Source organism: Somniosus microcephalus, chromosome 2 (assembly GCF_052327205.1).
Source record: "Somniosus microcephalus isolate GS21.2 chromosome 2, FLI_Smic_1.0, whole genome shotgun sequence".
Taxonomy (NCBI): Eukaryota; Metazoa; Chordata; class Chondrichthyes; order Squaliformes; family Somniosidae; genus Somniosus; species Somniosus microcephalus.
Window position 1 is genome coordinate 331,273,726 of NC_140988.1, and position 144,179 is coordinate 331,417,904.

Below are 144,179 nucleotides of genomic sequence, written 5' to 3' on the forward strand. Positions count from 1 at the left end.
TGGAAGGTTGTTTTTGTGACTGGAAGCCTGTGTCCAGTGGGGTACCACAGGGATCGGTGCTGGGTCCCTTGCTATTTGTGGTCTACATTAATGATTTGGATGTGAATGTAAAAGGTATGATCAGTAAGTTCGCAGATGACACGAAAATTGGTGGGGTGGTAAATAGTGAGGAGGGAAGCCTCAGGCTACAGGACGATATAGATGGGTTGGTCAGATGGGTGGAACAGTGGCAAATGGAATTTAACCCTAAAAAGTGTGAGGTGATGCATTTTGGACGGGCTAACAAGGCAAGGGAATACACAATGAATGGTAAGACCCTAGGAAAGTCAGAGGATCAGAGGGACCTTGGTGTGCATGTACATAGATCCCTGAAGGCAGCAGAACAGGTGGATAAGGTGGTTAAAAAGGCATATGGGATACTTATATTCTATGCCTCGGCTAATGAAGGCAAGAGCAGGGAGGTTATGATGGAGCTGTACAAAACGCTGGCAAGGCCACAGCTGGAGTACTGTGTGCAGTTCTGGTCGCCACACTATAGGAAGGATGTGATTGCTTTGGAGAGGGTGCAGAGGAGATTTACCAGGATGTTACCTGGGCTGGAGCGCTTCAGCTCTGAAGAAAGACTGGACAGGCTGGGGCTGTTTTCCTTGGAGCAGATAAGGCTGAGGGGGGACCTGATTGAGGTGTACAAAATTATGAGGGGCATAGATAGGGTAGATAGAAAGGAACTTTTCCCCTTAGTAGAGGGGTCAATAATGAGGGGGCATAGATTCAAGGTAAGGGGCAGGAGGTTTAGAGGGGATTTGAGGAAAAACTTTTTCACCCAGAGGGTGGTTGGAATCTGGAACTCACTGCCTGAAAGGGTGGTAGAGGCAGGAACCCTCACAACATTCAAGAAGCATTTGGATGAGCACTTGAAATGCCATAGCATACAAGGCTATGGACCAAATGCTGGAAAATGGGATTAGATTAGACAGGGCTTGATGGCCGGTGCGGACGCGATGGGTCAAAGGGCCTCTTTCTGTGCTGTATAACTCTATGACTCTAAAGGCAATTACAAGGGTAAGACACTAGTTTCAGACCCAAGTTTCTCATCCGCAAACTGAATGTGAAATTCTATCATGTTATGATCACTCTTCCCTAGAGTATCCTTTACTATGAGATCATTAATTAATCCTGGATAAGGCGCTACACGATTCTTATTTTAACCTCATCTCCAAGTATTCTTAGTGATTTAATAGCATGCACATAGACATGTCTATTTTTTAATGTAAACATTTAAACAGAGGAAATGTCCAATGATCATGGTTGCTGCAATATGTATTCAATCCCGAGCAGATAAGGAAATGACACACTTGTTATTTGTAAAACTAATTTTATTGAGCTCCTTTGATGTCTCAGTTAGTAAATACACTGTCCAGTATGGAACTCAGACAGAGACCAGGTTCAACCTGCATCAAGATATCCATCATCCACACGAGCAGCTGGGGTGCTACAATTGTCCTTTGGATCCCTGTGCTAGAGGTGGGAAAAAATTAACAGTTCCTACTCTTGACGACCAGTATCACCTGCTGCAAAGTGCATGTGTGGATGTCTCGCTGTGATGGCCCTCCAACAGACAACTTTCACTGTCTAGATTCATACATTAAGAATTACCATCTCTACTGACAGCGCATGGAGAACATGAATCACCAGCTGCAGAAGAGGAAAAATTGTCGAGTGGCAATTGTCTTCCCCCTCCTCCACCCCAAAGGCATTGACTCAATCTGGGGTTCAGTTCCAAGTGCCAGTGATCCTTCCACATCTTGATGATCCCATTCTTCACATTTTTCTAGATGGTATCAGCAGGCAATTTGACCATGGGGGAAGGGCATCAAAACCAAACCAAATGCCTGCTCTCACCCAATATCCTCATAAATTACTAATATTTTAAACACATTTGAGATACATATTAACAATGGAATATGCAGGACTGGGGGTGGGGGGGGGGGATTGCAGTCCATTTAGTCCCCGTTGTGTAAAAAAAACAACCAAATATGGGCCCTCTCTTTGTTCCTTTATTATTTCCTACTGCAGAGAAGTTTGAAAATTTTACTGAAAAAGTGCTTTTTGAACGTACACTGCAGTTCTCCTTGATGCATATCTCCCAGTGTCCTCCCTAAATTAAATCACGAGATCCATCCTTCAGCCCAATATGCTTGTTTATATGGTCTCAGACTTTTTTTCCAGCACTAACTCCATCAGTAACGTTCACTTTGGAACTCAGATTGCGCAGTGGGCTAGTCATCATTGACCACTTTTCTTAAAGTTCAGACACCTACCTTGCTAAAATTAAAAATTATAACACTATGACAACTCCCATCACTTCTATTCTCCCCATCCATACTAAATTAAAACAAATACAAAGCCCCTCCCAAAATATATATATATATTTTAAAAACACCCAAATTAAAACTGGATTAATGAAAGAAATGAAACAACTTGGGGTGGGGGAAGGACACGGTATTCAGGAAGACTTGGCAACGTGACTGTATCTTAGTGACAAAGGAGCACCAGGTGTCATTCACACAACATGGTGCTCAGACCGTTTACATATTGTCCATTTTGCAAAGACTTGATTATTTCCTCCCCCGCCCCAAAAAAGAGTTATTGTAAAGTTTCTATCTAAAATAAGAAACGAATGAAAACCGATAGAGAGGACACTTGTTAAAGCCAGGGCCTGAAGAACAGACACACAGACTGGGTCCCATCGCCAAAAATTACTTGAATCATCTCAGGCTCCCCAAACACAAGGGCCCGATCATATAAGGAAAATATCTAGGTTCATCTGGGTACGGATTTTACACTCATTCATTCAATCAATCAATTACAGAGATAGGGGACTGACCCGCTTCAGTTTGAATCCGTCTCCTCATTGAGAAGCAGTGACTCAGCTCCTCTCAGATAAACGTCCTACTTTTAAAAAAAATTAAAAATTACAACCACCTCCTTGCTCAACCTGACCTGCTACTCGAGCCCTGCCTTCGCGCTGGATCCGCGTCGAGTGCGCATGCGCGGGGGGCGGGGTGAACAGCGACCTTTGGGAGGAGGGCGGCATCGATTGGCTCCGCTAACTGTCAATCAACGGCGCGGCGTCTTTCCAATGGCCACCTGCCCTGTCAATCATGATTAGCAGCTGCACGGGTTGATAATTTAGTTCGACACTTTCGTCAAAATGTTTCAGTTCCTGCCTGAAACCTACTTGGATCCTTCAGTTAAATTGCACAACGACAGTTTGTGCTGCAAAGCCGCTATTTCATTTTGCACTGCGGTGACTTATTTAATAAATGTAAGTGAGCAGCGAATTGAATGTTGTACCCCGAATGGAGAGCTGGAGGTGCGGTGAAGCCTGCCGCTGCCCTGAGCTGAGCTGACAAGTCACTGTGAAATCGGCAGAGGCGCCTCCACGATGTCTCTCCTCAGAGGTCAGTCACTCTAAATATGCACCGATAATGTTTACATATATGTTTGGAGTCAATGAAACAAACCAGGCAGTCCCTTTCTCCTTGTATTAAAAGCGGAAAATGCTGGCACTTTCTGCCAACATTTGAAAGCGATAAGTTAAGGCTGGGTGGAACCCTTTATTTACTTCTCCTTGGACTTTTGAGTTGTCTTGTCGCACTTTTATGATGGGGGGTGGAGAGAAAATTATAATCAGACGCCAGGTTTACTGGAACTGCCATAGAGACTGTTAACATTTAGGAGATATTGGGGAGTCACTTTTTCCCAAACTTTTTAAGATGGTCTGAGTGGACAGGGTGACTCGTGCTGAAGGAAGGATGAGCGGGGTGTTAAGGGGACAAGGGTGACGATAGGCACATGTGCAGGGCAGACAACGTTGAGAAATTGTTAGTGAGATTTGTGATCAGAAAGAAACATTGCAATCTTATTCAAACAAGGGGAGTTGTATTCATTTTTAAGAACGTCTTTCATCAAAGTAGGTTATCTCTTCAAGCCAATAAAATGAGCAAGTGAGTACAAGTCAAGTCTGGGCATGGCTGAAGATCAGAAGTCTTGGACGGTGATAGAATGTTTCCCTACTGGGCGCTGAAATGGTGGGACTGTTTACAAGAAGCGTGGTGATAGACAGTTTTGGGAGTTCAGAGTGGATAATAGAGCAGTCTTGTCTTGTGACATCTATGCCCAGTCTGGTTATGATGTTTGGCTGATCAGGGAATTAAGTTTGTGATTTTTATCAGAAAAAAGGCTTGCAATTACATAGCACCCAAGATATTTTCAAGAGCAGAAAAGGTGTCTTTCTCGGAGGGTTAGGAAAGGTGACTGATAGCTTAGTCAAAGGGATGTGTTTTAAGAAAGTTTTTAAAGGAAGGGAAGGAGGTAGTGAAGTGAGTAGTGGGGTTTTATCTGTGGAGGGGTTCCAAAATATATTTCTGAGGCAGCTGAAAGCTCTTCAACTGAGGGTAGAGGGAGTGTGGTAAACCACTGTTTGTATTCCTGTTTGTCCTGTTTGTATTCCACTGTGTACATGCCTGGACATGCCTCGGCTGACTCCTCCCACAGGTCCTAGTATAAAGGTGACTGCTCCCCAGCCCTTGTATCCTGGACCGGTCGACCACTCGAGGCAGACCTCCATTCTGTTGTTAATAAAAGCCTTTAGTTACTCTTCTAACTCTCAGTCTTTTATGAGTAATTGATAGCGCATCAGGGAGGCACAGCAGGCCAATTAGAAGGAGATTTACCAGTCTGTCGGGGAGTTTTTTTGTTGGAAATTTAGCATTTATACCTATTTCTTTGTGTCCCATTCTTCTAAAATAAATATAATTTTATATACTGTCTTCCAAACTTGCTACCAAGGCTTGTTTCAAAGGTAATTGTGACCTATTTGTACATATGTCAAAATAATATTCAGGTTATAACATATCTGTGGATTTTCAGTTGATCTTTTTTGTTCAAGCCCTGCTCCCATGCTAATGCATTGTAGCTAGTTTCTCCCACAGTACATCGCTTGACCTTGACAGCATAGGTCTTCCAAAGCAGATGATCAGGGAGGTTTTCTTTACAGTGATTCATGTGCTGGTGACATTTCCCTGATAGTTCAGGAGACTTGGAGGGTGTAGATTTACAATTACAAAGAGTGAGTAAGATTCTAATAAGTGGAGCTGCACTCTCTGGGTGAATTCCCTATTTGATTTCTTGGTGACTATCTTATATTGATGGCCTCTAGTTTTGTTCTTCCTCACAAATGGAAACAACAACAACAACTTGCATTTATATAGCACCTTTTAACAGTAAAATATCTCAAGGCGCTTCACAAGAGTATTTTACCAAACAAAATTTGACACCGAGTCACATGAGATATTAGGGCAGATGACCAAAAGCTTGGTCAAAGAGGTAGGTTTCAAGGAGTGCCCCAAACAGAGGCGGGGATGTTTAGGGAGGGGATTCCTGAGTTTAGGGGCTCGGCAGCATCGCTAATGGTGGAGCGATTTAAAATATGAGGTGCGCAAGAGGCCAGAAATGGAGGAGCACAGATATCTCAGAGGGCTGGAGGAGCCCACAGAGACAGGGAGGGGCAAGGCCACGGAGGGATTTACATAAGAATTAGGAGCAGGAGTCGGCCATACAGCCCTTCAAGCCTGCTCCGCCATTCAATAAGAACATGGCTGATCTTCGACCTCTACTCTGCTTTCCCACCAATCCCCGTATCCCTTGATTCCCCTAGAGTCCCAAAATCTATCTATCTCAGCCTTGAATATACTCAATGACCCATCATCCACAGCCCTCTGGGGCAGAGAATTCCAAAGATTCACAACCCTCTAAGTGAAGAAATTCCTCCTCATCTCAGTCTTAAATGGCTGACCCCTTATCCTGAAACTATGCCCCCTAGTTCTAGACTTTGAAAACAAGGATGAGAATTTTACAATCGAGGTGCTGCTTAACCGGCAGCCAGTGTAGGTCAGGGGTGATGGGCAAATGGGACTTGGTGCAAGTTAGGATACAGGCAGCAGAGTTTTGGATGACCTTTATGGAGGGTGGAAGATGGGAATATGTTAGAATAGTCAAGTCTATAGATAACAAAGGCATGGATGAGGGTTTCAGCAGCAGATGAGTTGAGGCAGGGGCGGAGTCAGATGATGTTACGGAGGTGAAAATAGGCGGTCTTGGTGGTGGCATGGATATGTGGGCAGAAGCTCATCTCGCAGTCAAATACGACACCAAGGTTGTGAACAGTCTGGTTCAGCCTCAGACAGTTGCCAGGGAGAGGGGAAAATGCTAGAGTCTATTATAAAAGATGTAATAGCAGAGCACTTGGAAAGCAGCGACAGGATCGGACAAAGTCAACATGGATTTGTTAAGTCTGTGTGTTCCAGTTGTATTAAGATTAATTACTGACACAGACTACAAGAATAAAGTTCAACAGGTCTTTACTAGTTGGAGGTCATGACTATACTAAATACAATATCACTACACAGTACTTATATACCGGTGGTCACCACCGGTATTACGTATACAGCAGCCAGAGAAAGTAGTACATCTCTTAAGGTGGAACAGGCTTAAGTTCTCTTAAGGTGGAACAGGTTACATACACCACAATCCTCCCTTTTTAGCTTAACAGTCATATCCCCATCTAACATAACATAATAACATATATACATATATAACTTCAGGTATAAACAGTTCAAAGGTTCAGTCTCTCAGGAGGCCTTCTGATTCGGTTTGGATAACTCCTTTCAGTGGTCTCGGATTCTTGTTGCTGAGGTGACTCTTCTTGTTGGTTTCCTATGTATTGGACGTCATCATCAGGTACAGTCCCTGCTGAGGTAGATGCTTCAGGTTCATTAACGGCTTCCACAGTTGTCTCTGTCGCAACCATGGGTTCGACCCTTGCTCTCGATTCTACCAGTTGATCCGCATGACGCCTTATCACATTGTTACCAATATCTACTGTGTACATCAGAGGTCCTTGTCTGGCCCGAATTGTTCCGGACTGCCATTTTTCGTTTCCATAGCCCCTTGCCAACACTGGTTGTCCTACGTCGAAACTTCGAGTGGACTTGTTATTAATATGCCGGAACTGTTTGTTTTCCACTTCCCTCCGCACATTTGGTTTTAACAAGTCCAACCTGGACCGCAACCTCCTGTTATAAAACATCATGGCAGGACTTTGGTTAGTCACTGCATGAGCGGCGTTTCGATATGCCATTAGGAAATTGTCCACCTTGTGTTGTAACGGAATCTGATCATCGTTCATGGCCTTTATTGCCTTTTTGAATGTTTGGACAAATCTCTCGGCCAACCCGTTTTGTCGCCGGATGATATGGGGCAGAGGTATAATGTTTCACCCCATTCTTCTTTAAGAATTTTTGGAATTCTTCCGACACGAACTGTGGTCCGTTGTCCGAACATATCTGTTCTGGCAATCCGTTCCTTGCGAATATTGTTCTTAACACCGCAATTGTCTTTTCTGAAGTAGTGGTATTCATCTTGATCACTTCTGGCCATTTGGAATGTGCGTCCACCGCAATTAGGAACATGGAGTCCATGAATGGACCAGCAAAGTCAATATGTACGCGTTGCCATGGGGCTGAAGGCCATTCCCATGGGTGTAGCGGTGCGATCGGAGGTGCATTTTGCACTTTTTGGCACCCAGCGCAGCTTTTTGTCAACTCCTCTATCTGTTGGTCAATGCCCGGCCACCATACATAAGCCCTAGCAAGACTTTTCATCTTAACTCCCCCCAGATGACCTTCATGCAGTTCCTTTAGAACTCTTTCCCGTAACTTGGGAGGAATAATCACTCTTGTCCCGTACATCAAAGTACCATGGCAGACGGACAGCTGGTCTCGCCTTGCCGAGAATGCCGGTAACAGAGGATCACCATGTGTTGGCCATCCCTTCACTGTCACCTCGTATACTCGGGACAGTGTCGGGTCGTTCCTGGTTTCTCTTTCAATACTTGCATTGGTGACTGGTAAACACTCGATGATGGTCGAATGAAATAACACAACAGGGTCAACTTTCGTCGTCTCTTCTGCTTCAGGTAGTGGCAGGCGCGACAGCCCATCAGCATTGCCATGCTGCTTTGTACCTTTTGAATTCTATTTGATATTGATGTGCCCCTAGGAAAAGGGACCATCTCTGGAGTCGCTGTGCTGTCATCACCGAAACACCCTTCTTAGGGTTAAAAATGGATACCAACGGCTGATGGTCTGTCAGAAGTGTGAATTTTTGGCCCTGCAGGTAATGATTAAACTTCTTCACTCCCCATACAAGGCTAAGAGCCTCCCTATCGATCTGCGCATAGTTGCGCTCAGCGGAGGTCAATGATCTGGATGCAAACGCGACTGGCCTTTCCGTGCCATTTGGCAACTTGTGTGAGAGTACTGCCCCAATACCATATGGAGAAGCATCACAAGCCAACCGAATAGGCAGTGTCGGGTTGAAGTGAGCCAACACTTCCTCTGAGGTGATCAATTCTTTGCTTTTACGAAATGCCTTCTTACAGTTTTCGCTCCATTCCCATGGTACCCCCTTCTGTAAAAGAGCGTTCAGCGGGTGCAGTACCGTGGATAGATTCGGTAGAAACTTATGGTAATAGTTAATCAATCCCAGAAACGACCTCAACTGAGAGACATTATCCGGAGCGGGAGCCTTTACAACTGCCTCTATCTTGTCAGGGGACTTATGAAGCTCCTCCCGGTCAATGACATGACCACAGTACGAGATCCGCTTCTGAAAGAACTCACGTTTCTGCCGATTAACTCTAAGTCCATACTCTTTCAGTCTGTTGAGCACCAGTTCCAAGTTTGCGAGGTGTTCTTCATCACCATCACCTGTAATCAGAATATCGTCCAGGTAACATTGTGTGCCTGGAATTCCCTGTAATACCTGCTCCATGGCCCTCTGCCAAATTGCCGGAGCCGATGCCACTCCAAAAACCAGCCTATTATACCGGTACAAACCTCTATGCATGTTGATCGTGAGGTACTGGCGTGACTCTTCTTCAACCTCCATCTGCAAGTACACCTGCGCCAGGTCTATCTTGGTGAAGTGTTTCCCGCCAGACAACGAAGCAAAAATATCCTCAATCCACGGAAGCGGATACTGCACCGTGTGAAGCACCGGATTAACGGTGATCTTGAAATCTCCACAGATGCGAACCTTCCCTGGTTCTCCTGGCTTGTTGCTCGAAGGACGTTTCATAACGGGAACAATGGGCGTAGCCCACTCACTCCAATCTACCTTGGACAGTACACCTGAACGTTCTAGCGCTTCCAGTTCCGCTTCTACAGTAGGTCGTATTGCATAGGGTACCGGTCTGGCTTTGAAAAATTTTGGTTGTGCATGTTCATCAATCTTGATGTTTGCCGTAATTCCTTTGTGTTCCCAGTCCTTGCTGGAACACCTCTTTAGCATCATCCAATATTTTGGACAATCGTTTAGGTTTGACATCTGTTTCCCCGGAATCTACCGTTAGTGCTTTAAAGGAGTGCCAGTCTATATTCATTTTCCTAATCCACTCCCGTCCCAGTAGTGGTGGACCTCCTTCAGGTAGCACATATAAGTCCATTACTTGGCTTTCTTCGCCCTTGTGGACCACTTTTACCTCTATCTTTCCGATAGGGTACACTCTTTGCCCCGTGTATGTTTTCAATATAATCTCCGTATCCCGTAGGGGAATATGTTGGAATAACCTTTTGTAATCTATCTTATTCATGACCGTCAATGCCGATCCAGTGTCCAATTCCATCTTTACTTGGACTCCTGCTATCTGAAGAGTGACCCAAATTGTCTGGAGATCTGCATCCTTACCAACGTGTGTACTCTTAAGCTACCCAGTTCATTACTGCTAGCGTCTGAATCTGACTTCTGTTCGTTCAAACTGGTCTTTGTCACCTTGTGCACCTTTATGTATTTTCCTTGCGGTGACTTTTTGTTGCTGGTCTTCTTTCCTGACCGGCATACTTTAGCTATGTGGCCAAGCCTGCCACACGTTCTGCATTCTTGGTTTTTAAACCAACACTGGTTCTGATCGTGTGTTGTCTTTCCACAACGATAACATTTTACAGTACTCAAACCCAATTTATTTGTACTGAGTTCCGGCGACCATAGCTGCATTACTGCCGTGCCTCTCGCTGCGGCTTCGTGTGCTGCTGCCATAGTGACCGCTTTCTCAAGCGTCAGCTCATTCTCCTCGAGTAGTCGCTTTTGTGTATCTTTTAATAATCCACACACAAATTTATCTCAGCGCGTCTGTTAGTCCCGTTCCAAACTGACAGTACTTTGCTAGCTTACGCAATTCCATTAAATATTCAGCATTGCTTTCATCCTTCAGCTGCCTTCTGCTGTAAAATTTAAATCGTTCCGCTAGCATCAGCGGCGTGGGGTTTAGATGATTTTTCAGGACAGTAACAATCTCCTCGAACGTCTTATCCGCCGGTTCATCTGGTGATAAAAGGTGTTTCAATTGCCCGTATGTCTTCGCACTCATTAAGTTTAATAAAGTTAGTGCTTTCTCTGCATCTGGGATTTTATTTGCTTTACAATTTTGTATGCGTTCTACATACATGGCCCAATCTTCGATGTCGCTATCAAAGGTATTAATGTTCCCATGTTTAGGCATCGTTGCAATTTTTAATTTTTTTATTTTATCCCAAGATGGCGGCTTCCCGCTCTTGTCTTCGTCCTCCGCCTACAAAATGGCGGTTTTCCCGCGCTTGGCGGTCTTCATCCACTGGCTGCAATGGCGTTTGGCGTGCCGCTGCTGCTCCCCTTTCCCAGCGGTTAGTAACTCCCCCGACGATGTCTCCACTTCACTGCGGCTCCCTCGGGCATTCGCGCTTCCCCGATGTCGCGCCTCGCAGCCCTTCTTGCAGCCCGGTTATTAGCACCGGCTGCGTTCGCCTTCACCGCGGCTCTCGCGCCTTCAGTCGCCCCAAACGCTGCGCCTTTTTGGCCCAAAAGCAGCCCGGCCCTTATCACCAGCCGCGATCGATGTCCCCGCGCTGCGCCTTTTGGCCCGAATGCGGCCCGGCCCTTATCTCCGTCTTCCTCCCCCCGTCTGTACAGCCAACGCGGCCGACTTTCTGCTCGCGTCGCTGACCGGCTTACCCACCACCGAGGTAGAAAGAAGATAGCTGACTGCCGCTGATGGAGGCTTCGAGTTCAGGATGTCTTCTGCACTCCGGGTTCTCGATGCCTGCCGCGCGACGTGTCTTCCAGCAGGGTGATGAGGGTGGATGCCTCTCTTCGACGCGCATTCTGTGGACGAAGCCGCCGTGGATATAAACTGCCGCAGGGTAAGAACCGGACTCGTCGCCACTGTTAAGTCTGTGTGTTCCAGTTGTATTAAGATTAATTACTGACACAGACTACAAGAATAAAGTTCAACAGGTCTTTACTAGTTGGAGGTCATGACTATACTAAATACAATATCACTACACAGTACTTATATACCGGTGGTCACCACTGGTATTACGTATACAGCAGCCAGAGAAAGTAGTACATCTCTTAAGGTGGAACAGGCTTAAGTTCTCTTAAGGTGGAACAGGTTACATACACCACAGGATTTACAAAAGGTAAGTCATGCTTGACTAATCTACTGGAATTTTTTGAGGATGTAACTGGTAAAATAGATAAGGGAGAACCAGTGGATGTGGTGTATTTGGACTTTCAGAAGGCTTTCGATAAGGTCCCACATAAGAGATTAGCGTGCAAAATTAAGGCACATGGGATTGGGGGCAAGGTATTGACTTGGATAGAGAACTGGTTGGCGGACAGAAAGCAAAGAGTTGGAATAAACGGGTCATTTTCCGAGTGGCAGGCAGTGACTAGTGGGGTACCGCAAGGATCGGTCCAAGGACCCCAGCTGTTCACAATATATATTAATGATCTGGACGAGGGAATTGGATGTAATATCTCCAAATTTGCAGACGACACAAAGCTGGGTGGGAGGGTAAGCTGTGAGGAGGATGTCGTGAAACTCCAGTACGATTTGGACAGGTTGGGTGATTGGGCAGAAACATGGCAAATGCACTATAATGTGGATAAATGTGAGGTTATCCACTTTGGTGGCAAAAACAGGAAGGCAGATTATTATTTGAATGGCAATAGATTGGGAGAAGGGGAAGTGCAAAGAGACCTGGGTGTTATTGTGCACCAGTCGCTGAAGGTAAGCATGCAGGTGCAGCAGGCGGTTAAGAAGACAAATGGTATGTTGGCCTTCGTAGCAAGAGGCTTTGAGTACAGGAACAAGGATGTCTTGCTACAGTTGTACAGGGCCTTGGTGAGACCGCACCTTGAGTATTGTGTGCAGTTTTGGTCGCCTTATCTGAGGAAGGACGTTCTTGCCATGGAGGGAGTGCAGCGAAGATTCACCAGGCTGATACCTGGGATGGCAGGAACGACATATGAGGAGAGATTGTGTCGATTGGGCTAAGTGTGAGTTAGGGTAAGTGGGGTGTTAGGTGCTCTTTTCAAACTTTAACTCTGTGGGTTGTAGTCAATAAGGCCTTTCTGGTGCAGAGTGACTGTTGGTAAACCATTTAACTGGTGTAACTAGAGGGATTGATTTAATTTAAATCCAATTAATTAAAGGGCATACTAGCATCTAAAATCGGGCAGAGGGTGTCCATAACTAACAATAAAAAATTTAATTAATTACATAGAATGGAGCAGGTGATGTGTTACTGTTGCGAGATGTGGGAGCCGGTGAACCCCATTGAGGCTCACGGTGATTACGTCTGTGACAAGTGTCTGCTGCTACAGGAACTCCAGCTCCGTGTTGATGAGCTGGAGTCTGAGCTTCAGACACTGCGACACATCAGGGAGGGGGAGAAGTACCTGGACTCTTGTGTATCAGGAGGTGGTCACACCTATGAAGTTAGTTAATTCAGATGTAGCCCATGGTCAGGGACAGGACGGTGTGACTACGAGTGAGGCAGGTACGGGGATCCAGGAGGTAGAGCTGGAGGAGCCGCAGCCCTTGCTCTTGTCCAACAGGTTTGAGGTTCTTACTCCCTGTGGGGACAGGAGCAGGGACTGCAGGGAGGATGAGCAACCTGGCCACAGCACCGTGGAACGGGGGGGCCATTCAAGAGGGGGGAGTAAATAGAAATGTTGTAGTGGTAGGGGATAGTATTATTAGGGGGATAGATAAGAGTTCTCTGCAGCCGAGAGCGAGAGTCCCGAAGGCTGTGCTGCCTACCCGGTGCCAGGGTTAAGGACATCTCCTCTGGGCTGGAAAGAAACTTGCAGTGGGAGGGGGTGGATCCAGTTGTCGTGGTCCATGTTGGTACAAACGACGTAGATAGGACTAGGAAGCCGGTTCTGTTAAAGGAGTATGAGCAGCTAGGGGTCAAATTAAAAAACAGAACCTCAAGGGTAATTACCTGAGCCACGAGCGAATTTGGCTAGGACAAATAAAATTAGAGAGTTAAATGCGTGGCTCAAAGACTGGTGTGGGAGAAATGGGTTTTGCTTCCTGGGACACTGGCACCAGTACTGGGGCAGGAGGGAGCTGTTCCGTTGGGACGGGCTTCACTTGGCCAGTGCTGGGACTAGAGTCCTGGCGGATCATATAACTAGGGCTGCAGAGAGGGCTTTAAACTAACTAGTGGGGGGGAGGTTCCTAGAGAGCAAATAATAAAAATGACAACAGAGAAGGTCATAGACTTAGGTAGCAGTGGGGAAATTAAAAACCAGAGTGTGTCAGGAAGGGGCAGAAGGTATGGAGTAAAAGGTAAAGTAATAAAAAGGGCAAAAGCAGGAACTAAGTGTCACAAAACATCTTTGAAAGTTCTCTATCTGAATGCACGTAGCATTTGTAACAAAATAGACGAGTTAATGGCACAAATAACTACATATGGGTATGATCTTGTGGCCATTACAGAAACATGGCTGCAGGGTGACAATGCCTGGGAATTGAACATACCAGGTTATTTAACAATCAGGAAGGACAGGCAGGAAGGAAGGGGAGGTGGGGTGGCTATGTTAATAAAGGAAGGAATCACTAATACAGAGAAATGATATTGGGTCAAAAGATCAGGATAATGAAACAGCTTGGGTGGAGGTAAGGAATAATAAGGGGGAAAAAACACTAGTGGGCATAGTCTATAGGCCTCCGAACAGTTGCAACTCTGTTGGACGGAGTATCAATCAGGAAATAGTTGAGGCTTGTAATAAGGGAACATCTATAATTATGGGGGATTTTAACTATCATATTAATTGGACAAATCAAATTGGGCAGGGCTGCCTTGAGGATGAGTTCATTGAGTGTATTAGGGATGGGTTTCTTGAGCAGTATGTAACTGAACCGACCAGGGGGCAAGCAACCTTACATCTGGTCCTGTGTAACGAGTCAGGATTAATTAAAAATGTCCTAGTAAAGGATCCCCTTGGAATGAGTGACCATAACATGGTTGAATTCCATATTCAATTAAAGGGTGAGAAGGTTGGATCTCAAACAAGCGTGCTAAGCTCGAATAAAGGAGACTATGAAGGTATGAGAGCGGAATTGAGTAGAGTGGATTGGGAAAATAGATTAAAGGGTAAGATGATACATGATCAGTGGTGTACATTTAAGGAGTTATTTGACAACTTCCAAAAAAAAATATTCCACTGAGAAGAAAAGGGTGTAAAAGAAAAGACAGCCATCTGTGGCTAAGTAAAGCAATTAAGGATAGTATTCGACTAAAAACAAGGGCATATAAGGTAGCCAAATCTAGTGGGGGGATAGAGGATTGGGAAAACTTTAAAAGACAGCAAAAAATAACAGAAAGATTGATTAAGAAAGGGAAGATAGATTATGAAAGTAAATGAGCAAAAAATATAAAAACAGATAGTAAGAGTTTTTATAGTTATATAAAAAGAAAAAGGGTGGCTAAAGTAAATGTTGGTCCCTTAGAGGATGAGACCGGGAAATTAATGGTGGGAAATATGGAGATGGCAAAAACACTGAATGACTATTTTGTATCAGTCTTTACAGTAGAAGACACTAAGGATATCCCAACACTGGACAAACAGGGGGCTATGGGGGGGGAGGAGCTAAACACGATCAAAATCACTAAGGAAGTGGTACTCGGTAAAATAATGGGACTCAAGGCGGATAAATCACCTGGACCTGATGGCTTACATCCTAGGGTCTTGAGGGAAGTGGCGGTAGGGATTGTGGATACATTGGTAATAATGTTCCAAAACTCCCTGGACTCAGCAAAGGTCCCGGCAGACTGGAAAACTGCTAATGTAACACCCTTATTTAAAAAGGGCAGTAGACAGAAGGCTGGAAACTATAGACCGGTTAGCCTAACATCTGTGGTAGGTAAAGTTTTGGAGTCCATTATTAAGGAGACAGTAACAGGACATTTGGATAATCATAATTTAATAGGACAAAGTCAGCATGGTTTTATGAAGGGGTAGTCATGTTTGACAAATTTGCTGGAGTTCTTTGAGGAAGTAACATATAGGGTGGATAAAGGGGAACTAGTGGACGTAGTGTATTTAAACTTCCAAAAGGCATTTGACAAGGTGCCACACAGAAGGTTATTGCTTAAGATAAAAAATCACGGGATTGGGGGTAATATTCTGGCATGGATAGAGGATTGGCTATCTAACAGAAGGCAGAGAGTTGGGATAAATGGTTCATTCTCAGACTGGCAATCAGTAACTAGTGGTGTTCCGCAGGGGTCAGTGCTGGGTCCCCAACTCTTTACAATCTATATTAACGATTTGGAGGAGGGGACCGAGTGTAACATATCAAAGTTTGCAGATGATACTAAGATGGGAGGGAAAGTCGTGAGTGAGGAGGACATAAAAAACCTGCAAGGGGACATAGACAGGCTAAGTAAGTGGGCAGAGATTTGGCAGATGGAATACAATACTGGAAAGTGTGAGGTTATCGTAGAGCAAGTTATTATCTTAATGGAAAGTACTGAAGTACAAAGGGATCTGGGGGTCCTGGTGCACGAAACTCAAAAGGTTAGTATGCAGGTGGAGCAAGTGATTAAGAAGGCCAATGGAATGTTGGCTTTCATTGCTAGGGGGATAGAATATAAAAATAGGGAGGTATTGCTTCAGTTGTACAAGGTATTGGTGAGACCGCACCTGGATTACTGCATACAGTTTTGGTGTCCATACTTAAGAAAAGACATACTTGCTCTCGAGTCAGTACAAAGAAGATTCACTCGGTTAATCCTGGGGATGAGGGGATGGACATATGAGGAGAGGTTGAGTAGATTGGGACTCTACTCATTGGAGTTCAGAAGAATGAGAGGCGATCTTATTGAAACATATAAGATTGTGAAGGGGTTGGATCGGGTGGATGCGGGGAGGATGTTCCCGATGATGGGTGAAACTAGAACTAGGGGGCATAGTCTTAGAATAAGGGGCTGCTCTTTCAAAACTGAGATGAGGAGGAACTACTTCACTCAGAGGGTGGTAGGTCCATGGAATATGCTGCCCCAAAAAGCTGTAGAAGCTACATCATTACATAAATTTAAAACAGAAATAGACAGTTTCCTAGAAGTAAAGGGAATTAAGGGTTATGGGGAGCGGGCAGGAATTTGGACATGAGTCTAGGTTCGGATCGGACATGGCCCTGTGGGTAGCGGAGCGGGCCCAGGGGCCGTGTAGCCTGATCCTGCTCCTATTTCGTGTGTCTAATTCTGTTAGATTCAGGAGATGGTTCTGTGATAGTAGATTGGCGGTTAGGATCAGATCAGCCATGATCTTATTGAATGGCGGAGCAGGCTCGAGGGGCCGATTGGCCTACTCCTGCTCCTATTTCTTATGTTCTTATACTCACTGGAGTTTAGAAGATTGAGAGGGGATCTCATCGAAACCTATAAAATTCTGTCAGGCCTGGACAGACTAGATGCAGGAAGGATGTTTCTGATGGCCGGGGAGTCCAGAACCAGGGGTCATAGTCTAAGGATAAGCGGTAAGCCATTTAGGACTGAAATGAGGAGGAATTTCTTCACCCAGAGAGTGGTGAACCTGTGGAATTCTCTGCCACAGAGGGCGGTGGAGGCCAGTTCATTAAATATATTCAAGAAAGAGTTGGATATATTTCTTAAGGCTAAAGGGATCAAGGGATATGGGGAGAAGGCAGGGACAGGGTACTGAATTTGGATGATCAGCCATGATCTCATTGAATGGCGGAGCAGGCTCGAAGGGCCGAATGGCCTATTCCTGCTCCTATCTTCTATGGGACGGAGTCGGTGGCACGGGAACAGAGTTTGTGGTGGGGACCGAAGACAATGGCTTCGGTCTTCCCAATATTTAGTTGGAGGTAATTTCTGCTCATCCAGTACTGGATATCGGACAAGCAGTCTTATAATTTAGAGACAGTGGAGGAGTCGTAAGAAGTGGTAGAGCTGGGTGTCGCCAGCATACTTGTGGACCTGACGCTGTGTTTTCAGATGATGTCACCGAGGGGCAGCATGTAGATGAAAAATAGGAGGGGGTCAAGGACAGATCCTAGGAAAGGCTCTCTCTGCGTCTACTCTCTCTCAAAACCTTTCACAATTTTAAAGACCTCTGTTAGGTAACAATTTAGCCTTCTCTTTTTAAGAGAAAAACGATCCAGCCTGTTCATCCTATCTTGATGGGTATAACCTCGCAGTTCAGATATCATCCTTGTAATTCATTTTTGCACCCTCTCAAGTGCCTCTATATCCTTTTTATAAATTGGCGACCAGAACTGTACACATTACTCCAAGTGTGGTCTAACCAAGGTTCGATACAAGTTTAGCATAACTTCTCTACTTTTCAATTCTATCCCTCTAGAAATAAACTTTAGTGCTTACTTTGCGTTTTTGTGGCCGTATTAACCTGCGTCGCTACTTTGATTTGTATATTTATACTCCCAGATCCCTTTGCTCCTCTGCCCCATTTAGTTTCTTATTTTCCAAGTAATATGTGACCTCCTTATTTTTCTTACCAAAATGTAATACCTCACACTTATCTATGTTGAAATTCATTTGCCAATTTATGCCCATTCTACAAGTTTATTAATGTCGTCTTGTAATTTGTTGCAGTCCTCCTCGGTATTGACTATCCCCCCGCAATTTGGTGTCATCCGCAAATTTAGAAATTGTGTTTTTGATTCCAAAGTCTAAATCATTAATGTAAGTTGTGAACAACAGTGGGTCTAGCACTGATCCTTGTGGGATCCCATTTCCCATCTTCTGCCACTCTGAACAGCTATGCTTTACCCTTACTCTCTGCTTTCTGTCTTGCAGCCAGCTAGCTATCCATTCTGCTACTTGTCCGCTGACTCCGCATGCTCTGATCTTATTCATTAGTCTATTATGTGATACCTTATTGAAGGCCTTTATGAAATCTAGATATATTACATTTACTGCATTACCCTTGTCTGCTCTCTTTTACCACTTCAAAGAATTCAATAAGGTTGGTCAAGCAAGACTTTCCCTTTTGAAATCCATGCTGACTATTCATTATTATATTTTTGGTTTCATAATGTTTTTTAAATTTTCTCCTTTTAATAGAGATTCCATTATCTTTCCTACCACTGATGTTAAGCTGAGTGGTCTATAATTCTATGAACATGTTCCATCTCCCATCTTAAATAACTAGATTGCGTATACCACTAGTGTGCGAACATTTCCAGAAGTCACTCCAAAATAAATATTAGGGTAGGACACACTATTGATAGGATGATGTCATTGCAAAGGATATGTTCATACACGTCCAGGTGTTGTTGCCTGGTAATGTAGAGCCTTTTATTGTGCATCTCTGAGACGTCCAAAGCATTTGGTATTTAGTGGAAGTGAATCCCATTATATGCCAGTGGTCAGAGACAGAAAATTTCACTTGTACAGAAAATAGTTGATTATTCATTTGGCAAATATGCCAGTAAGTGGGGAACTGATCCATACAGAGCAGGAAAGTTCCAGGTTCATTTCGATCTCTAGCTGATAATGGTACATGATGTGGTACATGATGTGGGGCAAACATATTCTCAAATGGGTAACAAGGTAATATTATAAAGTAATTCTCTCTTCTCTCTTAGGCAGTCCCTCGGACCTGAGGATTTCTTGCTTCCACATTAAAAATGAGTTCTCGGGTGACTGATGAGTCCAATGCGGGACCTACAGTCTCTGTCACAGGTGGGGCAGACGGTGGTTGAAGGGGCGGGTGGGTGGGGTGCTTGGGTTGACGTGCGCTGCCTGCGCTTGGCTTCCGCTTGCTCCCGGCGAAGAGACTTGAGGTGTTCGGCGCCTTCCCGGATGCTACTCCTCCACTTTGTGCGGTCTTGGGCCAGGGATTCCCAGGTTTCAAACTGAGTAACTGAGAGAACAATGGCTATTTTAATTATTGCATTTTGTTTCCTGGCTTCTGAGCACAAATATTGGCATGGTATGTAACTTCACTTTGCATTGGCATTTACCATTTTAAATTGTCCTTCTTATCTATAAGGATGACCTTATTGAAAATGCTGAATGTATGACTAATTTTGTTGCAATATCTTCTCTGAAGTATTGTGGTTAGTGTTTGGTCTTTTTTTTTACTGCGAAATTGATGAGGTCATTTTTAAATCCTTTTCTAAACCAAAGTTCAATGGTTTGTTTGTTTTCCCGCTCTCTCTCTCTCTCTCCCCGCCCCCAGCCAAAATAAACCTGACAACAACTTCAAATACATCACTGTTGCAGCTGTCAAATGGAGTACTGCAGTCCTGAGGTCAGATATTTGTCTACGTTTGCAACTTTTTTTTCAATAAAAATACTGTGGTGCAGTGCAGTGCATCACAGACTGGTAGGGCACTTCAGGAGTTGCCAATCTGTTCTTCATGAGAAGGTACGGAGCTGCTGTCTGCTGTTCCCATGGGAAAGGAACGTGGAATATCACAGAGGCATTTTTTAAGTAACCCTAGTTGCTATCTATTGCGCAGTATTGGGAGGAGCCTTCAGGAGTGCAGCAGGGGAGAATAAGAACGCAATTTGAGTTGGTTCTCCATTTTGAGGTGGGGTCAACTGTTGAATACAAATTCGAAAAAGAACATACATGGTGTTATAAGTAGGATTCCAAATAAACTGTTGCCCTTTAGCTTGGTCTTTGTGTTGACCTCATGATCACTTGCTTGAACCCCTAATTATACAAACATTGGCTGCAGCTTTCCTTCAACCTCTCCGCCTCTCTACCTCTCTTTCCTCCTTTTAAGACGCTCCTTAAAACCTACCTCTGACCAAGCTTTTGGTCATCTGCCCTAATTTCTCCTTATGTGGCTCGGTGTTAAATTTTTCGTCTTATAATACGCCTGTAAAGCGCCTCAGGACGTTTTACTATGTTAAGGCACTATATAAATACAAGTTGTTGTTGTAGCTTTCAGGGCACTAGAGGGAAACTTTACTGTAAATAACTGAGGGAGCATCAATAACGTCTGGTGCCAGAGGTGGAGGTTATTGCTGCACATTCCAATTCTCTGTTATACCCAGAAAACTTAAATCAATTGTTTTGTATGGTGTATTTTTAATCTATATGGTAAACACTCAATCTCAAATACACCATTAAGTGAAATATGGAGCAACAATTTTACAAGGTAGATACAGATGAGGTAGCCCACTTTAGCACATTCATCTAGAATTTAAAAAAAAAAATCTATTCCCCCATGACGTGTAACACTCTCTCTCTCTCAGTCTGGAAGAACAAGTTCTTCATGACACTGTCCTAAATTTTCTTTCACCAGTTTTAACCTCCCGCCCCCCCCCCCCCCCCAATTATTCTAGTATCCCAGCGTATCCTGGAATAGTGCTCCAGAATTGCTTCATCTATGCCATTTAATACCTTGTATACTTCTATCAGGTATCCTCTCGGTCGTCTAAGTTTTTCCAGTCTTTCCTCATAATTCAAATTTATATAGGCCCTTTAATGTAATAAAGTGTCTGAAAATGCTTCACAGAGGTGAAAATGGATGGCGAGTAGATTTAGGGGAGGTGCCGAAGGAATCTTCAGAGAAGTAGGATTTGAGGAGGCTTTTAAAGGAGGAGTAGTGTTCCATTTTTAATGTGGAAGCAAGTCATCCTCGGTTCTGAGGGACTGCCTAAGAAGGAGTGGTGTGAAAGAAATACATTTATAAATTTAATGTCTCTTGATACAAAGGGAGTCTATGCTGTCCATACATAAACACCAATATAACAAGATTGTGAAATGGTTTAAATTTATAATATCGGATCCTGAGAGTCCCACTTCTCGCTGTGATCATTGTTCAGACCCAGAAACAACCACATCAGACCACAGTGTCTTGTAAGGCAACACTTCTTTATTTATCAACAGATTTATTCATCACAGCTCAGTTACTTGGTTAGCATGACTATCACTGATATTTAATCAGCACTCCCAGTCATCAATTTCTTCCTGGGATAATGTCTTTGGTCGATAGCCCTTCTGCCAGCGGCGTTTGGGAACTCCCTGGATAAGGATGCAAGTTTCCAGCTGGTAGCGGTGTTGGGAGACACCTGTCTGGGTTGGACACGAGCCCCCTAAAGTTCACAAGTCACGTAACACGGCTGGAAAACATTTATTTTTCAGTGCGTGGCCTAACTGCTAACGACATTGGCGGACTGCCTGGCTGATCAGGCTGAGAGTCCCAACCCCGAGTCCAAAAGTCATCCTTTTTACGTCACTTTTCCTTTGATTCCAGTTAGCTTTGCAAGCACCTGCACGTTTTACTGCCTTCTCATGTCCCATTCATTGATAACAAACTGCTAATTTAGGAAAGAAAGACTTGCATTTACATAGTGCCTTTCACGGCCTCAGGACATCTCAGTGCTTTACCGCCAACGGGGTAATTTTTGAAACGTAGTCACTGTTGTAGTGTAGGAAACTCTGCAGCCAATTTGCGCACAGCAAAGTCCCACAAACAGCAATGTGACAATGACCGGATAATCTGATTAAATTAGATGGGCGCTAATTGCTCTTGGGAAAGATTCCTATGTTCCAATTTCCACACTTCTCAATACTGTAATGAGATATAGTTCCACTCAGACTTTCTGGAGACTCCTCCCCTGTTATCTGCTTCGAGGTATCTTTAATTGCATTTGAAGTGTTCCAGTGTTAATCGGTTCTTATCCTTCAAGGTTGTTTGAGAAGACCTATCTAGTTAGTCATAGAGTTATACAGCACGGATAGAGGCCCTTCGGCCCATCGTGTCTGCGCCGGCCATCACGCCCTGTCTAATCTAATCCCATATTCCAACATTTGGTCCGTAGCCTTGTATGCTATGGCATTTCAAGTGCTCATCCAAATGCTTCTTGAATGTTGTGAGGGTTCCAGCCTCCACAACCCTTTCAGGCAGTGAGTTCCAGACACCAACCACCCTCTGGGTGAAAAAGTTCTTTCTCAAATCCCCTCTAAACCTCCTGCCCTTTACCTTGAATCTATGCCCCCTAGTTATTGACCCTTCTAAGGGAAAAAGCTCCTTACAGAATCACAGAAACCCCACAGTGCAGATAGAGGCCATTCGGCCCATCGAGCCTGCACCGACACATATCCCACCCGATCCCCGTAACCCCTACACCAACACATATCCCACTCTATCCCCGTAACCCCATGTATTTAATCACCCTAACACTAAGAGAGTCAATTTATCATAGCCAATCAACCTAACCCGCACATCTTTGGACTGTGGGAGGAAACCGGAGCACCCGGAGGAAACCCACACAAACACGGGGAGAATGTGCAAACTCCACACAGACAGTCACCCGAGGCCAGATTCGAACCCGGGTTCCTGGCGCTGTGAGGCAACAGTGCTGCTCCTTAGTATCCATCCTATCTATGCCCCTTATAATTTTGTACACCTCAATCATGTCCCCCCTCGGCCTCCTCCGCTCCAAGGAAAACAAACCCAATCTGCCCAGTCTCGCTTCATAGCTGAAGCGCTCCAGCCCTGGTAGCATCCTGGTGAATCTCCTCTGCACCCTCTCCAAAGCTATCACATCCTTCCTGTAGTGTGGCGACCAGAACTGCACACAGTATTCCAGCTGTGGCCTAACCAGTGTTTTATACAGCTCCATCATAACCTCCTTGCTCTTGCCTTCATTAGCCGAGGCATAGAATATAAGTATCTCATATGCCTTTTTTACCACCTTATCCACCTGTTCCGCCGCCTTCAGGGATCTGTGTACTTGCACACCCAGATCCCTCTGCCCCTCCGTCTTGCCTAGGGTCTTACCATTCATTGTGTATTCCCTTGCCTTGTTAGTCCCCCCAAAGTGCATCACCTCGCACTTTTCCGGGTTAAATTCCATTTGCCACTGTTCCGCCCATCTGACCAACCCATCTATATCGTCCTGCAGACTGAGACTACCCTCCTCGCTATTTACCACCCTACCAATTTTTGTATCATCCGCGAACTTACTGATCATACCTTTTACATTCATATCCAAGTCATTAATGTAGACCACAAACAGCAAGGGACCCAGCACCGATCCCTGTGGTACCCCACTGGCCACAGGCTTCCAGTCACAAAAACAACCTTCGACCATCACCCTCTGCCTTCTGCCACTAAGCCAGTTTTGTATCCAATGTGCCAAGGCACCCTGGATTCCATGGGCTCTTACCTTCTTGACCAGTCTCCTGTGCGGGACTTTATCGAAGGCCTTACTGAAATCCATGTATACCACATCCACTGCGTTACCCTCATCCACACACCTAGTCACCCCCTCAAAAAATTCAATCAAATTAGTCAGACATGATCTTCCCTTGACAAAGCCATGTTGACTATCCCTGATTAATCCTTGCCTCTCCAAGTGGAGACTAATTTTGTCCCTCAGAATTTTTTCCAATAATTTTCCCACCACTGATGTTAGGCTCACTGGCCTGTAGTTCCCCGGTTTTTCCCTACTCCCCTTCTTGAATAATGGAACTACATTAGCGGTTCTCCAGTCCTCTGGCACATCCCCTGTGGCCAGTGAGGTTCTGAATATATGTGTTAGAGCCCCCGCAATCTCTTCCTTTGCCTCACACAGCAGCCTGGGATACATTTCGTCCGGGCCTGGGGATTTATCCATTTTTAGGCCTGCTAAAACCGCCAATACCTCCTCCCCCTCGATGTTAATATGTTCGAGCATATCACAGTCCCCCCCGCCCTATTTCTATGTCTACATCGTCCCTCTCCATAGTGAAAACAGATGCAAAAAATTCATTTAGAACCCCTCCTACATCTTCCGGCTCCACACACACATTGCCACTTTTGTCCCTAACGGGCCCTATTTTTTCCCTAGTTATCCTCTTACCCTTAATATACATATAAAACATCTTAGGATTTTCCTTTATTTTGCTCGCCAGTGTTATTTCATGGCCCCTCCTTGATCTCCTAATTTCTTTTTTAAGTATCCCCCTGCACTTTTTGTACTCCTCTAGGGCTTCCTCTGTCTTTAGCCTTTTGTATCTGCCAAAAGCCCACTTTTTTTTTTAATCCATTCTCGTATATCCCCTGACATCCAAGGTTCCCTGTGGTTTTTGGAACCACCCTTGACCTTTACGGGAACATGTTGCCATTGTAGGATCTCAATCTCCCTTCTGAAAGCCTCCCATTGCTCCGATGCGGATTTTCCTACAAGTAGCTGATCCCAGTCCATTTTGGCCAGATCCTGCCTTATCCTATTAAAATCGGCCTTCCCCCAATTTAGAACCTTTATTTCCGGCCCATCCCTGTCCTTTTCCATGACCACCTTAAATCTCACCATATTATGGTCACTGTCACCAAAGTGCTCACCTACTAGCGCTTCTTCCACTTGGCCGGCCACATTCCCTAGAATTAGGTCCAGTACCGCCCCCTCTCTTGTAGGACCTTCTACATGCTGGCTCAAAAAGCTCTCCTGGATGCACTTTAAGAATTCTACACCCTCTGTGCCTTTCACACTCTGACTATCCCAGTTAATATTGGGGAAGTTGAAATCCCCCATTACTATTACCCTATTATTTGCACATTCCTCTGAGATTTGCCTACATATCTGTTCCTCTATCTCCCCCTGACTGTTTGGAGGCCTATAGTACACTCCCAGCAAAGTGCTTGCCCCCTTCTTGTTTTTAAGCTCCACCCATATGGCCTCATTAGAGGAACCTGCTAATATGTCATCCCTCCTTACTGCAGTAATTGACTCCTTAATTAATATTGCGACACCCCCTCTTATACCTCCCCCTCTGTCTCGCCTGAAGATTCTGTACCCCGGAATATTGAGCTGCCAGTCTTGCCCCTCTCTCAACCATGTCTCCGTGATAGCAACAATATCATACTCCCTTCCCATGTGTTTATCAACACCTTCAGTTCATCCACCTTATTTGCAAGACTCCTTGCATTAAAATAGATGCCATCCAGCCTTGCCCTTGTATATTTGCCCTTGACTTGTTTTTTTCTCTATAATTGGCAGCACATCACCCCCTATTTCAGCTCCCCTCTGTATCCCATCCCCCTGCCAAGTTAGTTTAAACCCCCCCCCCCCCCCCAACAGTGCTAGCAAACCTCCCCGCAAGGATATTTGTCCCGCTCTGGTTCAGGTGCAACCCGTCCGACTTGTACAAGTCCCACCTTTCCCAGAAGCAGGCCCAGTGATCCAGGAAAATAGTGCTATCAATGGTCCTCGTCTGATAGCTCAAAAGGTATCAGACAAGGTCATTTGTTTTTAAGTAATCCTTTTATGAATGATAAGCACAGAGCGCAAGCATTTGTTCTCGCAGTTCATTTGCTTTCACATTTACATTTGTTGCCGTCGGTAACTGGCTTTAAATAATGTAGTAAGGAAATATCAAAAACAACTACTTTAGATGATATAAATTACAACATGAAATATGGGATGCAGTTGTACATCACTACAGTTCACTATGCACTACAACAGAAGGTCATAATGTAGAGAGGCTTGGGAACACCGTTCCAAACTGGGGCTATGACTGAAGCCTCTGTGACTGAAGACGGAGCAGATGGGGAGGGGGATGCAAAGGAAGTTAGATAGAAGAATGGAGTATAGGCATATGAGTCGAGTAGGCTGCAATGGTAGGGAGGGGCAAGGCAGGGAGTACTTGTAAACAAGGACAAGGTTGTTGAATGCCATACATTGGACAGGGAACCATTGAAATTTGGAAAAAGCAGGGATGATAAGAGTATAGGATAGGATGTGGGTGGCAGAGTTTTGTGCAAGTTGTAGCTCGTGTATGATAGATCTTCAGAACCAGTCATGAGAACGTTGGCAAAGTTGAGTCCGGAAGTGATGAAAAAATGGATGAGACTTTCCACAACAGTGAACGCGAGGTAAAGAGGGAGACTGGCATCGTTGCGGAGCTGGAAGTAATTGCCTTGGTGATGGGGGTTTCTGCTCATGGTCATACAGGACACTTGAGGTTGGACACCATTGGTTTGGCCTGAGTGAGCATTCAGGCAGGGGGAAGGAATCGGGAACAGAATGGTTTCCTTTACCAACAGAGCCATTGGAGCAGCTAATTGAATATATATTCATTTTTTTTTAAGTAATGTAGCTAAGTTAATTGAAACGGCAAATGTCAACAAAGCATCTTTTGAGACTAGACATCAACATGCTTAAAATCAAGTTGGCAGCATTGCTGCAGTAAAATCCAACCTCGTGTTCCAACTCCTCTACAGGCGGCTGTCTCTGTAACTGATGCACGTGTATCACCTGTTGCAGAACATTCACATACCTCTGTTATTTAAGCAGCTGTCATCAGTTTGGTAGCTATAAATTCACACAATGCAGTTGCACTAAAATGCAGACATGGGGCACTCCTCTAGGGGAGCTGGTCCATACTGGCCACATCTATTTTTAAACTAAAATATCTTTCTGTTACACTCATTGCATACTGAATTGGAGGCTGATATTTTTTTAATATGTATATTATATACAACAACTTGTATTTATATAGCGCCTTTAACGTAGTAAAATGTCCCAAGGTGCTTCAAAGGAGTGATTATCAAACAATATTTGACATCGAGCCACATAAGGAGCTATTGGGACAGGTGAAGTCATTTTTAAAGAGCGTCTTAAAGGAGGAGAGAGTGGCAGAGTGGTTTAGGAAGGGAATTCCAGATCTTGGGGCCTAGGCAGCTGAAGGCACGGCCGCCAGTGGTGGAGTGAAGAAACTCGGGAATGTGCAGGAGGCCAGAATTGGAGGAGAGCAGAGATCTGGGAGGGTTTCAGGGCCGGAAGAGCTTACGGAGATGGTAGGGGCGAAGCCACGGAGGGATTTAAAAACCAAGATGAGAATTGAAAATAGAGGGGTTGCCACACCGGGAGCCAATGTAGGTCAGCAAGCAGTTGCTAAGTGCTGAGAAATTAGCACGAATAGACTGACAATTGGTAGAACTCTTGTCTCTGGGTTGTAGATTTGTGTCTCAAACCATGAATTTGCACTCCATTCCAAACGGACTCTAAAGTGCAGTACTGAGGAACTGCTGTTTTATAGATGAGACATTGACCCATGCTGCCTACATAAGTCATTGCACTTCAAAAAAAACTCATTGTGAGACATTTATCAGAGATATGGCATTATGCTTTACTAGAATGCTAATAACAATACAATTATTTATGAATGCTCCTTTAAAGTTGGTGTATTATTATTCCTGCAAGTTTGTGGAGGAGCTTGTCCAGTACATAATAAAGTGATGTAAGTTTCTCTGCATTTTTTTTTTAAGGTGTATTCATTGTTGCTGCCAAACGTACCCCTTTCGGTACCTATGGAGGGTTGCTGAAGGACCACAGCGCTACAGATTTAGCCACACATGCCGCAAAGGCCGCACTGGCTGCTGGAAAGGTTAGCCACGAACTGGTGGACAGTGTCATTGTCGGCAATGTAATGCAGGTCAGTATAAGGTGGACCTCAATTCTAGAGTCTGAGAACATTGCAGCTGCTGCTGTGTTCTAAGCCAGTGTTTCTTCAAACCTTTCTGTATTGGGCAGGACCCCTGCAAATACCTGACACACCCCCAGAGACCCCGCCGTGTCCACATTTCTGATCGGCATGCCGGTCATCCAAAGGCAAACTGCTATAATTGCAAAAAGTATTTTCATTAGTATGCAATAAAAGAATTAACTTGGAAGTAAGTTCATTAGTACAGAAATGTTCGGAACTCTGATTTCCAGAGCCCCCTGAGATTCACAGACTCATTTGAAGATCTCTGTTCTAAAGGTCACTTTGACTTTCTGCTCTCTTGGGAAGGAGCTAGCGTAGCCAAGTTTTAGTTAATAAGCTTTAAAATAATGAAATGAAATGTACTAATAACTTTAAACTTTGGTTTCATTTTGTTGGCATTTTGTCATCAATTTCATTTCACTTTCTTCACTGCGGGAAACTACAGTTTCATCGGTGCCAATGACCTTCGATACCTTTGCTGGAGTCGAAATTCTTCATGCATGAGTCTGGATGTAAGCAGCAGCAGGCTGTTCACCCTTTGAGTGCTCACAACAATGAATTAAAAATAATTCATTGTGTTTGAAGCACTTTGGGACATTTCTGAGAGACATGATAAGGCACTATATAAATGTAATTTTTTTTCTATGTTTATAACTGGGTTCCATCATGTCCTCCCGTAATGTGTAGATACAGATACATCCTTCAGCAAGTATCATCTGCTAGCAATCGTGAGTTGAATTTTTTTTCATCCCTACCCCAGGGATACTGAAGAAATGGTAATGTTCCCACTGCTGCTATGGCTAAGATCAGCTAACTCGGCACAGATAATTAAAAAATAAATGATGAAGTAGGTGTTACAGTGGGTTAGAGAATTGTATTTTGCCTTTGGGATCTGGATTCAAATTCAACCCAGATTGACAGTATGATCGACTTCAGTCTGCTGACTATAAGGGTCTTGTGTAAAATAAGCTGGAGAAATCTCAGTCCAGTTCATGATGGCATGGGTCCTCACACAAAACTGCCCCAATTGGTAATCTCACACGAGGTCACGGGATAGCTGGTGTAGGAAAAGGAAAAAAGTCACACTTGTACAGTAGGTGATGCTCTTGTGAGGTTGTTACAAAGCAGAGAGAACTTTACTCTGCAACTGTCTGTTAAAAATTCAGGTCTACTTTGGATACCTTCTCGGGTTCGCTGCATCAGTTGCAGTTTGAATGTCTTTCATGAAAGTGTTCTCACGCTGCCCTCTATCTACTTACACAATTTTAAAGCTCGAGGGTATAACAAAAGTGCAGCCTTGTGACTTGATCTAGACGATTGTGTCTTTTGCACATGTACTTCTTCAAGGTGGACTGAGCATAAGGTTGAAAAGAATCATTAAGCTGCTTTATTTAAGTTATGATCAGATTTAGTTGGTTCAATCAGTATTTGTTTTAACGTAATAAACATATACTTCCCCACATCAGTGGGTAGTTTTTTTTTATTTAGACAAGTGTCAGGCTAGATATGGTCTCAAATCTCTGGAGTGGGGCTTGAACCTACGACCTGGCAATGATCCAAGGCTGACATCAGGGAGGTCTGTTCAGGTCAGCAAGAAGCAAATGTTGGGAGAGTGGATTCATAATGTGGAACAGGATATGTGCAGCAGAAGTGTGGATAAGTTGGAGTTTATGGAAGGTGAAGGACAGGAGACCCGAAAGGAAAGTATTGGAGGATTCGAGTCTGGAGATGACACCGGTGATATGAGTTTCAATGGCAAGGAGGCAGAAGATGCTAAGTATACGCACTAGTTTAGCCTGAATGTGTGACTGGGAAAGGAGATGGAGCCAATGTCAAAGGGGCAGAAGGCAGTGGCTTTCGGTATTCCCAATGTTGAGCCAGAGGAAGGTGTAACTGATCCAAAACTTGATTTTGGACAAGAAGTCTGATAGCGCAGAGACAATCAAGGGGTCAAGAAAAGAAATTGGTATTAAATACAGACATGTGAAAGCTGACATAGAAACATAGAAGATAGGAGCAGGAGTAGGCCATTCGGCCCTTCGAGCCTGCTCCGCCATTCAATGAGATCATGGCTGATCATCCAAATTCAGTACCCTGTCCCTGCCTTCTCCCCATATCCCTTGATCCCTTTAGCCTTAAGAAATATATCCAACTCTTTCTTGAATATATTTAATGAATTGGCCTCCACTGCCCTCTGTGGCAGAGAATTCCACAGGTTCACCACTCTCTGGGTGAAGAAGTTCCTCCTCATTTCAGTCCTAAATGGCTTACCCCTTATCCTTAGACTATGACCCCTGGTTCTGGACTCCCCGGCCATCCGAAACATCCTTCCTGCATCTAGTCTGTCCAGACCTGACAGAATTTTATAGGTTTCAATGAGATCCCCTCTCGATCTTCTAAACTCCAGTGAGTATAAGCCCAATCGCCACAATCTCTCCTCATGCGTCATTCCTGCCATCCCAGGTATCAGCCTGGTGAATCTTCGCTGCACTCCCTCCATGGCAAGAACGTCCTTCCTCAGGTAAGGTGACCAAAACTGCACACAATACTCAAGGTGCGGTCTCACCAAGGCCCTGTACAACTGTAGCAATACATCCTTGTTCCTGTACTCGAACCCTCTTGCTACGAAGGCCAACATACCATTTGCCTTAACCGCCTGCTGCACCTGCATGCTTACCTTCAGCGACTGGTGCACAATAACACCCAGGTCTCTGCACTTCCCCTTCTCCCAATCTATTGCCATTCAAATAATAATCTGCCTTCCTGTTTTTGCCACCAAAGTGGATAACCTCACATTTATCCACATTATAGTGCATTTGCCATGTTTCTGCCCAATCACCCAACCTGTCCAAATCGTACTGGAGTTTCACGACATCCTCCTCACAGCATACCCTCCCACCCAGCTTTGTGTCGTCTGCAAATTTGGAGATATTACATCCAATTCCCTCGTCCAGATCATTAATATATATTGTGAACAGCTGGGGTCCTAGGACCGATCCTTGCGGTACCCCACTAGTCACTGCCTGCCACTCGGAAAACGACTCGTTTATTCCAACTCTTTGCTTTCTGTCCGCCAACCAGTTCTCTATCGAAGTCAATACCTTGCCCCCAATCCCATGTGCCTTAATTTTGCACGCTAGTCTCTTATGTGGGACCTTATCGAAAGCCTTCTGAAAGTCCAAATACACCACATCCACTGGTTCTCCCTTATCTATTTTACCAGTTACATCCTCAAAAAATTCCAGTAGATTAGTCAAGCATGATTTACCTTTTGACCCCATGCTTGCTGCCCTTCAGTGACATCAGCTGCATGTAGATAATGGAGTGAAGAGGCCAAGGATAGATCCCCCAGGGGAACCCTGGAGCGAGTGCTTTATCCTGATTATACGTCAAGACTCACTTTTCCTTAGCATGCTACTGACTTTGCTAGACTCTCAATGCAATTGCTGAAAATGCAGTGGTCAGTCTGAAGAGATTTGCTTTTTATCCAGTGGTTCCAAACAAAATTTTGATTGATCAGACTGTCTGGTAGGGCTATCAGTGCTACTATCCCTGAGTGGTTCAAAACACCATTGGATTCTAGGCTGGGAAGTCCAGCTTTAGTGGACTAAAAGGGCTTTTTTCATTAACTTTTCTTATATCTGCTGATAAATTTTCCTCCTGTCCAAATCGGATGCTTTATAAATTATTTTAATCTCTACTTTGTGTTAGTGTTTTAAAAGAACATTTTTCTGTCGGGGAGGGGGGGGGATTATCTTCCTTCCATTAACTTGCTTCCATGGACCATACATAATATGCTCGATTACAGACTCTACCCTGTCCAGTGTTCTGCTAAAAGCAGTGGGATTTGGCACTGGGTAAAATTAATATATCTTTCTGTTTTTTTTAAAGAGTTCCCCAGATGCTGCTTATATTGCGAGACATGTTGGACTGCAAGCTGGAATTCCTATCCCAGTACCTGCCCTCACTGTAAACAGACTCTGTGGATCTGGCTTTCAGTCAATCATCTCTGGAGCACAGGTACTGAACAATTGCAGTGCATTCTGCATTAGTGAATTAAGCACGGTATTCCACAATTAACCAATATTACTTGAGTCTATATATTAATGGAAGCTATTGTATGACCATTACATTATTTGGCCATATTTTGTGTATGCGAGGGCAACATTTTTTTTCTTTGTGACCAGTGCTGCTCAGAGTTCGTTGCTAGGAGGACTGGGAACAATACTCCTCTGATTTTCCTCTGAAGGTTGGCTGTGATGAAGCACCTGGTCTCTGCACTACCACAGCTGAGACTGGGAACTCAATGAATGAAGGGAAATGGGTGTGCCCCTCCCCGTCCAATTACTTAATTGGACAGTGTGTTAGTGCTGAAAATCCTTGCAGAGTATTGGGATACTTTAATGCTCTATCCAAAACCTGCACTTATTAGTTGAATCATCATGTGATGATTCTCCTTTTGGAGAGGTGGTGGATGCAGTAAAAGTTTTTTTTGGAATCGAGGTGGCTCCAAAATGCCACACTTGGCAATGGAAGACTGGAACTAAATCAATTCTTTGTGGCAGACTCGGTAATCCAATCCCTGAGCCACGCAGATCTGCAATGCTTGAAGGCATTGTTGATGATTCACCAGTCAACCTAATTCATTAATGGGAGTTCGACCTGTCACAGAAACATGGCTTTCTTCCCTCTTAACCTAAACCTCTGGAAGTGTGTATCCAAGGAAGGTTCCAAACCAAGCCACTGAGAAATCCACACAGTTACAGTTTCTGTTTTTGTCTCATAAAATACACACACTATCCTTATAAGCATACACCCCACTACCAAAGTCCAGATACTTAGGCAAAGATTAGCAACCACCAACACTTAGGGACTCCAAGTATGCACAGGCATATTGCTAGAGCTTTATTAGCCTAAATCATGCAGATTACCAACACCACTTCCTGCTTCTAATATAAAAACAGAAAATGATGGAAATACTCGGCAGGTCAGGCAGCAACTGTATAGACAGAAACAGAGTTAATGTTTCAGGTCAATGACCTTTGTTAGAACTGGAAGAAGTTGAAGAAGAAGTTAGCTTTCTGCCTGTCCAGCTGGGATTAAGATTATCTGGAGCTGAGGGGAGGGTGGAAATCCTAGATCCCAATGACAGATCTACTCTTAGGGTTGCAAAGGGGTGGAAAGTTTCCGGAAATTTTCCACGGGAAGTTTAGCTTGGGAATTTTGCCCAAAAAAGCACATGCTAGCATAATATTGTTTTTTTTGTATTTTTTTTCCACAGGTCCTCTCTTAAAATTACTAACAGAGATGGAATCTTAATTATTAAGGAATTTCTTAATCAATATATGTTTATCTTCTTACTTGGCTTGTTTTAATAATTGCAAGTTTTGTGTGTGACTGTGAACAAATGTGTCCTGATTGGTTGGATGAGCGATTAGCTCCCTCTATTTGTAATATTTGCATATCGAATTGTGATTGGCCTGCAGGCATCTGTAAGACTGCTATAGTTTTTTTAAGATCCAGGTTAGGGGTCCTGAGGGAAGTCATTTTGTTTTCTGCTGATGTTGTGATGATGCAGTAAGTAAATCAGACTTTATACCAAATAAACCAGTTACTTGTTGAACTCTGTTGTCCTTCAATTTAAAATATACAAAATAATACACTATTGGTGATGTAGCGTCGTGTGTGTACAGGTCATGCTTCCATCACATGGAGCATCAGCAAAAATGTACTCACCCTGTTGCAATCGTGCTGATCGACCGCAGTTCGACACAGAGATGAATGCCCTTTATTTCTCTGCATAGAACAATGCCACGTTTACTGTTGGATGTGTGGAAGCATTTTACCCCAGGCATTAAAGATGGAAAGACTGTGTACATGTGCAAACACTGTAGAAAGCCATATGTAAAGAATGCCACAAAGATGCAGCAGCATTTATCCAACTATCTTGGATCACAAAAGGTCTTTGCAGTAGTTACTGACAATGCTGCGAATATGAAGGCTGCTTGGGCTCAAGTGGAGGAGGCCTACCCTCATATTACGTCTATTGGGTGCGCAGCTCATGGGCTTAACCTGCTCCTCAAGGACACCATGGGTTTGAGAACTATGGAAGCACTGTACAAGAGAGCCAAGCAAGTTGTTAAGTATGTCAGGGAAAAACAGGTAGTTGCAGCAACCTACAACTCCAAGCAAATGACAAAGAACAAGAACACCACACTGAAGCTGCCCAACAACACTAGATGGGGTGGTGTTGTCATAATGTACAACAGCCTTCTGGAGGGTAAGGAGTTGCTGCAAGAAATGGCAATATCCCAGTCTGGGGATATGGAAACCACCATCAAGAAAACACTGATGGATGATGTGTTTTGGGAGAGAGTGGTTAGCAGCCTTAAACTACTCTCACCAGTAGCATCTGCAATTGCTCAGATTGAAGGAGATGACGCTGTCTTGTCAGATGTTCTCAGGCTTTTTACTGATTTAAAAGAACAAATCAGCATTGCCCTACCCACATCCCTGCTGCTCAAAGCAGAGGAGAAGGCAATTGTTCAATTCATACAGACGCGTCAAGAATTTTGTGTCAAGCCGATTCATGCTGCAGCATACATGCTGGACCCAAAGCATGTTGGGAGGATCAACAGCGCTTAGTGTGATTTCTACCCTCTCACACCATCTCAACCTGGATGTGGGCAAAGTTCTGGGAAGTCTGGCAAAGTTCTCTACCAAGCAAGGTCTTTGGAATGGGGATGGGATATGGGAATCATGCAAGCATATCAGTGCACATACCTGGTGGAAGGGACTTTGTGCATCTGAGGCCCTGTCACCTATTGCATCGGTGATACTCCAAATCCCACCTTCATCAGCGGCCTCTGACCGAAACTGGTCACTTTTTGGGAATACGCATACAAAGGTGCGCAACAGGCTGACTAACAAGAGAGTGGAGAAACTGGTGGCTATCCGGGCGAACCTACAACTTATTGAGCCAGAGACAGAAGTGTCCACCACACAGCTAGACACTGACACAGAGGAGGAAATGGACACGTCAGAGCCAGAGTCAGAGAATCAGGAGGAGCAATGAGGAGTAGAAGACTCGTGAGTAGAAGACTCAAAGGGACAAAATAAGGACAAATTACAGGCTAAATAAGCTGACGCTCTTTTTATTTTATTTTAGATGGGTCTTTTTTGTGGGGGTTCAATAAAGTTCAAAATTATAACCTAAATAAAGTTTTGAAAGCCTGTTTTTATTTGTATGGAACAGTATGTCTATTTTGACGACAAAGATAATATACGGGTCAGAGACAAAAACCATCAGTATGCAAAAAAACTCTAAATTCCTGAAAATTCCCATGGAAAGTTTCCTCTTTTAAAAATTCCCAGAATTTTGCAACCCTATCTACTCTCCAGTTCCAATCAACGAGCTCGGCTGGCTGCCTAGTGTCCTTGAGTACTGTGATCTCACCTGACCCAGGTCTACTATGGAAGGTTGACTCGGTTCTAATCTTCCATCACCAGACATGTCATCTTGGAGTCAACTTGATCACAAAGATAAACCACTTACCTCGGCGCTCAGAAGCATAGTATTAGTCATCACTCAACCAGTGAGAATACATTTGAGCCCTAAATAGCAGATACCAAGAACAGTTCTCACAAGTGGCATGGTGAGCTGAACAACTCACCATATACTATGTAAGTGCATTGCCACCATGCTCCTGATCACAGCATCAATATACACCATACTCCAATGAATGATGGTCCTGCCAGTTGGAGGTGCAGAGGTTCAGCTTGCTTCTCTGCAACCAATCATGGTAAATATGGAACCCTGGATATATGAGTGAGTGGTATCCAACTTAGCTACCAGATGATTCCTTCTAGCAGCTGTTGTCAAGCCTCAGAATTTCCTCATCAGCTATATGACAGCTATGTGTCTTCAGTGTGATGGAAGGACCTAACCAGAAACTGCAATGTGCTAACCATTTTGGTGTTCTAGATGTTCAAATTCTGTGCTGTACGAGATGTACTCAACATCCAATGCTTAATCCAGATCCTCACAAGGAGCTTTGGAAAGAGATATACCTGCTGAGGTTCACTATCCCTCCACGGTGCTGAGCTGGAGATGTTCCTCTCTGCAACTATTGCCCCTTTTTGCCACATATTGCCTCCGAACTGGACCTCCTATATGAGCAGTAGGAAGCCCTGCATGGCTTGGAATGTCAGTGCAAGCAATGGAAGAACTGTTCAGGCCCATGTCTTTTCCCACAAGTTTAACTTGCATTGGTATTTTGCTGTCACTGAAGAAAGAATAAAGTGCCTTTTAATAAACAATTGCGACAGACATTTCTTGTGTTTTCCAATAAATATCTTCACGGTCCCCTCTTGAGTCTTACAAAGACATAATGTCGCACTTGGAGGCAATCCACAATATTCCACTGTTACGGTTTAGGCTTTCATCGGATACTTTTCTTCATGCCCAAGTCAAAAGCAAGCCTTGCTCCTTTGAACTAAAGTGTGACTATGCACGATGTAGTCTTCCCCGAGTGAACAATAAACCCTTTATGTTGCTGATCTCACTGGAAATAGTGCGAGACACCTCATCCTCTGCTGGTCTCTCCAACTGATGGACAAATACTCTGACAGACTCTGTTTCTTTTTTATTCATTCACGGGATGTGGGCGTCACTGGCAAGGCCAGCATTTATTGCTCATTCCCTAATTGCCCTTGAGAAGGTGGTGGTGAACCGCCGTCTTGAACCGCTGCAGTCCATGTGGTGATGGTACTCCCACAGTGCTGTTGGGGAGGGAGTTCCAGGTTTTTGACCCAGTGACAATGAAGGACTGGCGATATATTTCCAAGTCAGGATGGTGTATGGCTTGGAGAGGAACTTGGAGGTGATGATGTTCCCATGTGTCTGCTGTCCTTCTTCTCGATGGTAGAGGTCGCAGATTTGGGATGTGCTGTCGAAGAAGTCTTGGCGAGTTGCTGCAGTGCATCTTGTAGATGGTACACACTGCAGCCACGGTATGCCGGTGGTGGAAGGAGTGAATGTTTAAGGTGGTGGATGGGGTGCCAATCAAGCGGGCTGCTTTGTCCTGGATGGCGTTGAGCTTCTTGAGTGTTGCTGGTGCTGCACCCATCCAGGCAAGTGGAGAGTATTCCATCACACTCCTGACTTGTGCCTTGTAGATGATGGAAAGGCTTTGGGGAGTCAGGCGGTGAGACACTCACCTCAGAATACCCAGCCTCTGACCTCTTGTCGCCACAGTATTTATATGACTGGCCTAGTTAAGTTTCTGGTCAATGTTGACCCCCAGGATGTTTATTGTGTAAACAGTCCTGATGAGATTTATAAGACAAATACACTTATTGCAAACCAGTCAGACATGCTAATCTTCCCCTCCTCTCCCTTTTGAGCATTTCTAAGGGACACCCTTGTCCACCCTTCAATCACCCGCAATGTCCCCTCTCCTTCCCATGGCACCTTCCCGTGCAAGCACAGGACCTTCCCTTTTGTTCTTTGCTCCCCCACCCCCCCCCTTCCCTGCCTCTCTAATTGCTTAAAACCTGTTACATCTCTAACTTTTTCCAGTTCTGTTGAAAAGGTCATTGACCTGAAACGCAACTTTTTTCTCTCTCCACCGATGCTGCCTAACCTGCTGAGTATTTCTAGCATTTTCTGTTTTTATTTTATGTTAATCATTTGCCAGATTCAGAAGATTGGCAAGCATACATACAAATAGCAGGAAGTGTAAAATCACATAGTACAGGAAACTTTTTTTTATCCGGCACCAACGGGACCGGCGTGGTGCTGGTTGATCAAAAAGTCCGGATTACAGAGAGGTAAACTTACTAAGGTACGAGAGCCCCGTACACGGCCACAGGTGCAGGAGCCCCGGTTACACGGCACTTGTGCAGGAGTCCCGGTTACACGGCCACAGATCCAGGAGTCCCGGTTACACGGCAACAGGTGAAGGAACCCCGGTTACACGACCACAGATCCAGGAACCCCGGTTACACGGCCACTAATATAAAGTAAAACTTACCTGAACGTACTCCTGAATTTTGCCGGTTAAGAGAGATTTCCGGTTATTTAGGTGGCGGTTAAAAGAGAGTTTCCTGTATTACATTGTGTTCAGGCGATAAAGCCCAACAGGTCCATGACGATGTTTATGCTCAACATGAGTCTCCTCCCACCCTTCATCTAACCCCATCAACCTATCCTTCTATTTCTTTCTCCTTCATGAGTTAATGTAGCTTCCCCTTAAATGCATCTATGCTCTTGGCCTCAACTGCTCCTTGTGGTAGCGAGTTCCACATTCTAACCACTCTCTGGGTAAAGAAGTTTCTCCTGAGTTCCCTATTGGATTTATTAGTGACTGTCTTGTATTTATGGCCCCTAGTTCTGATCTCACCTGCGAGTGAAAATACCTTCTCTACGTCTTCCCTATCAAACCCTTTCATAATCTTGAAGACCTCTATCAGGTTACCCCTCAGGCTTCTCTTTTCTAGAGAAAAGAGCAGCAGCCTGTTCAATCGTTCCCGAAAGGTATAACACCTCAGTTCTGGTATCATTCTCACAAATCTTGTTTCCACTGAAGGGATATTTACTTATCCTAACCCTTTTTGGGCTACCCCAGATCAGGCGTATTCCCCAGACGTTCACCTTCAACTAAAGTTAGAGATAGCCGAATTCTATGACGCTTAATTGGGTCTCAAGGTCCAGGCTATCTCTCTCTAAAGGAAAGGAACGACTTGAAGATGTTACCGTCTTCCAGATAGCACTTTTAATAAGTTTAACTACACTGTAAATTTCCGGATATTATGAGGGTCCGGAACCCCCCCCCCCCCCCCCCCCCCCAGAATTATGCAACTCCTCACAAAAAGTGTGTACAGAAATTGAGTTCGCGAGTTTGATACAGAAATACTATTTGAGACAATTCTAAAAATATATAGATTTATTTAAGAACCGACATACAGTTAACAGCTGGTGAGGCAATCGCGACTTTAACAGTTCAAAATACAAATAACTTACATTTCTTATTCTCAGAGATCCTTATTCTCAAATCTTAACTTCGTACATTTTTACATTTCTTATTATTTATAATCCAGAATATCCACCAAAATCAAAAGAGTACCTCTTGATCCCCGAGACTCAGAGTTAAAAACTTAGAGCCTGCCTCAAGTTGAGAATCGCTTGCCCCTTCCAGCGACTTCTGACTTTCTATTTGAAAGCTCTATTTATACTTTTTTTTTTGTGGTTTATTTTTTGAAGTTTTCTGTTAATGTAAGCTAATTATCTCTAGCCATCTTCTGTTGAATTCTTTCTAATCTTACTGTCATTTCAGCTGTTAACTTTCAGAATCCTGTCTGCTGTGTAGGTGTTTCAAAAACTTATAAAAAATGGTTATTACAGATTTATCTCTGATTGGCTTAACTAGTTATAATCAGACGTTGTGTCTCCTAATTGTTTCATTTCCAATACAAAAACCATGTGATTGCTTGGTGTCATCTATTGAAGTCATATTTTCAAAGTCTTCTGTTTTTACCTTTTACAATATGTAAATCAAAAACACTTCAACTAGGGTGTTTGTTGCATTTCTTAGCTACTTCAATTGGTTGTATAGATAATTGTCTTTCCTGTTTCTCATTTGATGTTACTTTTATCAAAGGCACATGGTTTTTTAATGTTCTGTGTTTCTGTTCGAAGTGTAAGTTTTTTTTAACACTTTACTTGGGCATTGCTACTGTGTTGGTTCCAAACTGCAGAACCCTTGGAAGCAAGCCTTTGCTTCTTCAATAGGGCCTTTGTCTCAGTATTAACAGTCAATTCCCATTTCAGAAGCTTGTGTGGTGTTTTACAACTTTTGTGTTAACACTTCATCTTACCTCAGAAGCCTGTATTGACAGCTTGTGTCGTTGAGGCTTTTTAGATTTTTAAACCCAGTATGTCATATTTTAATAATATTAGAAATCTGTTCATAGGATGGTGTGTTTTTCTGAAATATGGCTTTTCCTTTACAGCACCTCTATTACTGTATTTTTATAATATGAAGACCAGAACTGTTCACAGTACTTGAAGTGTGGTCTAACCAAGGTTCTATATAAGTTTTTAACGTAACTTCTCTGCTTTCCCTCTAGAAATGAACCCCAGTGCTTTGTTTACTTTTTTAATGGCTTTATCACCGCTACTTTTAGTGATTTGTGTATCTGTACCCCCAGATCCCTCTGTTCCTCTACCCCATTTAGACACCACTTTCAATTAAAATATTAGCCCATTTAAAGATTAATTAAACTGAAATAATGACATTTGAGCTGCTGTACATATTTTAAGATGTTCTTTTCACTTTTAAACTTGCATTGTGGGTAGGTAGAGGTTTCTAATCACCATGCTTACTGATGGATGTGTTTGCCCGCATAATTCTGTAGTTGGCTTCACTCGAGTCAAATACATTGACTTTTTTAAATAAATGCACATTTTACATTTTGAGGGTGCAATTTTAAAAAGAACATATTTTAAACAATTTTTTTTTTACATGGTGGTTGTTCACTAAGCACAATGAGCTAGGTTCTGGGGGAGTGTTCAAATTTTAAATGGTGTGTGTGTGTTTTTAATATAAAACATTCTTTGTTGCAGGAAATCTGCCTTCGAGAATCTGAGATTGTATTGTGTGGAGGATCAGAAAGCATGAGCCAGGCTCCTTATGCTGTTCGAAATATCCGATTTGGCACAAAGCTCGGGGTTGACCTAAAGGTAAAACACACGTCACGTACTTTAATAGTGACTGGACTAATGATCAACATTTTCCTTGTGCAAAACTAAAATCTGGTTCTACAGTCATTGCTGTTATGAAAAACTTCTAACCAGTGATCATGGCACAGTGGGCTACAACATTGACGAGCAGTACCATAGAGGAATAGGATGAGCTGCTTAGACTGTAAGCATAAGGATTCAAGTTTAAAATTAATGAGCCTCAAGTGAAACTAGAAGAAACTGTCTTTCTCCTGCAAGGTATTGAAAAATGGAAGAACTCTCAATAAAAATAAGAGTTGTAATTGTAAGGAATTCTGTCAGTTGTTTTATCACATAATGGCTTCTTTATAATGACAACCACATGTAGATTTTATTTTACTTGTTCTCAAGGATGTTGCCTATGCTGGCAAAGCCGCATTTATTGCTCGTGAGAAGGTGGAAGTGGTGGGCCTTCTCTTTGAACTACTGGAGTACTTGTAATGCTGCTCCCACGCTGGTGTTAAATAGGGAATTCCAGGATTTTGACCCACCAACGATGAAGGAACACTTATGTGTGTCTAAGTCAGGATGGTATGCAACATGGAGGGGAACTCTGAGCTGATGGTGTCCCCAAGATCTTGCTGCTCTTGTTGGTGGTTGAGGTTTTGACTGGGAGGTGCTGTCAAAGTAAGCTCAGCGAATTGCTACAGTGCATCTGTGGATAGTACATGGAGGAGGGGATGAATTATTGAGCCTCAGTGGCAGGGGTGTATATCAAGCAGACTGTTCTGGATGATGTCCAGCTTCTTAAATGGTGTTGCAGCTGCACCCATCCAGGTGATTGGAGAGTATTCCATTATACTCCTGGCTTGAACCTTATAGATGGTTGAAAGGATTTGAAAATACTGCCATTAAACTGGATTCTGGCTCACCAGAGACGCTGCAGGACTAGCTAATGTTCTGAATGAAAATGAGGCAGCAGTACAGCAAGGGTTTGAGGCTTATTGTTGGGGCAGATTACAGTGTTTCACCCTGCATGTAACTTGCTGGATACTGACACTGGCTTCAGAAGACTGGGAGATGAAATTGTCAGCGTTTACCACCTTCACCTCAATAAGCATGCAGAAAACTTTTTGAATTAAAAATGAAACTCTTTTGTGTTTTTTAAACAAACTTCCCTACAGATGGAAGACACCTTATGGGCAGGACTGACTGACCTCCACATTAAAATTCCTATGGGTCTTACAGCGGAAAATCTTGCTGAGCAGTATGAAATAAGCAGGGAGGAATGCGACGCATATGCATTGAATACTCAGCAGAGATGGAAAACTGGTGAGTGCTCAGTACTGCTGTCATGTACAAAATCTGCATATGAGAAGTGAATGGAAGGAAGAATTATTAGATTCGGTAGAAATAAAAAGATAACCACAAATACTAACTAACTGAAACCAAAACAGAAAATACAAGAGTACACCACAAATACAATTTGGCTTTTAAATAAATTATTTTCGAATCTTAAGTCAGTAGTAAAAACTTCTTTCAGCAGCTTTTGTAGTTGGCACTCGGTGAGGTAGAATCTGTACAACGCACTTGTTTGCCTATTAGTCTCTTGAGTGTATATGTTGGTGGAGCAGGCTCAAGGGGCCGTGTGGCCTACCCCTGCTTATAATCCTTATGTTGCAGTCTATAACTGTGAATGGAATTGAAGATTGTAGGGAGACTTTTTGTACAACCATTGCTTCATAAATATTTGCATTTTTCTTTTATAGTAAAATATATTAAATGGGAGGGATGTTTAAAATGGGGCTGTTAATAAAATGAAAAGCCTGAATGAGAAAGCAATGTTAACTATTCAAGCGGTTCATCAGAACTCGTGAAGAGGTCCAAGCATTGACCTATCTTTAAAAAAGAAAATGATAATACTCTATTTTAAAATTATAGTTTTAGTGGGGTCTTCAGTGAGTTTCATTTTTCGGGAGAAGATAGTATGCCTATGGGAGGGAAAATAACAAACTCTTATCACTTTGTTTTAAAAAAGAATGGACGAATGCCTTTCTCATTTCAGAAAAAATTCCCAATAACCATCTTAAAATTATTCCCCAGGAATTTGTTACTTTATATATTTTTTATAGTATTTTAGTTTATTTTTTAAAATATTTCTCTGTAATAATTTCTTTCTTGTTCGTTAGAAAAGAAACGTAGGCAGCAGCTGATGCCTGATACTACAGATTGAGAAATGCATGTGTTCACTTACTATGATACAACATACATAATACCTTTCTTTGCTGTTGATATAATTCAGCCCATGAAGCCGGTTACTTCAATGAGGAGATGGCTCCCATTGAGCTGAAAACCAAGAAAGGAATACAGTCTGTAGCACAGGATGAGCACCCCAGACCTCAGACCACTGCGGAGCAGATGGCCAAGCTACCAACTGTGTTCAAGAAAAATGGCACCGTCACTGCAGCAAATGCTTCAGTATGTTCCAAACCTCTTCCCTCATGAAATGTAGTTGATTCTACTTAATGTCCGGTTTTGTGTTGGCAAATTTTGCTATCAAATAGTTTTGTTTCTCCAGTTAACATTTTCTCTCTCCCTCTCCTGGAAGCACTAACATATATTTGGATTATGATTCACAGCTCTGGTCAAATTCTGTTCCCAAGCCACCGACTCCATCCCTCTCCATGGCCACTGTCTGAGGCTGAACCAGACTGTACGCAACTTTGCCGTCCTATCTGACCCCAAGATGAGCTTCCGACCACACATCTGTCCATCACCAAGACCACCTACTTCCACCCCTATAACGTCACCTGCCTCTGCCCCTGCCTTGGCTCATCTGCTGCTGAAACCCTGATCCATGCCTTTGTTACCTCTAGACTTGACTATTCCAACGCACTCCTGGCTGGCCTCCCATCTTCCACCCTCCATAAACTTGAGCTGATCGAAAACACCGCTGACCATATCCTAACTCTCACCAAGTCCCGTTCACCCAGCACCCCTGTGCTCGCTCACCTACATTGGCTTCCGGTCTGACAATGCCTTGATTTTATTTATTTTTTTTAATTTAAAAAAAAATTCTCATCCTTGTTTTCAAATCCCTACATGGCCTCGCCCCTCCCTATCTCTGTAACCCCTTCCAGCCCTATAACCCACTGAGATCTCTGCGCTCCTCTCATTCTGGCCTCTTGCGCATCCCCAGTTTTAATCGCTCCACCATTGGCGGCTGTGCCTTCAGCTGCCGAGGCCCGAAGCTCTGGAATTCCCTCCCTAAACCTCTCCGCCTCTCTACCTCTCTCTTTCTTCCTTTACGATGCTCCTTAAAACCTATCTCTTTGATCAAGGTTTTGGTCACCTGTCCTAATATCTCCTTATGTGGCTCGATGTCAAATTTTATCTGATAAGGCTCCTGTGAAGCACCTTGGGACATTTTACTACATTAAAGGCCCGATATAAATGCAAGTTGTTGTTGTTTGGTGAAGTGGTTATTCTACACTTGTGATCCCAGATGGTCAGTGTTCACAGGCTATTTCACCATGGGCCCATTGCAGCCAAGCTTGATCATGTCTTGTCCTGATGCCCACACATGGTCACTTTGCAGCAGGAATTGCTGGATAGAAATCAGAAACAAGAACGTTGATTAAATTTTTTTTCTCTACCCTCTCCCTAATCAGGAATACTGAAGCTAATTGGAGTGCCCCAACTGCTGCTACTGTTAGCAGATCGGCAATCAAAATGGGACCTGTCTGGTCTACATGGCTCAGTTCTTTATTACAGGGCACTTACTGAGTCATTAGATGCTGTTAACGTGGGCACGTGAATCAGGTGACACAATGAAAGTACAGAGGTGTACACAGACAGTTACCACCCCAGAGTCTAGCTTACGAAAACTATTGAGCAAAGGTTTGATTTAAGAACAGCAGTACAATTTGCAGTTCTCAAAAGCTATTTTTGATGTATTTTCTTTAGGGAGTGTGTGATGGAGCTGCCGCAGTGATTATAGCCAGTGAAGAGGCTGTCCAGAAACACAAACTGACGCCACTGGCCAGAATAGTGGCCCATCATGTGAGTGGATGTGACCCAAGCATTATGGGAATTGGTGAGTACCACTATATCATCACTAAGGTGACCAGTTTTGAAGAAGACTTTCCCAGGCTGCTAAACAGATGAGGAGCACAATTGGTGATGCAATTATATAATTGAATATGAAGGTTAAAAATTGATTATTAGAATTGTTTGCTTAACTCTAAATGCATGCTCTCCCAATAAGTTAGTGATTAAAATCTCCCTTGGGGTGATACCGTACCATATAGACTATGCTGAGTAAATTGATCTCGGCCAGAGCAGCAGTTGGGGGCTCCAGTTGGCTTCAGTACCACTGTATTAGGAAAGCAAAAATAAGCCAGCATTCCTGTTGCTGATTGATCTGCATGTGCTCCTATTGGAGAGTGGTCATGTATGGATGAAGGATGAGAATGATTGGTTGTGATCCCCTGCACAGTTTAGTAGCCTGCCAACGTTCACTGCCTAGGTTTGTCAATGATGAGCAGTTGCCCAGTATGTCAATGCTTTGACGAGAGAAAACACTGGGAGGAAAACTAATCATAAAGCTTGCCAGGAACTGACTAGCCTATAAATTCTCTACTTCAGATGATGCCGAACCACCAAATTCAAAGTAGTCCAGTATCGGGCTATATGTCTGTGTTTAAATCATCTCTTTATTGGGTTGGCTAAGTTTACCCAGTTTAGCATTTGTAGTCAAAATACTTAATTCTTCCATCTGAAAATCCTCTCTCCAGTATTATTTTAATTGGGATAACACCAACATTAAAATCGAGTGGGGGAGAATTTTGGATGAATTTATTAAGCTGGTTTATAATAATGTAATTTAAATGTTATAACTTTGTTTCATTTCTTTGTAGGAAAAATATTTTAAGTCTGTTTTGTGAGCATTATTTAAATTGGAAGTGGGATCCAGTGCTGCAGTGTGCTATGGAATGTTAGGATGCAGGTTTATATTTCCAACAGGACGAGCAGCTCATAATCTTGTTTCCAATTCTCTCCTTTTACTCTGCTGAAGATGCTGAATCATGCTAGGATTAATTACCTGGACACTGGCTGTCCTCCAAAGCCAATTTTTATGCATGAGAGTGAGTGGACAGGCTATTTGCCAATGAAGAGCATCACAATGGGAACGGGGGCACAGTGGTTATGTTACTGGACACGAGTATTCCAGAGGCCTGGACTAATGATCTAGAGGCATGAGTTCAAATCCCATCACGGCAGCTGGGGAATTTAAATTCAGTTAATTAAATAAATCTGGAATAAAAAGCTAGTATCAGTAAAGGTGTCCATGAAACTACCAGATTGTCATAAAAACCCATCTGGTTCACTAATGTCCTTTAGGGAAGGAAATCTGCCGTCCTTACCCGGTCTGGCCTATATGTTACTCCAGACCCACAGCAATGTGGTTGACTCTTAACTGCCCCTCTGAAATGGCCTAGCAAGCCCCTCTGAAATGGCCTAGCAAGCCATTCAGTTGTCAGGAAGGTGGCTCACCACCACCTTCTCTAGGGTAATTAGGGATGAGCAATAAGTGCTAGCTTTGCCAGCGACACCCACATCCAATGCATGAATTAAAAAAAAAAAAAAGTTTCATCCTGCCCGTGCTCATCACCTACAAACTCATGTAACATCTGGCAGGAGTTGTGGGACAGCAATCGGGAACAAAAATCCTGGCCTTTGTTTCCCTCTTCATTGCTCAGCGATGCTGATGCCCAATTGTGGCATTGCCTCACCACCACCCCTGTTGAGACCAGATCCTTAGCAGTACACAGATTGAACCTGGGAATATCCTGGCTTGTCTCAGTAGTTTTACATTCCGCTTGCAGCAGGCTGTGCAACACCAGGCACTAGCTCAGGTCTTGCACAATGTGAAAACAGCTTGAACGGAGCTTCTCTATCTAACCGCACCAGTTTCAGTGAGCGCTCACATCCAAAACATTAACCTGTTTTTCTCTAAGAGACTGATCAATGCATTTCATCAAGTAAATTGGCAACGGCCTGAGAGCTGATCCTCCTTGATCAGATATGTAGTGGGGGGGGGGGGTGGTTTTAAAGAGAAAAATAAAGTTGGTTGGGAGGAGGAAAGGGTAGGAAAACAGCAATGAATTGTTCCATTAGTAGTTTAAAAAAAAAAAAAAAAAAATCTTCCCTACCCCTCTCCAACAAACATGATACTTAACTCCCAGGCCTCTGCCAGTGCCATTCTGCCAGCCATTAGCAGGCAAGCAAAAGCTGTTGATTTAGGTGGATGAATTTTACTCATGAAGTGATCACTAGAACTTCAAAGTGGATACTGTTGCATATCCCTCCCCATGAGAAATCATCTGGCCTCTGTTCATGGCCTTCTGTGGGCAGAATGGCTTACACTGAGAACTTGGTAGGGGACGGTGGGGGAACTGTGGGTGTGAGTCTGCATCCCAGCATATGGCATAGCGCATTGGTGCTCCAATATTCTATCCCACTGCATACTATTGGTGGTTTTAAAAGTCTGAAGAATGTAGTGGCAAAGTATAAGAACGTAAAACTTGTTTCCATATTACTGTAACTGGCTCTTTTTTTCTGTCTCTGGCAGGCCCAGTACCAGCAATCAATGGGGTCCTTAAGAAAGCAGGATTGCTCTTGAAGGACATGGATCTGGTAGAGGTCTGTGAAAACCAATGTATAGGACATTTTTATTATATTTAGTTTGAGATGGCCATAATTAAAAGTGTCATGCCATTTAAACTGCAAGAGACTCCTCACAATACAAATAAAAAAAACCCACACAGAATACAATAGAGAGCTGTTAAACACCGTTCTTTGCCTAACTGATAAGCCTCCAGCACCTACCAGTCAGAGACCTGATCTGAAATACAGACCAAACTGCTGCTTTTTTTGTTTTCAAAGTTTGACTTTTTAACAAATGTTTAGAAAGTTTACATAGGAAAGGTTACATAGAATGTACAGCACAGAAACAACCCATTCGGCCTAAATGGTCCATGTCAGTGTTTATGCTCCACATGAGCCTCCGCCCACCCCTCTTCATCTAACCCTATCTGTATAACCTTCTATTCCTTTCTCCTTCTTGTTTATCTAACTTCCCCTGTTGCAGGCTTGTGCTGTGTTTACATCAGTCGTGATCTAATTGAATCACAGAGCAGGCTCAAGGGGCTGAATGGCCTACTCGTGTTCTATGTTTGCTTTATTCTAATTCCTCTTCCTGCCACTTTGCTCCTCCTTTGCTGTCCTGAAGATGTGGCCTCCTTCCTGGGGTTGCCTTTCTGTACCTCACACTGTTCCATTCTTCACGTGTGAGCCAGAACAGTGAGTTTTGGCAGAGTATTTGGCCGTGGGGCATTACACCCAAGACTGGTCCTGTTCTCCTCCAGCATCCACACAGCACACTTTCCAGGAGAAATGATTGGATCGGGAGCAAGAATCTTGACTGAATTTCCCCTCCCTAAGCCAGGGGTGCTGAGGCAAATTACAGTTACTGTTGTCCTGGCTGAGATCAGCTAACTCCATACATATCAGGGATTGGAGCTAGGACCTTTCTAGGCTGTGGCCCAGCAATTCACTGCCTTAACCAGATGAGCAACCAGGGAGAGCATTTTATTTTGTCCAAAACCTTGTATTTCAAACTAAAGTTTACACTGTTATTGATTATGATGTATCTTTTCCTCAAAAGGTAAATGAAGCCTTTGCTCCTCAGTATTTGTCTGTGCAGAAGGCTCTAAAATTGGACCCTGAAAATACTAATGTAAACGGAGGGGCTATAGCATTAGGACACCCACTGGGGGCATCAGGAACCAGGATAACAGCACATCTAGTTCATGAGCTCAGGTACGATAAATACATTTATGTATATGTCTGTCTGTTTCCTGGCTAAATCAACTGAAGGTGTGGGTTTGTATATGTGTATATATAAAAAAAAGCAGCTGGCAAGGTAGTGCATCCATACTGGAGCTTCTGTGCATTGCACAATGGACTGTAGGATCTGTGCTTGTTCTCGCAGTTCCCCGCAAGCTGAATTCCTGATCTTGAGCCAAGCTGTTGGAGGAAGGGATGGTATCAAGTCCTGGTACTTGTAGTATATGGGGTGCATTTTCTGTAATCCAGAATAAAAGCATGTGTGCAGTATGAGGAGTGCATCTATCCATAGCCGAAAATAAGTGTGTGTGTGTGTCACACAAGGGGCCCGTGTCGTCCAGTATTATTTCCCATTCAACTTGGAATCATGGCACATTGCAACTGTTTAGCCAGGATAGCGTAGGGGCATATAGCGCCTTAGCAAACGGCATTGGATTAATAGAATCTTGGAAGAAGGCCATTCGGCCCGTCGAGCCCGTGCCGACTCAGCTAGCCCCACTCCCCCGCCCTTTCCCCATAGCCCTGTAAGTATTTTTCCTTCAGATACTTATCCAACTCCCTTTTCAAAGATAAGATTGAATCTGCCTCCACCACCCTTTCAGGAAGTGCATTCCAGATCTTAACCACTCGCTTCTTTAAGTTTTTTCTTACGTCGCCTTTGGTTCTTTTGCCAATCACCTTAAATCTGTGTCCTCTGGTTCTCGACCCTTCTACCAATGGGAACAGTTTCTCTCTATCTACTCTGTCCAGACCCCTCCTGATTTTGAACACCTCTATCAAATCTCCTCTCAATCTTCTCTGCTCCAAGGAGAACAACCCCAACTTCTCCAGTCTATCAACGTAACTGAAGTCCCTCATTCCTGGAATCATTCTCGTAAATCTTTTCTGCACCTTCTCTTAGGCCTTCACACCCTTCCTAAAGTGTGGTGCCCAGAATTGGACACAATATTCCAGCTGAGGCCGAACCAGTGTTTTATACAGGTTCAAAATTTCCACACTTTTGTACTCTATATCTCTATTTATGAAGTTCAGGATCTCTTAAGCCTTTTTAACTGCTATCTCAACCTGCTCTGCCACCTTCAACGATTTGTGCACACATACCCCCAGGTCTCTCTGTTCGTGCACCCCCTTTAGGATTGTACCATTTAGTTTATACTGCCTCTCCCCATTCTACCAAAATGTATCACTTCACACTTTTCTGTGTTAAATTTCAAATGCCACGGACAGGATTTTCATTGGGCCATGGAGTCGGGATTGGAGGCGTGTGGGGGGTTAAAATCCCGAAATCAGGGGTCCCGCACCCAACCAGCCTCCATGCCAGTTTCAAAGGAGGCAGGTACCCGCCCCGCACTGGGACCCGCCTACCCGAGGCAGGAAGGGATTAGTGCCAATTAACTGCCTGTTAACAGGCAGTTTTTAGCCTAATCCCTATTTTTAAGGTTGAAGTGTGGGATTCCCGACGGCTCCAAACCACGCCAAGTTAGAGGAGGCGGGCCGTCTGGTCGAAGGACTTGGAGGGTTCGAGATGTCGGTGTTCAGGTGAGTGATGTGTGCATGAGTGCAAAGGTAAGTGTGTTTGGTGTGTCTAAAGTATTTAAAGAAGTTTAATTGACCTTCCTTTAGGTCTCGGGAGTCCCTCATCTCACCGGCACAGAAAGCCGAATGGCTGCGAACTGTCAAAAGTGACAGCCTTCAGCTTTCTGTGCAGGAGAGATTTCTAACTGAGTCTGTGGAGAAGGACTCATGTTAGAAGTAAGACTGTCAGTGTTTGACCGCTTCAAACAGCTGTGAAACACTGACATTTCATTTGTCAAAATCTCTTGACAGATGAAATTTCAGTCTGTGACGTCACCTGTTGCCGGGTGGACCTTAATTGGCTGCTCAACAAGGTCAATCAAGTTAAAATTGCGTGGATTGGCCACATCTCCTACACGACTCCTGAATGAAAATCCAGCCCCATATGTCCGCCCAATCCACCAGCCTGTCTATGTCCTCTTGATGTCTATCACTCTCCTCCTCACTGTTCACTATACTTCCAAGTTTTGTCATCTGCATTGAAATTGTGCCCTGTACACCCACGTCCAAATCATTAATATATATCAAGAAAAGCAGTGGTCCTAGAACCGACCCTTGGGGAACATCACTGTACATCTTCCTCTAGTCCGAAAAACAACCGTTCACCCTACTCTGTTTCCTGTTACTTAGTCAATTTCGTATCCATGCTGCCACTGTCCCTTTTATTCCATGGGCTTCAACTTTGCTGGCGAGCCTATTATGTGACACTTTGTCGAACGCTTTTTGGAAATCCACGTACACTACGTCAACCGCATTACCCTCATCAACCCTCTCTGTTACCTCATTGAAAAACTCGATCGAATAGTGTGTAAAAATGCAAATACTATATTCAAATGAAGGCATATTTACTTGAATGTACCTAAATTTTGTTTACTTACCAGTCATATATGTAATACAAAAATAAATGTAATAAGGAATATAATGTACAGTGAAACCTGTATAACTGGACACTCCCAAAAAACAGACACTTATTGAGACCCCCAAATAACTTGCATGATAAAATATACAAGAGGCAATCTGAAACTACGGATTCCTCACAAATTACGAACTATGGACAACCTTCATTGCACGAAGCCCTTTTACAACTTAAAACACGGGACACAGCCTGTACTGTATCTGGAACTTTCACTGAGTCGGGATCACTGGCGCTTCCTTTTTGCCCCCAAATTCTCGTGAGGTCAGTGTATGCCAGTCTGTGCGAGGCAGTAGCGGGTTTTGTGAAAGAAACGGCTTTTGTGGAATGGGGAGCTCTTTACCCAGCATGCACAGCAGCAGAGAAACCGCTCTATTTCTGGGATTGAATGCTTGCACGGCTCTATCCCAGGGCTAGAGCGGTTTCTCTGCCGCTTTGGATTCTCTCTTAGGCAGTCCCTCGGAACCGAGGATGACTTGCTTCCACATTAAAAATGAGTTCTCAGGTGACTGATGAGTCCAATGCAGGACCTACAGTCTCTGTCACAGGTGGGGCAGACGGTGGGTGGGTGGGGTGCTTGGGTTGGCATGCGCTCCTTCCACTGTTTGTGCTTGGCTTCCGCTTGCTCCCGGCGAAGAGACTTGAGGTGTTTGGCGCCTTCCCGGATGCTTCTCCTCCACTTTGCGGTCTTGGGCTAGGGATTCCCAGGTGTCGGTGGGGATGTTGCACTTTTTCAAGGAGGCTTTAAGGGTGTCCTTGAGGCGTTTCCTCTGCCCGCATGGGGCTCTCTTGTCGTGTCGGAGCTCCGAGTAGAGCGCTTGTTTTGGGAGTCTCGTATCGGGCATGCGGACGATGTGACCCGTCCATCGGAGCTGATCGAGCGTGGTCAAAGCTTCGATACTGGGGATGTTGGCCTGAGCGAGAACACTGACGTTGGTGCACCTATCCTGCCAATGGATTTGCAGGATCTTGCGGAGGCAGCATTGGTGGTACCTCTCCAGTGCTTTGAGGTGTCTGTTGTACATGGTCCATGTCTCTGAGGCATACAGCAGGGCGGGTATCACTACTGCTCTGTAGACCATGAGCTTGGTGCCGGGTTTGAGGTCCTGGTCTTCAAAAACACTCTTCCTCAGGCGACCGAAGGCTGCACTGGCACACTGAAGGCGGTGTTGGACTTCGTCGTCGACGTCTGCCCTTGTTGACAGCAGGCTCCCAAGGTATGGAAAGTGGTCCACGTTGTCCAAGGCCTTGTCGTGGATTTTGATAATCGGGGGGCAGTACTGTGTAGCGGGGGCAGGTTGGTAGAGGACCTTTGTCTTACACCTCCGTTCAGTCCGTAAGGGTGACCCCGAGCTTCCGGTCGCCTGTCATTTTAATTCACCGCTCCATTCCCTCTCAGACCTCACCGTCCTTGGCCTCTTGTATTGTTCCACGGAAGCTCAACGTAAACTCGAGGAACAGCACCTCATCTTCCGATTAGGCAGTCTGCAGCCTTCCGGACTCAATATTGAGTTCAACAATTTCAGATCATAAGCTCGGCCCCCATTTCATTTTCTCTTGTAATTGTTCCACTCCTTTCTCCCCCCCCCCCCCCCCCCCCTTTCCTTTTGTTTCTCTCTCACACCTGGCAGCTATCTTTTGCCCTGCCAGTACACTTTACACCTAATCCCAGCCTATTACTATCTCGTCTAGCTTCTAATCTCTTTTACTTCTTTTGTTTCTTTTATTCTTTTGTCCGATCGCAGCCCTGCCTCCAATCTAGTTTCTTTTCTTTCCAGTTTTGAAGAAGGGTCCAACCCGAAACGTCAACTCAAATTTCTCTCCACGGATGTTGCCTGACCTGCTGAGTTTTTCCAGCATTTTCTGTTGTTTTTTGTCTTACGGATGTTTAGTGTAAGGCCAACGTTCTCGTACGCTTCGGTGAAGGTGTTGACGATGGTTTGGAGTTCGACCTCCGAGTGAGCGCAGACGCAAGTGTCGTCTGGACGCTGGGTCAAGAACTCCCCATTCCACTGAAAATATTTAAAGTACAGACAATGACCATTTTGAAAATAAGGACAGCTACAAAAACAGCTGATGCCAGTCCCTAAGTTAATTTACAGGTTTCACTGTATATAAATGCATCTGGAGACCTAAGGACTAATTTAAAAATGTATTTTTGTAGTTTTATTGAAACAGAAACAAAATAGTTATCTGGATCAATACACTGAACCAATTTTAAATAAAAGCAGAAAATGTTGAACTTCTGCAGCAGCTTAGTCAGCATCGAAAAGAGAAAAATAGTTCAATGAGTAGATTGGAGCTCTACACTCTGGCGTTTAGAAGAATGAGCGGTGATCTCATTGAAACATATAAGATTCAGAGGGGATTGACAGGATAGATGCTGAGAGGATGTTTCCCCTGGCTGGAGAGTTTAGAACTGGGGGGCATAGTCTCAGGATAAGGGGTCAGCCATTTAAGACTGAGATGAGGAGGAATTTCTTCTGAGGGTTCTGAATCTTTGGAATTCTCTACCCCATAGGGCTGTGGATGCTGAGTCTTTGAGTATATTCAAAGCTGAGATCGATAGATAGATTTTTGGACTCTAGGAGAATCAAGGGATATGGAGATCAGGCAGGAAAGTGGAGTTGAGGTTGAACATCAGCCATGATCGTAGTGAATGGCGGAGCAGGCTCGAAGGGACGTATGGCCTACTCCGGCTCCTAATTCTTATCTTTCTTATGATTCTGCCTGAAAGCTAATGTATCATTCTCAGATACTGATTGTGCTGTACATTTTCTGTATTTTTTAATTTGTTATTTGTAGATGAATGTAAAGGACAGTAGATGGTGCTCTTGCACCTTTTTGTACATAAACTAAAATAATTACTTTGCTGTTATTGATTCCTGTCCTGTGCCATAAAATTGTGCGCACTCATTTTGTACTGCATGATTATAACACAACAACATAGAGTCATAGAATGGTTACAGCACAGTAAGAGGCCATTCGGCCCATTAAACCCGTGCCGGCTCTCTGCAAGAGCACTTCAGCTAATCCCCCCCCCCCCCCCCCCACCCCACCCTTTCCCTGTAACCCTGCAATTTTTTTTCCTTCAGGGACTTATCCAATTCCCTTTTGAAAGCCACGATTGAGTCTGCCTCCACCACCCTCTCAGGCAGTACATTCCAGATCCTAACCACTCGCTGCGTAAAAATGTTTTTCTCCTTGTCGCCTTTGGTTCTTCTGCCAATCGCCTTAAATCTGTGTCCTCTGGTGCTCAACCCTTCCGCCAATGGGAATAGTTTCCCTCTGCCCTGTCCAGACCCTTCGTGATTTTGAACACCTCTATCAAATCTCCTCTCGACCTTCTCTAAGGAGAACAACCCCAGTTTCTCCAGTCTATCCACATAACTGAAGTCCCTCATCCCTGGAACCATGCTTGTAAATTTTTTCTGCACCCTCTCTAAGGCCTACACATCCTTCCTAAAGTGCAGTGCCCAGAATTGGACATAATTCTCCAATTGAGGTCGGACCAGTTTTTTATAAAGGTTAATCATCATTTCCTAGCTTTTATACTCTATGCCTCTATTTATGAAGCCCAGGATCCTGTATGCTTTTTTTTTTTAACCGCTTTCTCAACCTGCCCTGCCACTGTCAATGATTTGTGCACATATACTCCCACGTCTCTCTGTTCATGCACACAGCTTGGCCGGAATTTTACCGGCACTAAGAGGACAGGATCGGAGGCGGGTCAGCTGTGAAAATAGAAATGATTGACAGCGGGTCGGGACCCCGCTGTCAACCCACCTCCACATGAGTCTCCCAGGTCTTGGACCTGTCAGTGCTGAACAGACCCGATACCAAGCGGCGGGGGTGGCAATTGGCATCATTAAATGCATTGTTAACATCCAATTAAGTATTATTTCCTGCCTGCCTTTCAATTTTACGTGTTCACCCACGGGTTACACGCTGCTCGGGGAACACATCAGCTCAGCATGTCATGAGTGGATTCAGCATTGAATTATCTCGTGACCTGACAGCTGCCAAAGTTGTATGAAAGATCCCATGTTACAGCTGTTCACTTTCAAAGCTCAGAAACTGTTGGTTACTGCATTTGGAAGACATATTGAGCTTTCTGCAGCTTGCAAGTGTTTGGAGCCAACTCTCTATCCAGTGCCACCTCATTGGACCAACCTCTCTCACCATTGACCGATTGCTTCTGTCCTCTCAACCTCGCCTGTCATCTATTCCATCAGCATCGGTGCCCTTGAAAATATCTCACCTTGGCCCTCAGAATCCCACCAAGATCAGCCCCAACACCAGCAGCAACAACAACAACACCAACCTTCTCCGCAATCAACTGAAGCTGCACAGGGCATCAGCACCCGACCACATTGCTGTTCGGGACGCCTTGCCTCCCCATGTCCAGATTTACTTCATTTGTTGCTGTACACCCTGGCTGCCACATGATGTGCCAGATTGGCACCACCCCACACCAGCACCATAAAGCATCCCTACAATGCCCAAGCCATTCCTTTCACACTCATCGTCATTGAGGGGGGTAACGTTATGTCTCACCATTCACTGCAACTCACTAAGCCACTTCTAAATGTGCACAGAAATCTGTCCAAGAACGCAAAGTATTGAAAATAAAGATTTCAATGTTTGATAGCACATTTACCAGAAGCTTCCCATGAACATTGGCTAAAACACACAAGTGCCTACCCTTGTGTGTTGTTAGTTGGTATGATTGCACTAGGATGAGGGTGAATGTGAGGGGTGGCTAGTGAGATGGAGAAGTGATAATGTAGATAGAGAGGGATGGATGGAGGGGCAAGGTAAGTTGGTGTGAGTAAGGATGTGCAGGAGTAGGGTAGGAAAAGCAGAGTGATGGGGATGTGATGAGAGGCACAGCAGGATGAGGTTGAGTGTGGCTTTGCCGTAACGTTTCATGATCTACTGAGATCATTGAAAGGTTTGCGCCACTGCACCCAGGTCCTCCTGACAACATCCCTGCTTGTGCCCTCCTGTGCAATGTGCAACCAGGCTGCGTTGATCTCCTGGGGAGGTCTCTTCTGCCCATGGGAAGGGAAGAGAACCTCCCTGGGTGCTGTGACTCCCTCCTGGAGGGAGCCATACGAGAGCCTGGGTGCAGCCGTGCACCTTTGTGCAGCACCTCAGTGCTGTAGAACACTGACAGCACAACTGTCAAAGTAAATTTGGACATGGCCCCTTTCAGGAAACCGGCTGATGACGCAACATTAAATGACATTAAATGGATTACTCCCGGTGCCACGTGCTAGTAAGTATAGGAATAGGAAGATAGAACAGATGAATGCGTGGCTAAAGGGATGGTGCAGGGGGGAGGGCTTTAGTTTCCTGGATCACTGGGTCTGCTTCTGGGAAAGGTGGGACTTGTACAAGTCGGACGGTTTACACCTGAACCAGGGGGGAACCAATATCCTTGCGGGGAGGTTTGCTAGCACTGCTGGGGAGGGTTTAAACTAACTTGGCAGGGGGTTGGGGTACAGAGTGGAGCTATAGTAGGGGGTGATTTACGGCCAAATACAGAGGGAAAAACAAGTCAGCTGGGAAGGCAGAGCAAATATGTGAAGGCAAAAGAGAATATGGCAGGGCTGGAAGGCATTTATTTTAATGCAAGGAGTCTTGCAAATAAGGTGGATGAACTGAAGTTGTTGTTGAACACATGGGAGTACGATATTGTTGCTATCACGGAGACATGGTTGAGGGAGGGTCAGGACTGGCAGCTCAATATTCCGGGGTATAGAATCTTCAGGCGAGACAGAGGGGGGTGTAAAAGGGGAGGGGGTGTTGCAATATTAATTAAGGAGTCAATTACTGCTGTAAGGAGGGATGATATATTAGCGGGTTCATCTAATGAGGCCATATGGGTAGAACTTAAAAACAAAAAGGGGGCAAGCACTTTGCTGGGAGTGTACTATAGGCCCCCAAACAGTCAGGGGGAGATAGAGGAACAGATATGTAGGCAAATCTCCGAGAAGTGCGAAAATAATAGGGTAATAATAGTGGGGGATTTCAACTTCCCCAATATAAATTGGGACAGTCAGAGTGTGAAAGGCTTAGAGGGTGCAGAATTCTTAAAGTGCATCCAGGAGAGCTTTTTGAGCCAACATGTAGAAAGTCCTACAAGAGAGGGGGCGGTACTGGACCTAATTCTGGGGAATGTAGCCGGGCAAGTGGTGGAAGTGTCAGTAGGAGAGCATTTTGGCGACAGTGACCATAATTCGGTGAGATTTAAGGTGGTCATGGAAAAAGACAAAGACGGCCCGGAAATAAGGGTTCTAAATTGGGGGAAGGCCGATTTTAATATGATAAGGCAGGATCTGGCCAAAGTGGACTGGGAGCAGCTGCTTATAGGAAAATCCACATCAAAACAGTGGGAGACTTTCAGAAGGGAAATAGAGAGAGTACAACGCCAACATGTTCCTGTAAAGGTCAAGGGTGGGACCAACAAGCAAAGGGAACCTTGGATGACAAGGGATATACAAAAATGCATTAGAAATAAAAGGGGGGCTTTTGGCAGTTACAAAAGACTAAAGACAGAAGAAGCCCTAGAGGAGTATAAAAAGTGTAGGGGCATACTTAAAAAAGAAATTAGGAGGGCGAGGAGGGGCCATGAAATAACACTGGCGAGCAAAATAAAGGAAAATCCTAAGATGTTTTATAAGTATATTAAGGGCAAGAGGATAACCAGGGAAAGGGTAGGGCCCATTAGGGACCAAAGTGGCAATCTGTGTGTAGAGCCAGAGGATGTAGGCGGGGTTTTAAATGAATTTTTTGCATCTGTGTTCACTATGGAGAAAGACGATGCAGACATAGAAATCGGGCAAGGGGACTGTGACATACTTGAACATATTAGCATCGAGAGGGAGGAGGTGCTAGCGGTTTTAGCGGGCCAAAAAGTGGATAAATCCCCAGGCCCGGACGAGATGTATCCCAGGCTGCTGTGGGAGGCAAGGGAGGAGATTGCAGGGGCTCTGACACTAATTTTCAGAACCTCTCTGGCCACAGGGGATGTACCAGAGGACTGGAGAACAGCTAACGTAGTACCATTATTCAAGAAGGGTAGCAGGGATAAACCAGGGAATTACAGGCCAGTGAGTCTAACATCTGTGGTGGGGAAATTATTGGAAAAAATTCTGAGGGACAAAATTAATCTCCACTTGGAGAGGCAAGGATTAATCGGGGATAGTCAGCATGGCTTTGTCAAGGGTAAATCATGTCTAACAAATCTGATCGAATTTTTCGAGGGGGTGACTAGTGGGGTGGATGAGGGAAATGCTGTGGATGTGGTTTACATGGACTTCAGTAAAGCTTTTGACAAAGTCCCGCATAGGAGACTGGTCAAGAAGGTAAGAGCCCATGGGATCCAGGGTGCCTTGGCGTGTTGGATCCTAAACTGGCTGAGTGGCAGGAGGCAGAGGGTGATGGTCGAAGGTTGCTTTTGTGACTGGAAGCCTGTGTCCAGTGGGGTACCTCAGGGATCGGTGCTGGGTCCCTTATTGTTTGTGATCTACATAAATGATTTGGATGAAAATGTAAAAGGTATGATCAGTAAGTTCGCAGATGACACGAAAATTGGTGGGGTGGTAAATTGCGAGGAGGAAAGCCTCCGGCTACAGGACGATATAAACGGGTTGGTCAGATGGGCGGAAAAGTGGCAAATGGAATTTAACCCTGAAAAGTGCGAGGTGATGCATTTTGGACGGACAAATAAGGCAAGGGAATACACAATGAGTGGTAGGACCCTAGGAAGTACAGAGGGTCAGAGGGACCTTGGTGTACATGTACATAGATCCCTGAAGGCAGCGGAGCAGGTAGATAAGGTGGTTAAAAAGGCATATGGGATACTTGCCTTCATTAGCCGAGGCATAGAATATAAGAGCAGGGAGGTTATGATGGAGCTGTACAAAACGCTGGTAAGGCCACAGCTGGAGTACTGTGTGCAGTTCTGGTCGCCTCACTATAGGAAGGATGTGATTGCTTTGGAGAGGGTGCAGAGAAGATTCACCAGGATGTTACCTGGGATGGAGCGCCTCAGCTATGAAGAGAGGCTGGACAGGCTGGAGTTGTTTTCCTTGGAGCAGAGAAGGCTGAGGGGGGACCTGATTGAGGTGTACAAAATAATGAGGGGCATAGATAGGGTAGATAAAGAGGAACTTTTCCCCTTAGTGGGGGGGTCAATAACAAGGGGGCATAGATTCAGGGTAAGGGGCAGGAGATTTAGAGGGGATTTGAGGAGGAACTTTTTCACCCAGAGGGTGGTTGGAATGTGGAACTCAATGCCTGAAAGGGTGGTGGAGGCAGGAACCCTCACAACATTCAAGAAGCATTTGGATGAGCACTTGAAATGCCATTGCATACAAGGCTATGGACCAAATGCTGGAAAATGGGATTAGACTGGACAGGGATGGATGGGCGGCGCAGACACGATGGGCCGAAGGGCCTCTTTCTGTGCTGTAAAACTCTATGACTCTATGACATCATCAGACCTGCTTCATTTTAATTGGCCGAGCAGCTCGCTGGTCGGGCTTAACAAGCCCAATCAACGTAACATCACTTCAACAGAGCGGGAGGCAGCAGGCTGGGACTGTGCTACCGACCCCGGACCCGCATTGGTAGGCAAAATCGCGGCCCTTGTGTTTACATAGCGCCTTTAATGTAGAAAAGAAATAGTGTGAAGGCACGTCATAGAGGCGTAAGGGAAAATGGTCACCGAGCCGAAGAAGGAGATGTTAGGAGGTGGTGACCAAGAGCTTGGTCAAAGATGTGGGTTTACAGGAGGGTCTTAAAGGAGGAGAGGAAGTTAGTGATGTGGAGGCTTTAGAGAGCTTACAACGCAGATTCGCTGGAATGCTGCTTGGTATGAGGAGCTATAAGTACGATAAAAGCCTTGAAAAATCTCTCTCTTTCGTTGAAACGATGCAGATTACGGTCTCAAATTTCAGTTGACCCAGCATTCACAGATTTTTAGGGAGTTCCAGATTTCCAATACCCCTTTGTGTGGGGAAAAAATGCTTCCTGATTTCACTCCTAACTGGCCTAACTCTAATTTTAAGATTATTACTCCTTGTTCTGGATTGCCTTACTTAAGATAGCTTCTCAGTATCTACCCTATCAAATCCCTTTATTATTTTAAACACCTCAATTAGACCACTTCTTTTCCCAGAACCAAATCAATCAATGTTTCTTACCTTGATTTGACTAGGAAAAATACTGATCTAGGAAGCAATCCTGAATGCATTCTAAAACGTATTCCCCACTTTGAAGACACCTCTCTTATTCTAGTCTATCTTAGGATACTTAAAATCACCCAATATTATTGCCCTGTTGCTCTCTGAACTTTCTAAAGGTGACCACCTCTATCTCATATCTACTGTGTGGTGACCTGTAATGCACAAAAAAAAATTCCCTTCCTATTTCTTAACTCTATCCATATGGATTCTCTATTAACGCAACCCCCCAGGACTTACTTCCTTCCAAGCGCTATGATAGAATTCCTCACTAACACTTCCTTCCAACCCCAACCCCCTCCCCCTTTCTGTGCCTCCCTATCCCTCCTGCAAATGTTACATCCAGAATATGAAGTTCCTAATCCTGCCCAAATTTAAGACACATGTTATAGATACTATATCATATTGTTATTAAAACAAAATTGGAGTTATGCATTCACATGTATACCACTTGATACTGACTCCAATTTTTTGGAATGTTGACCGTGGTAAACTCATTTTATTTTTTGATATCCTTTGCACTCTACAACAGTGTTTTTATCTCTCACTACCTCATAGCCTGTTTCTTTTCATTTTCCTCTGGTAGCTGAAATCATTAGAAAATAATAAGCCTTCTGCTTCTATCCCAAAAGCTTTATTAATCCTGCCCTTCCTCTCTACTCTCAAACCTAGACCTGCCATACTAATTTAAATCCTCCCCTACTTTTCTATTTGCCCTCTCCACAAAGACATTGGTGTTATTTAGGTTCAGGTGAAGGCCATCTCTTTGGTATAGCCCTCCTTTGAACCACAAATCACTGCAACACCCCAAGAATGTGAGCAGCTCCCTCCTGCCATCAGCCCTGCAACCACACATTGACCTTCCTCACTGGTCTTAGTTTTCAATCTAGCGCCTGAATCAAAATCACTGGCTCAAAATCCTGGAACTCCCTCCCTAGCAGCTCTGTGGGAGTACCTTCACCGCATAGACTTCAGTGGTTCAAGAAGGCTTACCACCACCTTCTCAAGGGAAACTATGGATGGGCAATAAATACTGGCCCTGCTAGCATTACCTATATCCCAAGAATGAATTAGAGTAAAACAAATTATTAAACTCTCCTCCGCATGACATCAAACATACTTCTGTCTATGTCATTGGATACAGCAAGCTGCTCTGCCTCCCATTCATGAGGTTTTTCCACTCTGTCTGTGATGTCCTTTACCCTGACATCAGGGTGGCAATCTATAGCCCAGACTGTAGAATATCTCCCCCTACTACCACTTCCTATTCTGTAATCGACCTGCTTCTCAACTCTTGGGGTAATCCTTTGCTCCACAGTGTTGCTCAGACCACGCTTCTCTGAGTCTCTATCACTGTCCGCCTCATACTTGTCCAATACTAGGTGTCTATTGGACAGTTCCAATAACTCGGGGATTTCTTGCCTCTGAGTCCTGCCTCCGTCTGCTGCCTCTGCGAATGGTCACCCACTTCTCTCTTTCTACATTATCCCTGTGTGCTAAACTGCCTGGCACTGCCTAGTAGGTGATTCTGGAGAGTACGATCCAGAAACCCCCTCATCCTGTCTGATGCTGTAGGATATGGTCAATTGTTGCTTGAGCACAAAGATGTTCTGCTTCAGAGATTCAATTGTATGACACCCCACACACTCATCGAGGGTTCTCTGCACTGCCGTCCCTTTGTGTCTCATTTTAAAAATGTAGGTAGTGTTAGCCTGAACTCCCACTAGCACCAAACTCTCCAAGAATCATACTCCTCTTACTCACCTCATAAGTATTAATTTTAAATTTAAAAAAAAAAAAAAAAAAAAAAAAAAATTTCTGGTGGTACTGCTGAGGCTAAATGCCATACTCTTCTGGCCTCTCTAAGCTCAGGAAAGCATTAAAAGACACACACAACATGTGATATTGTTATATAAGAACATAAAATCCAGACCGAGAGGAGGCCATTCAGTCCATTGCTGCCCAGGGCGCCATCAAGTTGACTCCATCAAGAGCCCATGTACGATTCTTCTATCATGGATTTCCCAAATTTCCCAAAAAACCAAGTAGTGCTATTAATGTCTCTTCAACCTTGAATACCCCACCTCAGTATTTCTTTCTAATTAATCCCCCTGGTTTCTCCATTGCCTCAGAGGACAATGCTCTGTGTACTGTGGTATTGAGCTGTAGAGACCAAGAAGGTACCAAGTTCAAACTTCCATCTATCTCAGCCAGGATAGCGGTTTGGACATTATGGCTTATTGCAACTCCCCTGGACAGTGCAGGAGAAAAATTAACCATGGTTCCAACTCCTGACTGCATACTCCCGGCTATCATGCTGAAGACTTGTGCTCCAGAACTAGCCGCGCCTCTAGCCAATCTGTTCCAGCACAGCTACAACACTGGCATCTATCCGACAATGTGGAAAACTGAAATAACAACAGAAAATGCTGGAAAAACTCAGCAGGTCAGGCAACATCCGTGGAGAGAAATTTGAGTTGACGTTTCGGGTCGAACCCTTCTTCAAAACTGGAAAGAAAAGAAATTAGATCGAAGGCAGGGCTGCGATCGGACAAAAGAAGTGAAAGAAACAAAAGAGCTAGACGAGATGGTAATAGGCTGAGATTAGGTGTGAAGTGTACTGGCAGGGCAAGAGATAGCAGCCAGGTGTGAGAGAGAAACAAAAGGAAAGTGGGGGGGGGGGGGGGGAAAGGAGTGGAAAAATTACAACAACAAAAAATGTGTAATGGGGGGCCAAGGTTATGATCTGAAATTGTTGAACTCGATATTTAGTCCGGAAGGCTGCAGAGTGCCTAACCGGAAGATGAGGTGCTCACGATGCGGTCTCCTCCTCCATTGGGGAGACCAAACGCAGATTGGGTGACCGCTTTGCAGAACACCTCCGTTCAGTCCGTAAGGGTGACCCCGAGCTTCCGGTCACCTGTCATTTTAATTCACCGCTCCATTCCCACTCGGACCTCACCGTCCTTGGCCTGTTGTATTGTTCCACGGAAGCTCAACGTAAACTCGAGGAACAGCACCTCATCTTCTGGGGGGGGGGGAAGGAAACGCTCCACTGGCTGGAGTCATACCTAGCACAAAGGAAGATGGTTATGGTGGTTGAAGGCCAATCATCATCACAGCCCCAGGATATCGCTGAAGGAGTTCCTCAGGGCAGTGTCCTAGGTCCACCCATCTTCAGCTGCTTCATCAATGACCATCCCTCCAACATAAGGTCAGAAATGGGGATGTTCGCTGATGACTGCTGTGTTCAGTGCTATTCACAACTCCTCAGATAATGAAACCGTCTCCGCCCGCATGCTACAAGACCTGGACAACGTTCAGGCTTGGGCTGATAAGTGTCAGGTAACATTCGCGCCACAGAAGTGCCAGGCAATGACTATCTCCAACAAGCGAGAATCTAACCACCTCCCCTTGACATTCAACAGTATTACCATCACCGAATCCCCCACCATCAACATCCTGGGGGTCACCATTGACCAGAAACTTAACTGGACCAGCCACATAAATACTGTGGCAACAAGAGCGGGTCAGAGGCTGGGTATTCTGCGGCAAGTGTCTCACCTCCTAACTCCCCAAAGCCTTTGCACCATCTACAAGGCACAAGTAAGGAGTGTGATGGAATACTCTCCACTTGCCTGGATGAGTGCAGTTCCAGCAGCACTCAAGAAGCTCAACACCATCCAGGACAAAGCAGCTGTTTGATTGGCACCCCATCCACCACCTTAAACATTCACTCCCTCCACCACCGGCGTACCGTGGCTGTAGTGTGTACCATCTACAAGATACACTGCAGCAACTCGCCAAGGCTTCTTCGGCAGCACCTCCCAAACCCGCGACCTCTTCCACCTAGAAGAACAAAGGTAGCAGGCGCATGGGAACACCACCACCTCCAAGTTCCCCTCCAAGTCGCACACCATCCTGACTTAGAAGTATATCGCCGATCCTTCATCGTCGCTGGGTCAAAATCCTGGAACTCCCTCCCTAACTGCTCCGTGGGAGTACCATCACCACGCGCACTGCAGCGGTTCAAGAAGGTGGCTCACCATCACTTTCTCGAGGACAATTAGGGATGGGCAATAAATGCTAGCATTGCCAGCGACGCCCACATCCCATAAAAAGGAATTTTAAAAAACGATGAATGTCACCAAGTAGTTCCACCATGGAGGACATTATAGCTGAGCCCATTCCTGTCCTGACCTGATGTCCTGCGACATAAGTGCTTTCCAGAAGGGGTGATTGTGAACAGCAGCCAGGAGTTGGAGCCATGGTTAATGTTTCATGTCGACGACCTTTCACCAGAACTTTAAAAGTTACTTGTCATAAATCTTCATTTCTAACTTTCCTAGCTAATATGCTGGCACCCTTGGTGGAGTCTTGGGTACTAAGGTGCAGACATACATGGGCCAATGAATATACTGTTGTGGCTTTCAAAAACATACGTTCTTGTATCTGTTTTTCTCCTTTTTGTCAGGAAGCAGTTCTTCACATAAAGGTTAGTGCAAATTTGGAACTTGCTTCCCCAAAAAAGCTGAGGCTGGGGGGTCAATTGAAAATTTCAAAACTGAGATTGATCGATTTTTGTTAGGCAAGGGTATTCAGGGTTATGGAACCAAGGTGGGTAGATGGAGTTAAGATACAGATCAGCCCTGATCTAATTGAATGGTGGAATAGGCTCGAGGGGAGAAATGGCTTACTCCTGTTCCTATGTCAAAACATTGCTGATGAAAAGCCATATTTGAATGTGTTTATTCTGTTTCTGCCCTTTCAGGCGCCGCGGAGGTAAATATGCAGTGGGCTCGGCCTGCATTGGAGGTGGGCAAGGGATCGCCATCATCATCGAGAATGTGAAGTAAAGAAAAGGGGGCACACAAAGAATGCCCAGCTGCAAGAACCAAACTACAGCATTTGGTGCTTCTTGTTGCTGTCTTTGTCTTGTGGTAGCTGCTGCTGTAGTATCTTACACTAAGGCCCTACTCGACCTCCTTCCAAAAACGCTACCTGACCAAATTCCCTGGCATTCCCTTTTTGGGAAAAAGACTGGCAATAATGCAAATAGAAATAGATGATGGCAATGCCAGAGATGTGGTCAGCCAGCGTTTTACTTGTGGATGTGCAAAAATAATCAGTGGAAATTCTGCAAAGAGTATCACTGTTCAAGGATACCAAAGAATGCCAATCTTACTCAAATTGTGATGGCTAAACTATTTTTTTTGTTTTTAAACAAAAAGTACATTTCCCTTCCCTTAATCTTCAGAAAATCTTCTCCAGCTGATGTGCACAATGGTTCAGACAACAGATGGCTGGGCAACAGAAGCCAAGTTTATAGGACGATCGAGGGAAATTGTTCACTGCCCAAGAGTTCAAATCACCAAGGACACGAGCTTAAAAATGAGGAAGTCATGAGTAAGAGAGAAATTCAGGGGAACTTTTTTGACTTTTTGGTCAAGAGGCTTATGGAATAGGTTACCAAGAAAAACCATTGATGTGGGAAGTATAAATGGATTTAACAGATAAATGTAAATTTATATCTGAAGAAAGAAGGGATTGAGAGAAAACTGGGGTTGAAATAAAAAAGAAATAGCCATTTTGAGCCTAATCTAATCTGAAAGTGATTATGTTTGTATGATCAGTGTTTTCATTTCTTGTTCTCTTCCCATAACCAGACGCTGCTTCACTCGGCAGTGCAGCCAAGAATTGGCTGAATTAATTGCAATGTGTAGGCAGTCCTGAGACTCGAACACATAATCATCTGCTTGGGGATGCCAACACTGTGGTCACTGAACCACTGGGATTTTCCTTTCAAGCTTCAATGGAGTTATTGAAAGCTGCTAATATAAAACAGCTTTTTATCTCTTCCCTTCTCCTCATCCCAGTAGCATTTTTTTGGCGTTGAGTGTTTTTTTCTTTAAGTTTTGTAAAATTGACAAGCCAAACCCATGCTGCTTATTTGTTTTTAATTACCTTCCTCCAATTTCTCTTCTGTTCTTAAGGCAGCAACTCGTGCTGGGATGCTATTCACACAGACGCTGGAAGCCCTTTATATGTGTATTCTTGAGATATAACCCTAGACAGTGAATGTTTGCTGGTTATTTGACTGCAGGAGGAATCACAGTTGAGCCCAATCCTATGTTCATCTGGGATTATATTTTGCTGTTTGTGTAATATTAGAAAAATAATTTTTTTAAATCCCTGCCAATTTAGTGAGGGTTTTACAGTAACTTCTGAGTCCACAATCTCACACTTCCCAGCAGATGTCACCAGATGACAATCAAAGGTGGGACTCCTGTTTTCCCCTTCTCTCTGCGGTCCTGGCTGAAATCAACTATTTTGGCACAAACCAGGGATGGAGCCCAAGACCTAGTCCACATCGCTCATCACTGCTCCGTACATTGCATTTAATGTCAACCATTAGGAGAGGCCCTAGCTTTTATATAGAGGCCCTGAATTTTCTGGGGGTCCCGCTCTGTTGGCGCAAGTGCAACATTGTGGAGTAGAACCTCTGTCTGCCCTAGCCTCAAGCCAGAGACCGCATCCCAAATACCGGGGACTGGCTCATTTACATAGCCAGAGTGGGCGCATCAGCGGTGCCTACCATGAACCACCAGCTGGAATGTTGGCAGAGAGGAGGTCTGGCAAGGCCACAAAGAAACTCCTGTATCTCACCTCTTGATCCCAACAAAACAAGTAGGTCTCTTTGATTTGGAGGCTCTTTTATAGGTCTTGGCTGACATGAGGGCACACCCGGTGGAATTCCTGGGAACACTCCATTGATGTAGGAGGCATGGGCAGAAGATCAACAACCCCCCCCCCACAAAAAAAACCCTCTACTGGAATCTAAAGGGCTACAGCAAATCAGGCAGAATCCTGGCATAATTAGATTACTCCCCAAATTCCTGGTGACCCTTGAGTGGAAATTAGGCTCAGGAATTTCAGGGCCTAAGTATTTTTTTTAAACTTGATTTTGGGGCTGGAATTGTATTTTTGGGATGCTACATCTGTGAATCTTTATAGAGTATTAAGGAGGAGGGTTATTGAAAGTGCAATTTCCAAACAAGAATTATGCAACCTACATCTACAGCATGGACTACGAAGTAAAAGTACTGATACAAAGTGCCAAGTGCTGACCTGTTTGGAGAAAGTAGTATGGAAAATTGGCCATGGAAGTTTCCAGTAATTAAGTGCAAATAATTACTTGCTTTTTTAAAAATTTAAACATAACCATTCAATTTATTTGTGTGTTGTCCTTGCATCAGTGTCCCAGAAAGCACCTATAGTCAATGCCACTATCTTTTCCGACTGCTGGTGGGTGGAGTAGCCCCACTTACCTGTGCAGGTCAGTGATATGATTTCTCACTCATTGATTACTCTAGCCATTGAAGACGGTCAAATGGCCAGAAACCAGCTTACAACTTCAAAACAATTGTATGTGTTTAATTGCACCAATGTTGCAGATGCCATCCTACAGTATAGATGGGCACTTTCACGTTGCAGCACCAGCAGTCACGAGCTATATTGTAAACCGTTCTGTAATAGCAACGAAGCATGAGATTATTGTCCTTATTGCCACTCTTGGGTATCCATTATTCTGTGTAAGGTTGTGGGCGAGGGGGCATTCTCAGTGATATTCGAAACGGAGACGACCAGGAATTAGAAGTAAATGAATCCCAGCACTTTTTCCTGTAAATTAACATTAGGTTCTAACTGTAATACAACAGCTCTTCAAATAGTGCTGCGTCTCACATACAGCAGTCTCTGATTTAACAGACGTTGCCATGGATCCCTCTCTAATTGGAGCACTTGCATCTCCCTAATATCTTTTATAGTTCCCCAAGGTTGTTTCAGCTGGACTCTGTCTGTACTGGTATGCACAGGAGGAAAGGCCTTTTATTGGTGTGACCAGTATAAAGGAGGAAAGAAGAAGGGGCACCTGAAAGTAATGCTGACTAACACATTGTGCATTTCCATTTTTATTTCAAAATTTCCAGCATTAATCATTTTTTTCCCTTTTTACTTGCCAAAAATTGTTAAAGAATATTGGCTGTATCTGAAATCTGTTTTTTAATATAATTGCACACACATTCTAGATCAGTTATACATTTTACCTGTCTGATATTTTTGTTCCATAAGCAAAAATGAAACCGTGCCTTACATAAATTGACCTATTGTTACTTGGTGAAGCAGTGACAGAAAATAAATTACTAATTTTGTTTTATTGGTGCCTTGTAATTGTATTTTGATTTTATTGTACTGCATTGTAATATACACAGTTGGAATAAAATATAAATGTTATTTTTTATTATGTTTTCCTGCTCTTACCCATTTTTGGGCTGCCTTGCTCCATGCATTGTCCACTAAGAGGAGCTGGGAGGTGATCCATTCTTGGATCCCTGTCACCGCTGCTGAGCAGCAACCAGTAAGTGCATAAGAGCAGCCTGGGGGCCTAGCTTTTCTGAATATTGTTTCCTTTTCCTTCCCCAAGGGCCAGTGCCTCCAACAGCACGACCAAATATCAAAAACTTGCTTTGAAACTTGTGTGTCAAATGAGAAAAGGTTTTTAAATGCCAGAAAATCAAAGCAATAAACTGAGGGTTCACAGTGATTTTTCTGTTAGAACTTCTGAGCTCTTGGTAATGTTGAGCCAGTTTCAACCAATAGACACAGGAATTTTTTTTAATTAACTTCCCACAATTTCTCTTCTGTTCTTAAGGCTCATGCTGGGATTCTGTTCACACAGGCACTGGAAGCCCTTAATATGTGTATTCTTAAGATAAAACCTAGACAGTGAATGTTAGCTGGCTATTTGACCGCAGAAGGAATCACAGTTGAGCCTAATCCTATGTTCATCTGGGATCATATTTAGCTGTTTGTGTAACATTAGAAAAAAGGGTTTAATAAAAGATTTTTTTAAATCCCTGTCAATTTAGTGAGGGTTTTACAGTAACCCCTGATGTCCACAGTCACATACTTCCTAGCAGATGTGAAGGGTGCTGCATAAACACAAGTTCTTTGAAGGCTGCGGTGTGCATGAGCACCTGCAGCTCTCGGGTATTCCGCCCAAGTGGCTGTTTGTCATATTTGAGTATTCATAGTAAGTGTTGGGACCATGGAGGGGCAACACGGAGGAGTCTGAGCCTGTTCTAAACCCACATCTGTGCAAGTATTTCCAGCAGGGGTCAGTAGGCAGCAGGAAATTTAGCCAATTTCTCTAATCTGACAACGCCGTTCCTTCATTGCCACTGGGTCTAAATCCTGGAAATCCCAACCTAACAGCATTGTGGGAGTAGCTTCACCATGTGGAGTGTAACAGTTCAAGAAGAAGGTCTACCACGTTCTCAAGGGCAATTAGTGATGCTGACCTTGCCAGCGATGTCCACAACCTGAGGAATGATAAATGGCAAAATAGTTGGTAACAGGAAACAAAGAAATTAAACTACTGAGAAACTTTTACCTGTACTTGTAAAGGTTCAATCTATTCTCGCATTTGTCGTGTCTAGTATCTTTGTATATCTGCTTATGCTGCTGTGAATACGAATGAATGCAGATCTGAATGGAACATATGACATCACTGTCCTATCTGCAATTACAGTAACTGTAATTGCGATTAAATAATAATGAATTCTGCATATACTTTACCAAGGAATCAATGTAAAGCATGAGAGGAGATAAGGCCATTAGGCCCATTAATTCCCTCCCTTCAACCCTATCATGGACTCCACCCCACCTATTTCAACCTAGATATGACTGATAATGTACAAACACTTAACTCATTCATAAGACATTACTTTGCAATTTTAAGAGGCAGTAACCTGTTTATTTTAAACCAGTTTAAACAGGTTAAAGCTTCTGTAAAAGTAGCAGTCATACAACCTCCATGTTAAGCATTTGTTGGTTTTAATCTGAACAAAGTTTCTACATAGCATTTGGGAATCAGTAGTAATTATCAGGCAAAACTCCAAAATATTCACCCATTCTCGTGTCTCTGCTATTCAGTCTTGATCTGCTGTCCTGAAGACAGTATTTCATCCCCAGCAACACTGAAACCTTCGTGTCCTGTGGAATGTTTGGTCAGCTTGGTTTATACTTAATCCTGCCCAACCACAATTTCATTACCAGCATCTTAAAAGAATGAATCATCTCAGCTTCAACTGCTTTTCAGGATAATGGGCTGGCTGATTGAAACATTCACCATGCAGTGCTATCCTTTAACTGTGGGACTGCTGATCTTCAATTTCCTGGTAAGAACATAAGAAATAGGAGCAGGAATAGGCCACTTGGCCCCTCGAGCCTGCTCCGCCATTCAATAAGATCATGGCTGATCTTGGGCTCAAAGCCACTTCCCCGTCCGCTCCCCAAAACCCTTCACTCCCTTATCTTGCAAAAATCCACCCAGCCTCCACAGCTCTCTGGGGCAGAGAATTCCACAGATTTACGACCCTCTGAGAGAAGAAATCCCTCATCTCAGTTCTAAAAGGGCGACCCTTTATTTTAAAACTATGCCCCTGCGTTCTAGATTTCCCCACGAGGGGAAACATCCTCTCTGCATCTACCTTGTCATGCCCCCTCAGTATCTTACATGTTTCAATAAGATCACCTCTCATTCTTCTAAATTCCAATGCGTATAGGCCCAGCCTGCTCAACCTTTCCTCATAAGTCAACCCCCTCATCTCTGGAATTAACCTAGTGAATCTTCTCTGAACTGCCTCCAATGCAAGTATGTCCCTCCTTAAATAAGACGACCAAAACTGTACGCAGTACTCAAGGTGTGGTCTCACCAATACCCTGTACAGTTGTAGCAGGACTTCCCTGTTTTTATACTCAAACCCCCTTGAAATAAAGGCCAACATTCCATTTGCCTTTTTGATTATTTGCTGTACCTGCATGCTAACTTTTTGTGTTTCATGCACAAGGGCCCCCAGGTCCCTCTGAACTGTAGCATTTTGTAATCTCCATTTAAATAATAATTTGCTTTTTTATTTTTCCTGCCAAAGTGTATAACCTTGCACTTTCCCACATTATACTCCATCTGCCAAATGTTTGCCCACTCACTTAGCCTGTCTATATCCCTTTGCAGATTCTTTGAGTCCTCTGCACTACTTGCTTTCCCACCCATCTTTGTATCATCCGCAAACTTGGCTACATTACACTCGGTCCCTTCATCCAAGTTATTAATGTAGATCCAGGGGTATTCAATATTCAGGAAAGATAGGCAAAAAGGAAAGGGAGGTGGGGTAGCATTGCTGGTTAAAGAGGGGATTAACACAATTGTAAGGAAGGATATTAGCTCTGATGCTGTGGAATCTGTATGGGTAGAACTGAGAAATACCATGGGGCAGAAAACGTTAGTGGGAGTGGTATATAGACCTCCAAACAGTAATGCGGAGGTTGGGGATGGCATTAAAAGGGAAATTAGGGCACAGCAGTAATCATGGGTGACTTTAATCTACATATAGATTGGGCTAACCAAATTAATAACAATACTATGGAGGAGGAATTCCTGGAGTGTTTACGGGATGGTTTCCTGGACCAATATGTCAAGGAACCAACTAGAGATCAGGTCATCTTCGACTGGGTATTATGTAATGAGAGAGGATTAATTAGCAAACTTGTACGAGGCCCCTTGGGTCGGAGCGATCATAATGTCGGAGCGATCATAATATGATAGAATTCTTCATTAAGATGGAGTGTGAAGTAGTTGACTCAGAGACTAGGGCCCTGAATTTAAATAAAGGAAACTACGATGGTATGAGGCGCGAGTTGGGTAGGATTGATTGGGGAATGTCACTCAAAGGGTTGACGGTGGATAGGCAATGGCAAACATTCAAAGACCGCATGGATAAACTACAGAATTTGTTCATTCCAGTTTGGCATAAAAATAAAACAAAAAAGGTGACTCAACTGTGGCTAACAAGGGAAATTAGGGATAGCATAAGATCCAAGGAGAGGACATATAAATTAGCCAGAAAAAGCAGTAAACTTGAGGATTGGGAGCAGTTTAGGATTCAACAAAGGGATTTATTAAGAAGGGGAAAATAGATTGAGAGTAAGCTTGCAGGCAACATAAAAACTGACTGTAAAAGCTTTTATAGATATGTGAAGAGAAAAAGATTGGTGAAGTCAAGTATAGGTCCCTTGCGGTCAGAATCAGGGGAAATTATAATGGGGAACAAATGGCCGACCAATTAAATACATATTTTGGTTCTGTCTTCACAAAGGAGGACACAAATAACCTCCCAGAGATGTCGTGGTACATAGGGTCTGATGAAACGGATGAACTGAAAGAAATCAGTGTTTGTAGGGAAATGGTGTTAGGGAAATTGACGGGATTGAAGGCCAATAAATCCCCAGGGCCTGATAATCTACATCCTAGGGTACTTAAGGAAGTGGCCCTAGAAATAGTAGATGCATTGCTGCTCATGTTCCAACATTTGATGGAATCTGGAACAGTACCCACTGATTGGAGGGTAGCTAATATTACCCCACTTTTCAAAAAAGGTGGTAGAGAGAAAACGGGGAATTATAGACCGGTAAGCCTGACATCGGTAGTGGGGGAAATGCTAGAGTCCATTATAAAAGATGTAATAGCAGAGCACTTGGAAAACAGTGACAGGATCGGACAAAGTCAACATGGATTTACAAAAGGTAAATCGTGCTTGACCAGTCTACTGGAATTTTTTGAGGATGTAGCTGGTAAAATAGATAAGTGGATGTGGTGTATTTGAACTTTCAAAAGGCTTTCGATAAGGTCCAGCATAAGAGATTAGCGTGTAAAGTTAAGGCACATGGGATTGGGGGCAAGGTATTGACTTGGATAGAGAACTGGTTGGCAGACAGAAAGCAAAGAGTTGGAATAAACGGGTCTTTTTCCGAGTGGCAGGCAGACTAGTGGGGTACCGCAGGGATTGGTCCTTGGACCCCAGCTATTCAATTTTCAATTTCAATTTCAATTTTTATTTGTCACATAACCAAATACAACAAGTGAAATCCAGTCAGTGAAATGCTTTTTCCTTAATGAGCCGAGCGCACAATATATATTAATGATCTAGACGAGGGAAATAGATGTAATATCTCCAAGTTTGCAGATGGGTGGGCGTGTGTGCTGTGAGGAGGATGCCGAGAAACTCCAGGATGATTTGAACAGGTCGGGTGATTGGGCACAAGTATGGCAGATGCAATATAATGTGGATAAATGTGAGGTTATCCACTTTGGTGTCAAAAACAGGAAGGCAGATTATTATCTGAATGGCAATAGATTGGGAGAAGGGGAAGTGCAACGAGACCTGGGTGTCCTTGTGCACCAGTCGCTGAAGGTAAGCATGCAGGTGCAGCAGGCGGTTAAGAAGGCAAATAGTATGTTGGCCTTCGTAACGAGAGGGTTTGAGTACAGGAACAAGGATGTCTTGCTGCAGTTGTACAGAGCCTTGGTGAGACCACATCTTGAGTATTGTGTGCAGTTTTGGTCGCCTTATCTGAGGAAGGATGTTCTTGCCATGGAGAGAGTTCAGTGAGGATTCACTAGGCTGATACCTGGGATGGCAGAAATGACGTATGAGGAGAGATTGGGTCGATTGGGCTTATACTCGCTGGAGTTTAGAAGAATGAGAGGGGAATCTCATTGAAACTTAGAAAATTCTGACAGGACTAGACAGACTAGATGCAGGAAGGATGTTCCCGATGGTTGGGGAGTCCAGAACCAGGGGTCACAGTCTAAGGATAAGGGGTAAGCCATTTAGGACAGAAATGAGGAGGAATTTCTTCACCCAGAGAGTGGTGAACCTGTAGAATTCTCTACCACAGAAGGCAGTAGAGGCCAATTCATTAAATATATTCAAGAAGGAGTTGGATATATTTCTTAAGGCTAAAGGGATCAAGGGGTATGGGGAGAACGCAGGGACAGGGTGCTGAATTTGGATGATCAGCCATGATCTCATTGAATGGCGGAGCAAGTTCGAGGGGCCAAATGGCCTACTCCTGCTCCTATCTTCTATGTTTCAAAATAATTGAGGCCCCAGCACCGATCCCTGTGGCTCCCCACTAGTTACCGTTTGCCAACTGGAAAATGACCCATTTATCCCGACTCTCTCCTTTCTGTTAGTTAGCCAATTCTCTATCCATGCTAATATATTACCCCCAATTCCGTGAGCTCTTATATTATGCAGTAACCTTTTATGTGGCACCTTATCGAATGCCTTCTGGAAATCCAAATACACCACATCTACTGATTCACCTTTGTCCACCCTGCTAGTTACATCCTCAAAGAACTCCAGCAAATTTGTTAAACATGATTTCCCTTTCATAAAACCATGCTGACTCTGCTTGGCTGCATTATGATTTTCCAAATGCCCTGCTACTGCTTCCTTAATGAAGGACTCCAGCATTTTCCCAATGACAGATGTTAGGCTAACTGGTCTATAGTTTCCTGCTTTCTGTCTCCCTCCTTTCTTAAACAGGGATGTTACATTTGCGGTTTTCCAATCCGCTGGACCTCGCCAGAGTCCAGGGAATTTTGGTATATTGCAACCAATGCATCCACTATCTCCGCAGCCACTTCTTTTAAGACCCTGGGATGCAGGCCATCTGGTCCAGGGGACTTGTCATCTTTTAGTGTCATTATTTTACCAAGTACTATTTCCCTAGTGACAGTGATTGTCTTTAGTTCCCCCTCCCCTGTGGCCCCTTGATTATCAATTTTTGGGATGCTGTTCGTGTCTTCTACCATGAATACAGATACAAAATATTTGTTCAGAGTCTCTGCCATTTCCCCGTTCTCCATTATTAATTCCCCAGTCTCATCCTCTGAGGGACCAACATTTACTTTAGTCACCCTCTTCCTTTTTATATACCTGTAGAAGCTCTTACTATCTGTTTTAATGTTCCTTGCCAGTTTTCTCTCATAATTCATCTCTCTGTATTATTTTTTTAGTCATCCTTTGCAGGTTTTTTAAATTATCCAATCCTCTGGTCTCCCACCAATCTTGGCAACATTGTATGCCCTCGTTTTCAATTTGATACCATCCTTTACTTCCTTAGTTAGCCACGGATGGTACTCCCTTCTCTTAAAATCTTTCTTTCTCACTGGAATATATTTTTGTTGAGAGTTATGAAATATCTCTTTAAATGTCCGCCACTGTATTTCAACTGTCTTACCCTTTAATTTATTTTTCCAGTCCACTTTAGCCAGTTCTGCCCTCATGCCATTGTAATTGCCTTTGTTTAAGATCGGGACATTGGTTTGAGATACAACTTTCTCACCCTCCAACTGAATTTGAAATTCATCCATGCTATGATCACTCTTTCCTAGAGGATCCTTTACTATGAGATCATTTATTAATTCTGTCTCATTACACAGTACCAGATCCAAGATAGCCTGCTCCCTGGTTGGTTCCATTACATACTGTTCTAGGAAACCATCCCGGATGCACTCTATGAACTCCTCCTCAAGACTACCATGTCCAATTTGATTTGACCAATCAATATGGAGATTAAAATCACCCATGATTATTACCGTAACTTTTTTACAGGCCTCCATTATTTGTTGATTTATACTCTGTCCAACAGTATTGCTACTGTTCGGGGGCCTGTAGACTACGCCCACCAGAGACTTTTTCCCTTTATTATTTTTTATCTCCACCCAAACCGATTCTACACCTTGATCTTCTGATCCAATATCACTTCTCACCACTGCACTGATCCCATACTTTACCAACAAAGCCACCCCACCTCCCTTTCGTTTCTGCCTGTCCTTCCAAATTGTCAGATACCCTGGAATATTCAGTTCCCAGCCCTGATCACCTTACAACCATGTCTCTGTAAAGGCGATCAGATCATACCCATTTGTATCTATTTGTGCCATCAACTCATCTATCTTGTTACGAATGCTGCGTGCATTCAGATATGGAGCTTTTAACTTTGTCTTTTTACCATTGCTCCTTGTTTTGGCCCCATTTTCTGTTGCACTCTCATTTTTAAACATTCTGTCCCTTCCTGTCACACTCTGGTTATTATTTCCCCCATCTCTATCCTGCTCTATTGTTTTCTCATTTCTCATTGACTTTTTAAATTCCCGCTCACCTGGATTCTCCTCCCCCCCCCCACCCACTATTTAGTTTAAATCCCTCTCTACAGCCCTAGTTATTCGATTCACCAGGATTCTAGCCCCAGCATGGTTCAAGTGAAGCCCGTCCATACGGAACAGTTCCCTTTTATCCCAGTACTGGTGCCAATGCCCCACAAATCGAAACCCATTTCTCCCACACCAGTCTTTGAGCCACTCGTTCATTTCTCTGATCTTATTTACCCTATGCAAATTCGCTCGTGGCTCAGGTAGTAATCCAGAGATTATTACCTTTGTGGTTCTGCTTTTTAATTTAGCCCCTAGCTGCTCATACTGTCTCAGCAGAACCTCTTTCTTTGTCCTACCTATGTCATTGGTGCCTACATGGACCATGACAACTGGGTCCTCCCCCTCCCACTCCAAGTTCCTCTTCAGCCCAGAGGAGATGTCCTTAACCCTGGCACCGGGCAGACAACACAGCCTTCGGGACTCACACTCTCGGCTGCAGAGAACAGTATCTATCCCCCTAACTATACTGTCCCCTATCACTACAACATTTCTTTTTATTTCCCCCCACTTGATTGGCTCCCTGTGGTCAGGTTGCTCATCCTTCCTGCAGTCCCTGCCCTCGTCCACACAGGGAGCAAGAATCTCGTACCTGTTTGACAAGGCCAAGGGCTGAGGCTCCTCCATCACTACCTCCTGGATCCTAATACCTGCCTTGCTTGTAGTCACACCCTCCAGTCCCTGACCATGGGCCAAATTGGAAGTAATTAGTCTCGTGGGTGTGACTGCCTCCTGGAACTTAGCGTCCAGGTAATGCTCCCCCTCCCTAACGTGTTGCAGTGCCCGAAGCTCGGACTCCACTCATCAACTCTGAGCTGAAGTTCTTCAAGCTGCCAACATTTGCTGCAGATGTGGTCGCCTTGGACCTCAATGGTGTCCACTAGCTCCCACATGCAACAACAACATCCCATCTCAATTAATTAATTAATTAGTTTTAAAATTTGGAACACATATATCGTTTAATCTACACCAAGGCCATTAAATTTAGACTCCCAAGTTTGGAAAAAAAGCGAGAACTATAGAAATACTTACCAACCAATCACTTACCTGCTTTCTGGTGATGTCACACTTCGATTACTTTTTACTTCTTTACACTCACCGGTCTGCTTTAGCCGCTCCCGTGGGATCGTGCTCTCCTGGGCTCCCGCTCTCCTGGGCTCCCGCTCTCCTGGGCTCCTGCTCTCCTGGGCTCCCGCTCTCCTGGGCTCCCGCTCACCTGGGCTCCTGCTCTCCTCTGCTCCCACTCTCATAGAGTCATAGATAGAGTCATAAAGTTATACAGCACGGATAGAGGCCCTTCGGCCCATCGTGTCCACGCCGGCCATCAAGCCCTGTCTAATCTAATCCCATATTCCAGTATTTGGTCCGTAGCCTTGTATGCTATGGCATTTCAAGTGCTCATCCAAATGCTTCTTGAATGTTGTGAGGGTTCCAGCCTCTACAACCCTTTCAGGCAGTGAGTTCCAGACTCCAACCACCCTCCGGGTGAAAAAGTTCTTTCTCAAATCCCCTCTAAACCTCCCGCCCTTTACCTTGAATCTATGCCCCCTAGTTATTGACCCTTCTACTAAGGGAAAAAGCTCCTTAGTATCCATGAAAATGGATGGCGAGTAGATTTAGGGGAGGTGCTGAAGGAATCTTCAGAGAAGTAGGATTTGAGGAGGCTTTTAAAGGAGGAGTAGTGTTCCATTTTTAATGTGGAAGCAAGTCATCCTCGGTTCTGAGGGACTGCCTAAGAAGGAGTGGTGTGAAAGAAATACATTTATAAATTTAATGTCTCTTGATACAAAGGGAGTCTATGCTGTCCATACATAAACACCAATATAACAAGATTGTGAAATGGTTTAAATTTATAATATCGGATCCTGAGAGTCCCACTTCTCGCTGTGATCATTGTTCAGACCCAGAAACAACCACATCAGACCACAGTGTCTTGTAAGGCAACACTTCTTTATTTATCAACAGATTTATTCATCACAGCTCAGTTACTTGGTTAGCATGACTATCACTGATATTTAATCAGCACTCCCAGTCATCAATTTCTTCCTGGGATAATATCTTTGGTCGATAGCCCTTCTGCCAGCGGCGTTTGGGAACTCCCTGGATAAGGATGCAAGTTTCCAGCTGGTAGCGGTGTTGGGAGACACCTGTCTGGGTTGGACACGAGCCCCCTAAAGTTCACAAGTCACGTAACACGGCTGGAAAACATTTATTTTTCAGTGCGTGGCCTAACTGCTAGCGACATTGGCGGACTGCCTGGCTGATCAGGCTGAGAGTCCCAACCCCGAGTCCAAAAGTCATCCTTTTTACGTCACTTTTCCTTTGATTCCAGTTAGCTTTGCAAGCACCTGCACGTTTTACTGCCTTCTCATGTCCCATTCATTGATAACAAACTGCTAATTTAGGAAAGAAAGACTTGCATTTACATAGTGCCTTTCACGGCCTCAGGACATCTCAGTGCTTTACCGCCAACGGGGTAATTTTTGAAACGTAGTCACTGTTGTAGTGTAGGAAACTCTGCAGCCAATTTGTGCACAGCAAAGTCCCACAAACAGCAATGTGACAATGACCGGATAATCTGATTCAATTAGATGGGCGCTAATTGCTCTTAGGAAAGATTCCTATGTTCCAATTTCCACACTTCTCAATACTGTAATGAGATATAGTTCCACTCAGACTTTCTGGAGACTCCTCCCCTATTATCTGCTTCGAGGTATCTTTAATTGCATTTGAAGTGTTCCAGTGTTAATCGGTTCTTATCCTTCAAGGTTGTTTGAGAAGACCTATCTAGTTAGTCATAGAGTTATACAGCACGGATAGAGGCCCTTCGGCCCATCGTGTCCGCGCCGGCCATCACGCCCTGTCTAATCTAATCCCATATTCCAGCATTTGGTCCGTAGCCTTGTATGCTATGGCATTTCAAGTGCTCATCCAAATGCTTCTTGAATGTTGTGAGGGTTCCAGCCTCCACAACCCTTTCAGGCAGTGAGTTCCAGACTCCAACCACCCTCTGGGTGAAAAAGTTCTTTCTCAAATCCCCTCTAAACCTCCCGCCCTTTACCTTGAATCTATGCCCCCTAGTTATTGACCCTTCTTCTAAGGTAAAAAGCTCCTTACAGAATCACAGAAACCCCACAGTGCAGATAGAGGCCATTCGGCCCATCGAGCCTGCACCGACACATATCCCACCCGATCCCCGTAACCCCTACACCAACACATATCCCACTCTATCCCCGTAACCCCATGTATTTAATCACCCTAACACTAAGAGAGTCAATTTATCATAGCCAATCAACCTAACCCGCACATCTTTGGACTGTGGGAGGAAACCGGAGCACCTGGAGGAAACCCACGCAAACACGGGGAGAATGTGCAAACTCCACACAGACAGTCACCCGAGGCCAGATTCGAACCCGGGTTCCTGGCGCTGTGAGGCAACAGTGCTAACCACTATGCCACCGTGCTGCTCCTTAGTATCCATCCTATCTATGCCCCTCATAATTTTGTACACCTCAATCATGTCCCCCCTCAGCCTCCTCCGCTCCAAGGAAACCAAACCCAATCTGCCCAGTCTCGCTTCATAGCTGAAGCGCTCCAGCCCTGGTAGCATCCTGGTGAATCTCCTCTGCACCCTCTCCAAAGCTATCACATCCTTCCTGTAGTGTGGCGACCAGAACTGCACACAGTATTCCAGCTGTGGCCTAACCAGTGTTTTATACAGCTCCATCATAACCTCCTTGCTCTTATATTCTATGCCTCGGCTAATGAAGGCAAGTATCCCATATGCCTTTTTTACCACCTTATCCACCTGTTCCACCGTCTTCAGGGATCTGTGTACTTGCACACCCAGATCCCTCTGACTCTCCGTCTTGCCTAGGGCCTTACCATTCATTGTGTATTCCCTTGCCTTGTTAGTCCCCCCAAAGTGCATCACCTCGCACTTTTCTGGGTTAAATTCCATTTGCCACTGTTCCGCCCATCTGACCAACCCATCTATATCGTCCTGCAGACTGAGACTACCCTCCTCGCTATTTACCACCCTACCAATTTTTGTATCATCCGCGAACTTACTGATCATACCTTTTACATTCATATCCAAGTCATTAATGTAGACCACAAACAGCAAGGGACCCAGCACCGATCCCTGTGGTACCCCACTGGCCACAGGCTTCCAGTCACAAAAACAACCTTCGACCATCACCCTCTGCCTTCTGCCACTAAGCCAGTTTTGTATCCAACATGCCAAGGCACCCTGGATTCCATGGGCTCTTACCTTCTTGACCAGTCTCCTGTGCGGGACTTTATCGAAGGCCTTACTGAAATCCATGTATACCACATCCACTGCGTTACCCTCATCCACACACCTAGTCACCCCCTCAAAAAATTCAATCAAATTAGTCAGACATGATCTTCCCTTGACAAAGCCATGTTGACTATCTCTGATTAATCCTTGCCTCTCCAAGTGGAGACTAATTTTGTCCCTCAGAATTTTTTCCAATAATTTTCCTACCACTGATGTTAGGCTCACTGGCCTGTAGTTCCCCGGTTTTTCCCTACTCCCCTTCTTGAATAATGGTACTACATTAGTGGTTCTCCAGTCCTCTGGCACATCCCCTGTGGCCAGAGAGGTTCTGAATATATGTGTTAGAGCCCTCGCACTCTCTTCCTTTGCCTCACACAACAGCCTGGGATACATTTCGTCCAGGCCTGGGGATTTATCCATTTTTAGGCCTGCTAAAACCGCCAATACCTCCTCCCTCTCGATGTTAATATGTTCGAGCATATCACAGTCCCCCCGCCCTATTTCTATGTCTACATCGTCCCTCTCCATAGTGAAAACAGATGCAAAAAATTCATTTAGAACCCCTCCTACATCTTCCGGCTCCACACACAGATTGCCACTTTTGTCCCTAATGGGCCCTATTTTTTCCCTAGTTATCCTCTTACCCTTAATATACTTATAAAACATCTTAGGATTTTCCTTTATTTTGCTCGCCAGTGTTATTTCATGGCCCCTCCTTGATCTCCTAATTTCTTTTTTAAGTATCCCCCTGCACTTTTTGTACTCCTCTAGGGCTTCCTCCGTCTTTAGCCTTTTGTATCTGCCAAAAGCCCTCCTTTTTTTTCTAATCCATTCTCGTATATCCCCTGACATCCAAGGGTCCCTGTGGTTTTTGGAACCACCCTTGACCTTTACGGGAACATGTTGCCATTGTATGATCTCAATCTTCCTTCTGAAAGCCTCCCATTGCTCCGATGCGGATTTTCCTACAAGTAGCTGATCCCAGTCCATTTTGGCCAGATCCTGCCTTATCCTATTAAAATCGGCCTTCCCCCAATTTAGAACCTTTATTTCCGGCCCATCCCTGTCCTTTCCCATGACCACCTTAAATCTCACCATATTATGGTCACTGTCACCAAAGTGCTCACCTACTAGCACTTCTTCCACTTGGCCGGCCACATTCCCTAGAATTAGGTCCAGTACCGCCCCCTCTCTTGTAGGACCTTCTACATGCTGGCTCAAAAAGCTCTCCTGGATGCACTTTAAGAATTCTACACCCTCTGTGCCTTTCACACTCTGACTATCCCAGTTAATATTGGGGAAGTTGAAATCCCCCATTACTATTACCCTATTATTTGCACATTCCTCTGAGATTTGCCTACATATCTGTTCCTCTATCTCCCCCTGACTGTTTGGAGGCCTATAGTACACTCCCAGCAAAGTGCTTGCCCCCTTTTTGTTTTTAAGCTCCACCCATATGGCCTCATTAGAGGAACCTGCTAATATGTCATCCCTCCTTACTGCAGTAATTGACTCCTTAATTAATATTGCGACACCCCCTCCTCTTATACCTCCCCCTCTGTCTCGCCTGAAGATTCTGTACCCCGGAATATTGAGCTGCCAGTCTTGCCCCTCCCTCAACCATGTCTCCGTGATAGCAACAATATCAGACTCCCATGTGTTTATCAACACCTTCAGTTCATCCACCTTATTTGCAAGACTCCTTGCATTAAAATAGATGCCATCCAGTCTTGCCCTTATATATTTGCCCTGTCTACCAAGCTGACTTGTTTTTTTCTCTATAATTGGCAGCACATCACCCCCTATTTCAGCTCCCCTCTGTATCCCATCCCCCTGCCAAGTTAGTTTAACCCCCCCCAACAGTGCTAGCAAACCTCCCCGCAAGGATATTTGTCCCGCTCTGGTTCAGGTGCAACCCGTCCGACTTGTACAAGTCCCACCTTTCCCAGAAGCAGGCCCAGTGATCCAGGAAACTAAAACCCTCCCTCCTGCACCAACTCTTTAGCCACGCATTCATCTGTTCTATCCTCCTATTCCTATATTCACTAGCACGTGGCACTGGGAGTAATCCTCCTGGGCTCCCGCTCACCTGGGCAGCCGCTCACCTGGGCTCCCGCTCTCCTGGGCTCCCGCTCACCTGGGCTCCCGCTCTCCTGGGCTCCCGCTCACCTGGGCTCCCGCTCACCTGGGCTCCCTCTCTCCTGGGCTCCCTCTCTCCTGGGCTCCCTCTCTCCTGGGCTCCCGCTCTCCTGGGCTCCCGCTCACCTGGGCTCCCGCTCACCTGGGCTCCTGCTCACCTGGGCTCCCGCTCTCCTGGGCTCCCGCTCACCTGGTCTCCCGCTCTCCTGGGCTCCCGCTCACCTGGGCTCCCGCTCACCTGTGCTCCCGCTCTCCTGGCCTCCCGCTGACCTGTGCTCCCGCTCTCCTGGGCTCCCGCTGATCTGGGCTCCCGCTCACCTGGGCTCCCGCTCTCCTGGGCTCTCGCTCTCCTGGGCTCCCGCTCTCCTGGGCTCCCGCTCACCTGGGCTCCCGCTCTCCTGGGCTCCCGCTCTCCTGGGCTCCCGCTCATCAGGGCTCCCGCTCTCCTGGGCTCCCGCTCTCCTGGGCTCCCGCTCTCCTGGGCTCCCGCTCACCTGGGCTCCCGCTCTCCTGGGCTCCCGCTCTCCTGGGCTCCCGCTCACCTGGGCTCCCGCTCTCCTGGGCTCCCGCTCTCCTGGGCTCCCGCTCACCTGGGCTCCCGCTCTCCTGGGCTCCCGCTCTCCTGGGCTCCCGCTCTCCTCGGCTCCAGCTCACCTGGGCTCCCGCTCGACTGGGCTCCCACTCTCCTGGGCTCCCGCTCACCTGGGCTCCCGCTCTCCTGGGCTCCCGCTCTCCTGGGCTCCCGCTCACCTGGGCTCCCGCTCTCCTGGGCTCCCGCTCTCCTGGGCTCCCGCTCTCCTGGGCTGCCGCTCTCCTGGGCTCCCACTCACCTGGGCTCCCGCTCTCCTGGGCTCCCGCTCTCCTGGGCTCCCGCTCACCTGGGCTCCCGCTCTCCTGGGCTCCCGCTCTCCTGGGCTGCTGCTCTCCTGGGCTCCCGCTCACCTGTGCTCCCGCTCTCCTGGGCTCCCGCTCACCTGTGCTCCCGCTTACCTGGGCTCCCGCTCCTGTGGGCTCCCGCTCTCCTGGGCTCCCGCTCTCCTGGGCTCCCGCTCTCCTGGGCTCCCGCTCTCCTGGGCTCCTGCTCGCCTGGGCTCCCGCTCTCCTGGGCTCCCGCTCTCCTGTGCTCCCGCTCACCTGGGCTCCCGCTCTCCTGGGCTCCCGCTCACCTGGGCTCCCGCTCTCCTGGGCTCCCGCTCTCCTGGGCTCCCGCTCACCTGGGCTCCCGCTCACCTGGGCTCCCGCTCACCTGGGCTCCCGCTCCCTTGGGCTCGGGCTCCCGCTCCCTTGGGCTCCCGCTCTCCTGGGCTCCCGCTCACCTGGGCTCCCGCTCTCCTGGGCTCCCGCTCACCTGGGCTCCCGCTCTCCTGGGCTCCCGCTCGCCTGGGCTCCCGCTCGCCTGGGCTCCCGCTCCCTTGGGCTCGGGCTCCCGCTCCCTTGGGCTCCCGCTCTCCTGGGCTCCCGCTCTCCTGGGCTCCCTCTCTCCTGGGCTCCCGCTCTCCTGGGCTCCCGCTCACCTGGGCTCCCGCTCTCCTGGGCTCCCGCTTGTAGTGTATGTAGCCGTCTACCTTTAAGAGAACTATTTTATGTAACCGGTCACCTTTAAGAGAACTATTTTAGGTGTGGCACTACTTTGTTTGGCTTCTGTATACGGTAATACCGACGGTGACCACACCAGTATATAAGTGTTGTGCCAGGAGTTATTGGGCAGATTCGCCCTGACCTTCGAATAGTAAAGTCCTGTTTTAAGTTACTCTTGGAGTCTGTGTATTAATTAACTAAACAAACCACAGACTTTACAGTGGCGATGAGTCCGATCGTACCCTGCGGCAACAATAATTCCGAAGCAGTTAACGAGCGTCGAGAAGAGGCAACCGCCCTCGTCATTCTGCTGGGGAGAAAACTCGAGTCTGCAGAGCTGGAAAGGAGGAAGAATTCAGAGACAAAGACTTCCATCAGCAACAGGCACTAACTGTCCCTTCTGCCATGGTGAGGAGTGAGCCGATCAGCACGAGAAGCAAGGCGGCCACGGTGACTGTGAGTAAGGGAAAAGTAAAAAGAATAACCGGAGGATAAGGGCGGTGCACTCGACCACGGTCGAGGGGGAAAGGAGCCGGACAGAAGTCGGGCCCAGAGGCGCTGAGACTGGGGCAGCGTGGAGCAAGGAAGCCGCGGTACAGACAGGCTGGGGACGCAACGGCGTCGTGAGACAGCTAGACCGCGACCGGCGAAAAAGGCCGGGCAGCGACCGAAGCCACGAAGTGCTGCGACCGGGAGCGTAGGCGCGGGAAGATATAAAAACTCAGCCGCAGCCGGGGAGGGAAGCACCGGACTGCGAGACGGCTGGGAGAGGCGTTTGGGGGCCGAGCGAGCGGGAGAGCGACCGAGCCCGAGCAAGGGGAACTGAGCGAGAACCAGCCCAGCGGCTGAACCTGTTCGCCATCAACGGGGTGTACCCAGTGCCGGTTGCCTTGCCGAGAAAAGGGAAAGCACTGAAGCCGACGCGCAGGCTGTGAATCTGAAAGCCAGCGGCCGTCGCCTGTGGGGGAAAGTGTACCCCTCCCGCTAGGGAAGAAACGCGGGAAGACGCCATTAGGCGGGGAAGAAGACAGAAGCGGGAAACCACCATTGAAGTGGGCGGGGAGAGAAGATAAGAGCGGGAAACCGCCATTTTCGCGGGAAAACCGCCATCTTAGAAAAAAAAATAATAAAATATAAGTTAAAGAAATAATTCGGGGTGTTATCAGAAAGAGAGGAAGATGCCTAAGCGTGGTAACATCAACGATTTTAATGCCGAGGTAGAAGACTGGGCCACGTACATGGAACGCATCGAGATCTATTGTGAGGCCAATAAAATAGAAGAAGATGACAAAGCTATAACCTTGCTAAACTCGATGGGCGTGAAGACATACGGGCTCTTGAAGCATCTACTATCACCAGCTAAACCGGCGGATCAGACTTTCGATGATATTGTGGCTGTTCTGAAGGATCACTTGAACCCCACACCGTTGATGTTGGCGGAACGATTCAAATTCTATGCGAGAACGCAACGGAAAGACGAAAGCAACGCAGAATACTTGGTCGAACTGCGTAGACTAGCGAAATACTGCCAGTTTGGAGGGAATCTGACAGAGGCATTGCGAGACAAGTTCGTGTGCGGGTTGGCAAAGGAAGGAACGCAAAAGCGACTACTCGAAGAGAACGACCTTACACTTGACAGGGCTGTCCTTATTGCAGCATCGCACGAAGCCGCAGCGAAGGGAACTGCGGAAATGCAGCTAAAGACAGCAGCACTAAGTGTGGATCAAATTACCTCGACAACAACAAAATGCTATCGTTGTGGGAAGACAACACACGACCAGAACCAATGCTGGTTTAAGAACCAGGAATGTAGGAAATGTGGCAAACTGGGTCACATAGCTAAGGTATGCCGGTCAGGGAAGAAGACCAACAACCAAAGGACCAACAACCAAAGGAAGCCATCACAGGAAAAGTACAACAAGGTACACAAGGTGGCTGAGAAGAGTTCAGACGAACAGAATTCAGACTCAGACCCAAACGGCCAGGAGCTGGGTAGTCTGAGAATTCACAATGTGAGTAAGGAAGCTGACCTACAAACTATCTGGGTCATGCTAAAAATAGCTGGAATCCAAGTGAAAATGGAGTTGGACACTGGATCAGCTCTATCAGTCATAAATCGAAGGGATTACCACCGGCTATTCTCACATATACCCTTAAGAGATACCAAGTTCATATTGCAGACATACACGGGGCATAAAGTATACCCCATGGGAAAGATAAGAGTCAAAGTGAAAGATAGGGGTAAAGAACACCCAAGAATGAACTTATACGTACTACATGAGGGAGGACCACCACTTCTAGGACGGGAGTGGATCAAGAAAATAGACATGGAATGGCACTATCTAAAAGCCATAACGCGTGAGGACTCGGTGCAGACAATCAGCTCAGATTCTGAAACGGATGACGATAAGACCAACCCAAATATGAAAGACAAGGCTGAAATGGACTTGCCGACGAAGGTTGGAAAAACGAAGGCATGCATAAAGGCTTATGCTCCAGAGAAGAACAAAGTTTCAGAGCAGAACTCCACCGAACAACGACAACCTAGTTTGACAGAAAATTCTGAGCCTGTTCAAGTTATGGACATATCCATGACGGAAGAACACCGAGCTCGGACTCAAACTTATTTCAAATTACGACAACAATTAGAACAATTGAGTTACCGTCTCGTACAAGAGATGAAAACAATGAAAAAGTTCTATGACACCGAATGGGAGAATCTGGAAAGACAACAGAAGCAGCTAGCTCAAGCAGAGAGCGATCATAGAGCCATCGTGACCAATTACCGATCACATCTCCCTTATGCTGTTCAGGAGTTAGAATATTTGCAGGAAGAAGCAAATGAAGAGGAATCTTCAGGAAGCCAGGATTTTATTCCAGTTCTTCTCTACGACTCCTTACAAGCAGAGTGTGAGAAGTTGAAAGAACAGTATGAACAGGCCCAGGCTACAATTCTGGAAGGGGTTAACTCGGCAACCTCCGAAAAGCTAGTTTCAGTGGAAGCATATGAGCAACTGAAGGTTGAACATGAGCAAGAAGTCCAAAGGCTGCAGGAAATTCTTGATGAGCTCAAGGCCAAGACAGACTCATCGGTAGAAGTTCCATCCATAGATGAGAAATTAGAGGTGAAAGACATGGCAGAACCTGAAAGACAAGATGTACAAGAACTCATAAGAATATTAAAGGAAACCCAAGACAAATATGGGGCGGCAATGACCGAGATTCAACAACTTGAAGAACAGATTCAACTGGGAATCCGTCCAGTGGAAGAAAAGGGAACTGTAAGAAACACAGAGACTGTAAGAATGGCCTCTGAACATGAGCTAGAGAGCATCAAGGCGCAACTTCTCCGAGCGCTGAAAGCCAAAGTACAAGAGGAAAAGAAGGTGAAAGCATTGGAGGAAAAGGTGGATGAAATGGAGAAGACTCTGACCCACAGTGTTCCCGTGGAAGAGTTAACGGTCAGCCAACTCCTTCATATGTTGAAGGACAAGACTCTACAATGGGAACAATCTGAACACGAGCTTCAATCTTCAAAGGGAAGGAGTTCGGAGCTCTCAAAAGTTATGGAAATAGCTGAGGTTGCAATACAGATTTTACAGGGATGCCAAAAGTACGCTGAATCACGTCAATGTGAACAGCAGAATGTTGAAACAGCTGCTCCAGTAGAAGGATTGAATAGCCTGATCAATCAATCCCCGAGGGAAGGGGAAGTATTGAAATCACAAACGAGGTCATTAGTGAAGGATTTGCAGGAAACCCAGGAAGAGCGGGATGAATATGAACGCATGAAGAAGTCTCTTCAGGAAAGATGTCTAGGGAGGGAACAACAGTCGGCTAACGTCCAGTTGGGTACGGAAGAAGTAGCAGGCCCTCTCGCTAGACTAGCTCAGGACGACACCGAATATTACCATGACCTGTTGAGTGACACGGAATATTACGATGACTTGGTCTGCCCAGCTTGTGATGAAAACTCCCAAAGTGCAGAAATCAGGATGAAGCACTTAAAGTCTAAGGAACATAGGGAGATGGTGGCGCTACAGCTGGCAGCGGATAAGGGAGCCCCGAGAGTCTCCAAGAAGCAGAAAAGAAAAAGACGAAGCGGAAGACGATAACCATCTAAATCATGATCACTTCTATCAGATCATGCACGTGGGCCCCACGAAGGGGGCCAAATCAGTTGGAAAGTAGGAAAAATTACCAAGGCAGTCCAGCTGTTTGTAAAAGTCAGCACTGCTGGTTCAGCAGGACGGAAGTTCAAGCTGTTAAGCCAAGGGAAAGACTATTGGATGAGTCACGCTAGAAATGTGAACCGGCTACACCACAGAGATGTTGTTCGGACCGAGTCAAGACCAGAGACTGAATCTGTGAACTGTTTCCCGCAGAGACTATATCTGTGAATTGTTTTACATGAAGTTGATTATATGTTATGTTTAATAGGGAATAAGTATGTTGTAAGCTAAAAAGGGAGGATTGTAGTGTATGTACCCGTCTACCTTTAAGAGAACTATTTTATGTAACCGTTCACCTTTAAGAGAACTATTTTAGGTGTGGCACTACTTTGTTTGGCTTCTGTATACGGTAATACCGACGGTGACCACACCAGTATATAAGTGTTGTGCCAGGAGTTATTGGGCAGATTCGCCCTGACCTTCGAATAGTAAAGTCCTGTTTTAAGTTACTCTTGGAGTCTGTGTATTAATTAACTAAACAAACCACAGACTTTACACCGCTCACCTGGGCTCCCGCTCTCCTGGGCTCCCGCTCACCTGGGCTCCCGCTCACCTGGGCTCCCGTTCTCCTGGGCTCCCGCTCACCTTTTGAATCTGCCGAGGTCTCGCGCTCTCCTGGGCTCCCGCTCACCTTTTGAATCTGCCGAGGTCTCGCGCTGTCCTGGGATCCTGCTCACCTTTTGAATCTGCCGAGGTCTCGCGCTCTCCTGGGCTCCCGCTCACCTTTTGAATCTGCCGAGGTCGCGCGCTGTCCTGGGATCCTGCTCACCTTTTGAATCTGCCTTGATACATTGCAGAGAGTTTGTCAGTGTAACTACTTCTGAGGGCTGGGGAGTAAATGTAGCCTACATCATTGCCCACATCCTGAAAAATAAATCCAAACAACTCAATTTCTAGGCTCACATATGAAGAATAATTATTTAGGCGATTTAGCAGGAGGCAGGTGATGCCTATGAAAATATATCCCAGATTGAGTTAGTGCCTTCAAGGGAGAGGGGGAGAAAATTGCGACCAAGAAAAATACATCACCAAAAGAGATATGAAGAAGCTTTGGTGTTTCATTTCAAACTTTATTAATCTTCATGGATCTCACACAACACCATTTAATCTTTGACACTTAGAGCAAAATATTGGACGCCTTCTTAATTTTAAGGTTCAAAATATTTCTTTAACCATCTGTTTTAAAGTAGTTTTTGGAATTTGTACTCAATGTTTTGAAAAACCTGTTTTTAATTTGTAACATTTGGCTAAGAACTTAATTTATTTTTAAAGTCATCAGTCTGCCAGTGCAATGTTGTGTCTGTGAATGAGCAATTTCCTACATTTAAAGCTCTATCATTGCAAGTTGTTTTGAGTGAATTAGGTGAAAGCTAAACACTTGAGGACTGTCTCCCAGGTGACATTGGACAGTTGATGTAAGAGATCTGATAAAATCACCCTGTCAAAGTGGAAGAAGTGGTTTTCAGGTTGTGCATGGAAGTAAATGCTGTTACAGACGATGACGACACATGCGGTAATATCCTTAGTTTGTGTCGTGCGAAGAGTTAGTTGTACATATTTTGATTTTACAAGATAAAGAGTGTACTGGTGCCCAAGGAAGAAAAGGGAGAGTGGTCAGCGTGTTATCTTTCCTGCCCTGGTCAACTCATTGAACTTCTTGTGGAACTGGTTTGCAGTTCTGGGGTTGGAAGAGAGTTGGCACTCAGTGGCAGAAGAGACATCGGGGGCAATTTTCCAGGGGGGTCAGCGGGTGCAATCGGTGGCAGGTCAGGTGGGAAATTTTTTTCGACAGCAGGTTGGGACCCCGCTGTCAACCCGCTGCCACGCACCTTTCCCAAATGTCGGGTCTGTCAGCACTGAGCAGACCCAACATGCAGCGGCGGGGGACACAATTAAGGTCATTATGACCTTGTTAACAGAGCATTAAGAACTATTCGTCTCACATTCAGAGTTTACCAGGTCACCCACGGGGTCCATGCTGCTCGGGGATCACGTCAGTTAAGCAGGGCGGGAGTTGAATGGCCATGGAATCATCTCATTACTTGACAGGTGCAAATGTGCTATATAAGCTCCCTGTTCACTTTCCAAGCTCAGAAGCTGTTGCTTACTGCATTTGGAAGACACATTGAGGTTTATACACATTGCAAATGTTTGGAGTAAACTCTCAATCCAATGTCACCTCATTGGAACAACCTCTCTCACCATTGACAGATTGCTTATGTCATCTCAAGTTCACCTGCCATCTATTACATCAGAATGGGTATGGTTTATACTTATCTCACCTTGGTCCTCAGAATCCCACCATGCTCAGCCCCAACACCAGCAGCACCAGGCACACCAGCAGCACAAACAACAACACCAACCTTCTCCACAATCAACTAATGCTGCACAGGACACAGGGCATCAGCACCCGAGCACATTGCTGCCCAGGAGGCCAGGGATGACCTCACCATGGCCAGATTTACTTCACTTTACGCTGTATACCCTGGTTGCCACCACCCCACACCAAAACAATAAAGCATCCCTACTGTTGTGTCTCCTTGTGTTCTTTTACTATAAATGATACAGACACTTTTAGCTCATTTTAATTACTGCTTTTACTAGCTGTATTTCTGCTTTGTTTCTGTGCTGCTGCATGGTGCGGAGTGATACAAGATGTCCGACGCCGCACTGTGCCACATAGCAATATAACTACACCATACCAAAGTAGTTCCATACCAAAGTAGTTCCATTTAACGATGTGATACAGGTACACTATCCCTTATCCGAAAGCCTTGGGACCAGCTGAGTTTCGGTTTTCGGAATTTTTCGGATTTCAGAAGTTATTGTTATAAGACTGGGAAATTTGTATTTAATATAAATTGTAAAAGTTCAGGCTACCTCTTGCGACTGTTCCATGTCTCATTCCCCTTCCTGCTTCTCTGGAAAGCCGGCTATCGGCTGACTCCTACTAAGCTGGCCCGCAAATCATGTCGGGGGTCGGGTGGGGGGGTCTGGGGGGGGCGTCGGACGGGCCGCGGTTCGGGTCGGGTTGGGAGAAAAGAATATCGGACGGGCCGCGGTTCGGTTCGGGTCGGGGGGGGGGAGAAAAGAATATCGGACGGGCCGCTGTATTGTTGGGTTCACTCTCGCGGTACCTCCTTCACACTGCCCGGCTCGGCCTGCAATCTCCTACCCAGGAGGGAACTCTGTGACCCTCTGCCCTGCTCAGCGTAAGTCGTGCGCCACTCTGGTCATGTCGTGCGCACGACTTACGCTGAATAAAAAAACTTTCGGTTTTTAGAGGTTTTCGGTTTTCGGGAGTTCGGATAAAGGATAGTCTATCTGTACTATAACAATGTAACATCCCTCTTTCTCAAAAAACTAAAACATGAAATTTAACAATTTAAATTAACAAATATTATATCTAAACTATTATTATCAACTACAAAGAATCGTGAGTTTTTTTTTCCGCGATATTGCTCAGGTGGTTGGATGTTGTCCCTCCATCTTGTGGATTTGATGGTGACCATTCCTCTCTGCGGTGTTTTGGTGTGTTCCGCTCTCATTGTTGTTGTTGCTGTCGCCTTTGGAGTTGGAGTGTGCATGCTCGTGGTTGTTTGATTTGTAGCGCTTGTTTCTGGTGTTGTACTGCTTGTGGTAGCTGGTGTTGTCAATGTTGCTGATGTTGTCTGCTGCTTATCCAGTTCAGGTGAAGGTCTGATGTGGAGTCTGTTCCATCTGTATTGGTTACCAGGTTCAGTCTCTACGAAGTAGGATCTTGGAGTATCAGCTTTTCCAATGACCTTGGCTGGATTCCAGGTTTTCAACACCGGGTCTTGCACATGCACTGATTGTCCATTCAGCAATTCTGGTAGCGTCTTTGCATGTTTATCGTAATGTTTGCTTCCTACGATTTGTGCTTCTGCCAGCTTTTGTCTGAAGTCCTCCTGGTCCTGGGGAGGGTGTATTTTTGCTGGTAGTGTAGTCTTAAACTTCCTCCCATTCAGCAATTCCGCAGGTGATTTCATGTCTGCTTTCAGTGGTGTTGATCTGAGTGATAGGAGGGCAAAGTCTTGGTCTTCCCCCATCTCACTACTTTTGATGAGAGTTCTCTTGACAGTCTGGATCTGTCTTTCGATGAACCCGTGTCCCCTTGGGAAACGTGGGGATTGTGGTGTATGTGCCTTTAAGAGCCCCTGTGTACTGTAATGCCGGTAATGGCCACTCGGGCTATATAAGCCTGTATAGTGTCTTGTATCTGTTAGTTCACCTCCAGACTTTGTTCAGTAAACACCTGTGAAACCAACTCCTGCATTCCGTCTCTCCATTAACACATGGATACAACAGTGGCGACGAATTGGAAACGGACTTACCTGCAATTCGGCAGCACCTCAAGGAGATCGATTCCTCAGACGAAAGTCGAAGAAAAACAAGAAAGAAAAAAATAAAAAAAACTGTGGTTTCACCAGCTAGCCGAGCTGGTGGCAGGTACTGCAATAATCCTTCCTGGGTGGCGGGCTGGGGCTCCATCGGCTGGCTCTGCAGCGGGGCCGAGAAGCGAAGGCGGAGGCAAATGGAGACAGAGGGTGGAGCACTCGGGAGACGGCTGGCGCTGCAAAGCAGGTCGGCGTTCGGACCAAGCAGAGGGAGGGAAAAGTCCCAGAGAGTCCGGCGGGAACGAGTCTCCACCTATTAAAAATACCTATGTAAATAAAAACCGTGGAGAACAGCGTTGTCAGAAGCGGCAGCGGTGGGAAAGCGCGGGCGGCGCCATTTTTTTTCTGCGGGGAAGAAAGGAAAGCGCAGGAGGCGCCATTTTTTTTTCAGGATGCCTAAGACTGGCAATATTACTGATTTTGATAGCGATATAGAGGATTGGACCACATATGTGGAAAGAGTGGAGGTATATTGCACAGCAAATGAAATAGAGGATGATAAAAAGGCATCAGTACTTCTAAATCTAATGGGCGCAAGGACATACGGGCTGTTACGAAACTTAATCACTCCAGCCAAACCGAAGGACAAGAATTTTAAGGAGATTGTTGATACCCTACAGGAGCACTTAAACCCAACACCGCTGCTGATAGCGGAACGATTCAAATTCTTCAGGAGGAATCAGCAAAAGAATGAAAGTAACGCTGATTACCTCACCGAATTAAGGAAGCTGTCAAAGCACTGCCAATTCGGGGCAGGACTGGCAGATTCTCTTCAAGACAAATTCGTCTGCGGTCTCCTAAGTGAAGGAACACAGAAAAGGCTACTTTCTGAGAAAGATTTGACACTGGACAAGGCTTTCAGTGTGGCTGTATCATATGAAGCAGCAGCAAGCGGGTGGAGGCGGAGCTGAGCGGCAGAGCGACTACAAGAGGCCCCAGAGGCTCAGGTAGGCCACAGCGCGGCATCGGCAGCGGGTGGAGGCGGAGCTGAGCGGCAGAGTGACTACAAGAGGCCCCAGAGGCTCAGGTAGGCCCCAGTGCGGCATCGGCAGTGGGTGGGGGCGGAGCTGAGCGGCAGAGCGACTACAAGAGGCCCCAGAGGCTCAGGTAGGCCACAGTGCGGCATTGGCAGCGGGTGGGGGCGGAGCTGAGCGGCAGAGCGACTACAAGAGGCCCCAGAGGCTCAGGTAGGCCTCACCAATCTCCAATCTCAGGGAAGGAGAGAGGTAAAAAGTATTCAAGGTGTGACGTCACCACAAAGCGGGTAAGTGATTGGTTGGTAAGTATTTCTCCCTTTTTAAGCTTAAATCTCCTTGGTTTATAGTTTCTAAGGTGTGATATTCACCATCTAGAATCGAGGCAGAGGGTATTTAAGAATAATATTAATAAATTTAATTAATTACATAGAATGGGAGATCAGGCGATGTGTTGCTGCTGCAATTTGTGGGAGCTGGTGGACACTATTGATGCTCACGGTGATCACATTTGCAGTAAGTGTTGGCTGCTCGAGGAATTCCGGCTCCGTGTTGAAGAGCTGGAGTCCGAGCTTCAAACACTGAGACACATCAGGGAGGGGGAGAGTTACCTGGACTCTGTGTATCAGGAGGTAGTCACACCAATTAGATTAATTAATTCAGATGTAGTCCGTGGCCAGGGTCAGGATGGTGTGACTAGAAGTGAGGCAGGTACGGGGATCCAGGAGGTAGTGTTGGAGGAGCCGCAGCCCTTGCACTTGTCCAACAGGTTCGAGGCTCTTACTCCCTGTGAGGATGGGAACAGGGACTGCGGGGAGGATGAGCAACCTGGCCACAGCACCGTGGAGCGGGGGGCCATTCAAGTGGGGGGAGTTAAAAGAAATGTTGTAGTGGTAGGGGATAGTATCGTTAGGGGGATAGATAGAGTTCTCTGCAGCCGAGAGCGAGAGTTCCGAAGGCTGTGTTGCCTGCCCGGTGCCAGGGTTAAGGACATCTCCTCTGGACTGGGGAGAAACTTGGAGTGGGAGGGGGAGGATCCAGTTGTCGTGGTCCATGTTGGTACCAACGACATAGATAGGACAAGGAAGGAGGTTCTGCTGAGGGAGTTTGAGCAGCTAGGGGCCAAATTAAAAAGCAGAACCACAAGGGTAATAATCTCTGGATTATTACCTGAGCCACGAGCGAATTTGGCTAGGACAAATAAAATTAGAGAGTTAAATGCGTGGCTCAAAGACTGGTGTGGGAGAAATGGGTTTTGCTTCCTGGGACACTGACACCAGTACTGGGGCAGGAGGGAGCTGTTCCGTTGGGACGGGCTTCACTTGGCCAGTGCTGGGACTAGAGTCCTGGCGGATCATATAACTAGGGCTGTAGAGAGGGCTTTAAACTAACTAGTGGGGGGCAGGTTCCTAGAGAGCAAATAATACAAATGACAACGGAAAAGGCCATAGACTTAGGTAGCAGTGGGGACATTAAAACCCAGAGCATGTCAGGAAGGGGCAGAAGGTATGGAGTAAAAGGTAAAGTAATAAAAAGGGCAAAAGCAGGAACTAAGTGTCACAAAACATCTTTGAAAGTTCTCTATCTGAATGCACGTAGCATTCGTAACAAAATAGATGAGTTAATGGCACAAATAACTACATATGGGTATGATCTTGTGGCCATTACAGAAACATGGCTGCAGGGTGACAATGCCTGGGAATTAAACATACCAGGTTATTTAATGATCAGGAAGGACAGGCAGGAAGGAAGGGGAGGTGGGGTGGCTATGTTAATAAAGGAAGGAATCACTGTAATACAGAGAAATGATATTGGGTCAAAAGATCAGGACAATGAAACAGTTTGGGTGGAGGTAAGGAATAATAAGGGGAAAAAAACACTAGTGGGCGTAGTCTATAGGCCTCCGAACAGTGGCAACTCTGTTGGACGGAGTATCAATCAGGAAGTAGTTGAGGCTTGTAATAAGGGAACATCTATAATTATGGGGGATTTTAACTGTCATATTAATTGGACAAATCAAATTGGGCAGGGCTGCCTTGAGGATGAGTTCATTGAGTGTATTAGGGATGGGTTTCTTGAGCAGTATGTAACTGAACCGACCAGGGGGCAGGCAACCTTAGATCTTGTCCTGTGTAACGAGACAGGATTAATTAAAAATGTCCTAGTAAAGGATCCCCTTGGAATGAGTGACCATAACATGGTTGAATTCCATATTCAATTAGAGGGTGAGAAGGTTGGATCTCAAACAAGCGTGCTAAACTTGAATAAAGGAGACTATGAAGGTATGAGAGCGGAATTGAGTAGAGTGGATTGGGAAAATAGATTAAAGGGTAAGACGATACATGATCAGTGGTGTACATTTAAGGAGTTATTTTACAACTTCCAAAAAATATATATTCCACTGACAAGAAAAGGGTGTAAAAGAAAAGACAGCCATCCGTGGCTAAGTAAAGAAATTAAGGATAGTATTCGACTAAAAACAAGGGCATATAAGGTAGCCAAATCTAGTGGGAGGATAGAGGGTTGGGAAAACTTTAAAAGACAGCAAAAAATAACAAAAAGATTGATTAAGAAAGGGAAGATAGATTATGAAAGTAAATTAGCAAAAAATATAAAAACAGATAGTAAGAGTTTTTATAGTTATATAAAAAGAAAAAGGGTGGCTAAAGTAAATGTTGGTCCCTTAGAGGATGAGACCGGGAAATTAATGGTGGGAAATATGGAGATGGCAAAAACACTGAATGAATATTTTACATCAGTCTTTACAGTAGAAGACACTAAGAATATCCCAACACTGGACAAACAGGGGACTAAAGGGGGGGAGGAGCTAAACACGATCAAAATCACTAAGGAAGTGGTACTCGGTAAAATAATGGGACTCAAGGCGGATAAATCACCTGGACCTGATGGCTTACATCCTCGGGTCTTGAGGGAAGTGGCGGTAGGGATTGTGGATGCATTGGTAATAATTTTCCAAAACTCCCTGGACTCGGCAATGGTCCTGGCAGACTGGAAAACTGCTAATGTAACACCCTTATTTAAAAAGGGCAGTAGACAGAAGGCTGGAAACTATAGACCGGTTAGCCTAACATCTGTGGTAGGTAAAATTTTGGAGTCCATTATTAAGGAGACAGTAACAGGACATTTGGATAATCATAATTTAATAGGACAAAGTCAGCATGGTTTTATGAAGGGGAAGTCATGTTTGACAAATTTGCTGGAGTTCTTTGAGGAAGTAACATATAGGGTGGATAAAGGGGAACCAGTGGATGTAGTGTATTTAGACTTCCAAAAGGCATTTGACAAGGTGCCACACAAAAGATTATTGCTTAAGATAAAAAATCACGGGATTGGGGGTAATATTCTGGCATGGATAGAGGATTGGCTATCTAACAGAAGGCAGAGAGTTGGGATAAATGGTTCATTCTCAGACTGGCAATCAGTAACTAGTGGTGTTCCGCAGGGGTCAGTGCTGGGTCCCCAACTCTTTACAATCTATATTAACGATTTGGAGGAGGGGACTGAGTGTAACATATCAAAGTTTGCAGATGATACTAAGATGGGAGGGAAAGTAGTGAGTGAGGAGGACATAAAAAACCTTCAAGGGTGTGGTAAACCACTGTTTGTATTCCACTGTGTACATGCCTGGACATGCCTCGGCTGACTCCTCCCACAAGTCCTAGTATAAAGGTGACTGCTCCCCAGCCCTTTGTATTTCTGGACCGGTCGACCACTTGAGGCAGACCTTCATTCTTTTGTTAATAAAAGCCTTTAGTTACTCTCTTAACTCTCAGTCTTTTATGAGTAATTGATAGCGCATCAAAGGGGACATAGACAGGCTAAGTAAGTGGGCAGAGATTTGGCAGATGGAATACAATACTGGAAAGTGTGAGGTTATGCACTTTGGCAGGAAAAATCATAGAGCAAGTTATTATCTTAATGGCAAGAAACTGGAAAGTACTGAAGTACAAAGGGATTTGGGGGTCCTGGTGCACGAAACTCAAAAGGTTAGTATGCAGGTGCAGCAAGTGATTAAGAAGGCCAATGGAATGTTGGCTTTCATTGCTAGGGGGATAGAATATAAAAATAGGGAGGTATTGCTTCAGTTGTACAAGGTATTGGTGAGACCGCACCTGGAATACTGCGTACAGTTTTGGTGTCCATACTTAAGAAAGGACATACTTGCTCTCGAGTCAGTACAAAGAAGGTTCACTCGGTTAATCCCGGGGATGAGGGGATGGACATATGAGGAGAGGTTGCGTAGATTGGGACTCTACTCATTGGAGTTCAGAAGAATGAGAGGCGATATTATTGAAACATATAAGATTGTGAAGGGGTTGGATCGGGTGGATGCAGGGAAGATGTTCCCGATGATGGGTGAAACTAGAACTAGGGGGCATAGTCTTAGAATAAGGGGCTGCTCTTTCAAAACTGAGATGAGGAGGAACTACTTCACTCAGAGGGTGGTAGGTCCATGTAATATGCTGCCCCAAAAAACTGTAGGAGCTACATCATTACATAAATTTAAAACAGAAATAGACAGTTTCCTAGAAGTAAAGGGAATTAAGGGTTACGGGGAGCGGGCAGGAATTTGGACATGAGTCTGGGTTCGGATCGGTCATGGCCCTGTGGGTAGCAGAGCGGGCCCAGGGGCCGTGTAGCCTGATCCTGCTCCTATTTTGTGTGTCTAATTCTGTTAGATGCAGGAGATGGTTCTGTGATAGTGGATTGGCAGTTAGGATCAGATCAGCCATGATCTTATTGAATGGCGGAGCAGGCTCGAGGGGCCGATTGGCCTACTCCTGCTCCTATTTCTTATGTTCTTATGTTGTTAAGAGGAGCTGCAGAGATACAGCAAAAGCCACAGGACTTTGGCACCCATGAAATGACACAGGGTTTCGAGAGATGTTATCGCTGCGGCAGATCCACCCTTGACCAGAGGGACTGCTGGTTCAAGGACAAAGCATGCAGGGAATGCGGAAAGATTGGACACATTGCACGTGTATGCCGATCTGGAAACAAAAAATCCACAGACAGGAAAAAAATCAATAAGGAAAAGTACAGAAAGGTACAAATGATGACGGACAGTAGCTCCGAAGACCAGAAGAGCGATAGCGACTCCGGAAACAAGAGACTAAGCTATCTCAAATTACATAATGTAATTGCCAAAGAAGATTACCAGACCATTTAGGTTACCCTCACGATAGTGGGGTCCCCAGTTAAAATGGAGCTAGAAACAGGATCGGCTCTGACCGTCATAAGTCGACGGGATTACGAGCGGCTATTTCCGCATATACCTTTGAAAGACACATCCATTATCTTGAAAACATATACGGGGCAGAAAGTATACCCCAAAGGGAAAATAAGGGTGCCTGTTGTATACAACGGCAAGGAAATACAGAAGTTGTATTTATACGTTCTGCAAGATGGTGGTCCACCGCTGTTGGGACATGAATTGATCAGGAAGATACGTTTAGACTGGCACTCCATTCAGGCACTGGCGGTGACCAGTAAGAAAAAAAATGATGATGACGTCATACCTGAACGATTAAAAGACATCTTGGCCAACGCCAAGGAAGTGTTTCAACAGGAACTAGGAACCTTGAAAGGCGTCACCGCCTCAATAAAAGTGGAAGATGCGGCAATTCCCAAGTTTTTTAAGGCAAGGCCGGTGCCATACGCAATTCATCCAGCAGTCGAGGCAGAGCTGGAGAATTTGGAAAAGGCAGGCGTATTATCCAAGATAGATTGGAGCGAGTGGGCAACACCCATCGTCCCGGTCATGAAGAAAACGTTGAATAATGATAAATCTGAAGAACAGAGAAAAATTTGCATCTGTGGGTACTTCAAGGTGACTGTACACCCGGTCCTTCACATGGTACAGTATCCTCTTCCGAGGATAGAAGATATTTTCGCCTCACTATCCGGAGGGAAACGTTTCACCAAAATTGACTTGGCACAAGCATATCTACAGATGGAGGTTGAAGAGGCCTCTAAAAAGTATCTCACGATAAATACACACAAAGGCCTGTACCAATACAATCGACTGGTTTTCGGAGTAGCATCAGCTCCAGCTATCTGGCAAAGAGCTATGGAGCAAGTCCTCCAAGGGATTCCGGGGACTGAATGCTACCTAGACGACATCCTTGTGACAGGAGAAAACGACAATGAGCACCTTGCCAATTTGGAGAAGGTGCTCACTAGGCTGAAAGAACGGGGCCTACAAGCAAATCGCCCCAAGTGCGAATTTTTCCAGAAACAAATATCATATTGTGGCCACATAATTAACGAGGAAGGGTTGCATAAGTCACCTGAAAAAATTGAAGCGGTCATAAAAGCCCCAGCACCTGAAAATGTCTCACAATTAAGGTCGTTCCTGGGATTGATAAATTACTATCATAAATTTTTACCGAACTTGTCAACTCTTCTGCTCCTTCTTAACGAACTGCTACAAACGGGAGTAATTTGGAAATGGAGCGAAGACTGTAAATGTGCCTTCCATAAATGCAAAGGCTTGATCACATCCAAGGAAGTTTTGGCTCATTACAACCCATCACTGCCAATCAGACTGGCGTGCGATGCATCCCCTTACGGCGTAGGAGCGGTATTATCGCATAGATTCCCTGATGGCTCGGAGCGGCCGATAGCTTTTGCGTCACGCTCATTGAACTCAGCTGAGCGTAACTATGCCCAGATCGACAGAGAAGCACTCAGCCTGGTATGGGGAGTGAAGAAATTCAACCATTACCTACACGGACAAAAATTTACCTTGTTGACTGACCATCAACCCCTCGTCTCCATATTCAACCCTAAAAAGGGTGTTCCCATTATGACAGCGCAAAGGCTACAGAGGTGGTCCCTTTTCCTAGGGGCACACCAATATGACATAGAATACAAAGGATCAAAACAGCATGGGAATGCTGACAGTTTATCGCGCCTACCGTTGCCAACGGTAGAAGAGGCACCTACAGTGGACCCAGTGGAGATTTTCCACTCAACCATAGTGGAATGTCTACCAGTAACAAATTCTGCCATTGAAAAGGAAACGAGAAATGACCCGACTCTCTCACGAGTCTACGATTTAACGGTGAAGGGATGGCCAGCACATGGCGAACCACTGTTGCCAGCATTCTCGCAAAGAAGAGAACAGCTGTCAGTGTGCCGAGGAGCCTTGATGTGTGGATCCAGAGTGGTGATTCCACCCAAACTCCAGGATAAAGTGCTAAAGGAACTTCACGAGGGGCATCTGGGTGGAGTGAAAATGAAGAACCTAGCCAGAGCGTTTGTGTGGTGGCCAGGTATCGATGGAGACATCGAAGAAATGACCAAGAGCTGCCTAGGATGCCAGAAGGTCCAAAACGCCCCACCACAAGCCCCTCTACATCCATGGGAGTGGCCCTCATCTCCATGGCAAAGGGTACACATCGACTTTGCTGGTCCATTTATGGACTCAATGTTCTTAATCGCGGTTGATGCACACTCCAAGTGGCCGGAGGTAATAAAGATGTCCTCCACCACCACGGGAAAAACCATCACAGTATTAAGGACCATATTTGCCAGGAATGGGCTGCCTGAACAGATCTGTTCTGATAATGGACCGCAATTTGTGTCCGAAGAATTCAAGAAGTTCTTAAAAAACAATGGGGTTAAGCACTACACGTCCGCCCCATACCATCCCGCCACCAATGGATTGGCTGAAAGGTTTGTCCAGACCTTCAAGAAGGCCATAAAGGCCATGGGTAATGAAGACATAAATCTACAGCATAAGGTAGATAACTTCTTGTTTGCATACACGAATGCAACACATGTGGTTACAAACCAAACTCCCGCCATGATGTTCTTCAATAGAAGCCTAAGATGCCGGCTGGATTTGATCAAGCCAAACATCAGAAGGGACGTGGAGAACCGGCAATTTCAAGGCATGAATGAAAGGCCAACTAGAACCTTCCAGATAGGTCAACAAGTTTTGGCCCGGGACTACCGTACCGAGAAATGACAGCCTGGAACTATTTGTACACGACTAGGACCGCTGATGTATACCGTAGACATTGGAGAAAGCATAATAAGGCGCCATGCTGACCAGATCATAGAGTCATCCGAAAAGGGACAACCTACACCACAACTCTATATGCCTAATGATGAAGCAGAGATACCCATAGTATCTACCTCCGATCCGGTGATACTGGAACCAGATGAACCCGACACTGGCATTCAAGCCGAATCGACCTTGCCAAAAGAACCTACTACACCACCAAAAACTACTACACCACCGAGGCGTTATCCGGACCGAGTCAGGAAGCCTCCAGAGAGACTGACTTATAATTGATTAACTGCAGCAAATGTGTAGATTATTGTTCTTGTAACATGTTAATTAATGATTACTTAAAATGTTATGTACTGGTTGTCTAAAAGGGGAGGAATTGTGGTGTATGTGCCTTTAAGAGCCCCTGTGTACTGTAATGCCAGTAATGGCCACTCGGGCTATATAAGCCTGTATAGTGTCTTGTATCTGTTAGTTCACCTCCAGACTTTGTTCAGTAAACACCTGTGAAACAAACTCCTGCATTCCGTCTCTCCATTAACACACGGATACAACAGGGATGAGGTTACTATTTTGAACCCATACTTTCCTGCCAGAGCTCTGAATTCACTCGATATGAATTGGGTTCCATTGTCACAGATGACCTTTTCCAGGATTCCTTGTTCAGCAAACAAGCTCTTTGCAATCCTGGTGGTAGTTGTGGCTCTCAAGTCTTTCATCCTTCTCACAAAAGGAAACTTGGTATAGTAATCTGCCACTATGAGATACCATTCTTGATTGCACATGAAGAGATCTGCCCGAACAGTGTGCCATGGTCTTGACGGTATTTCACTAGGTATCATCTCCTCTTTCTGTTGTGCATTTCTGTATTTCTGGCATATACCACATGCAGAGACCATCTGTTTGATATTTTTGTACATGCCTATCCAGTATACAGCTGATCTGGCTCTCAGCTTGCATTTTTCCATTCCCATGTGGCCTTCATGTATGAGATGGAGAAGTTGTGTCTGCATCGTCTTTGGCACGATGATCCTCGATCCAGCAAGGAGAATACCGTCTTCTACTGCAATATCATCTTTAATCGTCCAGTATTGATGAATTGTCACCTGTACCTGCTGGATTCTCTCCGGCCACCCCTGTATTACTTGTTGTGTGAGTAGTTGCAACTCCTCATCTTTGCTAGTCTCATCTCTGATTTGACTGAGCTTTGTAGGGGTAACATTCACTAGGTGGTGGATTTTTACTGTTAGGCCCTCCACCTCGTGTTTCTCATATGGTGACAATCGAGACAACGCATCTGCTAGCACCATTTCCTTTCCTGGCTTATATTTAAGCGTGAAGTCATAGCTTTGGATCCTTAGAAGTAGTCTTTGCAGTCTTGCAGGCGCTTTGCACAGATTCTTCTTATAGATCTGTTCTAGTGGACGATGGTCACTCTCTATTGTAAATCGCCTGCCATATAGGTATGTATGGAATTTCTCGCATTCGTACACTACTGCTAATAGTTCTCTTTCTATGTTGGCATATCTCATCTCGGCTGAAGTCAAGGCCTTTGATGCGAAAGCTATCGGCTTTCCTTCCTGCACCAGAGTTGCCCCTAGTCCTCTGGTAGAAGCGTCTACTTGCAGAGTGACTGGTTTTCTTCTGTCATAATATGACAGACTTGTTTCTTTGCACAACAGTTCTTTAAGTTGTTTGAAATTCCTTTCGTGTGATTCAGACCACTGGTATTTGGTGTCTTCTTTCAATAGCTCTCTGAGATTTGTTGTATGTTCCGACATGTGTGGGATGAAAGAACTCATGTATTGGACCAAGCCGAGGTAACTCCTCAGTTCTTTCTTGTCTTTGGGTGGTTTCATTTCAGCAATCGCCGCAATCTTCTCTGGATTTGGCTTGACTCCCTCTGGTGTATAAATCATACCGAAGAATTGGCATTTCTTGACTTTAACTATGCACTTATCTGCATTTAACTTGATGCCAGCCTTCCTGGTACACTCCGTGGCCTCATGTAGGTGCATGTCATGGTCTCTTTCATCTGCTCCATAGATCTGAATATCATCAGCTATTCCTATAGCTCCTTCAAAGCCTCTGTATGTCTCGTCTATTTTCTGTTGAAAGATATCTTGGCTGACCTTTAGCCTGAATGGTAGCCGCAGGAATTTGTAACGCCCAAATGGTGTGTTGAATGTTGTCAGTGTTGTTGATTCCTCATCCAACTTCACGTTCCAATATCCATTTCTGGCATCTAGTTTTGAGAAAACCTTGGCTCCTGCCAGTGATGGCGTAATCTCCTCTAGCGTTGGGGTGGGATAGTGGTCCCTTTTTATCGCCTGGTTTAGATCTTTGGGGTCCAAACATATTCTGAGATGCCCATTTGGCTTTTCTCGTACCACAATTGAGTTTACCCAGACTGTGGGTTCAGTGACCTTTACGATCACTCCCTTTTCTTCCATCTCCTTTAGCTCTCTTTCAAGCTTTGTCTTCAGCTTGATGGGTACTTTTCGTGGAGCATGGATAACGGGCTTTACCTCTAGATCAATGGTGATGTGGTATTGGAAATCTCCGAAACATCCCACTGTATCATTGAAACATTCCGGATACTTGTCTATCAAGTCTTTTTTACTCTTGATTTGTGGGCGGTTCTCCAGTGGGGTGTTGCTGTCTATCTTCAGTGGTGTTTCCGTCAACTCATGATGCACTGAGATCAATCTCAACTTCTCGCAGCTGTTTAATCCCAGGATCGCTGGGCCCTCAGTGTCAGTGACATAGAACATGCAGTTGATGTTCTTTCTTTTATGTGTCCCTTTGATAAAGGTTATTCTGAGTTGTTTAATCTCACTCCCCCCATATGCTGTCAGCATGACATTACTTGCCTTTAAACAACCATTTTTCGGGTAGCCATCTTCTCTCAGGTTTTCGGGAAAGATCTGCTGGTACAGTCTCAATGGGAAAATGTTGCTCTGAGCCCCTGTGTCCAGCTTCAACTTTAAGTTGATGGTTTGGGGCCGACCTTTGATCTTTTTTTTGATTTGGATGATGGTGTGCAATTCTCTCCTCGGAGTATTTTCCGCTCTGGACATCTCGTGAAGCTGTATCTTTATGGTTTCGATGTTTAGTGCATTGTCGTGGTCATCATCATCATCCTGCTCATCCATGGCATGGATATTGTGTTTCTTTCTCTGGTTCTGCTGTCCGCCTTTGTTTTTGATGTATGTTCCTTCTTTCTTCAATAGCAAAATACTGCAGATGTTGGAAATCCGAAATAACAACACCTCTTTTCCCAGTGGTTTAGTTTGCCACAAGCATTGCAGCTTGTTCCATATGCTGGACATTTCCTCTTGTCTGTGTAATCATGCGGTCTTCCACAATTTCTGCACATGTTTCCCCCGTTGTCATGTGCATGTCTTTGTGTGTTGTACTTTTCTCTCACTGCATCCACTCTGTTTTCCGTCTCAGAAGCCGTCCGCATGTCAGCCGTTTGAGAAATCAGCGTTTTCATTTGCTGCTTCATGGCTTCATGAGCTCTCGCAGTATCTACAGCCTCTGTTATTCTGAGCTTTTCTTTTCCTATCAGGGCTTTTTGTACCTCTACATGCGCTGACCCCCATATTAGCTGGTCCACAAGCTTTTCTTCCATTTCCTTAAATTTACACTTGCTGGCTTCATTTCTCAGCCTTGTTAGGAAATTGTCAGCTGTTTCACCGGGTTCCTGTCTTAGACTCTGGAATTTGTATCTGTGTATACGGTGATTGGATTTAGGCTCTAGATGGTTGCTGAATTTATCAAAAATTGTTGCAGGGTTTTCCTTTTCGTCTTTAGTCAAACTCCAGCTATTATACAAATCTAGACCTTTTTCTCCTGTCCACAACAGAATGTAACTAACCTTTTCCTCGTTGGTAGCGCCCTTCAGGAAGCTTTTGAATGTAAGCTCACATTTCTGTTTGAACTTGTGGAATGCTTCTACTATATCGTCGGCTTCCCAGTTCATGAGGGGTTGCATTTGCACAGTCGTCATTTTAGTTTCCCGTAAGATTCACTCTCAAATCACCGCAGACATCGGCACTCACAATCAGCTCATAAAATCACTTTTCGTCTTATTCGTAGTTCGTATAGCACAATTTTTTACTCACTTATACCGCTGCCACCCTGTTGTGTCTCCTTGTGTTCTTTTACTATAAATAATACAGACACTTTTAACTCATTTTAGTTACTGCTTTTACTAGCTGTATTTCTGCTTTGTTTCTGTGCTGCCGCATGGTGCGGAGTGATACAAGATGTCCGACGCTGCACTGTGCACTGCCCGTGCACAGTGTGCCACATAGCAATATAACTACACCATACCAAAGTAGTTCCATACCAAAGTAGTTCCATTTAACGATGTGATACTATAACAATGTAACACCTACAATGCCTAAGCCGTTCCATTCACACTCATCACCATTGCGGGGGGTACCGTTATGTCTTACTATTCACTGCAATTCTCTAAGCCACTTCCAAAGGTGCACACAAATCTGTCCAAGAACACAGTGTTGAAAATAAAGGTTTCAATGTTTGACACCACATTAACAGAAACTTCACATGAACATTGGCTAAAACACACAAGTGCCTACCCTTGTGTGTTTTAGTTGGTATGATTGCACTAGGATGAGGGTGAGTGTGAGGGGTGGCTAGTGAGATGGGGAAGTGATAATGTAGATAGGGAGGGATGGCTGGAGGTGCAAGGTAAGTTGGTGTGAGGAATGATGTGCAGGAGTAGGGTAGGGAAGGCAGAGTGATGAGTGATGTGATGAGCGGCACAGCAGGATGCCAAGAGTGTTTCCTAATTATAGTTCACTTTTCTAAAAAAGTAAGTTTTGAAGCAAATAGCTTCTAATTAACTTAAGTGATTATCACAGCATATTGACAGAAATGGAATCATTCTAATTACTAACAGCTGCCAGACACAACAACAGAGAGAAACATTTATATATTTGTTTTTCAAATAAAAACTGTAAAGTCTGTGGGTTGTGCAGTTAATTACGACACAGACTTCAGGAGTAACATACAACAGGACTTTACTATTCGAAGGTCAGGGCGAATCTGCCCTATAAATCATGCCACAGCACTTATATACCGGTGTGATTACCGTATACAGAAGCCAAACAAGTAGTGCCACACCTAAAATAGTTCTCTTAAAGGTGAACGGTTACATACAATAGTCTCTTAAAGATAGACGGTTACATACACTACAATCCTCCCTTTTTAGCTTACAACATACGTATTCCCCATTAAACATAACATATATTCAACTTCATGTAAAACAATTTACAGATATAGTGTCTGCGGAAAACAGTTCACAGGTTCAGTCTCTGTGGGAACAGTTCACAGATTCAGTCTCTGGTCTTGACTCGGTCCGAACAACATCTCTGTGGTGTAGCCGGTTCACATTGCTAGCGTGACTCATCCAATAGTCTTTCCCTTGACGTAACAGCTTGAACTTCCGTCCTGCTGAACCAGCAGTGCTGACTTTTACAAACAGCTGGACTGCCTTAGTAATTTTTCCCTACTTTCCAATTAGAAGTGATAATGATTTAGATGGTTATCATCTTCGGCTTCGTCTTTTCCTTTTTTGCTTCTTGGAGACTCTCGGGGCTCCCTTCTCAGCTGCCAGCTGTAGCGCCACCATCTCCCTATGTTCCTTAGACTTTAAGTGCTTCATCCTGATTTCTGCACTTTGGGAGTTTTCATCACAAGCTGGGCAGACCAAGTCCTCGTAATATTCCGTGTCACTCAACAGGTCATGGTAATATTCGGTGTCGTCCTGAGCTAGTCTAGCGAGAGGGCCTGCTACTTCTTCCTTACCCAACTGGACGTTAGCCGACTGTTGTTCCCTCCCTAGACATCTTTCCTGAAGGGACTTCTTCATGCGTTCATAGTCATCCCGCTCTTCCTGGGTTGCCTGCAAATCCTTCACTAAGGACCTCATTTGTGATTTCAATACTTCCCCTTCCATCGGGGATTGATTGATCGGGCTATTCAATCCTTCTACTGGAGCAGCTGTTTCAACATTCTGTTGTTCACATAGACGTGATTCAGCGTACTTTTGGCATCCCAGTAAAATCTGTGTTGCAACCTCAGCTATTTCCATAACTTTTGAGAGCTCCGAACTCCTTCCCTTTGAAGATTGAAGCTCGTGTTCAGATTGTTCCCATTGCAGAGTCTTGTCCCTCAGCATATGAAGGAGTTGGCTGACCGTTAACTCTTCCACGGGAACACTGTGGATCAGAGTCTTCTCCATTTCATCCACCTTTTCCTCCCATGCTTTCACCTTCTTTTCCTCTTGTACTTTGGCTTTCAGCGCTCGGAGAAGTTGCGCCTTGATGCTCTCTAGCTCATGTTCAGGGGCCATTCTTACAGTCTCTGTGTTTCTTACAGTTTCCTTTTCTTCCACTGAAAGGATTCCCAGTTGAATCTGTTCTTCAAGTTGTTGAACCTCGGTCATTGCCGCCTCATATTTGTCTTGGGTTTCCTTCAATATTTTTATGAGTTCTTGGACATCTTGTCTTTCATGTTCTGCCATGTCTTTCACCTCTAATTTCTCATCTATGGATGGAACTTCTACCGATGAGTCTGTCTTGGCCTTGAGCTCATCAAGAATTTCCTGCAGCCTTTGGACTTCTTGCTCATGTTCAACCTTTAGTTGCTCATATGCTTCTACTGAAACTAGCTTTTCGGAGGTTGCCGAGTTAACCCCCTCCAGAATTATAGCCTGGGCCTGTTCATACTGTTCTTTCAACTTCTCACACTCTGCTTGTAAGGAGTCGTAGGGAAGAACTGGAATAAAATCCTGGCTTCCTGAAGATTCCTCTTCATTTGCTTCTTTCGCAATTTTCTGTTGGAGTTCAGCCAAGGCTGCTATGCTATCTGCCTCTCGAAGTCTCACTGCCATCAAATCTTCTTTATTCTTGCAGTCTATCTCAGCCATTTTCCCTTTACTTTCATTTAACTGAGTGAGTAGTCCCTTATTCTGGGCTGAGAGATATTGCACCTTCTCCTGTAGACCATTGCACTCCTTCTCTGCTCGACATAGCTGGTTACTGCTGATTTGGTTCTGTGTTTCAAGTTCCAACATCCTTTGCTTAGCTTCTTTCAGTTTCGCCCCTATAAGCTCCTCTTGCAACATGGCCACATTATTCTCATCAGGTAAAGAAGTGTTTCTCTTTTCTATGTCCAAGATTTTTTTCTGCATCTCTTTAAGTGCACATTGCGATTCAGCTTCTCTTAACCTTGCCTACACTAGCTCCATCTCCAATTGCAGGACAAAATCCTCAGTGTAGCGTGGTTTGCCTTTATGCTGTATCTCTAGATCATGCAAATATTCTAACTCCTGAACATCATAAGGGAGATGTGATCGGTAATTGGTCACGATGGCTCTATGGTCGCTCTCTGCTTGAGCCAGCAGGTTCTGTTGTCCTTCCAGACTCTCCCATTCGGTGTCATAGAACTTTTTCATTGTTTTCATCTCTTGTACGAGACGGTAACTCAATTGTTCTAATTGTTGTCGTACTTTGAGATAACGTTGAGTTCGAGCCCGGTGTTCCTCCGTAATGCATATGTCTGTAACTTGAACAGACTCAAAATTCTCTGGCCTAGAAATTGAGTGGGGTCAGCGCCCATTTAGAGGCGCTAGAGGGCCTAGCGCCGCAATTATAGCTGCTTCTGAAATTGACTAGGGCCCTACCATCGGCGTTACACCGGTTGCGCTGCGCCGGCACTGATGACGTCATCGGTGTGCGCAGCGTCCCGGTTGCCATGGTAACGTGCCCGAACGCCGAAATTCAGTTGCGGCCGCCTCGCCCGTGGCAGCCGCAACCAACGATTTTTCAGAAGTGCCTTCATGGTCCTAGCGCCGGTGCATTAAGGTGGCCCGGCGGCCGGCCGCTTTCCCGGCGGCCGCCTGCCCACACCTCCCTCCCCGGACTCCTCCACCACCCCCCCGCGGCACAGATGTGTGTGGGCCGAGAGCCCGGCACTTTTCCGAGGTGCCGGGCTCATTTTTTCCCCGAATCCAACGGCCAGCGGGCGGCTGCAGGCAGCTCCTCCTTAACAGAAGGAGGAGGCCTGCAGTACCCCAGCCTGCCGCACCGCATTGGGTACTGCAGCGGGGGATTAGCGCCGCAATCCTGCAGTCAGCGCCCATTGGGAGGCGCTGACACCCTCCAGTAGCGCCCGCAGCCATCTGGGCGCGGCGCTACTGAATTTTTGGCGCGCGCAGCGGGACTTAGCACCGGCGCAAAATTTCCAGCGCTAAAGCCCTGGCGCGGGCCCAACTCAATTTCCAGGCCTCTGTCTTTATACACGGAATCGTTTTTCCAACCTTAGTCAGTGAGTTCATGTTAACCTTGTTTTTCATACTTGGGCTGGACTTATCGTCTTCCAGCTCAGAGCCTGAGCTGCTTGTCTGCACCGAGTCCTCACTCGTCATTGCTTGTAGGTAGTGCCATTCCATGTCTATTTTCTTGATCCACTCCCGTCCTAGAAGTGGTGGTCCTCCCTCAGGTAGTACGTATAAGTTCATTCTTGGGTGTTCTTTACCCCTATCTCTCACCTTGACTCTTATCTTTCCCATGGGGTATACTTTATGCCCCGTGTATGTCTGCAATATGAACTTGGTATCTCTTAAGGGTATATGTGAGAATAGCCGGTGGTAATCCCTTCGATTTATGACTGATAGAGCTGATCCAGTGTCCAACTCCATTTTCACTTGGATTCCAGCTATTTTTAGCATGACCCAGATAGTTTGTAGGTCAGCTTCCTTACTCACATTATGAATTCTCAGACTACCCAGCTCCTGGCCGTTTGGGTCTGAGTCTGAATTCTGTTCGTCTGAACTCTTCTCAGCCACCTTGTGTACCTTGTTGTACTTTTCCTGTGATGGCTTCCTTTGGTTGTTGGTCTTCTTCCCTGACCGGCATACCTTAGCGATGTGACCCAGTTTGCCACATTTCCTACATTCCTGGTTCTTAAACCAGCATTGGTTCTGATCGTGTGTTGTCTTCCCACAGCGATAGCATTTTGTTATACTCGAGGTAATTTGGTCCACACCGAGTGCCGCTGCCTTTAGCTGCATTTCCGCAGTTCCTTTCGCTGCAGCTTCGTGCGATGCTGCTATAAGGACAGCCCTGTCAAGTGTAAGGTCGTTCTCTTCGAGTAATCGCTTTTGCGTCCCTTCCTTGGACAGTCCGCATATGAACTTGTCTCGCAATGCCTCTGTCAGATTCCCTTCAAACTGGCAGTATTTCGCTAGTCTACGCAGTTCGACCAAGTATTCCGCGTTGCTTTCGTCTTTCCGTTGCGTTCTCGCATAGAATTTGAATCGTTCAGCCAACATCAACGGTGTGGGGTTCAAGTGATCCTTTAGAACAGCCACTATCTCATCGAAAGTCTGATCCGCCGGTTTAGCTGGTGATAGTAGATGCTTCAAGAGCCCGTATGTCTTTGCGCCCATCGAGTTTAGCAAGGTTATAGCTTTGTCGTCTTCTTCTATTTTGTTGGCCTCACAATAGATCTCAATGCGTTCCACGTATGTGGCCCAGTCTTCTATCTCCGAATTAAAATCGTTGATGTTACCACGCTTAGGCATCTTCCTCTCTTTGGGAACAACACAAGTATTTCTTTAAATTATTATTTCTTTTTTTTTCTAAGATGGCGGTTTTCCCGCGAAAATGGCGGTTTCCCGCTCTTATCTTCTCTCCCCGCCCACTTCAATGGCGGTTTCCCGCTTCTGTCTTCTTCCCCGCCTAATGGCGGCTTCCCGCGTTTCTTCCCTGGCGGGAGGGGTACACTTTCCCCACGGGCGACGGCCGCTGGCTTTCAGGTTCACAGCCTGCGCGTCGGCTTCAAGGCTTTCCCTTTTTTTTAAATTTTATGGCAGGGCGACCGGCTCTGGGTACCCCGTTGACGGCGAACAGGTTCAGCCGCTGGGCTGGCTCTCGCACAGTTCCCCTTGCTCGGCTCTGTCTCTCTCCCGCTCGCTCGGCTCTACCGGCGCTGGTTACACCCCGTTGACGGAGGACAGTTCAGCCGCTGGACTGGCTCTCGCGCAGTCTCTCTTGGTCGGCTCTGCCTCTCCCGCTCGCTGGGACCCCAATCGCGCCTCCCAGCCCTCTCGCAGTCCGGTGCTTCTCTCCCCGGCTGCGGCTGAGTTTCTCTCTTCCCGCGCCTACGCTCCCGGTCGCAGCGCTTCGTGGCTTCGGTCACCGCCCGGCTTTTCCCGCCGGTCGCGGTCTCTCACGACGCCGTTGGACCCGACTTTTTGTCCGGCTCCTTTTCCCCCTCGACCGTGGTCGAGTGCCCAGCCCTTATCCTCCGGCTATTCTTTTCACTTACCCTTACTCACAGTCACCGTGGCAGAAGGGACAGTCAGTGCCTGTTGCTGATGGAAGTTTTTGTCGCTAAAGTCTTCCTCCTTTCTATTGCTGCAGCCTTGAGTTTTCTCCCAGCTGAATGACGAGGGCGGTTGCCTCTTTTCGACGCTCTTTCGTTGCTTTGAAAATATTGTTGCCGCAGGGTACGATCGGACTCGTCGCCACTGTAAAGTCTGTGGGTTGTGCAGTTAATTACGACACAGACTTCAGGAGTAACATACAACAGGACTTTACTATTCGAAGGTCAGGGCGAATCTGCCCTATAAATCATGCCACAGCACTTATATACCGGTGTGGTCACCGTCGGTATTACCGTATACAGAAGCCAAACAAGTAGTGCCACACCTAAAATAGTTCTCTTAAAGGTGAACGGTTACATACAATAGTCTCTTAAAGGTAGACGGTTACATACACTACAAAAACAATCAAGTTAAATTTTGAATGCTTTAATTACCACCTGTGTGTTGTTGATAGTTATTAATTAGAAAGCTTACATTTTCTTATTTCTGTCAAAGAGGCAGATATAGAGTGAGTGTGAGAGAGCATGGGACAGAGATAAACACCCAGGAACCAATCACAAAACATCAAATTGAATGTTTACGCAGTTCCCTTAGAATGCCACAAAAACCAGCGCTGCTAAACATAGGCTTCTTCCTCGCCCAATCAATGCTGAAAGGCTCATGCCCTGCCCTTCCCCTCATTGCTGACAGATACCAGTGAGCCAAACCTCACATTCAACCCCCAGTTGACCCAAATTTCAGGTTCCTCTGCCACAGTTCTATGAAACCCCAGGTTCCCCCTCCAGAGCAATGCCAGATCAAAGGATTCCTCATGCTGTCAAACTCCAGGACCCCTGCCAAAGTGTTATAATTAGTGTTAAGTATGTGTATTGTATTGAACAATTAACACAAAGACTTAAACGTATAACTCAAACAGGTCTTTACTGGTTGGAGGTAGGGACTATACATAGGTCTTTACTTCATGCCCACAGGCGGGAACTGAGGGGAGATCAGTACCCACAGTACTATTTATACCCCTATGGCCAGGAGTGGTACTGCGTATCACTACGCCCAACAAGTAGTGCAGTCCTGTCCATAGGTTCAAAGTAGCACACATATTACATACACAACATTCCTCCCTTCCTAGCTTTACAGTCATCTCCCCATTTAACATAACGTAATAACATATATACATATATAACTTCAGGTTTACATAACAGAATAACATAGATACATAGATAACTTCATGTCAAAACAGATCATAGATTCAGTCTCTGCGGAAAACAGTTCACAGATTCAATCTCTGTGGTGGAGTCGGTTCACGTTGCTGGAGTGACTCATTCAATAGTCCTTCCATGGATTTAACAGTTTGAACTTCCGAACTGAATTGGCTCCGTTCGGAGGGACCACGTGTGTGATCTGGTAGAGGTAATAATGGTTCAGATGGGTCATCTTCTGTTTCGACTTTTCCTTTTCTGCTTCTTGGAGACTCTCTGGGCTCCACTGTCAGCTGCCAGCTGCATGCGCAGTTCCTCCTTCTCTCCCTCCTTTTTCCGTAGTAGAGCCACCTTCTCCCGATGTTCCGTAGACTTTCGGTGCTCCTCCATGATTTCTGTATGGTGGGAGTCGAAGTTACAAGTTGGGCAGGACAGGACATAGTAATATTCGGTGTCGTCCTGATCTAGGCCAGCGAGAGGGTCTTCTATTTCCTCCATACCCAGCTGGGCGTTAGCCAGCTTTTGTTCCAAGTCCAGACATCTTTCCTGAAGAGACTTCTTCATGCGTACCTCTTCATCCAGCTTTTTCTGGGCTTTCAGCAAGTCGTTTACTAATGACCTCATTTGAGATTTTACTACTTCAACTTCTTTTGGAGATTGATTGATCGGACTATTCAATCCCTCTACCGGAGCAGCTGTTTCAGCGGTCTGTTGTTCTACGTTGACGTGAGTCAGCGTACTTTTGGCATCCAAGGGCTGCTCTGTTGCAATCATCTCAGTCTGTGTTGCCACCTCAGCTCTTCCAATAACCTTTGAGAGCTCCGAACCCCTTTCGTTTGAATATTGAAGTTCGTGTTCAAGTTTTTCCCATTTCAGAGTCCTGTCCTTCAGCATATGTAGGAGTTGGCTGACCGTTAACTCCTCTGACATCAGACGTTTTGTGTGCTCCTGCTCCATTTTCTCCATCAGCTGCTTCTGTTGTCTTTCCAGATTCTCCAACTCTATATCAAAGAACTCTTTCGTTGCATTCAACTCTTGCTCAAAACGCCGAAGCATTTGTTCTAATAGCTGTTGTAGTTTGAAATGGAGTTGAGTTCGAGCCCGGTGTCCCTCAGAAATGGGCACATCAGTAGACTTGCCAGACTCAGAATCCACAGTTAAACTATGTTGTTGTTGCTCAGTGGAATTCTGTGCTGAAACTTTGTCTTTTGCACCTGAGTTGGGCTTACCATCATCCGTTCCAGAGTCTGGGCCGACTATCTTCACCGAGTTCTCACTCGTTATTGTTTGTAGGAAATGCCAGTCCATATTCATTTTCCTAATCCACTCCCGTCCTAGTAGTGGAGGACCTCCTTCAGATATCACATATAAGTCCATTATTTGACTGTCTTCGCCCTTGTGGACCACTGCAACCTCTATTTTCCCGATGGGGTACACTCTTTGCCCCGTGTATGTTTTCAATCTAATCCCCGTATCCTGTAGGGGAATATGTTGGAATAACTTTCCGTAATCTTTCTTATTTATGACCGTCAATGCCGATCCAGTGTCCAATTCCAGTTTTACTTGGACTCCTTCTATCTGAAGAGTGACCCAAATTGTCTGGAGGTCTGCACCCTTACCAGCGTTGAGTACTCTTAAGCTAGCCAGTTCATTACAGCTTAAGCTAGCCAGTTCATTACTGCTAGCGTCTGAATCGGACTCCTGTTCGGCCACCTTGTGTAGCTTTGCGTATTTTCCTTGCGGTGACTTCTTGTTGCTGGTCTTCTTCGCTGACCTGCATACTCTAGCTATATGTCCAAGCCTACCACAAGTTCTACATTCTTGGTTTTTAAACCAACACTGGTTCTGATCATGCGTTGTCTTTCCACAACGATAACATTTGCCAGAACTCACACCCAATTTGTGTGCACTGAGCTCCGGTGACCGTAGCTGCATTACTGCCGTGCCTCTCGCTGCGGCTTCGTGTGCTGCTGCCATAGTGACCGCCTTCTCAAGCGTCAGCTCATTCTCCTCGAGCAGTCGCTTTTGTGTATCCTGTTTAAATAAACCACACACAAATTTGTCTCGAAGTGCCTCTGTCAGTCCCGTTCCAAACTGGCAATATTTCGCTAATTTACGCAATTCCAGCAAATAATCAGCATTGCTTTCATGCTGTAGCTGCCTTCTGTCGTAAAATTTAAATCGTTCCGCTAGCATCAGCGGCGTGGGGTTTAGATGATCTTTCAGGACAGTAACAATCTCATCGAACGTCTTATCCGCCGGTTCATCTGGTGATAACAGGTGTTTCAATTGCCCGTATGTCTTCGCACCCATTAAATTTAATAATGTTAGTGCTTTATCAGCCTCACGAATTTTATTGGCCTTACAATAATTTTTAACTCGTTCAACATATATGGCCCAATCTTCGATGTCACTATCAAAGTTGCTAATATTCCTGTGTTTAGGCATTGTAGTACTTTATCAGATTTGCAATTTCTCAGATTTTTTTTTTTTTTTTTTTTTACTGCTATCCAAGATGGCGGCTTCCCGCTCTTGCCGTCGTCCTCCGCCCACAAAATGGCGGTTTTCCCGCGCTTGGCGGTCTTCACCCGTCCCCCGACGCCGTCTCCCTTCAGCCCCGAGTGCGGCCCTTATCTTTGGTCCCGATCGCTGGCCCGCGCTTTTCACCGCGGCTCTCGCGCCTTCAGTGTCTGCCGACGCTGCGCCTTCCAGCCCGAGTGCGGCCCTTATCAGGGATTTCGATCGATCGCCCTTCTACCTCCGACTTCCCCCAGCCCTGTCTTTGCAGCCAACGCTGCTTGGCTTACCCACCACCGAGGTTGAAAAAGCTGCAGGATGTCTTCTGTCCTCCCGTTTTCAGTCGCTGATGGAGGCTTCAGGGTCCTAATGCCTGTCGCTTCCAGTGGGGTGGTGAGATTTGAAACCTCTCTTCAACGTCCTGTCTGTGGACGAAGCCGCCGTGGAATAACTGCCGCAGGGTAAGAACCTGACTCGTCGCCAGTGTTAAGTATGTGTATTGTATTGAACAATTAACACAAAGACTTAAACGTATAACTCAAACAGGTCTTTACTGGTTGGAGGTAGGGACTATACATAGGTCTTTACTTCATGCCCACAGGCGGGAACTGAGGGGAGATCAGTACCCACAGTACTATTTATACCCCTATGGCCAGGAGTGGTACTGCGTATCACTACGCCCAACAAGTAGTGCAGTCCTGTCCATAGGTTCAAAGTAGCACACATATTACATACACAACAATTAGGGCAAATTCAACATGAGACTTGGGTCATATATGAATGAAAGCAGTTCAGCAAAGTAAGTATTAATCACTTCCTATTGCTCTGTTTTATGCTTTTGAGCTGCTACTTAGCAGTAGCCGGGGAGTAGAGTAGTCATTTCATTCAGAATATCTCCTGCATCTTTTGGTATATTCCCTCTGTAAATTAGATGGGAATGAAGCAGAAAGCTCTTGAATTAGGCCTGAAGCTGGATATAATGAGTCACAGCCTATACTGCTAATTTTGTGGGATATTACTTAGGGTGGAAACTGCATCAGAGTGGGGTAGCCGGTGGTAGAGATTTCCAAGCTGGGGTTTTTGACGGCTCTAGCCTGGAATCCACCATGTGGCTGGTGCTTTGTATGAAAGGAGGCACAACAGAAGTAGAGCCCACTTTGAGAAGACAGGATCCAGGCTTGGGTCTTGGCCTGGATTCCTGAAGAACTCTGGCAGGCCTCTGCGCTGGTCGGCCCACACGTAAAGGGGTCTGATAGGCGCTTAAAAAGAAATTGTTTGGTGGGGCTGCCAGCGTAAATGTGAGTGGCTGGTAAGTGCTGCTTCTCCCACCCTCCCCAGCTCAGGCAGGTGCCCCAGATGTGAGCATATTGGCACAAGCATCCAACAATGAAAAACAAATATTCAGGGGGAAGGCGCCTGGCGGGCCTATCCCAGCGTTTATGTCAGGATCAAAGGCTTGAGGATTTTCGGAGACCTTCTTTTCTGCCTATACTTGACTCCGTGGTAGTTTACAGAGGGAGAGGGAGAGAGATGGGGTGGAATTGAAGCAGTACCGCTTTTTTGCAGAGACCTGGCACAAGTTGTCTCCTTGCTTTCACAGGAGATAATAGAAGGGGAGGGGAAAATTGAGAAGCAGGGGCGGTGAGAAAATAGAGGTCAGCATACCCTCAGAAAAGGAAACAATTCACAGTTTCTCTCCTGATTGCTCTCCCACGACCCTTGCTGAGAAATGTGTGTTTATCTACGTGTGGGTGTGTGGGTGGGTGAAACATAGAAACATAGAAGATAGGAGCAGGAGTAGGCCATTCGGCCCCTCGAGCCTGCTCCGCCATTCAATACGATCATGGCTGATCATCCAAACTCAGTACCCTGTCCCTGCTTTCTCCCCATATCCCTTGATCCCCTTAGTCTTAAAAAATATATCTAACTCCTTCTTGAATATATTTAATGAATTGGCCTCAACTGTCTTCTGTGGTAGAGAATTCCCTAGGTTCACCACTTTCTGGGTGAAGAAATTCCTCCTCATCTCAGTGCTAAATGGCTTACCCCTTATCCTTAGACTGTGACCCCTGGTTCTGGACTCCCCCGCCATCGGGAACAGCCTTCCTGCATCTAGTCTGTCTAGTCCTGTTAGAATTTTATAAGTTTCAATGAGATCCCCTCTCATTCTTCTAGACTCCAGCGAATATAAGCCCAATCGCCCCAATCTCTCTTCATACATCATTCCTGCCATCCCAGGTATCAGTCTGGTGAATCTTCGCTGCACTCTCTCCATGGCAAGAACATCCTTCCTCAGATAAGGTGACCAAAACTGCACACAATACTCAAGGTGTGGTCTCACCCAGGCCCTGTACAACTGCAGCAAGACATCTTTGTTCCTGTACTCAAATCCTCTCACTATGAAGGCCAACATACCATTTGCCTTCTTAACCGCCTGCTGCACCTGCATGCTTACCTTCAGCGACTGGTGCACAAGGACACCCAAGTCTCATTGCACTTCCCCTTTTCCCAATTAATTGCCATTCAGATAATAATCTGCCTTCCTGTTTTTGCCACCAAAGTGGATAACCTCGCATTTATCCACATTATACTGCATCTGCCATGCATCTGCCCAATCGCCCAACCTGTCCAAATCGTACTGGAGTTTCTCTGCATCCTCCTCACAGCACACATGCCCACCCAGCTTTGTGTCATCTGCAAACTTGGAGATAATACATCTAGTTCCCTCGTCTAGATCATTAATATATATTGTGAATAACTTGGGTCCTAGCACCGATCCCTGCGGTACCCCACTAGTCACTGCCTTCCACTCAGAAAAAGACCCGTTTATTCCAACTCTTTGCTTCCTGTCTGCCAACCAGTTTTCTATCCATTTCAGTACCTTACCCCCAATCCCATGTGCTTTAACTTTGCACGCTAGTCTCTTATGCGGGACTTTATCGAAAGCCTTCTGAAAGTCCAAATACACCACATCCACTGGTTCTCCCTTATCTATTCTACCAGTTACATCCTCAAAAAATTCCAGTAGATTAGTCAAGCATGATTTACCTTTTGTAAATCTATGTTGACTTTGTCCAAACCTGTCACTGTTTTCCAAGTGCTCTGCTATTACATCTTTTATAATGGACTCTAGCATTTTCCCCACTACCGATGTCAGGCTTACCGGTCTATAATTCCCCAATTTTTCTCCACCACCTTTTTTAATTAGCTACCCTCCAATCCACGGGAACTGTTCCAGAGTCTATAGAATTTTGGAAGATGACCAGCAATGCATCTACTATTTCTAGGGCCACTTCCTTCAGTACCCTAGGATGTAGATTATCAGGCCCTGGGGATTTATCGGCCTTCAATCCCGTCAATTTCCCTAACACCTTTTCCTACAAATATTGATTTCATTCAGTTCCTCCCTCTCATTAGACCCTATGTTCCCCAACATCTCTGGGAGTTTATTTGTGTCCTCCTTTGTGAAGACAGAACCAAAGTATATATTTAATTGGTCTGCCATGTCTTTGTTCCCCATTATAAATTCCCCTGATTCTGACTGCAAGGGACCTACGCTTGACTTTACCAATCTTTTTCTCTTCACATATCTATAGAAGCTTTTACAGTCAGTTTTTATGTTCCCTGAAAGCTTACTCTCTTAATTAATCCCTTTGTCCTCCTTTGCTGAATCCTAAACTGCTCCCAATCCTCAGGTTTGCTGCTTTTTCTGGCCAATTTATATGCCCTCTCCTTGGATCTTTACTATCCCTAATTTCCCTTGTTAGCCATGGTTGAGTCACCTTTTTTGTTTTATTTTTATGCCAAACAGGGATGAACAAATTCTGTAGTTCATCCATGCGATCTTTAAATGTTTGCCATTGCCTATTCACCGTCAACCCTTTAAGTAACATTCCCCAATCCATCCTACCCAACTCGCGCCTCATACCATCGTAGTTTCCTTTATTTAAATTCAGTACCCAAGTCTCTGAATCAAATACTTCATTCTCCATCTTAATGAAGAATTCTATCATATTATGCTCGCTCCTCCCCAAGGGGCCTCGCACAACAAGATTGATAATTAATCCTTTCTCATTACATAATACCCAGTCTAAGATGGCCTGATCTCTAGTTGGTTCCTCGACATATTGGTCCAGGAAACCATCCCGTATACACTCTAGTGGGTGTGTGTGGGTGTGTGTGGGTGTGTGTGTGGGTGTGTGTGTGGGTGTGTGTGGGCATGGGTGTGTGGGTGTGTGTGTTTGGGTGTGTGTGTGGGTGTGTGTGTGGGTGTGTGTGGGTGGGTGTGTGTGGGCATGGGTGTGTGGGTGTGTGTGTTTGGGTGTGGGTGTGTGGGTGTGTGTGTGGGTGTGTGTGTGTGTTTGTGTGTGGGTGTTTATCTGGGTGTATGTGTGTCAGTGAGGACAGAATCAGTCTTGACAAATGGTTCACCCGAAACGTTGACTCTAATATCTCTCCACGGATGTTGCCTGGCCTGCTGAGTTTTTCCAGCATTTTCTGCTGTTATTTCAGAATCATATGCAACAGTCATGGCTCTCATGGTCTTGCGGACAGGGTTCCTAACTCTCAAGCAGACACCAGCCAACTCTCATACTCTGACAGTAGCACCAAAGTTCTAAGAACTGTTCATTAAAATCAGGGGAAAAGTAATAGCCCTGATATTCATTGGGCCTTTGAGCATATGCGCAGAATCGGTAGACTGCACTAAAACTGTACTGGGAAGTAATGAGCAGTACCCATGATTTGAATTGCGTGTTCTGGGCAGGTGCCAGGTGTGGGAGAGTCTCTGATAGAACATATGCCTATTGAAGGAAAAGCTGGGTTTTTTTTCAGGCTCTCACTCCTGCAGCTCCGTAAAGGTGCTCAGTTCCTTCAATGCAGGCACAGTGGAAACATACAAGGGCCCATTAATTTATGATATTTATGATGAGAAAAGATCATCAGACCCATATGTGCTTTCCCAATATGGTTGTTGCTAGGGACAAATCACTGAACAGAGCCATGTAATGTTTTTCCTTCACTCACTGAGCTGTGCTGGAAGCAATTTTGCAGGACATTGCGTGTGAACATCCTTGGACTATCTGCCCCTGCGTCACCGTAACTTCGCATAAATGAGGTTTCCGGCCACACGCCTGGCGAAGTTATGGCTGCGCAGCAGCAGAAAGTCAGAGGAAATTTAGGGCCAATTTTATTATTACTTTCAGTAACATCCAATATGTAAAATATGTCAACATATAATGACCCCGAGCAGTTGGCCTGGACTTGACCTGGAGGTGGCCTGAAGGTGAGCAGTTAGTCTTTGAAGCTATGGCCTTGTGCAGACTCAAGGGACCCTTGACCTGGCAGTAACTGAGGGAATGTTGACCTAAGGGCAACCTTTTTAAGGCAGTTGCAGCAGAGAACTGGAGCTGAGGAGAATAATACAGGGACCCACTGATGGAACGAGAAGGCACCATGGGATCAAACATTAAGTTCGGGGGCATTTCATTTCATGTTGATGAATAAATTTGTTGGTAGAAGGCTTTCTGTGTAATTTGATATTTTAATAGGGTACAAGTGATGTGCTGGGCAGTGGACTGTAGCTGCTGAGCTAGAGGTTCCTTGTTCAAGGGGTAGTCGGCAATGTAACAGAAATTCAGGGTTCAGAGATGATGGGAGCCATGCAATGCTTCTGAGAATATTTCAGAGTATTTCAGGAGCATGTTTCATTGATTAATGTCAGGCGAATTGATCTAGCAGCTTACATCTAGGGCCTGCTGCTGTGGCTTCCTGGTCATCTACTGGCTCCTCGAATCTATCCTCGCCTTCCTCTTCTGAGAAACCTTCTTGATGTTGCTCTAGGTCCATGCCTCGGTCGATGGTCAGGTTGTGCAGCATACTACAATGGTTCACTTCTGCTAATTGGTAGAGCAGGAAGCCCCCTTGACTTGACCAGGCACTAGAACCACTGCTTCAGAATGCCCATTGTGTTCTCCATGGTAGATCTGACAGCCGAATGCATACCATTGTGTGGGAGTTTGAGGATGGTGCAGAAGGGTAATGAAGCACCACTGCCACGGAATCCCCAAGATTCAACCGTTCACTTGGTGGGTGTTGTAAGATTATCATGGATTCATTTTTTAGAATACTTGGTATAATCATCAGTAATGGATTTATAATTATGTGTAAGAATTAAATATAAACGTCTGTACTCATGAACTGTAGGCAATGGTAACCTGAATTATATTCGACATGTAACCCTTTTCCTTATAATCTGTGAGTAAGCTGTAACCCAGACAGCCTGGACTGAGAAAGAGGACTGCTACAGTCAAATAGGGAAGTTGTTGGGTGAATTAACGAAAGTTGGATATTAGCCAACAGTAAGGATGAGGCATAGAGTGGAGCTAGCTGTGGGAGCCAAGGTCAGTTGTAGTTGCAGCCATGCTGGAATGTTATGATGTCTGGCAGTGAGCTAAAACATAGGCCTTTCAAAGGACCATTAAGGGTGCTGTATCTCTACAGTATGGAGACATGTTCTTTTGTGTTGCCATAACTGCCCCAGATATCAGTCTTGGTGGTCAAAAAACAGATGATGTCAGGGAGTCATTGTAATGATATCAGCAAATAGAGATGGTATTTGCCTGTTCGATTATGATGCCTTAATAGCATGTTTGCAGGTATTGATTACTTATGCCTGACCAGCAGAGGTCATGTGAGAGACAAGCAGTTTAGTTTAGTTTCAGTTTCATTCTAGATGCATCACTAGCAGGGTGCCTCCTGAAATGCTGTATAAAGAGTTGAACAGACTTTAGATTAAAAGACATTCTCTTTCATAAATGTCTCGTCATTGAACCCACAAAGAAATCAATACATGGTGTCAGAAGTGATTGAAAGAGATGAAGAGAAAAAATCTGAAGTTAAATCAGCTCTCCACAAATTAGCAAGCCAAAAGAGAACATCGTTACTTACCATTAGAGAATAGCTAACGAAGTGAAAAATGGAAGGTTTACTCCCACCGGCGACACTTCAGTTGACAGGTAATGTGGCTGAAAATTGGAGGAGGTCCAAACAACGTGTGGGGTTGTATTTATCAGCAATCGGAGCTGACGAGAAAAGTAATAAAAGGAAATCGTCACTGTACTTACATGTCGTGGGTGATGAAGCGCTGGAGGTGTATAATAACTTCACATTCGCTGTTAATGGAGACAAAATGAAGCTAGATAAAATAATGGAACAGTTTGAGGCCTACTGCATACCTAAATGTAACATGACGTTTGAGAGGCACAGATTTTTCACATGTGTACAGGAAACGGGAGAGACTATTGATCAGTATGTGACTGAACTGAGAAACAGAAGCAAATTGTCTGAATTTGGGGGACTGACAGACTCGCTGATAAAAGACAGACTGGTGTGTGGTATTCCAGATAATGGTCTAAGGGAAAGGCTGCTAAGAGAGCAAGATCTAGACCTGGGAAAAGCCATAGCACTGTGTAGGGCTACAGAGACTGTGAAGTTGCAGGCAAAGGAGCTGTTCAGTGACAATAGCTGCAACGTGGATGCAGTGAGAAAGAACGGATACAAACCGTTTAACAAAACGAGCGCCAATGTGAAAAAAGAGGCGTGGCCAGTGAACGAAAATGAAAGGGACAATCGAAAGTCATGTAGTCGATGCGGTACACAGCATCCACCAAGAAAGTGTCCAGCATATGGTAAAAAATGCAATAGTTGCAACAAAAACAACAATTATGCCCATTGCTGCAAGAACCAAGTGCAACAAAGCAAGGTCCATGCAGTAGATGAAAGCAACATAGAGGAGTTCTATGTAGATGTTCTGTCTGGAAACAAAAAAGAAGAAAGAGACTGGATGTTGACACTAAAAGTGAATGACATACACATTCCATTTAAATTGGATACTGGAGCATAAGTTAATGTGATATCAGAGACTGATTTTAAGAAAATTAGACCCAGACCAAAGATACATGGAATAAAAGTGAAAGTGACAGGATACTCAGGTACTGATATACCAGTGAAAGGAAGATGCATTGTCAAAGTAACACACAAGGACAGAGAGCACACGCTAGCATTAATCGTGGTGCCAAAGGATGTGCAAGCCATACTAGGTTTAAAAGCCTGTGAGAGACTGAACCTGGTAAAGAGAGTCCTCATTGTGGAAAGCGAAGGAGAGACAGTCTATGATGAACTCATGAAAGAGTACAACGACCTATTTAAGGGTCTAGGCTGCATTCCAGGAGAACACACGGTCAGAGTAGATAAAAGTATGACACCGGTCATACATCCATGCAGAAAAGTTCCGTTTGCTCTTCAAAAGTAACTGAAGGCAGAGTTGGACAGGATGGAAAGCCTGAATGTGATTCAGAAGATAGATGAGCCAGCTGAGTGGGTGAGTTCCCTCGTCGTAGTGGACAAAAAGAATGGAAAGCTCAGAATTTGCCTGGATCCAAGAGATCTAAACAGAGCAATAAAGAGAGAGCACTTCAAGCTTCCTACACGTGAGGAAATCATGGCACAGTTTGCAAATGCAAAATATTTCAGCAAGTTAGATGCATCATCAGGATTTTGGCAGATGAAGCTGGACGAAGCAAGTTCAAGACTGTGCACGTTCAACAGTCCATTTGGCAGATACAGATTCCTAAGGTTACCATTTGGCATTGCCTCAGCTCCTGAAGTGTATCACAAGACTATCCATATGATCTATGAGCACCTGGAGGGAGTTGATACATCAATGGATGACATCATAGTATGGGGAACCACGAGAACTGAGCATGACGAGAGACTGAAAAAAGTGCTGGAACCAACAAGGAAAACAAACCTGAAGCTGAATAGAGAGAAATGCCAGCTCGGGGTGACAGAACTGACATTCGTGGGAGATATCCTTAGCAGTGAGGGCATCAGACCAGATCCCAGAAAGGTGTCCGCCATTGAGAATATGCCAAAGCCACAATGCAAAAAGGACGTGCAGAGGTTTAATGGAATGATCAACTACATGGGGAAATTCATATCCAACCTCTCAGAAAAGATGGCGCCACTGAGAAGACTAACTGAAAAGAACATAGAATGGGAATGGAATCATGAGCATGAGAAGTCATGGAGCGATCTAAAGAAACTGCTCACAGAGGAACCAGTTCTGAGGTTTTATGACCCAGCGAGACCCATCAAGATATCATCAGATGCATCACAGAGTGGGCTCGGTGCCGTTCTTCTGCAACAATATGACTACTGGCAACCTATTGCATATGCATCGCGCTCAATGACAGACGCGGAGACGCGATATGCTCAAATAGAAAAGGAGCTGCTCAGCATCACATACGCCTGTGAAAGATTTCACCAGTTTGTGGCAGGACAAGCAATCAGTGTAGAGACTGACCATAAGCCCTTGATTGCATTGTTCCAAAAGCCACTAAATAGCTGTCCGCTTCGAATACAAAGAATGATGATCAGGCTGCAACGCTATACACTGAATGTTGCGTACACACCGGGTAAGCTGATGTATACAGCAGACACGTTGTCCAGAGCTGTAGACCCAAGTGAGCCCGCAAACACCACAATGGATGACAAAGTGAACGCCTACGTGGACATGATCACAAGTGCACTGCCCATAGCAGATGCAAAAATGGAGCTCATAAAGACTGAGACAAACAAAGATGAAACAATGAGACGACTGAGAAAAAGCATCTTGGATGGATGGCCCAACATGAAGCAAGACTGCTCACCTGATATAGCAGAGTACTGGAACTGCAGGGCGGAACTATCAGTGGTCGAAGACATCATCTACAAAGGAAGTAAAATAGTTATCCCAAAGAGTCTGAGAAGAGAGATGCTAAAAAAGATCCATGGAGGACACCTGGGAATCGAAAAGTGTAAGAAAAGAGCACGAGAGGTGATGTACTGGCCACGAATCAACCAAGATGTGACAAATGAGGTGTCAAACTGCACAATATGCCTGAAATATCGAGCAAGCAATCCGGTAGAACCACTAAAGCCACACCCAGCACCAGACAGACCTTACCAGAAGGTAGGCGCTGACCTATTCGTATGTCAAGGGAAGGACTATCTTGTAGTCACAGACTATTACTCCCTGTATCAAGAGGTTTGTAGACTGCACACCACCACTGCAGATGCTGTGATAACATGTATGAAAGCCATATTCTCCAGACATGGCGTGGCAAGCGAGGTCTTCACAGACAACGGACCTCAGTTTTACAATGCAAGTTTCCGACACTTTGCCAAAGAGTGGGACTTTGTCCACACAACGTCAAGTCCTCACTTTCCACAGTCCAATGGACTAGTGGAAAAATCGGTCCAGACAGTGAAAAGACTGATGTACAAGGCAAAAGACAGTGGAACTGACTTCTACCAAAGCATGCTTGTATACCGCACAACGCCGCTCGAGTGTGGTATGTCACCAGCCCAACTCCTGATGGGACGTTGGCTAAGGTCAAACCTACCCATCCCGGAGAACCTCCTGAAAACAAAAGAGGGGGAGAAAGTGAGGAAGTTCAAGGAACAACAGAAAGAAAAGCAAAAGTACTACTATGACAGAGGAACACAAAACCTACCTGAACTCCACACTGGTGACCAAGTAAGGTTGAAAGACAAAACAAACACATGGACTCAGAACGGAACTGTCCTGAGTGAAGTTCAACCAAGATCATACACCATTCAGATCGATGAGGGTGCTGTTCTGAGAAGAAATCGCCGGGATCTTCTCATGGGACCAGCCACAGCAGGTCAAGAGACTGATACTGTTGAACAACCTGATCACACAACTGAGAACCAATCATCTGAGGCAACAACTCAGATTCAAGGACAATCAATCAGAAAATCCTCAAGACACGTGAAGCCTCCTGAGAGACTCATTGAGCAAATTTAAGGACTATTGTTATAGAAGGAAGTAATGTTATCTTATTCTTTCTTCAAGTTCTAGTGTATTGACATATTTCATGTGAACACACAAAGCAAGGTTAAAAAACCTTGATCATGATAATGATAATGTAAGTTCATTAAGTGTTACAGTTAAAATGCAGATTAATACAAAGAAAACATGTTTTTAGTTAAAAGTAAAATACTTTTGTTTTAAGGAAAGGAGATGTAATGATATCAACAAATAGAGATGGTATTTGCCTGTTCGATTATGATGCCTTAATAGCATGTTTGCAGGTATTGATTACTTATGCCTGACCAGCAGAGGTCATGTGAGAGACAAGCAGTTTAGTTTAGTTTCAGTTTCATTCTAGATGCATCACTAGCAGGGTGTCTCCTGAAATGCTGTATAAAGAGTTGAACAGACTTTAGATTAAAAGACATTCTCTTTCATAAATGTCTCGTCACTGAACCCACAAAGAAATCAATACAGTCATAAGACCACAACCTGAGTAAACAGAAGTGATAGGTCGTGGCCTCTTCATGATTGGATTTTGGGGAACTGGGTATAAGCCAGTGAATGGTTCAGTAAGACTCCATGGGGGAGAAATTTGTGTTAGCCAATAAAGTTGCCGGTGTTACCAGCAACTGGAATTAATGGCTGTTGAAAATGGCCGCAACGCTAGCAGGGCAAAATTTGTCTGGGGGTCTGGAGATTGTTGGCGAAACACTTACCTTCCGTGCAATGCCATCCTAGTGGCGTTGCTGGAGGCATCCGACCCGAAGTGCAGATGTGGCGTTTGAGCTTCGCACCAGCTCTGGAAGCGAGGCTCTGGCGCTCACAAGGAATTGTGGGCAATGAAAAGGCCTGTGAATTAAAGTGGCCATGCACTCTGAAGTAATACAAATTAAAATCCAGTGAAACAATGCAGTTTTCAGCCCTTGCTGCCTTAAAAAAAATATTTAACATTAAAAAGAAGCCCCTAATGTGAATATTCAGCTCTTAAAGGTGAATTACCTTCCTAACCTCAAAAAATGGGAAAACTGCCTCAGCACTAACACAAGTGGCTCAGCAAGCCAGGGAAGGGCACCCAGGGTCTCGCACGCAGCACTCCAGCTTTGTGAAGGGGGTCAACACTGCAAGACAGGCCCTCTACTCACAGGGGCCAGGAGGCCCTCCAGAAAGAACAATGTGGGGCCACATCACCAAAGTCGTCACTGCCATCAGTGTCGCCCCACCACTTGGCCCCAGTGCCCAAAGAAGCTTCATGACCTCAGATCACTGCTCAAGGTCAGTGAATGCATCTTCAAAAGCCGTTTCCTACCGACTGCACCACTCGCCTCACACACTGCTTAATGCACAACCCCCAATCATTCACCTACCAACAATCTACACCAATCACAAGGCACATCTTCCATTCCTAGCCTCACCTCACCCGCTTGGAGGAGACAGTGCAGGCCATTCTCGACAGGGGCATGGCTGAGCCCTTGTCCAGCAGTGGGGCTGAAAAGGTTACAAGATGCTGGTATCCTCATACGTTATCCTCCTTCTGGCATGCACCTCATGCTTTCCCGCCCTCCCATCACCACAACTGCACCCTTGTGCTTTCCTCATTTCACACACCCAAGAAATGCAGCCTGCTCAGCCAGTGGGTGACCAAGAAGAGGGAGAGGAGAGTGAAGAAGAACAAGAAGATTGATTTGACATTCCCAGCCACCAGCTCCTCAAGGTCAACCAGCAAGGCCATTTGCAGTGTCCCCCACTGAAAGTCAGCAGCCTTCCACCAGCCATGCTGCAGCCACTGGGGTAGCACTGTGTGACATCAGTAGGATGGGCAAAGACACACAGAAGACAGTCACTAAGAGAATGCATACGGGTGATGAGTTGATTTCTTGATGTCACATTGGATGGATAGACGTATATAGGTGGATTGGAAAGTTTGCTTTGTGGTTGCTTTTATGTCAACTTCATGGTCAAGAGGACATTGTGATGGTCAGTAACAGAGCGAAGGTAAGGTGTGGGACTAATGTTGAAAAGGGAATTGGGGTTGTGGTCACTGAGACCCCAGGCAGATGATTCCATCCCAGATATCCTGGCCACAAAATGGCAGTCTGGGATGCAACCTTCTGTCTGATTCTTCCTCTTCTGCGTCCTCCTCTTCTGCTTTCTTCTCTTTGGCTTCCTCCTCTTCTGTGCCTTCCTCTTCCCTCGACGAGCGGATGTTGTAAATGTGAAATGACAGCATAAAATGCTGGAAATACTCAGCTGGTCAGGCAGCATCTCGACCTGAGACATGAAGTCTGTTTTTCTCTCCGCGGATGTTGCCTCACCTGCTGAGTATTTGCAGCATTTTCTGTCTTCTCAAATCCTTCATCTACCATCTGAGTCCTTGCAAGCATCCAGCAGCACTCCCTACTAACTTAAAAAACTTTTCACATCCATTGCAGTCAGCCATCACTTCAATAAATTTTTAAAAAACAGTCCAAAAGCTTAAATACAAACTTACCTGAACGATGTGTATGTCCCTTTAAGAGGTGCTGACATCACCACTGTCAGCCTGCTTGCACGCCAGGTTAACCCTTAGGACGCAGCACTAAATTCAGCGCTAGGTGTAATAGTGTCACCTGGTGACTACTGATGTCATATAGTCATAGAGTCCATGGGCTGGATTTTCATTGAGGAGTCGGGTAGGAGGCGGGACTACAGCCAATGGTAGCAGGGAATGCTTCATTCATAAGTTTGACAGGAAGATCTGTCAAAACCATAAATACTATAAGCCCCAAAACATCATTAAAACTTCAAATAAATGTTTTAAAAATCACATTTTAAAAATAACTATAAATTATATAAAATAACTATTTTAAACAATAATTTAAATTTTTGAAAAAATTAATTACATTTTCTAACAGGGCTAAAAATAAACCTACCTTTCTTTAAAGTATTTAAAAATAATAAACCTGTGGAAAAAATGTTTTAATTTTAATTAATTCACCACTTACCTTGTTAAGACTTAGCCTCCCGTAAAAACCTCTCCGGCACACGCGTTCCACCTCTGAACCCCTTCTTTCAAGGGAACGGAAGTTCCGGTTTCCCGCGCATGTGCAGTGCATGCACGAAACCGGCACTTTCGTTGGGCCTACGGGTGAGTACCCCGTGCGTACTTACCCGTGGAGACCCGAATTTCTGGGCCATTATCTCTACGGTAGATCTGAGTAATTGGGCTACACCCAGTGTTGTTGTACCTAAGTCAAATGGTAAGGTAAGGTTGTGTAGTGATTATAAAGTAACCATAAACCAGGTCCTAGTGTGTAATCTACCCAATACGATGCCAAATGTGTAAGATTTGCTCAGAACGCTGACAGGTGGCCAGATCTTTTGGAAGTTAGATCTAACAAACGCCTACCTGCAACTTGAGTTAGATGAAGAGTCCAAGTCATGCTTGACTATAACTACTCACCTAGGCCTGTATCCGTTCAATAGGCTACCATTTGGAGTGTCTCCTGCTCCCGACATATTCCAGGGGGTGACGAACCAAACTTTGCAAGGGACTGAAGGGGTAGCACCAAGCAGGAAAATCCATGATGAGGTGTTGAATGAAGTGCTCAAACAGCTAGAGAAGCACAGAGTACGAGTGACAGCTCACAAGTGTGAGTTGTTTCAAAACTCAGTGGAGTACTTAGGGCACAGAGTAGACAAAGATGGTTTACATCCAACCAAGGGAAAGCTGGATGCAATCAGAAATGCACCCACTCCCAAGAATGTCTTTGAACTTCAATCACTTTTGGGTCTTTTGAATTATCATGGAAAGTTCCTCCCAAACTTGGCTACTTGTTACATCCACTGAATGAGCTGTTGAGAAAACAGGTCCCTTGGAAGTGGTCAAAAGAATGCGACACAGCATTCAAAGAGTGTAAAAGCCAGTTAGTAGAGAGTACCATGTTGGTTCACTATGATGTATCTAAGGAGATCAAGCTAGTGTGTGACGCCTCTCCATAGAGTTGGCGCAGTGATCTCTCATGTACTAGATAGTGGGGAGGAGAGACCAATTGCTTTTGCTTCACGCATTCTCAGTGCCAGTGAGCGGAATTATGCGCAGATCGAAAGGGAAGCTTTGTCATTGATTTTTGGGGTCAAGAAGTTTCACAAATACTTGTTTGATCGTAAGTTTACCATAGTTACTGACCATAAGCCCCTGACAGCAATCCTTCATCCAAAGTCCCCAGTTCCAATAATAACAACAAGCAAAACACTAGACAATTTGCGAAGATTGTTTTCTTCTTGCGGCCTCCCAGAAGAAATTGTGTCTGATAATGGGCTGCAATTTTGTTCAGAAAAGTTCACACAGTTCATGAGCAGAAATGGTGTGAAACTTACCAAAGTTCCACCGTACCACCCTGCTTCAAATGGTGCAGCAGAGCGCACAGCACAAATAGTCAAACATGCCCTCATCAAGCAAATGTTGGATCCAAATCCAAAGAAACGTCAGTTGTCGTTGGACCACAAACTGGCAAATTTTATGATTACCTATTGGAATATTCCTCATACCACTGCTGGTAGAAAACCAGCAGAGTTGTTTCTCAAACAACAGCCACGAACCAGGTTCTCGTTGTTAAAGCCAAAGTTGGCACAGTACGTAGATGAGAAACAATCAAGGCAGAAAGAGAGTCATGATAAAGGTAGAGTTAGAGAGAGAAGTGTGAAGTTAAACCAGAAGGTTAGAGTGAAGAACCATCATCATTGTTGTGTCGGTACCTTTCTACCTAGACACAATTTAGGACTCAGAACTCAGAGATTCAAACATGAAGTGCTTTATTGGAAGGAAAGGAAGTTCTGGAAAGTTCCGAACAAAGAGAGCTAAACTTAACAGAGAACACCCAACCATTTATCTCCTGTGACAGCGCCACCACAGGTGGGAGGAGAACACACAATAGAACACACAACACATAACATTTCCTCCCCTCTTAAATGGAAGGTCCACATTATTCCTCAACAGGTAAGTTACTTTCAATGCACTCAACGAACCTAGGGTAGAGGTAGACTGCCTCAAACCCTGACTTTACCCTGGGGTTTATTCTGCCCTAGTCTGGTGGGTAAGTCACTAAGCCTACAGATCCAAGCGTCTTGGAGGCCGCTGCTCTCTGACAGGATACCGGCGGTCATTGCTGGCTTCCACAGCAGTAGGCATTGACACAGGCCTGGATGGAGAAGGTGCCTGTGTCAGTTGAAAGTCAGGAGTTTGCACAGGTGGAACAGTCTCTTTGACTTCCTGTGTTGGAGAAGAGCACTGTGGCAAAGGATGCTGGTTTGCGGTATCATCCGGAAACAGTTCAGGCCAACCAGCCGTTGGAGCCTCTGTGGCTGTCTCTGTTCCTAGCAACAGTTGATCTGTGTGTCTTCTCCAGACGACGTCCTCAGCAGTCTCAACCGTGTAAGACACAGGGCCCGTCTGCGCGATCACCGTAGCAGGAACCCATTTCGGTCCAGTGTTGTAGTTTCGAGCTAGGACGTGCTCTCCAGGGTGAAACTGTCTCTCCTTGGCTCTTTTCTCTCTCTTTTCAACTTGAGCTTGTTGTTGACAATGGACAACTTGTTCTGCCCTTGCAGGTTTGAGTAAGTCAAAACTTGTCCGCAACTGCCTCTTCATCATGAGCGAAGCGGGGGAAGTTTTGGTTGTGGCATGCGGCTCGTTCCTGTAGGACAACAGGAAGCTGTTCAGACGTTGGTGGATTGAGCCCTGACCTTGCGATGCCTTCAAGACGTGCTTCAAAGTTTGCACAAACCTTTCTGCCTGGCCGTTAGTAGAGGGATGATAGGGCGCAGACCTGATGTGTTGGACACCATTCACATGCAGGAAGGTTGCAAACTCCTGTGATACAAATTGTGGACCGTTGTCACTTACGAGTTGTTCCGGTGAGCCATAACGGCTGAACATCTCACCAAGTTTCTCAATTGTTTTCTCTGCCGTGGTAGACCTCATCACAGCGACCTCCGGCTGTTAGATCCGTGGTTCAGTGGATAAATAGTCACACGGATGCTGTACATTAACAAATAACAGGTCTTTACTGGAGGAGGGTAATCTCCAGACTGGGGTACAGAGGCATGCGCAAAGCTTATATACCGGTGTGGTCACTGCCGGTACTACAGTATACAGGAGCTGCAAAAAGTAGTTCTGACTTAAAGGCACATACACTACAATTCCTCCCCTTTTAGATTAATAATAACCCCCTTAATATTCAAATAACAATTACATTTTTACATGTACATTAAATAACAAAAGTCCATTTATAGATTCAGTCTTTGGGGCGGCTTCCTGACCCTTTCGGGACAGCGCCTTTCCAGAGGTTCTTGTTCTTGGTGCAGAGGCGATTCTGACCCCTTTTCATCGGGTAGTTCATCGGGTTCCACTGCTACTGGGTCTGAAGTAGATACTACCGGTATGTCGGGTTCATCCCCAGGTACTCGAGACATGGGGTTGACGCGTTCCTGTGACGCTAAGATCTGATCGATGTGGCATCTCACAATGTTCTCCCCGACATCCACTGTGTACATTAATGGCCCCTGCCTTGTACATATCGTTCCAGGTTGCCACTTCTCTGTTCGATAGTCACGGGCCAAGACTGGTTGCCCTACATTGAAGCTCCTTGTCGGCTTCTCATTGATGTGCTGGAATTGTTTGTCCTCAACATTTCTTCGCACATTTGGTCTGAGCAAGTCCAGATGAGATCTCAACCTTTGATTAAAGAACATCATGGCCGGGTTCTGGTTGGTAACTGCATGTATCACGTTTCGGTAGGCTAATAAGAAATTGTCCATCTTATGCTGTAGTGAAATTTCCTTGTCGCACATGGCCTTTATCGCCTTCTTAAAGGTTTGTACGAACCTCTCAGCCAATCCATTGGTGGCTGGATGATACGGGGTGGATGTGTAATGCCTTACCCCTTTCCTTTTCATGAATTTTTGGAACTCGTCGGACACAAACTGTGGTCCATTATCAGAGCAGATCTGCTCTGGCAAACCGTTTCTGGCAAATATGGTCCGTAGGACTGCAATCATTTTCTCTGTAATGGTTGAAGACATCTTTATCACCTCAGGCCACTTTGAATGAGCATCCACTGCTATTAAGAACATTGAGTCCATGAATGGACCAGCGAAATCAATGTGCTCCCGTTGCCATGGAGAGGAGGGCCACTCCCATGGGTGTAGAGGGGCATGTGGTGGTGCATTTTGGACCTTCTGGCATCCTAAGCAGCTCTTAGTTAGGTCTTCGATTTGTTGATCGATTCCCGGCCACCACACATAAGCCCTAGCAAGGCTTTTCATTTTCACTCCCCCCAGATGACCTTCATGTAGCTCATTTAGCACTCTCTCCCTTAACTTAGGTGGAATCACCACTCTGGATCCACACATCACTGTCCCCTGGCATACTGACAGCTGTTCTCTTCTGGATGAGAATGCTGGCAACAGTGAGTCGCCATGTGTTGGCCATCCCCTCACTGTCAATTCATATACCCGTGACAGCGTCGGATCATTGCGGGTCTCCTTCTCTATATCCGCGTTTGTTACTGGCAATCGTTCAATTATCGCCGAATAAAATATCTCGATAGGGTCCACTGCTGGTGCTTCCTCCACAGTAGGCAGTGGCAGGCGCAATAGCCCATCAGCGTTCCCATGCTGTTTCGTGCCTTTATATTCTATTTCATATTGATTCCCCCCTAGATACAGGGACCATCTTTGTAACCGCTGTGCAGTCATTACTGGCACGCCCTTCTTAGGATTAAAGATGGAGACAAGTGGTTGGTGGTCAGTCAGCAAGGTGAACTTCTGCCCATGCAGATAGTGGTTGAATTTTTTTACTCCCCATACTAGGCTGAGGGCCTCCCTGTCAATCTGGGCATAGTTGCGCTCGGCTGAGATTAGTGACTGAGACGCAAAGGCTACTGGCCTTTCCAACCCGTCTGGGAATTTGTGCGACAGCACCGCTCCAATGCCGTAGGGTGATGCATCACATGCCAAACGAATTGGTAGTGCTGGGTTGAAATGGGCCAACACCTCTTTTGATGTGATCAATTCTTTACATTTCTGGAAAGCTCGTCTACGTTCGTCATCCCACTTCCATGGTACCCCTGTTTGCAGTAGGGTGTTCAGCGGGTGTAATACCGTAGACAAATTTGGTAAGAACTTGTGGTAATAGATTACCAGCCCGAGGAACGACCTCAGTTGTGACACATTTTCCGGTGCTGGAGCCTTGACTACTGCCTCAATCTTGTCAGGGGACTTATGTAACCCCTCTTCATCGATGACGTGGCCGCAATACGAGATCTGTTTCTGGAAAAACTCGCACTTGTGGCGATTAGCTTGTAGCCCATACTCCTTTAATCTGGTGAGCACCTTCTCCAAGTTAGCGAGGTGATCACCGTCATTTTCGCCCGTGACCAAGATGTCATCCAAATAACACTGGGTTCCTGGAATCTCTTGCAGGGCCTGATCCATCGCTCTTTGCCAGATAGCCGGAGCCGAGGCTACTCCAAACACCAGCCGGTTGTATTGATAGAGACCTTTATGAGTGTTGATCGTAAGGTAATGTTTCGAAGCTTCTTCTACCTCCATTTGCAAGTACGCCTGGACTAGATCAATTTTGGTGAAGCGTTTACCACCAGATAGCGAGGCGAAAATATCCTCAATTCGTGGAAGCGGATATTGCACTGTGTGAAGGACTGGGTTCACTGTCACCTTAAAATCCCCACAGATGCGGACCTTCTTTGGTTCCCCAGGCGTATTACTCAACGACCTCTTCATTACAGGAACGATGGGTGTAGCCCACTCGCTCCAGTCCACTTTGGACAGTACTCCTGAACGTTCCAACCCTTCCAGCTCTGCTTCAACAGCTGGTCTGATCGCATAAGGCACTGGTCTGGCCTTCAGAAACTTTGGGCTTGCATTTTCCTCTATTTTAATTGTTGCTGTTATTCCTTTTAGTGTTCCTAGTCCCTCCTGGAACACTTCTTTTGCGTCAGTTAGCATTTTTGACAGTCGTCCAGGTGTGACATCATCATCCTTTTTGGCCTCAACCTTCAGTGCCTGTATGGAATGCCAATCTAATTGTATCTTCCGGATCCATTCACGTCCTAGCAGTGGTGGTCCTCCATTTGGCAATACATATACATCCATTTTAGGTATTACCTGGCCTTTATATGTCACTTTCACCCTTATTTTTCCTTTGGGGTAGACTTTTTGCCCCGTATACGTCTTCAAGACAATCTCTGTAGCTTTCAAGGGTATGTGTGAAAATAGCCGCTTGTAGTCTCTTTGATTTATGACTGTTAGAGCTGACCCTGTGTCCAATTCCATTTCCACTTGGACTCCGTCTATCTTGAGTGTAACCCAGATAAATCAAATCAAATCAAATCAACTTTTATTGTCATTGTTAGTGCACAAGTGCAGTACAACGAAATGTAGGCTTGCGGCTTCCGAGAGTGTACATTTGGATTAGGACATTTAAACATTCAGCATACATTTGGCTTGTAGTATATTAACATAAATATAACCACAATAAAGTGCATTGGCAGATGTGCAGGCTTTAGAGTTTATTTGTGGAGTTCAGTAGGATGACAGCCCTGGGAAAGAAGCTGTTCCTAAATCTGGTCGTACGGGTGCAAATGCATCTGTAGCGTCTCCCAGACGGCAGGAGGGCGAACAGACTGTGGCTGGGGTGGGTAGGGTCTTTGATGATGGACCGTGACCTCCGTAGACAGCGTTTCTGGTATATGTGCTCTATGGTCGGTAGCCGGGTGCCGGTAATGCGTTGGGCAGTTTTGACTACCCGCTGCAGGGCTTTCCGGTCATAGTAGCTACAGCTGCCATACCATACTGTGATACAGTTTGTCAGGATGCTCTCTATAGTGCAGCGGTAAAAGTTAGAGAGGATCAGGGGTGACAGATTACATCCCTTCAGCCTCCTTAGGAAATATAGGCGCTGCTGGGCCTTCTTCACCAGAGAGGAGGTGTTGAGGGACCAGGAGAGGTCTTCCGTGATGTGGACTCCGAGGAACTTAAAGCTGTCCACCCTTTCCACCACAGCCCCATTGATGTGGATGGGGGTGTGACTTCCACCTTTGGACTTCCTGAAGTCCACAATGATTTCTTTTGTTTTCTTGGTGTTAAGGGCCAGGTTGTTATCGGCGCACCACTTCACGAGATGCTGGACCTCCTCCCTGTAGGCTGACTCATCGTTGTTGGTGATCTGGCCTACTACCGTGGTGTCATCCGCAAACTTGATGATGGTGTTGGAACCATTAACAGCCACACAGTCGTGGGTGAAGAGGGAGTAGAGGAGGCGGCTCAGCACACATCCTTGTGGGGCCCCCGTGTTCAGGGTCGGTGGGGGGGAGGTGTGGTTACCTAATTTGACAGACTGGGGTCTGTTTGTTAGGAAGTCCAGGGTCCAGTTGCAGAGGGAAGTGTTCAGGCCAAGAGTTTGGAGTTTGGTGGCCAGCTTGTTGGGGACGATAGTGTTGAATGCTGAGCTGTAGTCTATGAACAGCATTCTGATGTAGGTCTCCTTACCATCTAGGTGATTCAGTGCCGAGTGTAGAGCAGTTGTGATTGCATCCTCCGTTGATCTGTTTGCATGATAGGCAAACTGGTGTTGGTCAAGGGAGGCAGGAACACTGGCTTTGATGTGGGCTAAGACCAGTCTCTCGAAACACTTCATTATAGTCTGGTGATCCTCCATTTCGGTTACGTTATGTAGTTTCAGACAACCCAGCTCCTTGCTTCCGGAGTCTGTGTCACTTTTCTGTTCGTCTGAACCACTGTCCATCACCTGGTGTACCTTTTTGTACTTCTCCTGTGGAGATTTCTTACTGTTGGTTTTCTTCCCAGACCTGCAGACTCTTGCTATGTGTCCTGCTTTCCCATACTGTCTGCACACTTGGTCCTTGAACCAACAATCTTTCTGGTCATGTGTTGTTCTGCCGCAGCGATAACACTTCCCTGTTCCATAGGTCATTTCGTTGGTGCCATATTCTTGCGGTCTCCGTTGTATCTCTGCAGTGCCCCTTGCGGCTGCTTCGTGTGATACTGCCATACTGAAAGCTTTGTCCAGCGTAAGGTCCTTTTCTGATAGAAGCCGTTTCTGGGTTCCTTCACTTTGTAGCCCACACACAAACTTGTCCCTTAACGTGTCTGCTAGTCCCGCTCCAAACTGGCAGTATTTCGATAGCTTGCGCAGTTCCGTTAGGTACTCAGCATTGCTTTCGTCTTTGTGTTGGTTCCTTTTATGGAACTTAAATCATTCTGCTATCAGCAGCGGTGTGGGGTTTAAGTGGTCCTGCAGGATTTCTACCATGCTTTCAAAATTCTTGTTTACCGGCTTCTCTGGGGTTATTAGATTTCGCAGTAACCCATAAGTTTTTGCACCCATGGAATTTAACAGAACCAGTGCTTTATTAGCATCTGGCACTTCATTCGCCCTGCAGTACACCTCAATACATTCCACATATGTCGCCCAATCTTCGACTTCATTGTCGAATGTAGAGACACTGCCACTCTTCGGCATCCTTGGTTGTGCGTTAACTATCACCAATGGCGCCTCCCGCGCTTCCCTTCTTCTCCGCTGGCACAAAATGGTGTCTCCCCCGCTTTCCTTCCTTCCCGCGCTCGCCCTTCTTCTCCGCTGCGGCTTCTCAAAATGGCGTCTCCCACGCTCTTCCTGCTTCTCCGCGGCTCAATGGCGTCTCCCGCGCTCTCCCTGCTTCTCCGCGGCTCAATGGCGTCTCCCCTTGCTTCGCCCCGCGGACCCTGATCAGCCCGTGATCCCTGGCTGTGCTCTGCGCGTTCTTCTCTTGATATTTGTCGATGCCGCTCAGTCGAGAACCCAGCTGTTTCTTACCCTCTCTCTCTCCGGTTTGCAGTATTTTTCCTCGACACCGCTCAGTGTTCAACCCTCGGCTGCGCCCTGCGCTCTTCACCCTCTGTCTTACCCCATCGACGCTGCTCGGCTCTCTCTCTGCCGTCGGTCGGCTCCAGCCACCGCTGCTCGGGAAGGGTCTGCTCTGGACCTGTCGTCGGTCTCTTACTGCTCATTGTGGCTGGGGAACCAAGCCCGACTCTCCACAGCCTCCCCAGCGAAGTTGGATCTCTGCCTGACTGCTGGGCGGTTGCACATGGTCGACGCCCGTGTTCCTGGACTCGACTATTTTTTTCTTTTTTGTTGCAGGTAGATTCGAATCGACACTTGTTGCCACTGTTAGATCCATGGTTCAGTGGATAAATAATCACACGGATGCTGTACATTAACAAATAACAGGTCTTTACTGGAGGAGGGTAATCTCTAGACTGGGGTACAGAGACATGCGCAAAGCTTATATACCGGTGTGGTCACTGCCGGTACTACAGTATACAGGAACTGTAAAAAGTAGTTCTGACTCAAAGGCACATACACTACACTTAACAGAGCCACAGCCACATCATATGTTTGTATTGAGTCTGCTGTCCATAATGTCCCAAGAACACGCTGGCCCTCCGCTCCCAAGCAATGGGATAACAATGCCTTTTTCCGTGCTGCACTCACATTTTCTAGTCCGAGAGCGATGAAGTAGGTTTCAGAAGACTGTAATCAGCGAACCCATGGGATCGGGGGCTCACCGGGTAGTGCAAGGAAGGGAGGAGGTGGTGGAAGAGAGATTTTATCCCATCCTCGTCGGCAAGTATTGCGTTTGCAAAGATAACCCAAAGACCGCATGTAGAAATCAACTCATGTTGTTTTTAATGGCTGATCCAACTGCTCTTACAGGCCAAGGCAATCGAGTACCTATCACCAATGTCAGACATGATATATCGATAACAGCACTATCAAACTTCATGTGCTAGCAATGTCAGGCATAATATAACGATAACAGCACTATCAAACTTCATGTGCTAGAGTAACTCTAATGCAGCACTGTAACCCAGTGTGCAGACATAACAGTGACTTGCATCACATTTACATGAAAATGCCAGCTTCAGGAGCAGTGAAATTTTGAGGACAGCGGAAATCGGAAGGCAGTGCAAAACCAGCGCAAACTGAGTCTAATAGGGGAGGAATCCCATGGTACTTTTCCAGCTGCCAATTTCAGCTGGTGTTGAGCCCATTCCCAAATCCCAGGGACCGAGTCATTTAAATAATAGGGGCAGACGCCCGTGCCTGTAGCGACACAACAGAGGTGCCCACTTCACATTGCCACTGGAATGCCAGAGTGGCATCCATGGTGATATGACTACCCAGTTGGCCTGAAGATCGAAAGGCTGTAAAAGCTCTTAAAAAGAAAAGTGTCCCATTTTCTACTGCTGCACAATCTTCCTCGGCTCCCATAGAAATAGGCCAGAAGACTTCAAGACAAGCTGCTGGTGGGCCCCACTTGCACCCCAGAATGGCACCTATGCCTTCACTGAGCAGATGCAGGTAACGCTGGGTCTGTCAGTGGTGCTTCTGGTGGGCTCCTGACTGGAACGCCCCCAGACTCGCTCCCAAGCTATTGCTGAGGCGTGAGCAGGCTAGGCAGAAGAAACACTCCCGTCCCCGATTAGGATTTTCCTGTTTGTTGTGAACGGGGTACAAACCCAGGCCCCTCTGCCAGAATCTCACCACCACGAGAGGGTGGAATTATTACTATAATGGCTCTGCTTCCAATTTTCCTATCTGCTGCGCCCCCCCCAAAAAACAGGCACAGAATGGGGAGTGGTTGGAGGAATTTTTTCTCTCCTGGTGCTGTCTGTGGACAATTTGGGCGGAGTGCGCCAGAAGAGCACTCCAAGCAGACCAAGAGCTCAGCACCCGAACTCACTCTCAGCCTAATTTACATACAGCAGGGCACCCGATTGGGTTCAGACCGACAGCTGTACAGGAAGTCCGGGTGTTTGTAACACTGCTATTATGTTTGCAAAGCTCAGTTATTATAATACACTGTTTTGATATTTTCTGACTAAGTTCATGACTTTTATTGCTTGCCCATCACTGTTCATCCTGACCATTAATAGGTAAAATAGAATTTGGGAACTAAAATGTTATGGAAAGATTAAGCTCAGAATTATTTTGGCAGTGTCAAGGCAGAAAAGGAAGATAGATGGGTGACTAAACAAAGCAGCTCACATGGATTTTACTAGCTGCAATTGCAACACGATTTTGTATTGAATTAGTAGTGGCGCCATACTCTGTAACTAAGTGTCTTTCCTGCTGTGGTAAAGGAGACATGTCTGTAGATTTGAAGGACTAGGCTTTATTTATGGGAGTTAAAATCATAGAATCATAGAGTGGTTATAGCACAGAAGGAGGCCATTTGGCCTGTCGAGCCCGAACCAGCTCTCCGCAAGAGCTCTTCAGCTAGTCCCCGCCCTTTCCCCGTAGCCCTGCAATTTTTTTCCTTCAGGTACTTATCCAATTCCCTTTTGAAAGCCACAAGGGACCTGGGTGTCCTTGTACACCAGTCACTGAAAGCAAACATGCAGGTGCAGCAAGCAATTAGGAAAGCAAATGGTATGTTGGCCTTCATTGCAAGAGGATTTGAGTACAGGAGCAAGGATGTCTTACTACAGTTATACAGGGCCTTGGTGAGACCATACCTGGAGTACTGTGTGCAGTTTTGGTCTCCTTACCTAAGAAAGGATATACTTGCCATAGAGGGAGTGCAGCGAAGTTTAACCAGACTGATTCCTGGGATGGCAGGACTGTCATATGAGGAGAGATTGGGTCGACTAGGCCTGTATTCACTAGAGTTTAGAAGAATGAGAGGGGATCTCATTGAAACGTATAAAATTCTGACAGGGCTAGACAGACTGGATGCAGGGAGGATGTTTCCCCTGGCTGGGGAGTCTAGAATGAGAGGTCACAGTCTCAGGATACTTCACTCAGAGGGTGATGAACCTGTGGAATTCTCTACCACAGAAGGCTGTGGAGGCCAAGCCACTGAATATATTTAAGAAGGAGATAGATAGATTTCTAGACACAAAAGACATCAAGGGGTATGGGGAGAGAGCGGGAATATGGTATTGAGATAGAGGATCAGCTAGGATCATATTGAATGGCGGAGCAGACTCGAAGGGCTGAATGGCCCACTCCTGCTCCTATTTTTCTATGTTTCTATGTTTCTATAAGAGAGCAGTAGAGATACGATTTAATCTTTCATCAAAACTCATTAAAAACTGAGTATGGACAAAAACGGGATTGAAGGTTATGATGCTAAATGTGGACAAAGATGATCAAATACTCCCTGTTAAATGTTGTTTCCATGGGGACCATGCGAATATCAAATGTGGAATGCAATCAGTTAAGGTTCAATTATGTAGACTATAATACTTTATATCTTGGAATTTTTACGCATGACAACATTTGGATAAATTTCAATTTTCTTCTTTGCTTTGTTATTCACTTCCCAAGGAGGTAGGGAGGAAATTACATAAACTGAGCAGATTGCATGTCTGTAAATTGTAACATGGTTCATTGGTGAGAGCAGGCTTGACAGGGACAAACTGACGTTCTCACTCCAAACATTGGCCCCGATATTTACTGGGGCCAAATTTTCAAGCGGAGTGGAGGAGTTATGAATGTTGTGGAGTTTTAACTTCACAGTGGCGTGTTTTTTTAAAAAACAGGTTCCATGCCTGCAAACCAGTCTGATTGACAGGATTGGCCTCCATCACCCTTTCAGGCAGTGAATTCCAGATCCTAACCACTCGCTGTGTAAAAAAAAATTTCCTCATGTTGCTTTTGGTTCTTCTGTCAATCGCCTTAAATCTGTGTCCTCTGGTTCTCAACCCTTCCGCCAATGGGAACAGTTTCTCTCTATCTTCGAGGCATAGAATATCTAGTGGTAGGGAAATTATTGGAAAAAATTCTGAGGGACAGAATTAGTCTCCACTTGGAGAGGCAGGGATTAATCAGGGGTAGTCAGCATGGCTTTGTCAGGGGGAGATCATGTCTGACCAATTTGATTGAATTTTTCGAGGGGTTGACTAGGTGTGTGGATGAGGGTATTGCAGTTGATGTCGTCTACATGGACTTCAGTAAGGCTTTTGACAAAGTCCCACATGGGAGACTGGTCAAGAAGGTAAGAGCCCATGGGATCCAGGGCAATTTGGCACATTGGATCCAAAATTGGCTTAGAGGCAGGAGGCAGAGGGTGATGGTCGAAGGTTGTTTTTGTGACTGGAAGCCTGTGTCCAGTGGTGTACCACAGGGATCGGTGCTGGGTCCTTTGTTGTTTGTAGTGTATATTAATGATTTAGATATGAATGTAGGAGGTATGATCAGTAAGTTCGCAAATGACACGAAAATTAGTGGAGTGGTAAGTAGCAAGGAGGGAAGCCTCAGGCTACAGGATGACATAGACGGGATGGTTAGATGGGCAGAACAGTGGCAAATGGAATTTAACCCTGAAAAGTGTGAGGTGATGCATTTTGGGAGGACTAACAAGGCAAGGGAATACACAATGAATGGTAGGACCCTAGGAAGGACAGAGGATCAGAGGGACCTTGGTGTGCATGTACATAGATCCCTGAAGGCAGCAGGACAGGTAGATAAGGTGGTTAAAAAGGCATATGGGATACTTGCCTTCATTATTCGAGGCATAGAATATAAGAGCAGGGAGGTTATGATGGAGCTGTACAAATCACTAGTTAGGCCACAGCTGGAATACTGTGCGCAGTTCTGGTCGCCACACTATAGGAGGGATGTGACTGCATTGGAGAGGGTGCAGAGGAGATTCACCAGGATGTTACCTGGGCTGGAGTGCTTCAGCTATGAAGAGAGACTGGACAGGTTGGGGTTGCTTTCCTTAGAGCAGAGAAGGCTGAGGGGGGACCTGATTGAGGTGTACAAAATTATGAGGAGCATAGATAGGGTAGATAGAAAGGAACTTTTCCCCTTAGTAGAGGGGTCAATAACCAGGGGGCATAGTTTCAAGGTAAGGGGCAGGAGGTTTAGAGGGGATTTGAGGAAAATCTTTTCACCAAGAGGATGGTTGGAATCTGGAACTCACTGCCTGAAAGGTGGTAGAGGCAGGAACCCTCACAACATTCAAGAAGCATTTAGATGAGCACTTGAAATGCCATAGCATACAAGGCTACGGACCAAGTGCTGGAAAATGGGAT

At 45.4% G+C, this 144,179-nt stretch overlaps 1 protein-coding gene and 1 non-coding gene across 2 annotated transcripts; one reads left to right on the forward strand and one right to left on the reverse strand.

The window, feature by feature from the left end:
• Nucleotides 1–2,207: 2,207 nt before the first annotated feature.
• On the reverse strand, nt 2,208–2,296 carry LOC147123581 (small Cajal body-specific RNA 18). The gene has a single exon (XR_015075153.1).
• A 932-nt stretch (nt 2,297–3,228) lies between these two features.
• Nucleotides 3,229–68,549, forward strand: acaa2 (acetyl-CoA acyltransferase 2). The gene is made up of 10 exons (XM_085974957.1): nt 3,229–3,464; nt 27,659–27,825; nt 31,768–31,896; nt 40,502–40,618; nt 41,782–41,929; nt 42,900–43,075; nt 44,564–44,693; nt 47,232–47,302; nt 48,327–48,481; nt 65,022–68,549. Exons 1-10 carry the CDS (start codon nt 3,449–3,451, stop codon nt 65,104–65,106), a joined length of 1,194 nt encoding a protein of 397 aa, XP_085831083.1. The 5' UTR covers nt 3,229–3,448; the 3' UTR covers nt 65,107–68,549.
• The last annotated feature ends 75,630 nt before the right edge of the window (nt 68,550–144,179 follow it).

Bases quoted from the DNA above. Each gene is read 5' to 3' on its own strand.
- acaa2 (XM_085974957.1), top strand. The intron at 27,826-31,767 runs GTCAGTATAAGG...TTTTTTTTAAAG, and splicing joins TTGTCGGCAATGTAATGCAG to AGTTCCCCAGATGCTGCTTA. The intron at 41,930-42,899 runs GTGAGTGCTCAG...GATATAATTCAG, and splicing joins TCAGCAGAGATGGAAAACTG to CCCATGAAGCCGGTTACTTC.